Raw genomic sequence first — 144,179 nt, forward strand, 5'->3', positions numbered from 1 at the left:
CTCAAGCCTGGCAAGTACAAGGCCCTGAGTTCAAATCTCAGATCCCCAAAACATACAAAAAATTACCTTCCTTTATCTCTTCTTTACATTGAAGTTGGAGCTTTGCTTAGTATAATAGTTCAATAACTATAAGTACATGCTATTACTTGCTAATTTTAGCTCAAAATATAATTTCATTTCTAGACTTTTGTAATAGTCTGATAGGTTGAGATCAACTAGAGCAGAGTTACAATATTTAGTAATTTATTTCAACACATGGATAAGACCCAACACGAAGACGCCGTTATTACTATTCTTTATTTTTACTATTCTTTTAAAGAGATCACCATTACTTCACAGAGTGGTTTTTCTCTTCTATCCGGTGGACCGCTTGCAGGCAGGAACCTTAGTGACCTGGGTCAGAGTTGCTCTCCAGTAGTCATTGTGGTTACACAGCCCGGAACCTTGGCGAGGAGATCCTAGTTTCCGGCGGGATTTTTAGAGCGACGAACAGCATCGGGCCGCGGGACCATGAGAGGACCGGAGCCGGGTCCCGAGGCTACAATGGAGGGGGACGTGCTGGATACACTGGAGGCCCTGGGGTGAGCGTCCGGGGGACCCTTTCGGTGGAGCGCGCAGCCTCTCCTTGCACACAGGCGGGGCTCCTCCGCCGCTTGTTCCTGCAGCCTGACCGAGTGAAGCGGGAGCGGGGAGGATGCGCGCCGGGCCCGGCCCGGTCGCAGGTGTATCGCGTTGACGTCGTCGTCGTCCTCGGGGGATGGGCTGGGCCCGGAGCTGTGGCCGGGGATACTGGGGACTGTCCCACTCCCTCCGTGTACAACCAGGGGCGTCCCTCGTGCTGACGGGGAAGCGTTTTAGTTCAGTGCGAGGCTATCGCCGAGCCTGTGGGCGGGTGTGAAAGAGAAAAGAGTTTTCTGGTTACTCTCAGCTTGTATGGTCGTGGGAGCTAAAAAGCTCGTGCTATCTTCGGCTGTGGGCTACTAGGGATGCTGCACGCCGGGAGACCTCGTGGGGGGCGTGGGGGGGCTAAGGGATGGGACTCACATGTGCAGTGTTAGCCTGCTTCCTTCACAGTCCTCGCCCTATCTCTGTCCATTTATTTGTCCCTCGAACTTCACTCTTTTGCCTTTTCTCCTTCCCCGCCCCCACGCCCCCCCTTCCCCACCCCCCGCCCCAAGCCCAAGTCAGTTCTTGGAAAACAGGCGCCTTGCCTGTTCAGTTCACTGGTAGATTCCTGGCAACACCCCAGAACGAGGCTGGCACGGTAAATAATGGCTGATTGGGTGACGAATGAAGAAGGGTTCAAAGGAGTCAGTATAGGGTCAGAAGGTTTTGGGAGTCCAAAAAAAGAAAGCCAACCAAACTTGAACAACGACAACAAAAACCCACTAACTAATGAGCTTGGAGCCTTTTGCAGTTTTTTGTGCGGCTGCAGCCAGCTTTTCTTCATAGGGTGAGCTGTGTGGGAGAGTGGATTTGAGAGTTAGGTGAGGACCAGGACTTGCAGATCTTTTAGCCTGTGCTGTGAATTGTATGTTTTATCTGATAGCAACTAGGCATGAGTGAGGGATTTTAGGTTAAAGAGGGATTGATCAGGTACCTAATTTGAAAGTTGTATCTGTCCAAATGGGTTGGAGAATTTAGTAGGCTGGGAAAGAGATGATGGTGCAGTGGTTATGGAAGGAATTGTGTTACAGGACTTAATGCTTGATTATTGGGTATTAGAACTCAGCTCATTTCTTCAGTTACTATTAAAGTGAAGACAGGAGGGAACTAGTAAGTACAGAAAATGCAGAGGGACCAATGGAGTGGAGGTGCTGATGAGATCCAAGACTGGTGGGCGAGTGTTCAGAAAAGCCCATAGGGAGGATAGGTAGTAGGTTGTGATCTGGGAGTGGTGCGTTTGGATTTGTGATTTGGGAGGTGAGGTGGTCTAGTGGAGGGAGGCTGCAAGGGTGACAGTGTGACATGAGGTGTAGTAGGTTGGTAAGGAGGAAGTTGGGGAACTCAGTGTAATGCTAGGAATAGGGACGGAGAGGAGAACTTACAAAGGGATGTGGAGGGGTGCCTGACAGCTTCACAGGTGAAAACCATGAGAGAGACAAGATGGCTAATCTGACAGGCTGGAGGTACTTCTAAGATGATGGTGGAGCTGTGATGTGGATGCTGTATTGGAAAGCAGGACAAGTCCCTCCCATCTGACCTTGAGCAGTTTGAGAGTGAAAGTAAGGTGGGCAATATAGGAGAGTTGTTTGTGGACAGAACACAGTGGCTGAGTAAGTGAAGCAGGGAAGGGTGGAGGCAAGGCCAGCAGGGTCGGTAAATGTCAAAGAGAATGAGTCTCATACTCTCTGGGGTGGCTGATCAAAGTAGAAAGCAGAAAATACATCAGTCTGCGATGTCTCTGAGGAATGGTGCCAGTAGCCTTGATGGACCAAAGATGTGGATCATACATAGCTTGCAGTACGGTTCCTCAAAGAGGTATGGCAGCTGGGGTCCTAGGCCTGCGAGTGGTGTCCCCAGTGTTGGCGATAACAGTATCACTTTCCTAATTAAGAATGTATAGAATAAACTAGGAGTATGTGTATTCTCTCAGAAAATAGCAGAGTGTCATTGAAAATCAAAGGCAGCATGAAATGAAAGCAGTAAGCCCCAAACAGTTGCTATTTGGAGCATAAATAGACTTTTAAATACTTAATATGTTTTCTCACTGACTGCAAGAGAAGAATGAAAAGTGATGATGAATATTGAGAGAGATTTTGGTAAAAGTAGAAAAGGTCCTGCAGTGCTGTGCTGCTTAATGAGAGGTGTGTGGGTGAGGAGCATGGACGTGCCCTGGGGTAGGGATGCAGTGCCCAGTCCTCATTCAGCCCTACTGATTGGCACGGGAAGACTCAAGAAGTGCTGCTCTCATGAGTTACGCGAGTTCATACTCTTGTCTGAGAGACTCCTCTACTGTGTAAAACACTTAGGAAGGTGCATTTCTGGATGGTGACAACACAATGGGGATTAAGAATGCTGGCTGTAGGGATATAAACATGGTTCAGTTCCTAAGCAGTTGTTAGCCCTGTTGTGGCAATCCTGGGTAAGTTATTCATCTCTTTGATACTCAGTTTCCTCATCCATAAAATGAGGTTAACGTACTTACTGTGTAGGGTGTGATTGCAGTTAGATGAGGTAATATTCATACAGCACTATGAAAATGAATATGAATAGCCTGGGCTAGCGCATGGTGAGCAGCTTATAAATGTTAGTCCTGTTTTGAGTATTATTAGATGTTTAGGTTTGTTAAATGCATTGCTTTTTTTTCATTTTTATCTTGCTTGATGAGCTAAGGCAATGAGAATTTTTTTACTCTAAATTCAATATTTTTACTGATTTGATTAGTTTCTGTTGAATTTTGTAATTCATTTCTGTAAAAAGTGTAACTGTCAATAAGAAATATGTAGTTCGATTTATTTATGAGTTTATGATGATTGCTTTATTGCTAAGATGTTTACTATTAGATCTTAGATGCTCTGTAAAGTCACAGAGGAAGGGGTAACACAAGAGGACACAGCCTTGGGCTGGATGTACAGAGGAGGGTCCAGTCTCAGCTCTGCCTTCTCCTGGCTGCATCATCCTGGCCAGGTTATTTGCTCCGTTTCCTTGACAGAGGTTTAAGAGTTCACATGGAGTGTTTGGGGTCAAATTTGGATTTGAGTCCTTGGGCCATCACTTAGTTATTTATCTTCTGACCTTATAGAAAAAGGAAGATAATAACTTTGAAGCATCGCTGTAAAGAATAAATGGATTATAAGCCTGTATATGCCTAGCACTGTGCCTGGTCTGCTCCTGAAGGCAGGCATTCTACCTCGTTGAGTCTTAATTTCATTCTTTACCTGCAGAATGAAAATACTCTGCATGGGATTCAACTAGAGAACTCAGAGAAAAAGAAATGCAAATGACCCTTAAACATACAAAGATATATTCCCTTGCACTTAAGAGAAACGTCAATTAAAATGATATTGACCTATCAGATGGTCAAAAATCTAAAGATTTGACAACTCTGGTGAGTTGTAAGGGAATTAGTTCTCTTGATACCTTGATGGTACAACTTCCACAGATGAAAATTTAATGTTTAGCAAAATTATATATCCACTTAACCCTTTGACCCAATAAGCCCACCTTTAGAAAAAACTTTGCCAAACAGTAATAGCAGAACACCAAATATCCTCCATTAGAAGCTGATTAAGTAAGGTATGTTGCATCCAGACAGTTGGGTACTATACAACTATAAAAAAAGATCGAATCATATGTCCAAGTACTCATCTCCAGTTTATGCAGATGTGTGTGTGCAGCATGTGAACCTTCAGCAAGGAATGAAACAGTATGTAGTAGGCCACCTTTACTTTAAAAAGGAGAGCAGTATACATGCTTATATTTGTTCAATATTATGGAAGGACAACCAAGAACTTACAAATCTGGTCATCTATGGGGTAGGGGCAGGCAGAATAGTGAGAATAAGGTAAGATTAGTGCAAACTAAATTTGAATGTTTTTTGTGTTGTAAATTAGACTTTAAAACTACATAAATATTTTACATGATTACAAAGCAAAATTAAATAAAAATGAAGCCTAAACAAAGAAGCCAGTCCCTAAAAATGAAGCAAATGTCTGTCACTATACTGAGTAGGTAGATGAATTGCAGGGAAACGAATTGTTTTCTGTTCATTCTTACTAGATTTTGCGGTAGATCGTTGTATCTGCTGGTGTATGGTTCCAAGGAGACTGAAGTTGAGGAAGAAGCATGCATGCTCTGTATGCATAGAGTTCTGAACTAAAATTACTCAAGTTTACCCGTACTGTATGTACGGCAGTTCTGAGCATCATGACTTGACATGCAGGCTGTGCTGGCCACTTTCCTTGCTGCCACCTTCGACAGACGGTGCATTAATACAGTTATCAACTGTATTATCAACTGCTCCAGTGAGATAATGTACCAAAACAGGCAGCAGCTTGATAGAGAGTGTTGCTAGAGGGTCCCCACTTTAAAAAACTATAAAGCTGTTTATTTCTTCCTTTCCAGATATAAGGGACCGCTGTCAGAAGAACAAGCCCTCACCAAGGCTGCCGAGGGTGGACTCTCCTCACCTGAGTTTTCAGAGCTCTGTATTTGGCTAGGCTCTCAAATAAAATCATTATGCAACTTGGAAGAGAGCATCACTTCAGCTGGTAACGTTGTTATGTTTGCTTTGCCTTTCTGCCTAGGAGTGAAGTGAACTGGTAGTTTTTAACTTACACTTTTAACTTACACTGTAGAAAGAAAAACTATTACTGTGAAGAACTTCAGTATGGCACATTAAAAATCTTTGAGTAAATTGTATGTGAGCCCAAAATTGATTCTTAAATTTGCTAGAAAATTCTGTCTGCTGTCTTAACCTTACTATTACTCTTTGGAAAAAAGTAGAGTTTGAATTTAAAAAATTAGCTGGGCACCAGTAGCTTACACCTATTATAATCCTAGCTACTCAGGAGGCAGAGATCAGGAGGATGGCAGTTTGAAGCCAGCCCAGGCAAATAATTCTTGAGACCCTATCTCAAAAAAAAAAAAAAAAAAAAAAAATCACAAAAAATGGCTGGTGGAGTGGCACAAGGTGAAGGCCCTGAGTTCAAGCCCCAGTACTGAAAAAAAGAAAAAAAAATTTAATTTTTGAATGTGACTTTGTGTGTGGCGGGGGGGGGGTGTCGATCTTGGGGCTCAAACTCAGGGCCTCATACACGTTAGGATGCTAAGCACATGCTCCCACTGGGCTATATCCCCATCCCTAAATGTAACTCATTTTAAATTAAGCTGTTTTCATATATGCCCTGTAACTCAGGACATGGATTCTTATAGAAATACTTTGATCAAAACATTCTTCCTAGCTCATCAGGCTTGTTGTTTAGTTCATCACCACCTTGTAACCGGAGTCCTTGTGAATCTTCAGTAGAATTTCAAACTGCGATAAAATGAGAAAGGATGTTGGGTGGTCGCTGGGAAAAAAGCAGTGTTCCTTTCTGAAACTGTTCTTCTAAATTATGTTTTTCCTTGCCAAATATAACAATTCACTTGAAGTGAAGTAAGATATTTGAATTCAAAACATGACTAAGTTTCATTATAATTACATGATGAATTAAAAAACAAGCCTGGCACTGGTGGCTCACGCCTGTCATCGTAGCTACTTGTGAGGCTGAGATTGGAAGGATCATGCTACCAAGCCAGTCTGGGCAAAAAGAGTTCACAAGAACCCATCTCAACAAGAAAAACTTGGTGTGGTAGCCCTAGTCTGTCATTCCAGAGACTGCATGAAATAGGTCTCTGTTGCAGTCTGGCTGGCCTGAGCAAAAAATGAGAGCCTGTCTCCAAAATAGCCAGAGCAAAAACAGCTGATGATGTGGCTCAAGCAGTAGAGTACCTGTCTGGCAAGCGTGAATCCCTGAGTTCAAACTGAAGTACCACCAACAAAAAAAAACAAAAACAATAAAAACCTCAGTGATTAATTAGATGACCACGCTTATTGTCTATATCCATAGAGTACAGTGGAAGTGGATCATTTGCTCTGAAGCCAGTTAGTAATTGTATCCCTAATAATACTTTTAATATTTCAGTTGCTAACAGCAAGTATTCTGTTTACTTGACTTTATGAAGAATCCATTGGGAGATACTTGTCAGATTTAAATACGAAAGCATTTGCACTCTCAGGATTACTTGTGTTCTCAAGTTGATAGCGATGTTTTTAAATTCCAGCATTGCTTTCTGTATGCAGGCATTGTCCGGTTGCCTTTACCCCAGCTTTGGCACCATGTATGTAAGGATTGAACGTGAAAGTGGACATGCAGAATTGAGTGGAGATTGAAGTCAGCTAGTACCAGGTTTTGCAGCACCAGCTTGATTGGGCAGTCAGTCCACATCTCACTACATGCCTTATGCTTTCTTTTTTAAAGGGAGAGATGACCTGGAGAGCTTCCAACTTGAGATAAGTGGTTTTTTAAAAGAAATGGCCTGTCCATATTCTGGACTCGTATCAGGAGATATTAAAGAGCGTTTAAAAAAGAAGGATGACTGTTTGAAACTTCTGTGTAAGTTTTCTTTCCTTGGACATTTGAATGCATTGTTTGATCTGTTTTTTTGTATGTATTCAAGTCAAAATTTGTGCAATTTCATTAATGAAACATTAGCCATTTTGTATATTAAAACAGTTTAGTATTTGAGTAAAAATTTTAAGCTGTCTTAACAAATGTTTGCACGAATGTAGTTTTAATTCTTTTGGTTACCCTGGCATATTTCCTAGGCATGTACATATGCATGTGTGCATACACACATGTACACACACACACACACACACACACCGAGGAATGGTTACAGATGGGTTCATTTCCCTTTTCCCCCTCATTTCATGTCCTCTGCTTCATTTTTCAGTCACTTATTATTTTAAAAAATGTTTTAAATTGACTGTATTACCTTCTGTTGAAATAACATTTTTATTTAATAGATTTTAAGTTTGGAGGTATTTGGATTTTTTTTCTATTTTAAAATAATTTCTTTGTATATATTTCTGTTTACTTTTACTTATACAAAGACTATGAACATATTAAAACAAAACCTCTCGTCCTGATATATATTGTAATACTTTACTTCAGAAATGTTACACCAGTTCACAGGCTTTCCAGCATTTGTTTTTTCTATATTTTTAGTTTTACTATTTTAGTCAATATCATGTTAACTATTTTAATCATTTAATCATATAATTGAATGATGCTTTATCCTGAAAGTGTCGCCAACATGTATAAAATAAAAAGGGCAAATTCCTTACCATGTGAAGAGCTTTTGTGAACCAAGAAGAAAAAGTTGACAGTTTCATTAGAAAAGGGTGTAAAGTGTGTAAGACGTGAACTTGTATTCTATAGAAAACCAATCTTTTAAGTTGCTTACAAACATAAAAAGATGCACAGAATTACTTAAAGTTATAAAATAAAATGACAGGGTGCCATTTCTCACTTACTATGTTAGGAAAGACCATCTTTTGGGAAAAAAAAAAAAATCACAATGCCAGTTTGTAGAAAACACATTCTCATACACTAGACGTTAGAGCGTGATGGTTGAATAACTGGTCTCTTTTAGTAGAACAGATTTTCAAAATCATAGTTAAAATTCACCCATTGTTTGTCCTGGCAATTCTGCATCTTTGTGTACAAAGGAACATGGAAAGGATGTGTATTATTGTTTGTGGTAGCAAAAAGACTGAAAATCTGAGTGTCTGAGTGTAAATAGTTAAATATTCAGTGATACTATCATAGTCAGTAGACAAAATGAAAATAAATCAACTGCACTGATGTGGAATAATCCCTGAGGTGTGTGAGTGGTGATGGATACATAGTGCAGAACACATATAGTGGGTCTTGTTTGTATAAAGAGACAAAAGTGCACAGATGTGTATATGTATACTGAATGCACACATGTGTGCCTAAGAAGATACCTCAGACACTGATAAAATGGCAGCTGCCCCTGGGAGGGTAGTGGAGCCTGAGGATCTGTGGTAGGAACACAACTTTCTTTTCCCTGCACTTTTGCTGGCTACACAAATTAGTTTTCTAAATACTGGACAGAATCTATTTATTTATTTAATTTATTTATGAGACAGGGTCTTGTTTTGTAGCCCAGGCTGACCTTGAACTCTTTCTTAGTCTTTCCTCCTCAGCCTCCTGAGTGCTGAGTGCCACCAGGCCTGGCTGAACTGAATTCTTGACCATGCTCCTGTGTAGAGCATGCTTCCATAAAACAGTGACAGTCTTCAGTTCTTCCCAAAGATACATTTTTGATGAAATGGTGATCTGTTTCATGAGGGTTTTAAACCAGAGGGACCTTGTTAAATGTTGATTTGCTGCTGGGCCTCACCTCTGGACTTGACCTTTTTGAGGGTAGACACTCTTACTTGACTTGGCATCTCTGTTACCTACATGGTGCCTGACTCAGAATAGGTCCTTGGTTAAGTGTGTGCTTAGTGAGATAACAATCTACATCCTTTAATAAATTAATTAAAATGGAACTGAAACCAGCTGGTATGACATTGAGACTAAAATGAACCGTTCATTCCTTTTTTCCCTGGTGGTATTAAATAAATTGATTTTTTTCCTGGTGTCTTTTTTTTGTTACTCATTTACCTGTTCGGAGCTAATTCTTAGACTAAGCTGTGCAGATAGAATAGACAGAAGTGCAGCTGACCTGCTGTGGGGCCTGGCAGCTTGCCCTAAGGTAGCTGCTTAGGCCTCTCCAGCAAAAACATGAGCGGCAGTGTGAGATTGAGTGTCTGTTCTGTGCAGCTTTAGATGATTGTTTTTCCCCACATTTCATTTTTAAGTTTACTGGTCCTACAGCTGTTGATATTTCCTCTGCTGAAACTTGTTTTAAATAGTTTTTAGCAAAATATTTAAAATTCTCATTCATGTATTAACATTATTCATTTTAACCTTTTATTATAGTATTTTTAAGTACAGAACTTCAAGCTTTACGGATAATACAGAACAAGAAATGTAAAAATTCTCAATTAGATAAAAACAGTGAAATTTATCAGGAAGTTCAAGCTATGTGCGAGACCCTTGGTATACCGGAGTCACCTGCTTCTGACATTCTGCTTATGCTAAACCAAGTGGAATCAAAGGTATTATATTTACTTTATTTTTATTTTCCTCCAAATTCAACTACATGCTAACATAAAAATGCTGTATTAAGAAGGAAAGTATTCCCTTTAAGTGTGAAGTGAACATGTTTGGACAGAAGTTTGTCTTGCTGGGGGTGCAGCTCAGTGGTAGAGTTGCCTAATGCGCAAAGCCCTGGGTTCAATCTCCACACAAAACCAAAGCCAAAACCAAAATGAAATACTCCCAAAAGAGGGGTATTTGTCTATAGCTAGTGTTCAGTAACCAGTTTCATAGCCATGGTTGTAATACAGTATAATGAGAAAGGAGTTACCCCACAACGTCAAAGGGCAAACTAAACTTTTTAGTGGATGTTGTGGTATGGTTATTTGGCACTGAGCAAACACGTTTTTTTGATAATGTATTGCAGAGTGAATGAGTGAACGAATACTCTGATGGAGTATTAAAAACATCCACAAGTCTTGTACTGCATGCATTTCACCACTGTACTGTCTGGCTGTTTACCTAGAAGGCCTTCCCATACCATTCAGTTCCTCTCAGTAGTAAAAATTCCCTTATTTTTTTTCTTTTATATGTGTTGCTCCCACAAGACACTTTGTTATTATTGGCAAAGAACATTTGTTATCAGGAGAAAATGTTTATTTTCTAACTTAAAGGTGTTGAAACGAACAGTGGATATGCACTGGTTACCGCTCTAAATGTTTATAGTGACAGCTCATTTGATTTGCTCATGTCACCCATATAACGTAGGTACTGTTATTATTCAGTCTCCAAGGGAGGAAACAGAGGTACTGAAAGATTTAACATGCACGGGTCTCAGTGGTGGTGGACCTGAGGTTTGAACATAGCCTGTCAACTTCCAGCGCCTGTGCTCTTGACACACTCTACAGCAGGTATTTCTCAAACCTCTTGAGACTATTACCTGAAGTTAAATTTCTAGTGATGAGTGTGGCTACACGTAAGAAGTTACAAGTGTGCATTTGACATCCTTCATGAGTGAGGAGTTCTAGGAATATATAAAACAACATGAAGCTGGTGATGCTTACAATAATTGGGAGTTTGTGGAATTAGCATATTTCAAAAATACATAGAAAACTGCCATTGTTTTTGAGGTGATTCTCTGTGCAGCTTGGAGCTTGAACTTGAGGGCGTGATCTGCACAGCCTCCTTCCAAGCTGACTTTTAAGAAGTAGCTCTTGAGATAGGATTGTCATGCTGTAAAATTTACCCACCTTACATGTACAGTTCAGTGAATTTTAGTCTATTTACCAGCATGTACAGGCATCCTTTAGAATCTCCTTATCACCCTGAAAAGAATCTTCCGGCCCATTTTAGAGTCATTCCACATTATCACCTTAGCTACCAAGGTGATTTCAAATTCTTTTTTTGTGGTACTGGGCTTGAACTCAGGGTCTGCACCTTGAGCCACTCCACCAGCCCTTTTTTGTGATGGGTTTTTCGCCATAGGGTCTCATCAACTATTTTCACAGGCTGATTTTGAACTGTAGTTCTCCTCTTATCTGCCTCCTGAGTAGCTAGGATTACAGGCATGAGCCACTGGTGCCTGGGCTTGAATTCTTTTTCTTAAAGTGCCTCAGCATTAAGACCTAACTGTTGCTGATTACTTCTTTTGGTTTCTTCATAACTAAGAAACTGAGGACTGACTTTCTAATTAGGAGGTGAGCCAACGTAGGCTGTCATTCCACAGTCACCTTACTCAGCATGAATTACTGTGTTGAAATGACCCTGATAAAAAGTGAAATAAAAATGTCTCAAGTAATTCAAACCAGTGGCTCTACAAAAGCAGTAAAAATGTGTGTGTGGTGACTGTAATTGAGAGGGCTTGTTCTGTGTTGTGTTGCTAGACAGTGAAACCACAGTAGGTATAGTTGGAGTCTGTATATATTTATTAGAGAAAAATCAATGTGGTTGTTAAATGTTTTGTTAGTCCTTCGGAGAATTCACCAGCAAAGAAGAGTGCCATCTTACGAAGAAATTCCAAAATTATTTCACACTCATAGTAGAACATTTAACATTTATTTTGGTCTCTGCACACTATTTCTTATTTTTGGAAAAATGGTGTGTAGCTTGACTTGATGTAACTGACGCTTCTTTTGCACCAGATTGTGTTGTAGTGATACCCTTTACTATCGTGTGAAGTTTATTTTAATCGTTTTGCTCTAACAGTGTTCAGAACAACACAGCAAGCAAGAATAAGATTGTTTTAAATTCAGCATGTACATTTTTACAATCTCTTGTATTTACCTTTAGGTAAAGGATATTCTCTCTAAAGTCCAGAAAAACCATGTGGGAAAACCACTGCTGAAAGTTGATTTAAATCCAGAACAGGCGGTAATCTTCCTTTCTTACTAGTTTTATATAATTAAATTAGTGCATGTGACTGTTTCGTCTATTTTTTGTTACTATAACAAAATATCTGAGGCAGGCTAACTTTATAAAGAAAATTATTTAGCTCACAGGTTTTGCTTTCATTGTCCTATTTTCATTATGTATATGAAGCCCATGATCCTATTGCTTCATCTTCATCTCTTCCACTGCCCGCTTCCCACAGGTACCCCCCACCCCACACACAGTCTTTCACTATTAATTCCCAAGTCCATGTTCATTGGGTTTCTCAGTGTATCCCAGCTGTGACTATGCTTTGCTTTGGTTGGTTCAGTCCCCTCTGTCACTCTCCCTTACCCGCCACCCCTCGGCCTCAAGTAGAGGACATAACAGATGTGAAGTATTTCAGTGTTGTTGACTCTCGATCATTCTCTTTTGCTTTCCCTCCTCCCCTGAGTTCCATAGCGTAGTTCCACTGTTGCCTACATTTCCTACCCATAGGTATGTGTATGGTCATGTTTTTGTGTATATAGTTATCTTTTGGATGTGTTTTATGCATATGAGAAAAAACATGTGACCTTTGTTTTTCAAACTTAGCTAACTTAACATGTTGTCCATCCATTTTCCTTCAAACCATGTAGTTTCATTCTTTCTTATGGGTGAATAAAACTCCATTATGTATCTATATCATTCATATATATGTATATATCACAGTTTCTTAATGCATTCATCAGTTGTAGGGTATCTTGAGTTGTTTCCATAGTTTGGCTGTTGTGAATAATGTTGCAATAAACATTGGTGTGCAAGTGTCTATTGTATCCTGACTTGCGTTCTTTGGGTATATGTGCAGATCATATGGTAGCTCTATTTTTAGTTTTTTAAGGGATCTCCATACTTCTTTCCATAATGGTTATACTAATTTACACCATATCAACACTGTATAAGGGTTCCTGTTTCGCCACATCCTTGCCAGCATTTGTCCTTGAAGATAGGCTTTCTCAGATGAAACCTTAGCGTAGTTTTGATTGCATTCTTTAATGGCCAGGGAAGTTGAACACATATTCATGTGTTTATTGGCCATTTGTACCTCTTCCTTTGAGAATTCCCTATTTAATTCATGTGCCCATTTCGTCATTAGGTTGTTGATTCTTTGGGGGCTGTAGCTCACAGATTTGGGGACTGAAGTCTACACAGCTTGGTGCTGGCTCTTGCAGGGGCCATCCTCTGGGTTGTATGACATCACGATGGTAGCAGTGACTGAATGTGTGGAAAGAAGTTATCCCATTACCAAACAGGAAGCCAGCGAGAGTGAGAGAGTGAGAGAGAGAGAGAGAAAGGCTGGGGTCCACCTGTGTCACTCCCCGCCTCCTGCCTCCCCATTCAAGAGCATACCTCCAGTTGACCTGAAGACTTCTTGCTAGGCTGAATTTCTTATAGGACCCCCCACACCACCTCTTAAAGTTACTATCACCTCCCAATTCCTGCCAGCCTACAGGCTGAGCCTCCAGCCCAGGAAACCTTGAGGACACAAATACCAACCACACCACTGCAATGGCTTAATTTGGTAAATGCACACCTGGACCTTGCACTGTGTGCCACATATATTGTTTTAGAGAATTGGAGCGGATGTTCTAGAATAATATATTCTAGCATTTCTTCAGTCAAATTGTTAAGTAAAAAATTGCTCAGGAATACTTACTTGTAGTGCCCATTATGCTGGCAGAGTTGTGATTTGGAAGGGACAGTGTCTTCAAACCCAACCAGGTGAGAAAGTACTGGTATTTTCTTCGTCAGTTGGTCCAGACTACTTAGCAAGTAGATGTTTTATGTAAGTGAGTGTGTTTGATTGAAGATGAGATAAAGTTGTTTAGTGTCTTCTGAGTATCATACATGTTCTTTCAAGTACTCTTGTTTAAATAATTTGTCTTGTCTCATGGCACCAGAAAATGGTTGCTGTGTATATCTTTTGCCTGAATGAAAGTCCTTACTATAATATTCAAATTTCATTTCTGTGCAGAATGAAAAAAACCTAATGTTTATGGTTTTTTGTTCCCAAATTCTTTAGGAAAAACTGGAAAGAATTAACCACACCCTTTCCTGTGAATATGAGTGCCGCCGGCGCATGTTAGTGAAGCGATTAGACGTGACTGTGCAGTCCTTTGGTTGGTCAGACAGGGCAAAGGTAAGCATCTTCCCGCTTGTGTCCTGTAGGTGGACCTGCCCTGCTGCAGTGTAACCAGGTGCCCTGCTGCAGTGTAACCAGGCCATATTTGCATTGATCACTAATAGGAAATCCCAGAGTGGTGTAAAAATTCCTGTTTGCACGTCATTTAATTTCTTCCCAAGCTCTGTCTGCCACTTAGGCTATGTGCCCCCGCCTTTTTTTTTTTTTTTTTAATTTATTTTTGAGAGAGAGTCTCACTAAATTTTTTTTTTTTTTTGATTTGGCAGCACAAGGGTTTGAACCTTGAACCCAGGGCCTCACACTTGCTAGGCAGGCGCTCTCCCACTTGAGCCACTCCTCCAGCCCCCCAAGATACTTAACTTAATCACATATGCATTACAAGATGACATTCATAGTTCTTGGGATTAGGATGTAGATGTCTTTGGGAGGCCATTCTACCTACTTGTGTGTCATCTTCCTTTTAATTGAGCTTTGTTTTTTCCTGCATTGCATTTCTGCAATAAGATGATAGGCTTTTTGGTTCTTCATAAGAATATGTAAAAATGAAGACTTCCTATGAAGTTTCCATTTTCTGAAGATTTCCATCCCAGATGCTTGTGCTATTTATAGGCTGTCCTTGGCTCTGCCTGAGTTTTTTGGATCCATTTGCCCTGACTCTGCAGTGGCAAATCCATGAGTGACTTCCTGATAAAGCAGGCTCTAAATCACTCTTAGGTACTTAGTTTCTGGATTAGCTTTGCATTTACTTTTTTTTATCCTCCCCAAACCATTGCAGTCTAAATCTGTGAGATAACTTGGGCTTTGGCAGTGACAGTCCAGGTCCATCTGGAAACTTGACCTCGAATTCACATTGTTCTCCTGTGATGCGCTGATATTTTTTAAAGTCCTGGACACATTCTAGGTATTTTGTGAGTACAGATAGGCACTTTGTGCTAAGTCTCTTTATGAGTTGTTGCTTGTTGTCAACACTCCTTTCCTGTCTGTTGCACTATTTTTCACTCCGCCTTACGTGACCGGCAGATCTGGACGCGCTTCCTCTTTTCTGTCTCTTGTGCACTCTCTCTGGTTGTTTTCTTTCTGAAGATAAATTATTATTGCTCCTTAATACTTTCTGTTCATTTTTTCCCCTAATCTTTGTCATGTAGGTAAAAACAGATAACATAGCAAGAATTTACCAGCCTAAGCGCTATGCTCTGTCACCCAAGACAACAGTCACATTGGCGCACCTGCTTGCCGCTCGTGAAGATCTGTCCAAGATCATTAGGACAAGCAGTGGCACCAGCCGGGAGAAGACGGCATGCGCCATTAATAAGGTTGGAGGAGAATGAATTAGTTTTCTCACTTGGTGTTTTTACAGATGTTAGTCCATTTTACTTACATGTCCTGGTGAGCGCCTAGAAAAGAGAGTAGGGAGGGCTGCTTAGTCCATCTAGGCTTAATTATTGTGTGTGCATATGTGTATGCATGTTGAGCTTCTGTATCCAGACATTAAATCAAAGTTTTATCTGAATTAGAGAAGTTAAGAATTATTTTTATTGGTAGTTTTAGCAAGAATTATTTTTTTCCCATTATGTAGTTATTTTGGGGTCAGTAGGAATCTGAAGGAATTGTTGCTGGCAGTAACGTTGACTTTCTATCTTTGGTGGGAGGCAAGAAGATTGCATGCTTGACTGATGCCCGTGTGGTACCATCCCAGCTCTAACATACCTTGGGGGAATCTCTGGACGGTCACCCAATCTCTCTGGCCTCACTTTTCCTGCTTCACAGTTAGATCCGCTCCTCTGGCAGTGGTTTGAACTAAGCATTCTTCACTGTGCAGTGGAAGTAACAATAATAGACAGATTTAAGGTACTTCTGTTAGCCAAGGAGCATGCTCCTCCATTTAGCTTCAGCCTCCTTAGCAGTCTGAATCACAAAAGAGCGAAAAGCCAGAAGTAAGGGCTGCAGGTAAATTAAAATACCATTCTCACTCAGTCCTGTTCACCCCCAGCCCCTGGTTGTTCTGATGTCAGTTTGCTGATTATTGCTGAGTTAGGCCATCAGTGTTTCCTCTGTGCTTCCATTTTCCATCAGCCCTCTCTGTCTTCTCAAAGTGTTTTCTTTAAATTTATTATTTAATATTTTGCATTGGCTTATAATCTAAATTTAGTCTTGCTAGATCAAGAGTTGTGCCTCTGTGGGTGATATTATCTCTCTCTGTGAGTTTATACTTTATAGTCTGACTGTTTGAGGGTAATCATTGTGTTAGTTCTTAGAACAGCATCTCCGTATGCCACCAACATATCAAATCTGGTGGAGACATGAGAATAATAACGTAAGACAGGCAGTGGTTGACGCCCTCCATATCAAGCAGCTCCTTTCTATGAAGGCTGGGGACGCAAACTGAGCTCTTCTCTACCTTATCCTCACAGTGCTAAGAAGCATGGTTAAGGGAAGCATGCCAGCTTCTTACTTGTCTTACACAGGTTGAGTATCCCTTATCTGAAATGTCTGGGACTAACCAGAAGTATTTCAGATTATGGATGTTTTTTGAAATTAGGAGTATTTGCATATAGGTAATGAAATATCTTGGGGGTGGGACCCATGATTAAACACAGAATTTATTTTATGTACACCTTATTATATATATACCCTGAAGGTAATTTTATACCAGATTTTTAGTGTCGCTGTGCGTTGTGAACCAGCACATGAGCTCAGGTGTGGAATTTTTCAATTGTGATGTCATGTTGGTGCTTAAGATGTTTTGGACTTTGGAGCATTTCACATATTGGATTGTAGCATTAGGGATGTTGAACCTGTAATACTGTAGTAGCTGTTGTCATTGAAAATAGCTGGACTGAAGTTTCTCAAAAGAAAGGAATTGTTCAATAGAACCCTCATGTCTCTTTGCAGTGATGCTTGGGATTACAGTTGTTGTATTCATCTCTGACTCCATGGTTAAATTTTGACTGCTAACCTGTATTTTGTTCAGGGTTGAAACACATAAATGACCTCATCGGTGATAGAAGGTGTACAGACTCTTACCTCATTGGTATTCCTGTGGATGTGTTTTGTATTTGTTAGTTTTCACATGTTATCATACATACTTCATACTTTGTTGAAATAAAATGTGACTAGGAATATTGGGTAATCCATTGCCAAACCAATGGCAATGGAAAGTCCAGAGTTATTTTTGTATAAATGGACGTAGCTCATATAGTTTGTGTGTATTGAAAAGGTTTTGCCAAAAAACTTTGCTTAGTGTAATGTATACTACATTTGTCCTAGAATTTGCTAAGCACATTTAAATAATAGAAAATTAACAAGCCTTTAAGTTTCAGAAATATTCCACCAGATTGTTTAAAAATATACCATACCCTGAGGAATTTGTTATATGTCACACTTATATTTTTAATATTAATTCTTAACAAATGTTAAATATTTGACTTCTCTTTGTTTGCTAGAAATGACATGTTTAATATCATTTGAAACCTTTATGTAAGTTTAAACTTTTAAAATGTTAAAAACTGAAAGAAAATGTTTCTTCACACAGGTGCTGATGGGAAGAGTGCCTGACAGGGGAGGACGGCCAAATGAAATTGAACCACCACCCCCGGAAATGCCCCCTTGGCAAAAGAGACAAGAAGGCGGCGGAAGGGGTGGTTGGGGGAGTGGTGGAGGTGGTGGAAGAGGAGGTGGTGGGGGTGGACGAGGTGGCTGGGGAGGTGGAGGTGGAGGTGGCTGGGGAGGGGGAGGGGGAGGAGGATGGGGAGGTGGTGGTGGGGGAGGTGGGGGTAGAGGAGGTTTCCAAGGCAGGGGAGACTATGGTGGGAGGGGTGATTATGGTGGGAGAGGGGGCTATGGGGGAAGAGGGGGCTATGGTGGGAGAGGCTATGGAGATCCATATGGAGGAGGGGGTGGAGGTGGGTACAGAAGATACTAAGAAGTGCAAAAAGTAGGCCGCAGTGCTTCTCGCTAGTGCACTAGGCAGTGTTCTAGTAACATGCCTGATGTCACCTGGAAGTGAGCATGTTAGACCCCCTGATGGCCCCTCTTGGATCTGCTTAATATGTGAGACCATGATTCTAAACTAACCTATCAGTTGAGCTCTTTAAGGATGGCTTTTCCATGTTCTGTGTACTTTTGAGCATGTTGTCTTTTTAAAAAACAAAAAAACCAAAAAAATATTTTTTAAAATGTAAATATTTATTACCATCAAACTTGGAAAATGAAAGTATTTTATTGTCATGATTAAATTTTGACTGTTAACCTGTATTTTGTTCAGGGTTGAAACACATAAATGATCCCACCTGTGATAGAAGGAATACAGACTCTTGCCTCTTTGGTATTCCTGTGGATGTGTTTTATATTTGTTAATTCTGTTGTACAAAACAGGGAAAAAGGCTGATAGTTGTGTTCAGTAGGTAGCTGTCATGATTTTTTTTTTTTTTTTAATAAGATGAGACTCCTCTGGTCAGCTATCTTTTAAAGTATCATTAATTGAAACCCAGGTTGTCTTTTTGCTCTGCTTACTTATTTTTCAATTGGACTTGACACCTGTGTGATTTTGTTTGACTGAAAAGTTAAACATAGTTTTGGAGTTTAAGTTAAAAATTGAGGTCAGAATTACTTTAAAGGAACCAGAGGTACATACCAATTTTACCTCTGGTGTGAAAATATTCCTGTAAACGCTTCTCTTCTTCACCTGTGCCTTCCCTTCAGATGTGCATATACTACCAGGCAGGTGGAGTTTTAGCTTGCAGCATGGAGGCTGCAGTCTCCAGCCCGCTAGATAGGGTAGGGCTGGTAATTTGTTCACAGCACCGAGCAAGGGAATGGCTGTATATAACTTGATGATTGGAGCAGTCAAAGACTTGGGGGTCAGGAGTTGTGAGTCCAAATTATGGCAAGGGTTGAAATAACCTTAGCTCAGAAGGATTGATTTGTCTTCGGTTGTCAAATGAAGAATGAGACACTTGCCCCCTGCTTAGGTTATTTCACAAAGACCTAAGTGTGAATGGAACTTGTTGAAAATTTATAACAGGTCTGTTGTGAGTGGTGTAAGGGGTGAGTGGTATTTTTCTGTTAGCGCAGAGACTTAGAGAAAAAGGACCCAGGCGCACGATGTTAGGAATCCACTGTAAAGTGTGTTGCAGTGGGTTCCCGGCCAGCACCTGTGCATGGCAGCTTTGCCATCGACCAGTGCAACAGAAAGACAGTTACCAGTGACGAATGGTACTTGATGCTTGGCAGGTGTCTTGTTTGGTTTTCGTTTTATTTAAACTCTGTGGTGAAATCTAAAATAATGCTGAAACCTTAAAGTAAATATTGTGTGTGCTCTAGTCATGGCCTTGTATTTTTCAAGCCGACCCTTAGAGTGTCTTCAGGATAGAAAAACATTTTTGGCTATTTATAAACTTAGACTTTTTGTGTGTTTGTTTAATGACGACTTAATTTTATTTGTAGCAATTGAAGAAAAAGGTTTTTACAAAAACTATGAATTCTGAAAATTAAAAATATCTAAGTAGAAAACCCCTTGAGTAAATATCTGAGATGACATTAACAATGCCCATTTGAAACCTGCATTTCTTTTTGTAAGCACTAGTTGTTGACAAGAGATTTAAAACAACTTTTAACTTTTTTTTTCCCTTTGGGACAGTCACTGTGTAGCCCAGGCTGGCCTCAGACACACCATTCTCCTGCCTTAGCCTCCTGAGTGCTGGGATTATAGGTATGCTGCACCTTTACTTTTTTTATTTTGGTGGGATTGGGGTTTGAATTCAGGGCTTTGCATTTTCAAAGTAGGCACTCTACTGCTTGAGCTATAGCTCCAGTCCATTTTGCTATGGAGATGAGGGGGTGGTCTTATGAACCAGGATCCTCCTGATCTCCACCTCCCAAGTAGCTAGGATTACAGGCATGAGCCACAAGGGTCCAGTGTGGCCTATATACTTTTAACTTCAACACTAAAGATTTATGGTAAATATTGCAGAAGCATTAGTTTATCAGTTTCCCCAAGAGTTTTATTCCTTGTAGGAGTACTATTTGGGCTACCTACTGCAGTCACTGTCAATCTCAGCTAAGTCAAGCACTTCTGGAATCGTGGCAGAGCTGGAAGCACTGATGTATTTACACGTTCCTGTGACCCTCATTGAAGAAAGAAAAGGCCTAGTCATCCAACCCTAACATCTTATTCTTTCCTCTCACGTGGCATTTTTATGATAATCTTTGATCAGTAGACATTTGTTTGCAGAACAGTTTGCTGAGCAACATCAGGTAACGGTAAGGTGGTTTAGGGCCTTCATGTGAAAGGCCAGAACGAGGAGACGTTTATAGCTTGAGGGCAGCATAAGTGTGGAATATGATGCGTGTCATCTTAGTGCTTCCTAAAGCCTAACACTGTTTGATACTTCCTCTTCATTCTTTTGCCTGGTTCTCAATTTCCTTGTTTTTCTATTCTCACATTTTTTCTTCCCTTCTCCCTGTCTTTGTCCAGCTGTGGCAGCTAGTAGCTCCTATAGAGTGGCCTCACGAGGAATTCTGAGTTAAAGTAGTCATGACTTTTCTTTTGAGCTGGTAAAGAGCACTTGTCCTATCCATACATAATCACCATACAGTCACCCACAACCATCATCAGAAGGGAAATGGGGGTTTTCTTTGAATCTGTTTGCAGTGTTCTTGCCTCATTAAAGAGAAAAAACAAATTTTAAACCGAAAATGTTTTTACTTGCCTGGATTTGTGACTAAAAAAAAAGTACGATAATCTGAAAACAATTTATGGCCAGAAGATGGGCTGAGCATTGGGGCTGTATGTCCATGGAAAGGACCAGGGAGGACACTGGGTGAGGTGAGGAGACAGTTTTTAACCTTTCCTTTGGGTCTTGTTGTCTATATGACTTCATTCTTTTGTATGAAATATTATGACTTGCCAAAATGATAGAGGCTCCCCTGCCCTAATGTACCAGAATGCATTCCACAGTAGAATTTGAGTGGTAGGACAACCTTCCCCACCCCCTATTGGTCAGGTTAACAAAACAATTGGCTGGGTTAAGGGAAAATCATGACAGTCTCTAAATCACTTTAAATAATCATGACCATGAATGAACTGCTGAGTGGTCTGCACACAAGATTGAGCCACTACTATTTTTATCTTTCTTTGCTTAGATGGAACTGTGGAATTAAAGTTGAAAGCCACAGAGGAATGACAACCTCAAGTTTGTTTTTTAAGGAAGGGGGTATTTGAAACAGGGTCTCACTCTGTAGCCCAGGCTGGTCTTGAACTCATGATCCTACTGTTTCTGCCTCCTGAGTGCTGGGATTACAGGAGTACACCATCATGCCTGGTTTGTCTTCAGTGTTAAATATGTATAGACTCAGTATTTGGGGATCACTCTTAACGTTGCTATGAATAAGATGGGAAAAGATTGGGTATTTCTGTACTGTTACTTCTTCATGCTAAAAAAAGGAAGTAGAAAAAACGTAAACTGAGTAATAGTAGCTTTGCTTTTCCTTCCAGCGAAACGCAGTTTGTTTAGTAGAATAGGGGAATGGAATCAATGTGGATTATGGTGAAACATTCAGGTGAAGGTGAAGACACACAAGACATTTCTGTGGTAGGGATCCTAATGTTTTTATCATATAAATATTACACAAACTTACATATCAAAAAGACTTTACAATCTGTACATTTGGGTTTTTTCTTGCAGTTTATATTATACGTATTTAGACAGAAATTCACAAATTGTCAGTAAAAAGGAGTCAGTTAACAAAAATGAGAAGTGACACTGCTTCTAGTACAATAAGATCTGTCCTTACTTTGAGTCAATGTAAAGTTTGCATCCTAGGCTTGATAATCCAGAAACTTGTCTGTGATTGTGTATGTAGATTTCTTTAGCCCCTGGAGCTCAACGTGAATAATACCAGTATTTCTTTGGTCCATGCTGGATGGTAAAACCTCTGATGAAACTTCTGCCTGTCATTTCAGGAATGAACTTGGCAGTGCCTGGCATCATCTAGCAGAGATAATTTGAGGGGACTATGACCTTTTGAATTCCTTTATGCTGTAGATTTTTTGCATAAAAACTAACTTGGGGTCCTCATTTTGAAAAGTAAGAAGAATAAAAAAATTTGTGTGTTCCATGACCTTAAAAACATTAAGCTGTATTCTCTTTTGGGTCTATGTCAGAGGAAAATAATAGTGAAGAATACAGATTTTAAACTTTCTCTTAACTTATTTGTTCCATGGAAAGCAAATAGAGAGTGCTACTGAGTGTGTGTACTTGGTGTACACAGACTAAAGCAGCCGTGCTTTGTGCATACAGATTTAGGAAGAGTGTGTGACTCTTCAGAATTTAAGGAATCATTAACTACAAGCTAGTTGTGTGTCACTAAAACTCAACACAAAGGTATGCAAATGGAAGGTGGTCTCTCCTCCAAGGAGGCAACACTGTGTCTAGTTTGCATTCTTATGAAGAAGTGCTGTTGGCAGTAGGTGAGGAACATCCTTTATTAAGATTATATCCTTGGCAGTCAGTCAACTTGTATATGAATTGTAAGTCAGCATGGTGCCAGACTTTTCAAGCATGGAAGCTAAGTCTTCCCCCAATTAAATGATCATACTTTTTTTTAAGAGAACTAAAAAGAGACTAACAATGGAGTCTCAGTGGTTGCCCAGGCAACCAAATCAACCCATCTACCATTAACCTTCATAATAGAATATTCACAGGACTTTTACTTGTGATTTGCAAAACAATACAGTTTACTTCATAAGCAATTTCTCCAAACAACTATAGACTTATGAATTTGTGTAAATGGCTAAAGTTGTTCAGTTCACGCCATTTTATAAGGGGAAATTCCAAGTCATTTGCATGCCTGATATTGTATATGCATATTATATACATATGAACATGCTGTCAGCTACTGAAGATATTGATCCCCTTAGCTTATTTCTAAATAGTATCAATAGTAAAGAGTTTAAGCACAGATCTGTTCAGAAATAATTTACTTCAAAAAAAAAAATAAAGATGGAACATGAAGAGTTAAACATTCTTCACAGACTGTTTAATAAAGCCATGAATTCCTAATTCTTTCTACTGTAGAACAGATGAGGACAAACATGTTTGTGTTACGTTTATTTTAGCTAATTAGCCAGTCATGTGTGAGACAGTAATTGCTGTGTTTCTGGGTATTAAATCTGATTATTTATTTTATGACGACTTTAAGACTGAACTGTGAGTTGACCTGCAATGGGATAATGGCATTCAATAGGCCCTACAAAGCCACAGCTGTGTCTCTAGAAGTTCACTTCTAGGTCAATGTGCTCTTGTAAGAGTGTAGTGAGGAAGAAGGGGGAGAGGTGAATTGACTAGCTCTGAGGTAGTGAAGAAGGAACCAGATTCACAAAGAATGCTGGCCTGTACAAGTCACTCTTTTTTTTGGAATATGGATTTTTTTTTCTATTATAAATAAGCCTTTGGGTGGAACAAAGGAAAACCTGAAGGAAGCAAATTCATTTTCCAGGAATTTTAGTTCAAAGGAAGAATCAGGCAGGCCGCCTGAGATGCTACCTGTGAGGAAACTACAGCCATGCTTTAGCACACTGTTGGCATTAGTGCCAGAAAAATAAGCTCTAGTATGAATGCATCCTTCAGCTTTCCTCCCCTTTGAGTCAGCTGATTGAAAGTAATCAGCAGTTCCATTCCATAGACTCCTGGGTGTCTGTTTGTGGGCATGGAAAAGGTGTCCAGGGTGCTCGTCCACGTGGTGCCTGGAGCCTCGGGGCTAAGATCAGTCCCCCTGCTCCATTTGTGCTAAGACATGGTTGCTTTTCTCAAGCCGGAGGGATTCTATTTTCTTCTGTGCATACTTCAGTTGCATCTTTAGGGCATCATTATCTGCTTTCAGGGTATTTATTTCCTACGGGAAAGGAGAATACGGGACGTAAACAAGCAGTAGTGGACAGCAAATCAGTTACAGCATCGCAAGTACTTGATTGGCATCTCCTGTTTGCTGTGGTTGGGAATTAAAGACTGTTTCCAAAATACTTATTTTGCCCTGATAGGAAATCACATGTTAAATATCAAACGAGCATGTGCAAGCAGCCGTTAGTCTTTGCTATCACGACATAGGTGTGAGTTGCTAGCAGGCATAAAAAGCCATTTCTAGGTACTGGGTGGAGGAGGACAGAACAGATGTGTCAGGAGATCCTAAGGAGGCAGAAACAGAGTCTGGTCTGGTCACAGCCACAGAAGCAGTGCTTGAAAATTCTGCAAAGGTAACCTTTTGAAATTTTTCCCCACCCCCTGAACTGGGATTTAGTTACCTAATTTGTAGTGATTTAATTATAGAGCCATCAGATGATTTCTGGGCTTCTGACTGTGTGGCCAGTGTTCTTACAGTATACCAGACTGATGACCCCAATTTTTGGGTAATTGGGAGTGCACTGGTTGTTTATCAGATTGAATTATCACATTGCTCTGTTAGCTACTATACAATGTTGAGTGCTTCCTGGTGCCTGGAACTGTGGTGCATATAGAATATCTTAACCTTCACACACACCCTGAAAATAGGTGGTAGATCTGAATGTTACAGAAGCAGAAAATGCTGCCATACAGTTTCAGGCTGGGATTTGAACCCAGGTATATCTGACCCAATAGCCTTTATTTGCTTTTCTTTTGTCCCATGATGAGGCAGAGGTATATGTAAAGTAAAACAGTAATACTTGATATATTATATATGACATGCTGTGTGGAACATTGGTTTAATTTGACTCGTTCATCATGGATAGCACTGTTGAATGATGGGCCGGTCATCGTAAGGAATGGGACACATGGTTCCTGTAGAACATACATGGTGAATTCTGGTCTTCAGATATGTTTGACATGGACTCAAGTAAAGAGGCAGTGGGGGAGATGCTGAGAGTTAACTGGCTCTGTATTGCTGAGTAGGAATTATTCTGGACCTGCTGTGAAACCTTCCTGTCACCTACTTCTCACAGCATTGTTGCTAACTACGTCATTGCTTTTCATAGGAATGTAAAATGTCAGGATTTGAAACTTTAGCATGGAATCCCAGCCATACATTTTACAGAAATTTTATTTATAGTTGTATATAATTAGGTAGATAGGCTTAAAATCAGTAACATTGTTCCACCCTCCCTCTTTCCTTTTTTTTGGTTTGTGTGTTGTTTTTCTTTAGCCTGCTAGTAATCAACCTGATCTGAATCTTCAGTTCACATGCTCTTCCCTGTTTTACTTCTATAGGAGAGTCTGGGGAAAAAGGGAAGTGAAAAGGTAGGTACCTGTTCCAATTCTTGGTAGGTTGGGAGTCTGAGGTGACGGAGCTCCTCTTTTGATTTTATTAGGGATTCTTTATTCTCCCACTTGACAAAAGCCCGCTTTCTGACCAACACTGGGCTGGGGCATGGCGACGTGGGACTGGGAAGCACATAAAGGGTGTCCTGGGCTGTCTTCTTTGGGGAAGAGAGCACAAAGTGCCCAGGAGAGCTGTCACTGCCAATCCAAGGCAGCGTTTCAGTCTGGGTGGTCTTGTGGGCGACAGTCCTCTTGAGCCGAACAGAAATCTTCTGTGAGGACACTCCCATCAGCATGATGGTCCGGTCCTTACTGTCCTCACTGTGTCCCCCGGCCTCCCCATTGTGGAATGGAACAGATCCTTCTTCGGGTGCTGTGGGAGATACACAGTGAGTTAGTGCTCAAAGAAAGAGACTCAAGACTCAACAGTAGTTTCAAACGAGGACCTCATTGTAAGAGGAATTCCTGCTTCCACTACCATCACTTTCAGGTACTCAAGGTAGAGGGTGAATAGAAGCTGAGATCCAGGATTCAACATGCCAAACCACAGCCACGGTGTCAGGGTGTGTCCACCCTGGGGAAAAGACATCCCCTGTTTGCACAGAGGTTGCCTGCATAGTTACTGTTTCTGTGGTAAGTTGGAATCCTGCCTCATGCTGCAGATCCCGTCAGCTAAAAGAGCAGGATCCGTATATGGACAGAAATGCTCCAAGTACTTTCTGTGGACTGTCACTCAAGTCTCAGTCCTGATACAGGTGTCCTCTCTGTAGGAACACATGGTAGGAACTCTCTTGAGGGATCCTCTGTGTAATGGGTACAGATTAACTGAGGGGAAAGTTTTAGCTTTCTGGAAGTGTGACCCAAAACGTATTCCCCTTGTTTGATATTGATGGCAAGAGGACAGACCAGTCTTCTGGTTTTCATCCTGGAACAAATACCCCTCCCAGAACCTAGTTTGGAAATGTTACTCATAGGAGTAATTTCCTGGACAAGTAGAGTAAGAGTGGATATATTTGGGATAAACTGACCATCAGCTAGGTTTACTGTTTGCAGAAATTCTGAGTGCTCTGCAAAGTCCTTAGGTCCTACACAACATTTACAGTAAGTAGGGGTGATAAGATACTGCCTTCTAGAGCTTGGGGAATGAAGTGATTAGGTAAAAAGCACATATTTGCAGTAAAATGTTACATTCCTGTTACTAAATTTTCTAGCTAAGATGTTGGATTGATAGTTAAAATGACTTAGTAAAACAAAAAAGTTCTTCAACAATTATAACTCAAGTACATAATTCTCATACTAGAAACCCTATAAGGATCCTAGTTTTAATTTTTTCCAACAAAAACATAATTTAAACTCACTTAATACTGGCTTAAGTAAAGCTCAAAGTTGCAGCTACACCATTAAAGTACTTAAAATACTATATTGAAGTATATAAACTTACATTTACTCTAAAATAATGACATTGCTTTGTGGAGGAGTGTTGTGGGTGATGACTTTTTGTGTTTTTTACTAACGTGAATTTTACATACTAATGGATTTGTGCTTTCAGTGTGCACTGATGATGTCCAACCACACTTCTTCCCCCACCCCCAGGCACCAGTCCCAGTCCCTAGTAATCACTATTCTACTTATAGAACAACTTGTTGTTAAGTTTCCACGTATGAGAAACAACCGTGTATGTACCTGTCTTTTCTGTGTCTTATTTCACTTAACGTGTTTTCTGGTTGCATCCATTTTGCTGCAAATGACAGGATTTCATTCTTCTTTTTGTCTAAATAATACTACGTTGTGTATTTTTTTGTCCATTCATCTGTTGGTGGGCACATAAGCTGACTGTGTACCTTAGCTATTGTGAATTGTGCCACCATAAGCATGGGCATGCAGGTGTCTCATTTGTTGACTTCATTTTCTTTGGCTATATACCCATGAGTGGGATAGCTGGATCATATGAGGTAGTTCTGATTTTAGTTTTTTTGGGAACCCTCCACACTACTTTCTAAAATCTCTGTACTAATTTACATCCCCACCAACAGAGTTCCTTTTTCTCCACATGCTCACCTGCATTTTTTTTTATAATTGCCATTCTAAGTATGGTGAAATGGTATGTCTTATTTTGATTTGCTTTTTTTTCTGATGGCTAATGATATTGAGCATATTTTTAAATGGTCATTTATAATCTTTTGAAACATGTCTACTCAGATCATTTGCCCATTTTTAATTGGTTTTTTGGTGCTACTGGAGTTTGAGCTGAGGACGTTGTGATTGCTAGGTAGGCACTCCATGTAATATGTCTTGAAATCAGGTATTGTGAAGCCTCTAGTTTTGTTTTTTGTACTCAGGATTGCTTTGACTATTGGGAAGGTCTTTTGTATTTCCATATGAGTTTTTGAATTGGTTTTTCTAGTTCTTTGAAGAATGTCATGGTATTTTTATAGGGATTACATTGAATCTGTAAATTGCTTAAGGGAGTATTGACATTTTAACATTAATTTTTCCAATCCATGAACATGAGAGGTCTTTTCATCTTTTAGTTTCTTCAATTTCTCTCATCAGTGTTTTGTAATTTTCATCGTGGAGGTCTTTCACTTGCTTAGTTAAGTTTATTCCTAGGCAGAGAGAGTCTCTCTCTGTCTCTCCTTCCTCTTGCCTAATTCCTCTGGCTAAAACTTACAGTACTATACTGAATAAAAGCAGTGAGAGTGGACACCTTTTTCTTGTTCCTGATCTTAGGGGAAATGTTTTCAGTTTTTCCTAATCAGTATGATGTTGGCTGTGGGATTGTCATACAGCCTTTATTATGTTGAGGTATGATCCTTTTATAGCTAATCCGTTCAGGGCTTTTATTATGGGGGGAAGCTGAATTCTATACAGTGCTTATTCTGTATCTATTGAGATGATGGGATGATTTTTTGTCCTTCATTCTGTTTATGAATGCACATCCTATGTGCTTATTGATTTGCATATTGATCATCCATGAGCCCCTGAAACTGCTTGATCATGGTGTATGATCTTTATGATGAGCAATTGAATTTGGTTTGCTAGTACATTTTTTTTGGCAGTAATGGGGTTTGATTTCAGGGCTCTGCACACACTCCCAGCCCGGTTTGCTGGTATTTTGTTGAGGATTTTTGCATCTGTGTTCATCAGCGGGATTAGTCTATCATTTGTGTGTGTATGTCCTTGCCAGGTTTTGGTAACAGGGTAATGCTGGCCTCACAGAACTGAGGTAGGAACTGGAAGAGTTCCTACCTTTTTAATTCTGTGGGATAGTTTGAGAATCAGTGGTGTTAATTCTTCTTTAAAAGTTCAGCAGTAAAACCAACTGGTTCTGAGGTTTTCTTTATTGGGAGGCTTTTTATTCGTGATTCAGTTTCATTGTTTCTGGTCTGTTTGGTTTTTTTTAATCCTCTTGGTTCAATTGTATCCAGAAATTTCATCCATTTCCTCAGGATTTTTCCAATTTGTTATATTATTTTCCAAAATTTCTACTGATCCTTTGTATTTTTCTGGTATCAGTTGTAGTGTCTCCTTTTTCATCACTAATTTTTATTTGGATTTTTTCTTTTTCTTGGTAGACTGTATAAGGTTTGTTAATTTTGTCTTTTCAAAGAACCAACATCTATATCATTGATGTTTTGTATTGTTCTTTTAAACTCCTTTAATTTCTGCTCTGATCTTCTTTCCTTCTACTCATTTGAGGTTTGGTTCTTGCTTTTCTGAGTCCTTGAAATGTGTCATTGGGTTACTTATTTGAAATTATTCTTTTTTTTTTTTTTTTCATATAAGCATTCAGTGCTGTACACTTTCCTCCTAGTGCTACTTTTGCTGCCTCTCACAAGTTTGGGTATGTGGCATTTCATTTTCATTTATTTCAAGAAATTTTAAATTTCCCTTCTGATTTCCTCATAGACCCACGATTCAAAAATGTGTTGTTGAGTCTCATGTATTTGTATAATTTTTAAAGTTTCTCTTGTTATTGACTTCCAGTTTCACTCCATGTGATCAGACAAGATTCAGCAAAGTTTTGATTGAAAAGATTGAAAATTCTTTAAGACTTGCTTTGTGGCCTAATAGTTGGTCTATTCTTCTTTTTTTTTTAAATATAGGTATAGAAGAAGAAATTTATTATAGTAGTTGACTCAAATATGCCACCTAAAAGCTGGAGAGCCAAGGAAGCCAGCACTGTCATTCAGTCTACATCCACAGACTTACAACCCAGGGATACAGTGGCACACACTTAGTCCAAGGCTGAAAATCTGAGAAACTTGGCAGCCACTGGGAAAAGCCCCTGAGTCCAAAGGCCCAAGAACCTAGAGTTCTGGTGTCTGTAGGTAGGAGAAAATTGGAATGCCTCAGCTCTAGCAGGGAAGGTATGAATTTGCCCTTCCTTTGCATTTTGTTTTAATTTTCTTAATTATACTTTTGTTGTACTGGGGATACATTGTGATAGTTACAAATGCTTACAGTATATCTTAGTTATATATTTGGTCTATTCTAGAGAAAGTTCCATATGCTGATGTTGGATGGATATTCTGTAAAATGTTAAGTTCATTGCATCTGTGGTAAAATTTTAACTGTGATAATTTGTTGATTTTTTTGTGCAAATGTTCTATCCATTGGTGAGAGTAGGGTATTGAAATTGGAGCATGTCTCCCCTGGTAAGTCTTAAGAGTAATTATAAATTTGGATGCTCATCTTAGGTTCATATAGATTTGCAGTCATTGTGTCTTCTTGATAATTGATCACTTGGTCATTTTATTTTGTCTCATAGTTTTTGTCCTTAATGTCTGTTTAGGATTCCATCCGCTTGGGATATCGTTTTCCATCTTTTCAGTCTGTGTATCTATCTTTACTGGTGAAGTGAGTTTCTTGTACGTAGCATATTACTGGGCCTTTTTAAACCCAGTCTGTACCTTTTCATTGGAGAATTTAGTCCATTTATATTCAAGATTATTGTTAAAAGTTATGGGCTTGTGCCTATGATTTTGTTGGTTTTCTTGTAGTTTTTTTGAGTGGTCTTTTATTCCCCTCTCAGCTGTGTTTGTGATTTGATGGTTTACTGTTTGATAATGTATAATTCTTGATTCTTTTCTGTTTCTTTTTTTGGGTATAAGTGGAGTGATACTTTCATTTGCTACCATGATGATAATTATCTTTCCTTAATTTCGGGATGTGAGACTCCCTGAAGTATCTTTTGTAAAGTTGATCTGCAGGTCCTGAATTCCCTCAGTTTTTGCTTCAGTATCTTAGAAGTTCTTTATTTCTCATTCATTTCTGGAGGATGGCCTTTTTGGGTATAGTAATGCTGGTTGTCAGTTACTTTTCAGGACTTGGAATACATCACTCTGTTCCATCCTACTCTGTGGGGTTTCTTCTGAGAAATCCCTTGTTAGTTTAACAGGGTTGTCCTTAAGTATGGTTTGGTGCTTTTCTCTTGTAGATTTTAAGCCTGTCTTTATCCTGTGTTTTTTACTGTATTGTGTTATGGAAAAGATCATTTCCAGTAATGTCTATTTAATGGTCTAGTTGAGGTTCTATAAGCCTCATAAATGGATGTCCATGTCTTTCCCAAAATGAAGGGAATATTTTTTTTTCATTCTAGATTTTCTGTGCCTGTAATCTTTATTTCCTTGCCTTGGGGTAGTCTCATGCTGATATCTGGTTGTTTAATTGCATTTCAAAGGTTTGGAATACTGTCATTTGAAAAGATCTGTCTTCAAGCTTCAGTATTCTTTCTTCTGCTTGATCTAGTCTGTTGTTAGGCTTTTTTATTTGTATTGTTGAACTCTTCATTTTCTAGAGTTTTGGGTTTTGTTTTTTTTTTTTTCCAAAATCTCTTTGCTGAATTCTCATCCATATCCTGTATTGTGTTCCTAATTTATTTTATTCTTGTGAGTCTCATTATCCTTTAAAAACCATTGTTTTGAATTCTTTATGTGTTTTATCAAGACAGGCTCTCTGTACAGTGTGAGACTGTCCACAGTTCGAGAGGCAAGTGATGAGAAACACACAGGTGTGGCAGCAGCGGCCATGGTATTCCTTTGTGCTGCTTCTATGGGCAAGCGTGGGGATGGGGGTGACAGCCAAGGCTTTTTCTCTCCTCTGACTCTTTCAGCTTTCATGCCCATCAGGGAGCAAGTGGGAATGGGTTGTGGCTGGAACTGGGCAAAATTCCTGTCGGGATCTCCCTTGGTTGTGTGTATCCAGGGAAAGATGGCACCATCCAGGGTTTTTTTTTTTTCCTCCCCAATTCCTTCAGCAGAAGTGCCTGTGGGAGGGAGGGAGGGAGTGCAGAATGCTTTGTGCCCGGCAGTTTCTGTCTAGACATCACTAGGTCTGGCAGCTGGGGTGCTGTGTTGCTCAGCACTGCCCAGCATGCAGTAGTGGAACTGTAGGAGCTCTTTTCTCAGCCTCATACTGGTATGAGCACACGTAGCTGGACATGTCTGTGGTCTTGGAGGGCAGGCTTCCTGATCTCCCTGTTCTTGAGGGTGGAGCCCTCCATTCCCTTCTGTGTAGCAACACCCATCTCCTACAGTGCAGGGCCCTCAGCAGGTCTAGGTCACTGAGCTGCTACCCACTAAGCCAGTACAGTGGAATGTCTGTGGGGTCCCAGAGATGGGAATATATTAGGATATCTGACACCCCCCAGAGAAGTCCAAATTCAGACAATAGGTTACTTCTCAAGATGGCTGCTGGTCATAGCACCCTGGTGGTTCTGGGAGATGATATGAATCCTTGCCCATCTAGTCAGAATATGAGCCTGTGAGGGTTGCGAGATCTCAATAGCTAGGCTTGCTGGCACCCCACTGATAGGAGTTTGCCAGGACTCTGTTTTGTACTTACCCTGCTTGGGGCAGAGGGGTGAGGATACGCTTGCCTCCGTTGACTCCACAGCCAGAGGACAGATATTTTGTTCTCTTACTATGCTGTTGTCCCAGCATAGTCAGTCTCTTCTGCCGATTTCCAGTGTTTGCCCATGATCACTCACCTCAAAATGCAGCTATACACCTTTCGCTTTTGTTGTCCTTTATAGAGGAGCAGGTGAGTGTTGGGTGCTTTTCAGTCAGTTTCCTACTTTTCTTTAACACAGTTATATGCTAAACCCCAAATTATGAATATAACTCCTTCTCTTGTTCTAGACATACAGAGATTTTGTGACAGAACCTTGGGCACTCTACCCTTTGAGGAGCAAGAGAAAGGTTAGTAAGGAAAAAGCAACAGAAAGGGACCCCTTGTAATTGCAGGGAGTGTTAGAACACTTAGTATTAAGGAAAACCGGGAGAGGTACAAGTTCAAGATAAATAGAGAGTTATGGTGAGATTAAGAAAGGTGATAAAGGACTGAAATCATTGGAAATTTTGATTTGATTAGCAGGTGCCACCCCAGAGAAGAGTTATTAATAGCGACGAAGTAGTTTGAATAGGTGATGATGATATCCAACAGTCAATTCTTCCATTACAAATAAACCTTAGGTTGTAGCAGTTTTATAGTAATTTTCATTTGTTGCCCATGATACGTATTGTTTGGTCTACTTCCTTGTAGTTCTAAGAAAGCCTCAGAAGTCTTCGCTTACCAATTTGGGACAGGGTTTGGTGAAGAATACATTCAGGGAATCATTTTGAGGCTCCAGAGTCACACTGCTCTTTGTCATTTTTTCCTATGAAAACTTGCATTCTATCTGACAGAAATGAGAAACCCTAACGGATGTATAACTCTTAAAAACAGGGTGAGTAATATATGGGCATACAATACTTGTTAATTTCTGTTAAAAGTAGACTGTCAAAGTTCATTAGCATATTTTTCCCGGGGGGCGGGGGGTGTTTTCAAAGAACAAAACATCCCCAAAGTCTGATCTCGGCCTGTGTTTAGCTACATGGGATGGGAAAGTATTCAGAAGAGAGCAGAGTTTACCCTTGACTCATGTGATAAGGAGTGTTCATGGAGGTCTAATCTAATGATGGTTAAATGCAGAGGACACACCACAGGGACTTAGGCTGTCTCTAGGCATTTGTAACTGTGGTGACCTTACCATGTTAGGGAACCCATTTCAAAAGAGCAAAATAAACTCATCTTTTCTACACAAGGAAAACGTCATCAGAAAAGAACTTTTTTTTGGCTGTAGTTAGAGATCACTGTGTAAGCTGGCACTAACCTAATGAGCATTGCATTTTTGCCTGAACACCTGTGTGTTATGTGTTCTTCAGGAAGACGAGGTGATCAGTGTTTTGACATGGAGCTGGCCAGTTTGCCCAGAGAGCAGGGCCTAATCTAACAGTGTGAAGCCTTATCTGCCCACCAAGGTCCTCACTGCTATTGTTCATTACTAGCTCCTCATTTTATAGTATAAACAGTTCAGATGGTTCCAGATAGCATTTAAGACTCTAGAACTGTTTCCTACTCATGTTCTAGTTCATCTGTTACCTAACCTTCACTTCTACCACAATACTTGTTAACCATCTCAGCACCACTAAAGCCCTTTGGTCTGATCTTCTGCTTCTGAGTGCATCTTATCTGGAGTGCTCTTTGTCTTTTTCATGACGCTACATGAACATTCTCCAGGTCTTTCCCAGCAGCCTCTCCATTCGTCACCAGTGTCACTGAAGCCTAATTGGCAATACCCTCCTGCCTTGTTTTCTAACCTATCTCACATGGCCATGTTATCTTTTCCCCTAACTAGACGGGGCAGTGCTTTCAGCTTTTTTGCCCTTCAGATCTGGGAGGACTCCAACGTACTTCTTAGTATTATTTCCTCATTGTGCTAATGTTTGCATTTTGACATGAACAGATTTGCTAATTTATGTCTGGTATTGAAGTTTTTGCCTTAGTCGTATGTTTTAGATTTTAATTTGCAAGCTTATCTTGAGTTTTGCTTCCTTTTTGCTTTCTGCATTTACCCTTCTGTTTCTAGAATTTTGATGATTATCTCTACCTGACCTCTGAGGGTCCCAGTCTAGAACTTAGTCTTAGATTAATGGCTTGGAGGCTCCTCTCCTGGAAGAAGGGTGAGGATATCACAGTCACTTGGCCATTCAATTCCCTGTTTTCATGTAGAACTTTATCATCTTTGAATGCATCTTTACACAGTGGAGTTAGTTGTTGCTTTTGGACATTAGGTGAATGTTTATTTGTGCTTTAGTATCCACCTGTCTATGCGGGTGACCTTGCTTGTGGCTAAGTGTACTTCCTGATGTGATCCCTAAGTGACAGTCACAACTTTTTCAGTCTCCTTCCTCATCTTTAAACAGTAAGTCTGATTTTGGTCACTTTTCATGCATACACCGTCTCTGTTACTCTGTAGAAATCAAGTTCTCAGGTGCCTCCTTTTACATTCCTTGTGTATGATGAGTTATCGAGAAGTTAACCTTTGTTTCTGGTTTTTTTTTTTTGTTTTTTTTTTAATGACACTGGAGTTTGGCCTCATGCTTGCTAGGCAGGTGCTCTTACCACTTGAGCCACTCCACCAGCCCCTAATGTTTGTTTCTGAACGCAGCTATGCCTTTTAAATTAGTATGCTCTTTGTATCGCTGGATGTTGTATCTACATATACATATACATATGCATTTTCTCCCTATTGTTGTTTGGGTTTGCGGATGAAGGAGGATAATCGAGCGTTAACTTTATATTGGCCAAAAGTCAGTATTTGCACTGGTGTAGGTGCTCAGTCAATTACCTGTTGACTTTTATGGCAACTCCTAGGCCTGGAGCTGAAATTCAGCAGTGAGGGAGGGGTCTGAGGTCAAGGTCAACCAGAACTGAAGGAATAATGAGTTAATCTTCCCTGCTCTAAAACTGACCTTCTCTTGTTCCAAGAAAAAAATTCCCAGAGCCTGCTTACCATGGAGTAGGTCTTTGGTTCCCAGTGGGCAAAGGCTGGACATTGGTCCCACAGAGGTGCTGTTCTCTGGAGGAGCTGCTGGGTTCTTCGCTCGCTTCTTGCACTCAAATACCACCAAGTCTTTGCACTGTTTGTGGCAGTTCATCCCACAATCTGTGGACAAGATATCCTGGTCAGATCTTTGACTTTTCTCTCCATCTCACCAAATTCATGCAGTTGTCTCTTGCCAAACATGTCTGCCCTGTCTTCTGGAGCTAGGATACCTAACATCCCTAACAGACTTAACATTCTTCTTTCTTGTCAACGAGGCTTTGCACTCAGCCAAGAAACTGTGGGCTGAATAGACCTCTGCTATGGGTGGAAAATACTTTAAAGAGCCCCCCAAACCAGGGAAGATGAGAGTCCACAAAGCTGTCTTACCTTTGCATCGATATCCTTGTTTGATCACTCCCCAGAGCTGCAAGACAAACACAGAGTGTCATTCAGCTGTCTGGTGTTAGGCTACACATTGACATTCTTTTATTTTCCTTCTTTCTACTCCCTAGCTCAAGTGGGAAGGAAACCCTATCTATCTTTCATAGGTCCTTCTGACCTTAAATTGAAAACAGGAAATATTTGTGTTGACCAGGGTCAAATGTTCTCCAGAAGCTCACTGTAGTAGCTTTCTGACCCAGGATGAACCAGGACAAACAGGCTCCACCAGACTCCTAACTGACAAGTGTGCAGTCCCGGGTCAGGAGTCCAGGTGCAGAGAAGACCAGGGTGGGGCAGAGGAGGTGCAGCACTTAGGTAATTCTTGTGAAAGACGGAGGAAGGCATCATGTTTCTTTTTTGCTAACATTTAAAGCAGCATATTGCTATAATACTTAAAAGAAGTATATCCCAAATCCCACATTTCTGTACCATTTATCCTAGACCTTATGCATCAGGAAGGAAAAAAGGAAGAAGTTAGACAAGGTGAGTGCAGGTAATGAGGACTGCTTGCTTGGGCTGTAAGCCAGGATGAGTTTATAAGGATTTTAAGCTCTGTGCCTGTCTTACTATTTAAACTGTCTTGTACTCCTAACCCAGTTCAACCCTGATGTGCTCCAAGAACAACTTACAAATCCAGCACAGTTGTCGCAGAAAGTGGGCTTCAGATAGGTGGTCTCTTGGAAGTTGTGAGGGAAACCCAGTCCCAGCTTGGAGTAGATGGAGCTGGCCCTCATGAAGTAGGCTGTTATCTCATCCCTGCTGATGAGGCCTTCCCTGCAGGTACATGATAGGCAAGGGTGTGAGTGGGGAGTGGGCTTTGACTTCAGAAACTCACCTTTCCTTCTGTCCTCATGAGGTCATACAGGATGTGTTACCTGATGACTGCTTCCTTGAGCACTCCTCGTAGTAAGGACACAGGACAGCAACTAATAAGTAGGTGAGGCAGCATGACTCATTTACAGAGTTGTTCTTTGGCCAACCTAGGTTTTCCTAACTAATTCGACCACTGTTTACAAGACTTGAAAAGAAGTGCTGTGAGGTTCATATATAGCGAGAGAAGTGCCTGTGCTACATTTCGGACTTTAAACAGTATGTAACTAAAACCTGTTTGTCATTAGTTTTCCTACAGAGAACTGAGAACTTTAATAACCGTGAGAAAAGTAAATATGCAAAATGTTAATAAATACTAGCTGTTTTCATACAAGAAGGAAGACTGTTCCTAAGCTGTCATCTTTGTGGGTCTTGACTTGTGTTTAAAAAGCACGCATATTTCATGATTTCATGGTCTCTTCCTACTAAAGGTGACAAGGCCCTCACTTGATGAGTACTCTCTTAGCCCCAGCATTTAGTAATCACTGCATCGACACATCTGAGTTTACAGATTCTTCTAGTGACACACCTATAAACCTGTTCTCACCAGCAGGCTCAGAACCACGTGTTCCTATGTATAAATCCTACCTGTCTTTGTCCATCACACAGAAGGAAAAGGGAAAACTTGCAGCAATCTTTTCAAACTCTTCCTGAGAAATGTACCCGTCTTGATCATGGTCGTAGTTCTTGAAGACAGACTGAAAAAAGGAGATGGTCAGTGATTACTAAAGAAATCCTGTAGCCAAACGCCCGGGGATGAGGCAGACAGGTAAAAGCCTCAGCAGACTGGGAGAGAGGGACATGGAAATGAGCCTCTGCACTGTGGCACAGGTGCACAGGTCACATCTAGGCCTCTGCCATGCTGCTTGGCTATGGTGCACTGCTGGCCCACTTCCACCCTGCCCTTCTCTGCCCTACTGGAAGTGCTTTCTTCCTCCTTTAGTCCTCTGGTCCTCACTGTTCTGTTTGTAGTCTCTGCAGCCCCATGAGAATGAACCATGATAATTAAGACAGAAGTTTGCAAGTGTATGCCTTCTCCAGCAGTTAGCACAGAGAATGGAGTTGGGCATGCTGAGTGCTCAGTTGTCATCTCGTCATCTCTCCTTATGCCAACTGTGCGCAAACACTTACTTCCCTGTATCCTCTGCACCCAAGCCTCCCTACAACTTTTAAACATATGTTCTCTGCTAGGCGTTTAAGAGGAGGCAAACCTGCCCCACAGACGACCAACGTGTGTTGACGAACTGTGCCTCCTGACGGAGACATCTGGCTATAGTAAGAACAGTGGTTCCATGCTTTAACTTCCTGCCTTTGAGTTTGTACCACTGTGCTCTGCTCCTCCTCTTCCCCCCAACACCGAGCTGCGCCATGCCTTGCTTGTCTGCCAAAGCAGCGGTACTTACATCCACCATCCTCTGCACATGCTTGCTAATGGTCTTTGGGTCAGGTTTGGGAGATACTCCAGAGGCCCAGTCTACTACTACCGGTGGCTTTGATGGTGTTAGTGGCTAAAATGAAATTCAGAAGAATCTCTGTGACAATAATGCACTATTTATGGCAACTTACAGCTCTTTCCTTTCTCACTTTCTAGTAGTTACATCTTTAGATTGCTCCCAATTGTGCAGGGGCAGGGAGTGCACTTGTAATTGAAATCTATATTGATGTATCAGCTGACACAGGCATTGTACTTTACAGTTTCCAAAGTGTTCTTCCCATATGTTATCATGAAGTATAGATCACTTAAAATTCTCAGTGCACCCGAGTCCAATCCCTTGTCCATTAAACCTTTTGTCAGAGCTAAGGTTGGTTGACCTCTTGTCACAAAGGGTAAAGTGCATCATTTAAATTTTCTCTCTGTTTGCTAGAGACTTTAATAGAGTGGTAGATAAGGAAAGAACTAGTTAAAAGGCAGCAAGATACAGGAAAAAACAAAAATCAGAAGCCTGGACAAACAGAATCCATTCCTAAATGCTTGAGACATTCCTAAATTAAAATGTGTTCTAAAAACAGAAGTTAGTCTTTCCATTGAAAAGCTTCTAACACTTTGAAAGTAGAGCCTGCTGAAGGGTTCCAGTGAGCATTTTTCATTATAACAGGAAGCTAGATTTGGATCATTCTGGATAGAGGCCATGGAATTTAGCCATCTGAACAGGTAAAGTAGATTTCTTCTCTTCCCTGAAGTACCTCTGGTTTGGGGTTGGGAGGCTTCCTAGTAGATGGGGATGATTTCATCCCCTATAGGAAAGGCAGGGCCAGATAATCTGTGAAGTTCCTACTGTGTGCAATGGACAAGGTGGTCTTTTAAGAGATCAAAAGACCCAGCACTCTGTTCTTTGTGACACAGAATGTCACAGGATAATGAGGCTTTTCTGTCTACCAAGCTAGAAATCTTCAGAAGTAGCTTCTGATTAGTATGCATGTTGTCATTATCAACAAATCATAGAAGGGAAACCAATTCATGTAGGGACACTTTAGCAGGAGAGGGTGTCATGTCTCATCATACTATGTCTGTTCTCTGCTTTGTAGCCCATTGACAGTCCAGCACTCCTCACACTTACATAGCTACTGTTCACACAGTCATCCCTCTAACTAGATTGCATGTTTTTATAAACAGGAAGAGTGTGTCACATCACAGTTCTATTGAGCTTTCTTTTGTTCCTCGCTCAAGGCTGGGCACAGTAGAAACAAGAAACTTATTAAAGTGAATTAAGTGTATTCCTTAATGTGAACGAACTTAAGCAGCTTGTATAGTGCCATCCACACACGAGCGTCTTAACCTGAGAAACTCACGGGGGCTCTGTGGTTCCTCGGCTCCCGGGCATAGGAAAGCTCATAGATCTCATCTTCAGTGTAGTAGAGATCCAGGGACAACTGCAGACCAAAGCAGAATGGTGTGGTTTATCTTGTAGGTGCTTAGCAAAGTTTGGTTGATATAATGCCCGCTACTGCAATAGGGAAGCACTAGTTGTTATTGAGATGTTTTGAAATTCTGGAGAAGTCCCAAGATGCCCTCTTGAGTTACTATCAGTTACGTAGAGATGATGTCTGAGGCAGGCACCTGCCAAGGTCAGCTGGCTAAAGTGAAAGGACTAGAACACCAAGATTGGACACCAGGCCCATCATAATACTCCTGCTCCTGGGAGGTGGGAAGAGGCCACAGTCATTGTTCCATTCTGCACAAAGAAGCAGGCTAAAATGTGTATAATTTTGAACTTAAGTTAGACATCATCCCAGAGACTAGGCCCTGCAAGTTGCTTACAGGGGAGGAGACAAAGAGACTTGAAGAGAATAGGCCACAGTCACACTGGTGAACTACAGAATTATGGGACTGGAAGGAAGCCCCACCCATCTCATCCCACATCCAAAATGCAAACTGTGGTCTCCAACCACTGAGGAGAGCTCCCGCACACGTGGCCTGAACCTCACCGTGAGAAGGTGCACCAGGTCCTTGTTGGCCTCCAGTGGTGGGGCTACCTCCTGCAGCTGGACCAGCTCATTGATGTGATTGTACAGGGCCAGCAGCTTGTGGACATTCACCTTCCCGTCCTCCAGATAGTCGGGCATGGCTTCATACAGGGAAATGAGGTCCTTGAGGTGCACCCCCAGGATGGGGATCTTGAAGTGGGTGCACTCCCCGTAGGCTCGCCGGTAGTTGTCATAGTTTCTGCAGGAGGACAGCAGCTCAGTCATCTCTCCCAGAACCTGCAAAGCGGAAGGAAGACCAGTCAGTGGCACCCGCTAGGCAGGGTGCTTCCTCATGGCCTGCCACAATTCCACTCCATCCCTGATTTGTCAGGTAGGGGTGATGCATCGTAAAGGTAGATTGCAACTCCCCAGTTAAGACTTTAGCTGTGTCAAATGCCACAGAGTATGTTTACAAACAAGATACTTGTTTTCACTGCATGGCTTAATTTAAGTAATGCTTGACCACTTTTATATTACATGTTTCAAAAATAATAAACTTACATTAGGATTTTAATTTCTGACAAAATTAAAAAGGTACAAAGTCTAAAGAATGGGTCCCTCTCACTCTAAGCCAGGCAGTTCCCTTCCCCAGTTGTCCTTGGAATGCTTCCAGAACCACGGCATAAGATCTAAAGTATGACGGAAGAGGTTTTGCCTTTGTGGCTGTTGTGGGGGCGCACACATTTTAAGTATGGGGCTGCTATTATCTACTGTGTGACACTATTCTGTATGAGGTGCTCTTGAGGATGCTGAGATCAGGCCCATGTCTGCCCCAAAGCACGTGAGATTCCATTTATAGACTGCAACCCTAAAGATATCAAATAGGCCAACTCCCAGCAAAAGACACAGGAGAGGTGGCAGAGGTCCTATGGAGCCCTTCATCAGAGCTCACACCCTGCCTGCCTTGCCCTGGGTGTGGGAACCGCTGCTTGACAGTACAGAAAATGGGATCCAGATCAGGAACTTTCCAAACACACAGTTCACAGAACCTCACTCCCAAGGGTAAAGACCAGCTTTCTCAGAAGCAGAGATGGAGTGAAAGACTGCTGATGGTGTTTCCTACAGCATAACCATTTTACACTGCTCCAAATTCTTCTGATAAAACTGGTTTAAGAAGTATCATTTATGCACAGTGAAGAACTTGAGATTCAGAGCCTGCTCCCTTGGCCACTCTAGGTGGCCAGAGTGCCATTTCCTCATCCCTCCAGCAAACGCTGCAGCTGAGTGTCATGTGTGAGTGCACAAGGCAAGACATTCGTGGCACAAGTGACTTCCGTGGTTCAACCCTGGATTACTAACTCATCTGCAGACTGCCCTGAGAATCAAGCAGCTGCACACAGAAGCATTGCTGCTGGGGCCTGAAGAAGGGGGGGAAGCTCCATTCCATGAGCGTGATACGGTGTATTCCTCTCCAGCCATTCCCCTCTGTTACCTGGACACCTGAGGAACATGCGAGTTCTTCCATCTGGTCTCAGCAGAACTGTCAGGAGTGAAAGGTGACTGAAGAGTCCCACATTGACCAGACCACTGGAGGGCATGTTTGTGTGTGTGTGTGTGTGTGTGTGTGTGTGTGTGTGTGTGCGCGCGCGCACGGCAGTGGGACTTCCCAGAGGCCCCACATACAGTAGCAGGGATAATTAATGAGAGGCTCCCTAAAAGGAGGGCAAGGGCCTGGGGTAAAAGGAGAGGGGCACACGGCATGTACCTCACATGCCAGCTTGGGGCAGTTGTGGTTGGAAGATAGCAAGATCTGCTTACATGAGGTGAAAATGCTCAGCAGCGCAATCATTAGCAAGTCCAAGCCATACATAGCTGCATTTATAGCCTCAGCAAATCAGCCCTAAGTCATAAAGGATTAAAAGTATATGTTGTAATATCCAATAAATAATGTAGGCAGGTAAATGGGACACTTAAGGAAAATAGGCCTCAGTGGTGTCTGAAGAGCCTATCTCAACTTTCTGGGAATATTCAGGTATCCAGAAAGTCACTGTCCAAGTGTTCTGGTGAGCTGGAACATGCCACAATGTAATTACACTCAACACCAAACTGAACTATGGTTAGCCAAATCGCTGTTCCTTTTGAGGAAAAATTTTAGAGCAAGGAGCTGGAGCAAAGAAGTCAGTAAGATGGTGACTGAATGTGTGGCGTCCTATGAACATGAAGAGGCACACCTCGTTTCAAGTGGCCCAGCAGGTAAGGGTGTGGTGGCAGTGTCTGAAGCGAGACAGAACCGTGTGCGCCCTGTAGTCCGCCCACGTGGTGGGTTTCCTAGGGGCTTCCTCCCTGTTCTTTTGCTTGGCTGACAAACGTGTGTGGTGTGTAGATGCTGAGCTTCTCCTCAGGGAGAAGATGGTAACACTGACCTTACTGATTTCATGTGGAACATGGGAGCTGGTCTCCTTGAGCCTGGAGATGGAGCTGTGGCACAGCCCACCTATCACTGCCATCAGCGTGTTGAAGTTCTGCAGCTGGTGGAGCTTCTGTGACAGGAAACAGCAGGGTCACTGCTCGTTAGTTACACGGTGCTCAGAGGCCGTTGTGAGGCTTCCCTAGGCTATGTGGGTAGGGATCAGGAGTTGCAATTCTTTGGTCACTTCTCCCTTTCAGCTGAATTCCAGACCAGTGCAACCTAAATTGACCAGGTGTTACCTCTCTGTCTCTTTGTTGTAGCAAATCTACCATCTCTATCTTGGTTTCCAGGAATCCCCCTGAGCACTTGTTTAACAAAGTCTGCTTGATCTGAACCCTGACTCCCTGGATCTGGGGGTGGGTGCAGAAATCTGTAATGCTAGCTTACCTCTAATGACTATCACAGCAGGTGGCCCATGGACCATACTCTGAGAAACATTGGTCTAGACCATCCAGAGTTGGAAAAATGTGTCATTAAGTGTAATACTTCATTTCCTTTACCCAAATTTACCGGGCTTATTTTTGAGGGTAAGGACTTTGTCTTATTCCTTTGTGCAATGCCTGGGTCTACACAGAACAGTACCAGGGACAAAGAAGCTAGACTGTCTGCCCCTCAGACGTTGAACCCCGCCATTCATCTCAGCACAGCACAGCACAGACTCAGACCTAAGAAAACCCCAGCTGGGCTGACTCCAGTGAAACTCAGACTTGCCTGCCCTTTTACCATATGGGCCAAATTTGGGGAAATAAGGCAAGCATCTTCCGAAGAAGGTTAGAGATCTAAGCAGATCTAAAACTGAATCCCCATCCTGAGATGCCCTCCACATTGTCCTTGGGTGGGAAAATAAAAGTTACTATATCTTGATCTGAGGATAGTTAACATCACTGTGGCTCAGGAGGGGAAACAGTGCTCATCGATAGATTATTATGGGAAAGGGAGATAGGTAATTCACCTCAAGCCCAGGCCCGCAGTCTTACTAATCCAGTAACTCACCTGAGCCACCTGGATGAACTTGATGAAGACTTCTGCCCGGAGCTGGGGGGTGGGGCGGCTGAGCACCATCAGCTGTACCCACTGGGAAATGCCGTTGCACAGGGCAATGGATCGTTCCATGGTGGGGTTCTCCTTCACACAGCTATTTACAAGGTAATTTTGATAATCAGAGAACTGGGGGGAAGAAAACAACTGTCAGGACAGTGCTCTGGTATTCTGGAAGATATGAGGAGCAAGTCAGTCAGCTCCGCTCAGTGATGGCTGGAGCTGCTAGGGGGCAGGTGAACCTGGGACCTTTCTCCTGTATCCTTGCTACTGGGCCACGAGGAATGATGAGAGAGGGCAGTCACATCAAAATTCATTAGACAGGATGGGATGCTACATACTAACTAATCCAAACATTGTATGTGAGTAGATACTGATCCTGCCCCTTCTAAAGAGAAAAAATAATTCCCCTAATGGAAACAAATCTTTCTCTTCTCAGCTGTTATATTAAAAAATAATAAAATCTTCCCTATTCAGGACAGTGATGGAATTGTTATAAAGATCAAACAAGATAATGTGTGAAAGCACTTTGAACATGTGAGTGAGTACTAATGAGACAGTTATTACCTCATGCTGAGACAAGCCTGTTTGGATTTCCTACTCACCAACCTAGACAGTGGCCAAGAGATAGGGGAAAAGGAGATAGGGGATAGCTAGACTTGGTTAGTGACCATTGTTTCCCAATGTGACAATGGCACTGATTATGACTGACCACAGAACAGCATGTGTGAAGCTGGAAGTATCCCAGAAGATGCAGTGACGGTTGTAGCTACATCCCTCATGACAGTGTAGTCAAGAGGTGGAGCAATCCACTCTCCTCTCAATGCTGGGAGGCTTGGCGCTGTGCCCAGACTGAACTCTTCCCTTGAAAGCAGCTGTGGCCAGGTGACATGGTGAGCCATTGCAATGTGAGTGGAAGTGGTGTAACTTCGGAGCGAAAGACTTGAGAGCCAGTGAGTGGTTGCCATATGGGCTTTCCACCGCTGCAGAGTAGAGGTGGTGGGAATTCCTGACTGGATGAAGCCTCCATCACCTGGTCCAGAGCCACTGACCAGCCTCTCTGACCTGTGTGAGACAGTGTGAGTGTGTGTGAGCGTGTGTGTGTGTTGGAGAGAAAGTTGTTTAGAAAAACTGTTTACAACTACGTAGGAAAAACAAAGTCTTCGCCAAAGAGACCAGGCACTCAGAAGAAATGCAGTCTCACGCTTTTGTTTTCATTTGCAGGAGCTGGCTCAGACTCCTGCCCTGCACTGATTTTCCACTTCTGCCTGCAGGCCCTGGCCGCTCCTTGCCAGCAGAGATTGGGTTTCCAGGGTGATAAAGGACTCCTTTCAGTGCCTCTCTGCTCTGACTGGTGTCCTGCCCCATGACAGGGAAGCATTGCCAAATGGAAACTCCCCAGATGGAGTTTCACCACAGGGTCTGGGGTTCTGTCTGAGTGGAGCCCATGAGGGGACTTGGGGGTGAGTGGGTTAATGCTTGGAGACTTATTTCCAAGTGGAAGCTAGGGGCATCTGGCTGGTTGGCCAATCAGGATGGAGGAAGTATGAAGTAATCTCTGTAATCTCCTTCTGATACAACCAGGCTCAATTAATTGGTGCTGAATGACTGAGACACACAGTTGTAGCCCCCAACTGACTAGTAAGCTCTGTTAACCTTGTTAGCCCTCTGGGCCTCCCTCCCCACACCTGGCCACACAGGTTGTTGTGAGGAATGCACAGGGCAGCTCTCTCTTCCAAAGTGAAAGGCTGCACCTGCTGGTCGGGGTGGAGCCTGAGTGGAGTGAGGATGTCACTTCTCAGGAAAGTGTGTTGCCCATGAGGGTCTGCTGGCATCACACAAGGTAAATGGAAGCCTTCTCCCTTCATCTCTCCACCACCAGCACCTTTGCCTGGCTGCTAAGGACACAGCGTGGTTCACCTCTAGAAGCAGGTGGCTTCTGCGCCATGTCAGCACCAGTTGAGGAGTTTATTTGTATTCTAGGCTAGACCAGTAGCATCTATTTTATTTTGGGATTTTCCCAGAGCCACTCAAAGCCTACCTTAGAATGAATTTAAACTCTTTGCGACATAGCTCCATTTTTTCCTTTTTGTGAGGAAGATTAAAAAAATAAAAACCTGTCTGGAAGCCTACCAGTTACAGAGATAAAGGATGCATGTGTGCAAGGGTTCACATAAGACCCCAGTACTGCAACCTGATACCTGGGATGAGTGCTGGGGTGGAGCAAGGCAAGGCTGGTGTGGAGGGTGTAACATGGGAGAGAACAAGGTAGGGCAACCAAAGAAATTTAGATGGTACTGATTTCCCAGAATGCATGAGGTATGCCGGGCAAGCCCCCAGCTCTGGGGGATCTGGAGGTGAGGAGGTAGATAGGGTGTTGAATGTCTGCATTTTTCAGAAATCTCCCCTTGGTACGTACGGATATCCTTCGAAAGGACTTGAACTCTAGGTAGGTGAGGTGCTCAGACAGCTCTTCTGGTTCCAGGTGGTCAAAGAGCAGGGAGACTTTCCGCTTCTTGCTGGTGTTTGATTTGATCCTTTGAGTAAGTTTCCTGGACCAGTCACGTGCATTGCTTTTGTGGGAAACATGAAAGGGAGAAGGGAAAAGAATAAGCAGCAATCGCTTCTCAGAAGTCAATCCCTGAGTGTCATCCACAAGAACATGGAAAATGCTGTCAACTGGCTTTGCATGGCTCAACATTGCAGTAGTAGAGACCCCAAATTCATCTCCCCACAGGCAGCAGCAGGAGTGAGCCTTCTGAGTGCACCCAGGCATGGGAAAGATGAGTTACTGCAGGCAGTGGGAAGACAATCTGGGCTTCCCTTCCTTCCCCCCTCTCCATCTCCCCTTCTCGAAGTCCCCTGCCTGGGGTCCTGGCTCTTCTGTCTGCTCCCTGGAGTGTGCGATTTCTCCATGGCTCCCGTGTGGCCCTTCTTCTCATGAGGGTGACGGGGCACTACCTAGTTGTAAATCTCAAGCCAAGACCTCGCAGAACCCCAGGGAGCAGACACCATGGGGCAAGGAATCACAAGTAGGAACATGTGTTCGTTCATGGTCCTCAAATGTCCCCAGCCACTGAAATGACCAAGGATACGTAACTATTTTCCTCGTGATTGCCCCCATGCGTCTCTCCTGAGGAGGAAGAGGGAAGCATCCAGTTTTGAAAAACAGCAGATTACAGATCTGTCATTTTCCACACCGGGGTTCCTGAGCACCTGGTCTCCAGATAAAGGTGTTGTGTGCTGAGCAGAGCTTGGGAAACGCTACAAACCCTCCAGTGAGCCTAGTACAGACTCTAAATTGCACCACACAGGGAAACCTTAACTCATTGTTCCTCCAATACATGGAGTCAGATGATAGTTCACAGACTGTCCTGTGTAGAAGTCAGCTCGGAAACCCTGGGATAGAAGACCCAGGTTTGAGAACAGCCCTGGGAGCCAGCCTTATGATGAAAGATGGTTACTCTGAAAACGCTTGTCTTTCTTGTGGAATTCTAAGCAGAGAAGTACAGAGAACCCAGTGGAGAGATTTATTTGGGCTCCGGGGTGGGGTTTTGAAATCATTTCTTGTGGCCGTTGCCTGGTGAATTCTGAACAGGCCCCAGACTCCTGCTTTGGCCCTGCCACGCCATCACAGCGTAAGTGCTAGGCTGTGTACCAGCTGATCTCTAGAGGGACTTCAGGTCCAGAACGCTGTCTTAGGACTGGTGTTACTGCAAAATAGCTGGCCACATGGTGAAGACCTCAGCCTACAGTGTGTCCCCCCCAAAAAAAATTAGGACATACTCCTCCATAGGGGGCCAGTTGCATGAATAAGAAATCCAAGGGATATGGGCTGGTGGGGTGGCTCAAGTGGTAGAACTCCTGCCTAGCTCTGGGATTTGAAGCCTTGAGTTCAAACCCCAGTGGCACCAAAAAATAAAGGAGTAACATGAAACACTCCCGAGGTGCTGGTGGTCCATGTTCACAGACACCCATCCATGCCACAGTTCCTCCCCGTTATGAGTTCAAGTGCACCTCCAGCATTCATGCAAAAGAAGCGAGGCTGCGAGGCACCTGCTCTCCTGTTAGATGTTGAGTGCTCCCTGGGGGGCATCTGGACCTGGCCTGTCCCAGGTTCTTCTGACCACTGGGAAGGAGCCGCCCAGCACAGTGGCTGGGGCTACGGGAGGAAGGGTTTCCATAGATGACCAGAAAGCTAGACACTCACATCTGACTTGTGTCGATCAGGCGGCAGTGCAGCTCCTCCCCAGCTCCTTTCACCAGTTCCTGAAATTCCTCCATGACGTTTGTCAAGCTGGCATCCATTTTGAACATGATCCAGAATTCTGTTATCCAGTACCTATGAGGGGGACAGTGGATGAAAAACCACAATGCAGCCGTAAAGCCCAGGACTCACAGCTGGGTGGGCTCCCACAGGAATGGGAGGCTTCAAAGAGGACTTAGAAAAGACAGAGGCTGATGTGCCCTTCAGTGAAAAAGCTGGAGGCAGGGAGGCTGACGTAGGGGAGAAAACCATTCAGTGACTGCCTTCAGTGTCTCCACACACAAAATGCTCTGATGGGACAAAAAGCAAGTCACTATCAAAGGAAGCAGGACAAGATTTAGAAATGAGCACTGCATCAGAGTTAACTGCAGAGGCGAGAACGGAGACAAACCAAATGCCAAAAATGGGGCAAGGTGCCTGCAAATTATACTTTATCACATACCAGAATATTACACGGCCATGAGAAATAGTATCACAGAAGTTTTTAAAAATTAGAGGTTTTCATGGCAGAAAATTAAATGAGAAATGATAAAACATAAAACGTATTTTTATCTCAACTACCTTAAAAAATCTATGTGGAAAAACCCCAAAATATATGAAATGAGTTGGATGTGAGTGACTGTTAACATTGTTTTCTGAATTATCAAAATGTACAATGAGTTGTATTAATTTTATAATTGGGAATAAGATTTTTCTCTGTATTCCTACGCCATTTGACATTAAAATGCTAAATGTAAAGCTGAGAAAAAAACACTGATATGAACTCAAAACTCAGATACAACAGGAGAAATCCATGTGCTGTGTGAGGGAACTTCCAACCTGATGCTTGTCCTTTTGGGTCTGTCCCCTATGGATGGCAGGCAAGCCCTCCCTATGGCCTTTCATCTCACCCTTACCCCAGCACAGACCCCAGGCTCATGTAGAAACGTACCTCACAAAGTAGCAGATCTTCAGGCAAAGCCCTGGAGAGTTCCTTGCCAAGGCGTCTTTATAGGTGGGCCGTGGTTAAGGGAAGTAGACCCAACAACCTCCATCTTGGAGAATTTGCTCTAACAGCCCTGAAATAAGGGAGGGGCCCAGGACCCCTTGCCTGTGCCCAAGAGACTAGGAGTCCAACTGAGTCAACGAGTTTAAAAGAATAGGCCCTTTTTGTCTCTTAAAATGTTTCCAGTGACTGATATATACAGTGAAATTTGTGTAGTGAGTTAGAGCAGGAAGAAATATATACACATATATATTGACACATAATGAATATTGGGATATTTATGTACACTGGATATTTGGATATACATTTATATATGGATATACATATGTATATTTATATATAAATGGATATACACTTATAGATGTCCAAATATACTGATAAGACAATTGAGACAATACTGTGAAAACGATAACACACAGACACCTCACAGACGTGGGCAGACAGCCCAAAGCATAATCCAAAATGAACCTGGGATCATCTTAAAGGCTTCTTAGGAATATTCCAAGAACAGGAAGGAACAGAAGATTCTCATTAGGTTTGCATGTGTTAGAGACAGATATTCAGTTAAGAGTCAAAGAAATGAGAAATCCAACCCAGGGACGAGCCTGGTGTGCCCTGGCAACCAGGCCCTCTTTCTCTTCTAAGCACGGTGACCTAAAACTGCAATTCAGGGTTCAGTGAATTCCAGCTGAGTCCACGAGAGGAATCCAGTGAGCTCTCAAGTAACTGGGGTGGGTTTGTGTATTTTAATCCTTGGAAAATTTCACATTCAGTGTAGGAAGGGAGAAGAGAGTCATAAGAGGGAAGAGAGTCAAAAGGCATCGGTACATTGTGGAGTTTCCGATGCCTGTAACGGTTAGGAGCAGATGAGAATATAACCTTGAAATTCTGATTTGGAACAGATCATGAAGTGCTTTAGATGTGGTTTTAAATTGAAACCTTACTAATTTTAGGCACAGCTTTGGAACATCTATTGTTTATAACTTTAATCCATTAGAGTTATAAAAACTACTTAGAATTCAGGAAGGCATCTGAAGATATGCCAAACATAAGATGTGCAATTGTAGTTTAAAATCACTGGAGATATTTAATTGGCTAATATTATTCAAATTTACCATTTTCCAAGTTCCCTTAAAATTTCCCACTGAAACAAGCTAGACTTACAAGGAGTAAGATCTGCAAGATAAACCTGAAAACCTAACATGATTATAAAATTTGAAATAACTTATTTGAAAAATTAATTTTTAATGCCTAGAAAATCCTTGAGATCAGAGCACCAAAACTACTAACCAAAACCCAAAACCTCACACATCAACAAGGTAATCAAAATAAAAATAAGCCCATGCCATGAGCACACATGAGACAAAAGGTGCTGATTTCTGCCTTTCTCCAGGTGAGAACAGGAGGCCTGAGGATGAGCTGGTTTCACCTGTATGCATTTCAGTGCATTGGACATATTCTAAGTAAACATTTTTTAGATTCTATATTATTATTATTCTACCTGTTAAAACTTTCATTCTTCCTTATTAAAGGGAAGGCATACAAAAAAAAATTTTTTTTTTTGGTGGTACTGGGGTTTGAACTCAGGGCTTCAAACATGTAAGGCTCTACTGCTTAAGCCATGCCCCCAGCCCTTTTTGCTCAATTATTTTGGAGAGAGGGGCTTGATTTTTGCCCAGGATGGCCTGGACTGCTGTCTTCCTGTTTTACCCTTCCCATGTGGGTGGGATGACAGGTGTGAGCCTGAGATGGGTCTTGTGAACGCTTTTGCCCAGGCTAGCCCAGAACTGTGAGTCAGTCCATCTCAGCCTTTCAAGTAGCTAGGATGACAGGCGTCCACAGGTGCCCAGTTCACATTTCTCTGTACAGCAGAGCATACACTTGAGGCAGGCTAGAAGTGGGGAAAGTTTGGGGCTCCTGAAGGTTGCCTGGGGATGGCCAGGTCACCCTCACCTGGCTGGGAACTGCCCGTGCCCCTCCCCACTTGGCACCTGAGAAAGAAAAGCATGCTCTCTCTGCCAGAGGGCTCCACCTGTGCTCACCATGCCCTCTGCCTTTTCTTCCCTTTCCTCACCTGGCAGGATAGGTGACTCCCCGTTTTTCAATAAAGCTATCCTACCTCACCCCATCCACGGACTCTGTTTGGATTTCTTCATTTGGAGCACAAAAACCAGGATTTTCTGATCACAGACTGCACCAGTGCCGGTAACGTATTCAACATGGTGACTCACTGTGGGCTTACCTTCCTCTCCCTACTCCCCCAGCCAGCCCTTCAAATGTCTACTGACAGTGCCGTTGTTCTGCATGGGGCACAATGCCATGGTGCAAACCGTTCGGTCTATTGAGGGCTGCGCCTGGGGTGAGCTCCGAATGCAGTTCAGAAGGGTGGGGCTTCCTGGGGTTGTCAGAGCTCCCAGGCCACTGCAAAGACAGTCCCCAAGTAAGGCAGGAGATTAAACAAAACTCCCAGCACGGCAGGCAGAGTGGTTAAGAGTATTTGCTGGAAGTCTCAGATGTCACACCTTTCAGCACATCTGACCTATTCAATGCATGTTTTTAAATCTCTCTCTCAAAGGAAAACAAGAAACCATTTGAGCCATTTAACTAAAAATTCCATGACTTCCAGGTCAAAAATGGAAACAAGGCTGAAAGGAGAACTCATTTTCCTTCAGTGCTTAACCTGGCTCTCCACTATAGTCTTATTTCTCACTCCCTTCTAGAACACCTTCCTCCACCCTAGGTTACTTCTTAACCTAAGTAAGCCAAGATATCTGACCTAAATACAGCTCTGGTAAACACAGAAACAGCAGCCCAACATTTTGTAACCACAGCAACGCATCATGTCTGGTCCTCTACCATGAGGTGGCCACTAAGCGAAGAGAAACAGAGGTGAAGAGGCCTTGGTCCCCCAGGGATGGTCAGTGGAGGAGATGGCATGCCAACAGAGAAACGCCTTAAGAACATACTCACAATCCTAGCTACTCTGGATGCAGAGATCTGGAGGATCACGTGCCAGGCTAGTCTGGGAAAAGTTAGTGAGATCCCATCTCAGGCAATAGATGGATGTGGTGGCACACACCTGTTATCCCAGCTACAGGGGTGGGGAGGGGGGAGAGTATAAAATAGGAGGCTTATGGTCTAGGCTTGCCCTACTTCAAAAATAAGCAACGTAAACAGCTGCAGGCATAGCTCAAGTGGTAAAGCGCCTGCCTAGCAAGCATGAGGCCCTGAGTTCAAACCCCCAGTACCACCAAATAACAAAAAAATTCATATCTTTCTCAAAGTAATTTGTAACTTCATATTTTGCAATACCTGGGAAAAGTTTTATACTGCTAGCAGAGTCCTAACCATAGCGGGGAGCCCCAAGGTTCTACAGTTTATTTGAACCATCAGCTACAAAGATCAGAGTGCGTAAGCATTGCATTGCAAAGCTTACAGACTGGAGTTCAGGTGGATGAATTAAATTAGCCAACAGAATACCTGCAGCCATAGACTTCCAGCAGCTTCTCTAGCAGATTACAGCCAGGCTACAGAGAGGAGAGGCATGCTTTGACTTAAGCAGCATAAAACCCAAGTCAAAGAATTAAACAGATTTCCAATCAAGAAGACTGTCTTAAAACCGTAAAAAGGGAGAAGGGCTGGGAAACTCAGAGAGGCTTCACAGCAGGGTCATGAAAGAAAGAGTTGGCCAGGATGAGGGAGCAAAGGGCTTCCAGGTGCAGGAACTGTAGGCGGGTCCCCTGAGCTCTGGAGCCTGGGGCAGTGAGTGTGCAGGGGAGAGGTTCCTGTGAGGGGAGGGCTGGGGCCAGGCCATGGGGGGACCTGCACTGCTAGAATGCTATAGCTGGCAGAGGCTCAGAGGCAACGGCCTGTCCGATGTGTCTTTAGGAAAGAACTCCTGGAACAGATAAGTAGAAGTGGGCCGGGAAGATGAGAGGGCGGAGGCCTAGGGGAGAGAAGATGGGGGCTTGAGCTGAGGCACTGGCCTGGGACTGGAGCAAAGAGACCAGACCAGTGTCCTTGCTGAGGGAGAGACCTTGGGGCTGGGTGGTGGGGAAAGTCAAGACTGCTTCTGGCCTTTCTTCAGGTAATGGTGTCAGTGCGGAATTAATGAGGCGGTAGTGGGGAAGGGAGGTGGGGATCAGAATGTGCTAAGTTTGAAGCACCAGTAGGCCTTCACAACGTGGCTTAGGTGAAAGAAAGCGACTTGAAAGTCATCAGGAGCACAGTGCTGGTGAGAAGCCACCCACAGAGAGGCACTGAGGTGGGAAGAAAGCCAGATGCCATGCCTGGGTGCAGGGAGTACGCAGAGAAGGGGCCAGGTGAGAAGCTGGGGACTAGGGTCAGGAGGGCCAAGGGCCAGCTTGGGAGCCCATGGGGACGGCCTGGGAGAACGGGGCTGTCAGAGATGTCCCACGCTTGCTTCGGGACATCAGGATGGAAGAGGACTGTGGGGCCAGGGCACTGGGAGGTCCTGTCACATCAGAGGTAAGTGTGGGGTTGGGTTGGCGCCGGGTTTGCGTGAGGAGTAAGAAGGAGTAAGGAGACAGTGAGCACAGACTGTCTTAAGACATTTTACATCAATTTTCTAACCCTGACAACAGAATGAAGACAAAACAGAGTTTATTTTTAGGTTAGGGACACTTGAAGGTGAGCCACACACCACAGAGAGAGGATGGGCAGGGTGGAGTGGCCACTTTAGGGCAGCACCCAGTGGGACACCAAGGGCAGGCACCACAGGTACAATTTAGTCCTGAGGGCAACCAACTTATTTTTAGAAGGAGAACTTAATGACTGGCATGATTTACAATCAGTGGTACACAGAGTTAATAAAATTAACAGACACAGCGAGTTGGTTTTACTATCGTTTTTAAATCCCTGCAGGCAACACACCCACTTATTATCTGCGCCCTCATTTCATGGCCTTCTCCCAAGGTTCCACCTTTGCCTCTTGGGAACATGGCTTCGAGATGGGAGAAAAAGATTCCTCTGTGCATTTAAAGCAGGGAGTCAGTCCTGATGGCTTTTAAAGGATGAAGTACTCTTTTCTGTGTACCAGCAAATGAAATGGGGGAGTGAAGAGCCTGGCAAAGGATTCCTGCAGCCACAGTCATGACAGCCAGTCCCCTGGTGTCACCTGCCTACAGCACTTTTCTCCTGGGGACCTGCTCATAGTGTCGCCAGCAAGAGGAGAAAGCAACTACTTTCCCCACCCTGCTTGCTCATGTGCACAGGCAGGGGGACACCTGGCAGGGTTCTGCTTGGTGCATACTCAATGCCTCTGCCCCAGGCAAAAAGGCACCAGGCAATTCTCTCCAGATGCTGTGGCGTCAGGAAGCCTCTTCAGAGCCTGGGGAAGGTGGACGAATTGGACAGGAAGCTAGGCACCACTGGAGTCATGCTGGTGACCTTACCAGCTTGTACAAGTTGAATGTGACAATTCTACAGAAAGAGGAGTTTTTACTTGGAAGAGATACTGATGGCTACTATGCTCAACCCCAGGAGCAATCAGCATAAATAATACTGCCCCCCAAATCGACACACAAACACATACATTTACACATATGCACGCATGCACACATTCACCACACTCCTGAAAGGACATCTGAACCCATTTAGTGCTTGGGTTTATTCCAAACCAATTAAAATAAAACCATATTGATGGGTACAGTGGCTCACATCTGTAATCCCAGCTACTCAGGACATGGAGATCAGGAGGATCATAGCCTGGGCAAAAAGTTAGTAAGACCCCCTCCTCCCCCCGCCATCCCAACCAATAAGCTACACAGGAAGCCTGAATAGGAGAATTGTGATCCAGGCTGGCCAGGGTCTAACTGCAAGACCCTATTCCAAAAATAACTAAAGCAAAAAGGGATGGGGGTATGGCTCAAGTGGTAGAGTGTCTGCTTAGCAAGTGCAAGGCCCCGAGTTCAAACACTGGTACCGCCTAACTAAACAAAGGAGCACACTTCAAATCTCAAGCAATTTTGGAATGCATCCCACTGGGGGGGTCACCATTGCCATGGTCAAGGATATAGGGCCATCACTTTCTGGAGTAGGTCCGCAGAGGAGATGAGGATCCGGTGCATGGTCAGCATGACTTGCAGCAGTTGGTTACTTCGACACAGGTTTCCATCTGCATCTGAAAATACAGAGAGCAGGATGTGAGTCCAGCTAAGAGAGGTCACCGCTGGGACACAAGACAGCCCTCTGTTACCCTGGGGGCGGAGGGCAGGGTGCCCTGCTGCCCAGCACCACACATCCCTGTTTCCTGGCTTCTCTTGTCTCCTGCCCCACTCTCCCTCCCCAAATGCCCACTGATGCTCCTTGACCACTCGCCCCAAAGCAGCCTGCACACAGGAAGAAGCCGGCATGAAAGCGAAAGCAGGTCCAGGTCCAGGTTCTGTGGGGCTTGAAGTTTGTGTAATAGGGGCAAGGAGGAACTTCTCTGAGATCAGAATGAGAAGGTGTGCCAGTGTTGGTGGGCTGCCATTGAAATATCTTTCAGAATGTTTACAAACACATCTGAGCACATAAAGACCTTTGTGGTGCTCTCCCCTGGTCTCGCAAGGGACTCATGCTGGTGAGAGGCCCTGAAAGGAAAGCCACCCTAGTTTTATGGTTCCTGTGCCTCTGGAGGGGCCCAAAGCAGGAAGCCCAGGAGCCAACATTCTTCTCGAAGGTGGTCAGTGGGGTGCAACAGTCCACCATGACTTGTAGCAAAGAGCATGGCGAGTTCATTTTCCATCTCACACCTGGTAGCACAGAACACGGTGAATTCCACACACTAACAAAGGACAGATGATGCCCTCGGAGTGGTTCCAAAAACCGGCTAACATCTGAGTCAGGGGCTGTGCTGGTTTCCCTGCCAGGTCTATTCTCTGGTCTTCACCCAGGCTGCCGTGCTGGCCACTTCCACTTGGGCTCAGCCTTGGGAAAAATCCACCCGAGGCAGGCGGAGAGGGAAGCAGGCTTGTGTCTCTCACCCTCTGAGCTTTGATGACCCTTCTCTGTCGCTTCAGCGAGTCATCACAATGGATGGCCCTTCCTTCACGGCTGCTGATTACACGCTGTTAATCTCCTCTGACTCCTCTGTCCCCCGGATACTAATGACCTCTGCCTGCTGACAGTCTCTGGTGCAGCATGTCTTAAGTCCACTCTCATCTCTGTGAGATGTCTCCTCACTAACCTGTCTTCATTTATAGAAAGAGCGCACGTGAGCCGTCTGTCATCTGCTCTTTAAAGTAAATTATAGGAAAGGGGCTGGCATTTTCCTTCTGTTTCAAGCTTGCTAAGTTGTGGATAAAGGACACAGTGCATTTGACCTGAAGTCACGGTTGATTGAGAAAATGGGTTTGCAGCAGATGGCAGGCTCTTTCTCCTTCCCATCACAAGACCACCAGTTTCGGCACTGCCTGGCTTCCCCTTTACCATGGAAGGCCTGGCCCCATGCTCTGCTCTCTCCTGCTCCAGGAGGTCGGTGTGCCACCTGTCCATCTGCAGCATCAACTTTTCTCTCTGCTGGCTCGCTCCCAAACGCATTCGAATGCACCCGTGTGTCTCCTGCTTAAAATGACATGAAGCAAACCTTAAGCTCACATCTCCTCTGGCTTCCTCTGCTTTTCTGTCCTCTTTCAGGAACACCTCACTGTCACCACGGTCTCATCTCCCCTTCACCTTTCAACCTTTCTATTTTGACTTCTGCCTTCATAGTTCCCCTCACGCTTGTATTTCCAAGATTACCATTCAGCTCCATATTCAAATGCAGGAGTCGCTCCTCTGCTCTCATCCTTCTGTCTTACTCACTTGCATCCTGCCCAGCTCAACACAGGCTGCAGGCTCTCCTTCCTGGAACGCTTTCTCCTCCAGCTTCCACCACATTGCACTCTCTCACCTCTCCCTCAGGCTCTTTCTGTCTCCTCTTCCTCTGCAGAGCTGTTAAATGTCACCAAGCTCTATGGCTTAGTCCTCCCATTTCTTTTTTCTAACAATTTGAAAAGCTTCTTAAGTTTTAAGTTTAAAAAATTCAGCCTTTTTCTAGAAAAGCTCATGGAGGCATTTGACTATAATACCATCTCTATGCTGACGACTGCCCAACTTGTACCACAGCTGAGACCACCAGGCTTGGTACGTCTAGCAGCCTATTTTGTAAATCCACTGAAAAGACTAAACTCAAACTTGACTCATCCACACGGAATGCCTGCCTTCTCCCTCCAGGTTCCTTCCTCCTCCATTCTTCTCCTTCTCCAGAAATGGCACCAACAACCACCTTCTGAGTTACCCAAATTCACTTTCCCTCACACGCAATCCATCAGGAAGTCTGGGTTCTTGTTCCAGAGTAGACTTGAACCTGTTCACTTGTCTCCATCCTTGTACTCACCCACTGCCCTGCCATGGTGCCACCTCCATTCCCATCCACCTACAACCCACTCTCCAGAGGACAGAACAGCCAGGACAGAGCTCCCAAATCAGGCAATCAGTTCGTGTCCTCAGTACACGTCAGTAAATTCCGCTGTCCTTGGAATAAGACCAATTCCCTACTGTGGCCCGTGGAGTGCCTTGTGTCCTGGCCTCATTAATACTGCCTGCTTCACTTTGTACCGTATCATACTTCTGTCTGTACCTCGAACACTCCAAGCTCATGCCCCACCTGTGGCTTTGCATTTGCTGTTCTCCTTAACGTGGTCTTTTTTCCCTTGGCTCATTCGTGACTCCTAGGCCTCAGCTTGACGGTGACATCTCAGAGTTCTTCCTCAAACTGCCCATGTCTCTTCACAGCACTTCTGATCTGAAGTTATTTGGTTTGTTTTTTAAAATTTTTAACTTCCTGAGTCTCTGATAGAATACCAATTTCATGGAACCCGAGCCTTATCCATGTTCTCCACAACCTACTACTCCAGAGCCTGGAACAACGTTGACACGTGGTGGGACTCACTCGGTGTGTGTTGGGAAATAAGTGCACTGCATTGCAGAGGAAACTGAACATTTTGTGACTCTGGAAATCGAGCTTGCTTTTGCCATTAACTATTGCGTTGAGAATATAATAATATATATATAATATTCTGTGTATGTATAATATACACACACATAGAATATATGCTTATTTTCTTCTTTGGTACAGTTTTCAAAAGAAAACATTACAGTTTGGTAAAACTGTATCTTGGCTGAACTTACCCTTGGGTGAGGTAGGATTAGAATTGCTTTCTCTGTTTTCTGGCCCATGTACTTTCTGCAATAATTATCTGTGGTCACAAAAATGCTGTATGACAAATGGTGCTAAACCCAGTGACTTAAAACAGTTGTTATTCACGTTTGCTGGAGCCCCTGAGAATTCGTGAGGGACCAACCAATGCAGACTGGGCTTGGCTGGGGGCCTACTCCACACATCACCTAGCCTCCTGGACTCGCAGGCCAGCAGAGGTGGGCTCTTCTCATGACAATGACAGGATGCTAATGGTAACTAAAACTATCCAAGGCCATGGTGCCACTTCTGCCTTCTCTTAGCCAAAGCAAGTTACACTTCTGAATCTGAAGTCAAAGAGCAGGAACCTCAACGTCAAAGGGAAAACACTAGAAATAGATATGGTTAAAAAAAAAATTGGTTCAATAATGCAATCAAACTGGTCACTGCTACCAGGTGTGGGGTGGTGTTAATGCAACTTTTTAAAGCAACATTTAACAATGGTCAAATGTCTCCCTCTTCATGGAAGCTGTAGGTCGTATTCCAGAATATTACAGCGAAAAGCAGGAGAAACTGACAAAAACTTATTTACGTGAGCGATCGACACAGGCCCTGGCTAATTCCATAAGAACAATACCTAAAACTTGCTACCTTGCTGTCTCTTTGTGGCTGGCTAGCATCTGACCATGGATTATCACACATGAGGAAACGGGCGACATCAGTAACACGGAAAGTTTCGTGTCTAAAAGGGTTGACCACAGAGAAGACTCAGAGACATCAGAATTCTCTTCCAGTATTTGAAGTTCTACTCGTTGGAGAAAGCTTGGATTGTTCTGTGGGGCACAGAGGCAGCACCAAAGTTATAGGAAATAGGCTGGGAATTACATTCCAGTAATGAAAGCGTTCCCATCACAGAGCCTTCTAATGGAGGCAGGAGGGTGACACTTAGTGGGTGGTTTTCTTTTTATGGCACTGGGGTTTGAACTCAGGGCCTCACACTTGCTAGGCAGGTGTTCTACCACTCTACCAGCCCAAGGGTGACACCTGGTAAGTGTATGCTGTTTCTACTTCTAAGAACAACCCAGCCATTGCTCAAAATTTACTGACAAAATTAAAGCGTAGTGAGGCTAAGTAATTTGCTTTAGGTCAAAGAGATAATGGGTGGAGATGCAGGATCTGGTTCTGTGTGAACTTGATTCTAGAACCCCTGCTCTTTCTGTCTCACCTGGCTGCATTCTGCATGGCCATCTGTCAGGATATAGGAGGCTAAAGCCAGGTGAGTGTTAAGAGCACTTCCACTCCTTATGGCTACAGATCCAAGAGCTGTCACTAGTATACCTTGTTGGAGCCAATGCCCATTTGGCAAAATGGCTTTTGTACTCGGGTGAATTTTAGAAAACTCTTGTAATCCTTGGTTGCTTGATCCCGATTTTTGAAAGGTGCCTTTAAGAACCCAGGGTGCCACGCCTATGACTCACAGCCATCTTCACACTTTGCTTTTCTCCCTCGCACCTCTTCCTGCACAGGCTCAGTGGCACTCCCACACTTTGGCTTGTGAATCCCACATGCTCTCTGTGGGGGTGGCTGCTTGAAAATGCTCAAGCCAAGAGAGGATGACTCAATCGATCAGCAAAGGGGGGCAGAGTTGGGGTGAGGGAAGGAGCAGAGAGCAGCACTCTCTCCACCTAGGCAGATACTCCGTGTCCTCCCCCTTCCTGGTTCTCCTTTTCAACAGTGTAGTCACATGCCCTCATTCCCGGGACCACCTCTTTTCCCATATGGCCTTTCACTATGTATGACCACCTCTTCAAAGAGTCGTTCCCTTCCTGCCCTCATCCCGAATTGCATGCACTTCTGCAAAGTGGGTGGACACAGGCGCTCTACTTTCCAGGTGACTGGATTTTATTTTGATATAATTGCTATACGCTGATTTAAGTATTTCAATGAATAATTCCATTAAAAAATGCAGGGTGCCATACTAAAAATTCTAATAAGTAAGATGCGATGCGTAATAAAACGGGCACAATTTTCACTACCATATGCTTCTTACACTTTTTAGGGATAGGGCTGCTTTAAAGGATTGACGCTTCAGTGGGGCACGAAATGTCATTCTTACAATTTGACTGGGAAATGCAATATGTTACTAGAGAACACTAATTAAAGACACCTCACCCGTGGACCATTTGCTCAGCAGAGCAAGCCACAAAGCTGAGTGGGTTCAGGAGAATCATTTATCTATGAGCCAACTGTCCATTTTCCACTCTTAGTCACGGCCCTGGCAGTAGCCATACTTACAGCGTCATAGAATGTCGAGGTGAAGATGACCACCTCTAGTTTCTGTCCTCCGGCTTCTACCTGAATCCTTCCAATGACAGAGTGCAACTGTCTTCTATACACCAACTTTTCACTTGGTCTCAATTTCAAACTTTTGGAGAGGAGCCTAGGGTGCAGCTTGAAGGTAGAGTGCCCGCCTAGCATGTGAGGAGCCCTGCGTTCAATCACAACACCACAAAACCACATTTTTCTTTTTCGCCACTAAAGCAACATTGGTCAGGAACCTACTCTGAGCAAACACCGGCCTAGGTGTTGAAGGAGGTCTGAACCCTTAACCGTGACAAGCCCCCGCCTAGCTGGGGAGTCAAAACCCACACTCAAGACACCTAAGACTGCTGGGCGGTAAATGTTGAGAAGGAAAACCAAGGGGACCATGCTTAGGAGGCTGAATCCTATCCCACTGTGGGGGTTCTGGAAGGATCTCATGAGATCCTTAGCCAGATGACTGGAACTCCAAGATTCAGGAGGCCATCTGGTCCAGCTTGGTTTCTAAATCAGTCCACATGCTGTTCCTCCTCTGGCTTAGTATTTTTCTGATACTGGGGTTTGAATTCAGGGTTTTGTGCTTGCTGGGCAGGGAACCACCACTTGATCTCCACACCTCTGGCCCTTTTTACTCTGATTATTTTTGAAATAGAGTCTCACTTTTTACCCAGGCCCACCTGAATCTTGATCTTCCATTTTATACTTTCCACCATCACGGGGATAATAAGTGTGACCACCATCCCCAGCTTTTTTCCACTGAGATGGAGGTCTCATGAATTTTTTCACCCAGGCTGGCCTGGCACCGCAATCCTCCTAAGTTTCTAGGATTACAGGCATGAGCCGCCACACCCAGGCTGATTTAGATTTAAATAAGCTGCTTGCCTCATGCTCAGAACCCTGTGAGAGAAACTGGCAAAGGGCTGCATTCCAGACCCCGCTCCTTGCTGAGAAGACGTGAGGGTGGCTCTCCTACAATGAGACTTGTCTGGGGATGAGATGGAAATGTCTTGCTGCCAAATGGACATGAGACATGACAGCACGCATCCAACACCAGAGAGAGAGACTCCAGGACGATCTACCTTCCCCTTTGCTTTGGTGTCCATGGAAATCTCCTGATGGGTGAAGGGACTATGACTGTATCAAAGGCACCATGTCAGATATGGGTGCACTGAGAGTAGGCAAAGCTGTAAGCACATCATGAAGTAACATGTGTGTTGTGACCAGGGGCCAGAAAAGTGGCAACAGCAAAGCTGGAATCAGAAAACCACGGGGCAGGGGTGAAGCTGCTAATGGGTCAGTCTCCAGAATCCAGGGCTGATGGACGCAGTCAGAATTTCCCTCCCTGGCATGACTTTCCTTCCAAAGCACAAAGCTCTGGGTAAGTGACCTAGATTTTCTGGATGAGTGATTGCAATCTATAAATGTCTAACCAAGTGCCCTAACTGCCCAAAGTGAGAAAGAGCTTTTAGCTGCATGGCCTCTGCTGAGGTCCCTGGAGGACCTGTCACATCTGAGGAATAGGGTCCCAGAGGCCATGAAGGAAGCTGGCCTTTTCAAGTCTGCACACTGAGGGTAGGGTGGGGGTGGGGCTAGTAACTTAAGATCTGGGCAGGGAGGAGGCAGGACAAGTCCTGGGCAGACCTGCGGAGCTGACTGTGGGACAATGCCATGACTTTAGACTCTTAAGGGCCATAGTCGTTGGAAGGCAGTGCCAGCTTCTACTCCCAGCACCCACCAAACTTGATGGGAACAATTGAGTTATCTGGCTGTGCAGTCAGGCTGCAGTTTGATTTGATTTGAAGGCCTTTGTTTTTGATGCAACCTACTTGGCTCACAGACAATGACCACTCCTTCCACGGTACCAGAGAAGTATCCCTGGTCAGGGGAGAAGGAACAGCAGGGCTCTGTCCCAGCCTCTGTGAGGAACACTGACAACAGCCACAGGTGGCTGGGACAGAGGCCAGCAAAGGGCCAAGGGACCCAAACAAAAGGAGGCAGACACAAAGAAACCAGGAGAAAAATCTGGGGCAGCACGCTAACCTTGCTCAGTGGCACTCATTCCTGTCACTTTGCTGTTGCCCATTAAATTCTAGGCCTTTGAGGGGCAGGCCTAGAAGGTATGAGGAAGCAAGTGGGAGAACTTCCCACATGCTCACACAGTGAAATACTACAAGGTCCATGTGAGAATTACTGATGAGATACCTACCTCCGCAGTCTTCTTCAGAAAATGCTTCTAAATGTGACTCAGCCTGATCAGATCTGCAAGTCCAGATAACATAACCTCATTCCAGCGTGTGGCAGAATTGCAGCCATCAGATCAGTGGATGCTAACATAAAGGAGCCAGACACTAAATATGGCCTTACCACAACACACTTCATCACAGAATTTCATCTTTGCTTACTGTGCTGCAGCAAAAACTTCTGTACAGAAAACATCACCATTACTCCGTGTACAGTAACAGTCACTGAGCAGTCTCTGGTCTCCCTCCCTGCTTTAGGTTATAGTTAGGATTAGGGTACATTTGATTAAGTGTATTAAAATGCTTAGTAAACCATGAAGCACTATAACAAAGGTGAATTGTTCTTATTTTCTCACCAGCTTTAGAACATTATTTGGTTTTCTTCCTTTGTTCTTGTTGGTCCTTGGCTGCTCTAGACTGAGACCATGATTTTCCATCAAACACTTAATGGTAACCACACCTATTGTGGTTTGTCATACTGCCTGTGTCAATGACACTGGACTTGGATTCCCCTTGACGTGGTCTTGCAGCTGTCAGGTGGCCTTCCAAGCTTCCTTCCAATCCTGGGTTCTAAGTGCACTTTCTGCTGAGGCCCTCAAGACTTGGGTGTCGAGGAGGGGCCTGCATGAAGGCGTGGGAGCATCCCTGGAAGAGAGGACTGCATGGATGGCGAGTCTCTTCTCACTAGAATTAAGGAAGAAACTGGCCTCTCCTTAGTAGCCAAGGGCCAAGTAAGAATGTGATTTGAAACATCCCAAGTTATGAACTGATGTTGTGTGGCTGTTGAAAGGCAAGACTGAAACTCACAGTGCCTTTCCCAACTGGAAGATGGTAGAGATCATGGGAAATAGCTGGTGTTGTCACAGGAAGTAGAGCATCTAACCAGAAGTCAAGGTTTATCCTGACTGTTTGATGCTTCCTACCTTTTATGCTAACATATTTGGGGTACTTCCTGTGTACCAGGTATTGCTCCAAGACAGCCTTTATGTATTAACCCTATGAAATAGGTAGTATTATTGCTATCTGATAGCAATAAGAAACTGATGTCATGTGCCTGTTTACACAGCTGGTAAGTAATAGACCTGGGATTCAAACTCAGGTGGCCTGGCCCTGCCTCCTTCTGAGCCTCCACTTAACACTTGAAGACTGAGAGCTTGCTAATCCCCCACCCCCTCCTTCCCAGCAGAGAGTCAACCAGGAGATCAGTCTAGATAAAGAAAGAATGTTGACATCTTTTGGGGGAGAACCAGGTCCTCAACTGTGATGTCTCATTGGTTTGTGGGTCACAGGTCTAGGTGGCCTGACAGCTGTCACGTAGGCATAGGAAAACCTCACTGAGCTGCTCAAGTCCTATGCTGATTGCAGTCAACCACTTTCTTCTTACATGGGGTCTCCTGTGAGCCTCCCAGGATCTCTGTGCGATTGTCATTATTTTCATTATTTAAAGGTGAGGAAACAGAGTAAAGCGATGTGCTTGCAGTCACATATCCATGAGCGACAGTGTGGGTGCTTGGTAATTTGACTTAAAGCCTGCTCTGTCCCCCATCACAGCCTGAGACTTCTAAAGACAAAAATCACATCTGGAACTGACCTCCTGTGTGCTGAATAATGATAAAAACAAAAACACTAATAACAGTAATTGTCACCGTGGGCAGAGCACCTAACCAGATGGGCAGATAAGGGCTAGGGCTAGGCGTGTGACAGATTGTTGCCAATTTTACTACAGCACTTCACGGTAGGTATTTTCTTGTTTCACCCATGAAAAGAGACTCAAGAGAGGTAAAAACAGCTTGGCAGTGGACCCCAGCTCGAGAGACACAGGAAGGCTGCACATTATTGTCCCAGTTTTTCGCATCTTTGTAGGTTTTTCAGTTATTCTTATTGGTGATAATTCTGCATTGTCATTTGTTTTTTTGGTAGTACTGAGGTTTGAACTCAGGGCTTCATGCTTGCTAGGCAGGTGCTCTACAGTGTGGACCACATCCCCAGTCTATTTTGTCCTGGTTGTTTGGAGATAGGGTCTTGTTTTTGGCCTAAGCTGGCCTGAACTGGGATCCTCCTATTTTAAGCTGCCTGGAGTCACTGGGATGACAGGCTTATGCCACCATGCCCAGGTTTTTCCCATTGACATAGGGTTTCAGGGACTATTTTTTTGGTAGTGGAACTGGGGTTTGAACTCAGGAATTCACTCTTGCAAAGCAGGTAGGTGCTGAACCTCTTGAGCCACACCTCCAGTCCATTTTGCTCTGGTTATTTTGAAGATGGGGGCCTCATGAGCTATTTCCCTGGGCTGACCTCAAACTTCAACCCTCCCAATCTCAGCCTCTCAAGCAGCTATGATTACAGGCAGGGCACAGGAGCCTGGCTCTGGAATGCCTTTTGAGTGGGGATCCTTCAAGGGTTAGGAAAGGGACATGTCTACTTTTAGTCAGTTCCCATATCCCACTGATCACATTACTCTGGGACCTTTTCCTTCACTTAAAGTATAAGGGATGGAGGAGTGGCTCAAATAGTTGAACTCAAGGCCCTGAGTTCAACCCCCTATTACTGCCACAAACAACAAAAACCCAAAGGAAGGAAAACATCAACTGAGGGCCAGCAGACACAAAGCAGGGCACGTAACACGAGAATGAGCCAAATGCCTGTAGGAGGGGAGGTGGCTGAAGATTTGAGTCGTCAGGATCTGGAGATGGGTGGAGTCTAGGGAGGACAGAGGCTGGTGAGGAAGCTAACAGTTTTTAAGGAAAAAAGAGAAGACAAGAAACTATAAGGACAAAGCAGGAACTTTGTCTTTTAATCTGGATTAATGTTGTTGAGATGTAATTCCACTTACACATCTAGGAGAGTGAGCCTAGATACCCAGCTATCTTCAAGGACCCTGAGTTTTAAGATCACTGTGCAACAGAAGGGATCATCTAGGGAGAAAACTTCACACTAATGTTCAAAAAGCCTCCCTAGGCTTTTCATTAGGTTCCCCTAAAACTTATTGACTGAAAAATTGTTATCTTTCAGGCCCCAAAAGGTAAGGGGCCATGCTTGAAGAAGCTGATATTATGGACTTCTGGTGGTGGGGAGGGGGTGGCACATCTAACAGGTTCATTGCAAAGTTTCTCAAATTTGTGGTGTCCTGTTCAGTTGCTCAACAACTCCTTGGTTTGTCCTTGAGAGCCAGCTCTGAGTAGTGGTCAAGGCAGCACTGAGGGTCACCATGTGTGGTGCTGGAAATGCCACCAGATGACCCTGACTCTGATTTTCACAAGACCTCTCACTCTCCAGGTGCTCTCACATGTGCGACGGATCTCACTGGTCCATCCCCCAACCTTGATGAGAGAGGGACTCTATCCATTTATAAAGAGCTGCTCCCCCATCTGCCTAGGTTGCTTTTATTCAGTTTAATGGGGGCCTGTGCTGCCAGTGATTAAATATTTTGAGTATCAATGCTGGGTAAATCAGAGCCCACAGATAATTCCTCTGCCAAAGGGCAGCACTGGAGTTCTAAACTTGGGTTTGCTTATGAGTCCAGGGTTCTTCATTCAAAAAATGCTATGACAAGCTGGGCACTGTGGCTCATGCCTATAATTCAAGTGACTTGGAAGGAAGAAACTGGGAGGATGGTGTTCCAGGCCATCCCTGGCAAAAAGTTAGTAAGACCCCATCTCAAGAAACAAGCAGGGTAGGGCAGTGCACACTTGTCACTCCAGCTATGAGGGAGGCATAAGTAGGAGGATGGCAGTCTGAGGCTGGCTCAGGCAAAAAAGTGCAAGCATTTATGCAGATTAATGGGGGCCTGTGAAAAATAACTAAAGCAGAAATGACTCAGGACTACGGCTCAAAGAGGTAGAGTGCACCTAGCAAATGCAAGGCCCTGAGTTCAAACCCCAGTATTGCCAAAAACCAGAAAACAAACAAAATCTTCTATGATGCAGACGTAACAAGGATCCTGTCCCAGCCAGCATCAGAAGGCCACACACAGAACGCAGGAAAGGCCTGGACGGAGGTACCAACAAGCACAGAGCCAGCACAGAGGAAGGGAAAGAAAATCTTACAAGACTGTGGTGTTTGAGCTGCGCCTTGAAGGAGGGGCCAGGTTTGGACAGAGCCAGATGGAGGATAGGGTGTGCTGGGTGGGGGAAAATGATTTCTGGGTTTGGAGAAGACAGAGTTAAAGCTTATTTGCAAGAGGATATAAAGTCCAGTTTGGCTGAATTAAAAAGCGCTCGCATGTGGGGAGAGAGGAGTGGAAAGGTAGATCGGGGTCACAGAGCTGGGGACTTCTCACACACACTGGTCTTTTCTTTAAAACTACAAATGCAGGTGGTCTCCAGAAACCTTCACTCTGTCAAAACTGCAGGCTGGGATGCCGCTCAGCCCTGGGCTCCATCCCCAGCCTCACGAAACAGAACAGCAGACACTCGTTGTCCCTTCCACCTAAGTCCTATGTGTCACTGCCAGAGAGCCCTGAACCTTCCTTCAGTTTCTACATGCATACCTTCCCCTAACCTAGAGCCCCTAAAAAGACTCAGCCAGAAAGTGTGTGCAGGCCTCAGCTGTCACACGGTGGCTTCCTCTCGCTGAGCTTGGCTAATTTTGTGATTTCAGAAGCTCCGCCACTTGCAGTTATTACTTTTCCTCCCTCATTTTACCAGAATTAGCACCTGAGCCTCAGGTTTCTTCCTGCCCACACCCTTTCTTGACTCTTTAGACACTGAGGACGTATAATGGAAGGACATCTGAGAAGCAAGTCTCCAGAGCTTCCCAGGTCTGTCACTGGGGTGCTGGGTCCCTCACTCACCAGTGGAACAAATTCAGACCCCCACATGTGTAGAAGTCAGCAGAGATATGGCTTCCTGTTGGTAAGGCTTTGGATGCACTGCTTGGCAAAGTGGGGAACATGTGGTTGTTTCAGTTTCTGTCCTTCAAAAGCACCCGCTGTCCATGCAAAGTGACATAAGTAAAACCACAGCTCTGCGGCAGTCAGGATAGGTCTGGAGCAGATGGTGATGCAGGTCACACTTCCATGGCTTTATTTCCCTTTCTCTTCCACCTTTTAGCACTAAAATACCTGGTCACCTCTGGAAGCCACAGGAAAGTTCTGCGTTCAGGTGTTGGACACTTCAGTATTCTTCAAGCATATTTGTGCAGTAATCACTGAGTGATAAATAAATATGTGAATCATGTTGACAGTAGGTAACATTTTGGGACTTTAGGTGGTGACTTTTTTCTAAAGGGGCCTTACTGATAATATTCAATAGGCTTTGGGGAGTTTTGGGAGAAGAGTCAATGCTTTTTCTCTTAGAATGAATATTGCCAAGCTTATTAAAAAATAAATGGATATACTAAAACTGTGTGATTGTCAAGATTTTCCTGAGTAGCTTAAAAACAAAGCAAAACAAACAATAAGCCCCAAACCCAAAAGATCTCAAGGCCTTGCTTCAGACCTCTGACATCAAGATATCCAGGATGAAACACAAAATTTATAATTTCTGAAAAGCTGTCCAGGGACCACCTTGGCATCTGCTCGTCTGGATTTTATGTAGCCCGCATTTGCCATCTAACATCTATCGAGCTTTTGCTTTCTGGCTCTGTAATGGGGCCTCTCGGGGTGCACACGTGCATGCTCAGTTCTTATCATCCATCATGGTGTATGCCAAACTGAATTCTACCTGCCCAGGATGCTCTGAGGCCCTTCACACCCTCACCTGAGCACAAGGCTCGCCAACAGCGCCCTCTACACCAGCCCTTAACCAAGGACTGATGGGACCTGGCAGGTAGTCACATCTCCCCTGGATGGGTGGCTCCAAGGGCGTCTTCTACCTCCACTGTCACGGTGGGAACTCCTGGATGGTGCGCCCTGGATGAAACCTCTCCCGATCCTCTGCAGCTTTTCACAGAAGCCCCTTCCAAAGCACGCTACTTGTATTCAGAGTCTCAGGATCTGCTTCCGGGAAAACTCAAACCAACACAACCTTACCGCATTTTCACCGACACCACAGCCTTTAACAATTTTCACCACCATTAACCATCCTGCAGATGCGAAAATTATAGCAAAATAATTTGGCAAAAGCAACACTTGGTAAATACCAGAGTCAGGATTACAGTCCAAAACCCACAACGCCTGTGGCCTCCCATGGCCTCTTGCTGTGAACTCATTGCCTTGTTGAAACTGGGCTGTGCCAAGGCTGTGACATTTTCATCATCAACACCGGGTGTGTGTGTAGGAGGGGTGGGAGGAGAGGAATATGTTCTCTCACTCTTAACTCCAACCATGGCCTCTGGTAGGAAACCTGAAGATTCGAGTTTCTAGTTTCCCTCCCCTCTCCTCTTCTTCTCTCAGTGTTTAACGCTGAATAATTCAACATCTCAGTGTTAAGTGGAGAATGGGCAGATATGACATGGGACGTCAGGTACAGGACGTGGATAAGTTAATTCAATGGTGTGCAACCAAAGAGCCTCAATTTTCATTCTTTACTTTCTTCTCCTGTCTTTAAAATACACACAGCCACTTCATATCACTTGCCCGGGAAAATTAGAATAACAGATTCCAGAAAATGCGGGAGGCATCACAATACCTTATTTTATGACATACAACAGAGCCCTAGTAACAAATGCAGTATGGTACTGGTATAAAACACAGATGCTCTGACCCATGAAATGGAAAGAACATCCCAGAAATGAGCCTACACATCTGCCGTTAACTGGTTCCTGACAAAGGTGCTAAACATCTTTGGAGAAAGGACAGACAGCCTCTTCAACAAATGGTGCTGGGAAAACTGGATGTCCACATACTGAAGAGTGAAACTAGATCCTTCTCTGTCAACAGGGCAAAGTCAACTTAAAACAGATCAATGGCATAAATGTAAAATCTGAGGCTCTGACAGGACTAGGAGAAAACATAAGGGAAAAACTCAAGCAGCTCTCTGGATAGGACCCCAAACGTACAGAAAACAAAAGCCAAAACTGAAAAATGGGATTAGCACAAGCATGAAGCTTCCAGACAAGGAACAGAATGGCCAATGCCCAACAGAATGAAGAGTCACCGCAGAATGAGGGAGAGTATCTGCTAACTATTTGCCTAAATGAGGGCTAACATCCGGGATATATAAGGAACTAAAAGAAGTAATCAAATTTACAAATGGGCAAATGATGAGGATCAACGCTTCTGAAAAGAAGAACCTATGAATGGAAAACAAACATGACCGCTCAGCACATTAGCCCCCGGGAAAATGCAAATCAAGATGACAAGGAGGTTATCATTTCACCCCCAAAACCAAAAAATAACAAATACTGGTGAGGGTACAGAGAAAAAGGACCCGTTACATGTGGCTGATGGGAGTGTGAATTAGTACAGCCATTATTATAGCAACCAGAAGGAAGCTCCTCAGAAAACTACAAGCAGATGTGCTGTATGAGCCAGCCATCCTATGCCTGGGGACACATCTGAAGGAGATTACATTAGCACACCAAAGAGATGCCTGTGTGCCTGTGGCCATATGGTGGCACTGGTCACAATAGGTAAGATGCACAATGGGCCTCAGTGGTCATCAGCTGAGTGGATGAATGGATAAAGAAAATGTGGTGTATTCAGCCATAAGGAAGAATGCCATCCTGTCATTGCAGCAAAATGGATGGAGCTGGAGATCATAAAGTGAAAGAATCCCGACACGGAAAGAGGAGGAGCGCGTTCTCTCTCTGTCTCTCTCTCTCACACACACATGCACAGACACTGAAGACACAGACCCGAACATGAGAACAACAGAAGCAGTGAAGGACGTGTGGACAGAGGGAGGCTGGGTCTGATGGTTGTACGCTGTGTGCGTGTAAACATCACACGAACCCCATCAACACATACGATTAATATACTAATAAAAATTAAAAATAAGAAACCCAGAGCAAAACCAATAGTGATTTGTTATAATTCCTTAACATCAAGATGGCCAATTAGTAGCTTCCTGGATAGGACCCCAAAAGTACAGAAAATGAAAGTCCAAATTTCTAAATATATGTAGTTATATATTGTGAGTGTATGTGTACACTGACACACACATGATTTGTAGAAGGAAGGTCACACACCATGACTGGTATGTGAACTCAGGGCCTCGTGCTTGTGAGGCCCACTTCCAGTCCTTTTTTGCTTTAGTTACTTTTTAGATAGGGTCTCGCATTTTTGCCTAGGCTCACCTGCACCACATCCTGCTTACTCTTCTCTCATAGCTGATACCATCGGGCCCAACTATTGACTGAGATTAGGTCTTGCTAACTCTTGGCCTTGAACTGTGGCTCCATGGAATTCTGCATCCTGAGTAGCTGGAATTACAGACATGAGCCACTGCACCTAGCCTGTGACTGGTCTCTTTTAAACCAGGGGTCCTCCTCCATCTTTTTTGTTTACAATTTGGAGGGTACACTTTCCAGTTAACTGAAGCTAAGTCCATCTCTGGTCAATGGTGGTGGCTGTGGACTAGGTCATGAGACTCTAAACTTCATTATCAGAATGAGGGGGGTCCAAGAAGCAAAGTGGGGGAGCGTTTTCACTGAGGCTTCAAGAATATCCAAACTACCAGGTGAACCCCAGAGTTCTAGAGTTAGCCACTGAGACTAACTTGCTCATACTCAGCAGTAACTGAAAACAGCTCAGCGGCCAGCAGTATGGTTCTCTTCTGGCAAGCTTTATATCAGAAGATGAATAATTCCTGGGATTGGAGGTAAATGGTGAACCCAAAAGGCAAGTCAGGATGGAGTAAAGCTGCAGTCCACAGTGGTAGAAGGGCTGGGAGAACAAGAAAACCCCTGCGCAAAAGGATTCAACAAATGAATGCAAAGTTGACCATCGTGATGAATTGCTCATCAGGTTAGGGCTGTAACTACATTCTAATGAGACAAACTCATCCAGGACAACTGTAGGATTCTTTTTTTTTTTTGCTTCCTGGATTCTCTTAGTTCCCCCTTTAAAATGGGGCTGTTTACAAGATTACAAGTCCAAGTCCTAGATCTTGCTTCAGAGAGATTGGTAAGAGGAGACAGACAGCTCTCCTTGCTTCCCCACCCAGAAATTCTTGCTTTCTGGCGTAAGGCCACATCTTTCCTAAATTCTCAGAAGGCTTCACTCCAACTCCCATACAGCTCTGCTTATTCCCTTTCTTCTCTCCAAAACCACCAGTCTCTGCTCTCCTCTGGTACTGTGGTCCCTTTTTTTCCATTTCAATTAATTGCTGGTGTCAGCTTCCATCCTGGCAGCTTCTCTTGCTTGAAGGCTCTAGCAAGAGCCTCAGCCATCTCCCCAGGGCCTTTGACCACACTCTGGAAAAACCCAAAGTGGGCAATGCAGCCTCCTTTGACTGACTGCTGCCCACGGCCTCCTCTTCCCAGCAGAGTACCTCCCCCAGATGCTACCTAAGACTCCTGCAGGAAGTTAATGAGGACAAAAGGTCTGTCTTTGTTTCTGAAAGTAAAGTTTCATCCCACCTTCATATCCATAACATAAAAAGAAAGCTCAAATGCAGAATGTTTAGGTAGGGGAAGCTTTTTGTTTGTTTCTTTCATTCATGATATCTATAATCAGCACCTAGCACTGGAAAGAACCAAGCACACTTCTTGTGATGCCTTTATTTCTTCATTAGCATGGTGTCAGTTACCAAGCAACTTTCAATTTTATGTCCTATATTTGATGGAATTATACCAGAATTATTTTTTAAAATCAATTTGAGGATAAAATAGCAACTTTGTGTGTTAGCATACCTCTTTATAAAAACTCAAGTTGATTACAAGATCATAATTGTTTAAGATGTGAATTAGAGAAAGCAAAGTTATAAAGCCTCTGTCATCAAAAAGTTGATATAATTACAGGATATGTAAATCTCCATAGATGTCAATCAGAAAGATACATCCAGAATACCGCTAGAGTTAACCTTCTTGTGGTGGTGGAATGGTGACTTGAACATTCTTCCTGTTGCTACTCTGTGTTTTCTGAGTTTTCTATAGTGAATATGAAAAGGTTTAGAAGTTATTAAAATTTAAAAAGTAAGTTTGAGAGCTGAGTTGCAGTTAGGTCTTTGGTAAATACAAGTGCTTATAAAATAATGGAAATTGACATATATGAAACATTAATATAATCATTTTGCTGTTCATTGTAATTACTCAAAAGTTATCTACTACTAAAATATTTTGCATATTTCAACAGTCTAGGTAAGTGGTTCTTTTTACATTATGTGTATCTTACCACAATGGAAAAAAAGCCAATGTAAGAATACACACTTAGTCTGTATTAATAATTTAGAAATAATGGATTTAAATTTGGTTGGATTTCTAAGCCTCCATCTGAAGGGTTACTGGGTCTCCTGACAGTTGAAAGCACTGTCTTTAAATACACAAGTCTGAAGTGCTTTCTTCAAGTTCACGTTCAGTGTCATGATTGAGGCCTCACTATCCCTTCTTTCAGACTTAGGTTTGGAGTTCATTTCAGTAATATCACAATGAGGAGAAACTGAGGCTCTGAGTTATAAAGTGACTGGTCCACAACATTTTGGTTTTAAGCCCAAACCAGGCTGTGTTAAGCTAATCTCAGAAACACAACCAAAGACTTCTTTTCTCCTGCAATAACTTCCAAAGTTTCAGCATTCACAACAGACATTTCATTGTCATTTTATTAATAAAACTTTGAATAAGGTGACAATGAGATATTCACGAAATCCTATGAACATACATTTTTGAACTCAGAATTAAGAAAAGACAAAAGAAACAAAGACAAATTTAGCTACATAAAAATGTACATCTGTATATTATAATACTAAAAGCAATGTAAAATGGAAATGACCAGAGGGAAAAATGCCTGTATCAAATTACATAAAGAGGCAGTAGTTGTTTTAAGAAATATAGAAGGCTTTTACAAACTTGAATTAAAAAAAAACAGTAAACAACAGGCAATAAGAAGACAAGGGATCTGGACAGACAGCTTGTAAACTGGAAATACGGTCAGCACAGCAAAGGATTGGATGTACCCCTCAGTGGTACTGATACTGTGTTGTACGAAAAAGAGGGCAGATGACTGTAGGTGCAATCAGAAGCAAACACAGACAGCGTGTAACCCACGAAGAATGGAATCCACTACACCGAGGGGTAGTTTAGTTCTGAAGAATTTTTAAAAGGCAAATTAAGAAGCTCCAGAATGAGAATCCCTAGGTTTTACTTTTGGTTCCATTATTACATCTTTAAGAAAACCTTCCTTCCTTAGTGACAATAATTATCTCTATGGTGCATTGCTTCTTTTCTTTGAAGAGTACCTGGAGGGTTTGTTTGATAAGAGCTCCAGACAAAAGCAGCAAGACACTGGCGGAATTGTTGCTCTTCTCCAGGATCCAGTAAGAACCCCTGTTTTCGGGTCCCCTTCCCACCATCCTAAGCGCCCTCTGTACCTGGAAGACAGGGGTGTGCTGCGGAGTGGTTAACGATGGGTTCTCCAGGGCTGGGCTGATGTGCAAGGTGTGAATGTTCTCAACGCAGGCAATGTCAAGTTAAGCCACTCACATGACCTCACTGCCCCCAAAGCACGGGTAGCACTAAAACTTGGTAACGTATTAGGGAGTGCTGAGTTTTGAACACTTAACTTTTTATAAAAAGCATAATTTAACTGTAAGAAAATGTAATTTAATTTTTGACAATGGCTGTATTTAACAACTGATTTGCAAAATTGCAGGAAAATGTAATGCTCTGCTCTTGTGAGCTAGGACAAACCATGCAACACAGTGCTCACTGCTGGGAGATAGTGCAGGGTTTTTTTTCACATTTTTATACCTCTAAAAAGGAGAATAAGACATAAATCTGTATCATTCCATGTGTTCTCAGCAAATGACAAAAAAATTTTCCCCCTAGGGTCTTATGGTCCTTAAACTCCTGACGTTTTGGGGGGCCCAGTATATATGAAAGTGGGGGCCCCTTGTTCAAAAATGATTAAGAATTTCAAGACTGTGACAGCATTCAAACAAGTGCAGGACCCTTCCCCATTGTCCCTCAAACCTGGTCCTGCCTATACTCTCACTGTTTCCCCAGCTTGTCCTGCTAGTCCTCTAGGGTAGGCAACCCCAGCTTGGTCACTGCAGAACAAGGCACAATGCCAGACTGTCTGTAAAGGCTCCAGGCAGAAGGAAGCTCCAAAGTCAGGAGGTGGACTTGTCCTTGGGATGCCCTTCTCCAGGGTCTTAAGGTCCAGCTGCTGCCGTCTCGTCAGTTACAGGGCGGACTGCTTTTGCGTTCCCAGTATCCTAATGTGCTTTTATCACTGACTGAATAACCTGTAACTCAACAATCTGCCTTTCAAAAAATCTGTCAGCAAAGTGTGCATTTGGAGGATTACTTAGGGGGAGGCTGCTCTCCAGTTCCTCTCAGCTAAGCCACCATTCGCAGGGCTCTTGTCCCCTGGAGAAACGGGTGTGAGCCTTGCATAGGGCCAACACTGGCAAAGTCGCCTTCGCGTTACAAAGAATCAACAGCAGTTATAACAGACATGCACTCTGATTACTTCTATGGCCAGAAGACTGACAGGCTGTAAGTTCTGTAGAGTTCACGGCAGTGGCGAAGCAAAAGAAATACAGAAAAATCTGATAGCAGTGGCCCCATGGTTTCAAACCTGCTCACTTGGAGGGTGTCTCTAATTAAACCTGGCCTGATGGCTTTAAGGATCCCCTGGAGGCTGGCTGCCCCATGCACTGTTCTGGTTCATAAACTGAAAACCTTTTGGAGAAACTCTGGTTTAGGCTGGAAAGCCTGAGAAAATGTTCTGGGATGTCCGGGAAGCCAGCGGGCGATGGGTGGTTTGATCACAACCATAGTGAGTTCTGGCTGGATGCAAGCTCTGGACTTGCCACCCTTCCTGTTAGAGACTCTGGGATGCTGGGGAACAGTGGCCAGAGTTCAGAGCTCAGCACCTTGCATGCTGACCATTTGGACCACTGTCCAAATTGAACTCTGCTGAGTTCAGCTCTCTGTTAGTTAACAGCAAAACATCCACCTCACAGAATCGTGGCCACGATTAATGGGTTCAATTCAGGAAAAGCCTCAGTACATTACAGCGCCACTGTCCATCCTGTCTGTCTGTCTGTCTCAGCAATTCATCTCTCTGGAGGGGTCTACTGAAGGAAAGTGCCAGAATCCCTGGGAAATTGTCATGCACAAGCATTTTTCAGAGTGACTCTGCCCCTGTGGCTGTAAATGGTGCCATACAGGAGAGCTCAGAGGCGGCAAGGGGGTTTCCCACCCACTGCTTCTCAAGCCTAGCAGTCCCAATAACTCACAGCAACTGGGCAGATGCTTCAGGGGCACTGAGAGGTGCCAGCCTGTCAAACATGCAGCAATGGGCTCCTGGGAATAAGTGTCCTGACCAGCCATTCATCCCAGAAGGCCATGCCCGGAGCTGCTCTCATGCCTATAAGCCTTGGGATTGGGTATCCTGGACCATTCGTCACATACAAACCCTGTGGCCATGACTCAGTGATGGGGAACGCCACTCAGGGGGCTTCTGGGGCAGCTGTGTCTGTATCACATGGGGGCCTGCCATTGCAGGGGGTGAGGCTTCAGGCCCCTTCCTGATGCTACACTGACTTGGTGTTCCAGTTGCCAGTTCTTAGGAGTCAGTGTCCTTTGTGTCTTCTAGGTTTGTGCTCCTGTCACTCGTGGACACCTTGCTTTGTGCACAGATGCAAAGTGCAAGAGTGGGGAGAAACACCTGAATGTCTCTATACTGTGTGGGCCAAACAAGTGTATGCTTGCATTCTTTGGCTTTTGATACCAAAATAATAAATAATAATAAATTAAGGACTATAAAATATTTAACATCCAACTGTCCCAGGTAGGGACAGCTCTGGGGCATTAGGAAGGTCTTTGGGTAGCATTAGTACAATGCACAGAGTAATTCATTAATTAACACTTTGCTCAAGAGAGAATTTCAGGCAGGTACCTGATGATATATAGATGGGGCCCAATAAATATTTCTCACATCGAATGGACTTTAGTTTCTAGTCTAAGGAGACCAGGTCTGCAGAATGGTAGGTACAGTGTGCAGGTCTGCCCTGTGTGGCATACAGATGTCCCCTTAGCACAGGAAGACCTGTCTTGGGAGAGGATCCAGGGCAGCTCAGCTCAGGTGTAGACAGGGAAAGGAGAACAGGAGTAGCATATATGGAAGACTGCTGGAGTGGCTCAATTTGTAGAGTGCCTGCAAATGTGAGGCCCTGAGTGTAAGCCCCAGTGTTGCCAAAAAGAACATTTTCTGGCTTACATCTTAGGCATCACTGAGGTAAATTGTTTCAGTTCTCAGATGCTCAATTTATTCTCTTGTTTGAACAATGGAGATAATGATACCTGATCCATTTCAGGGTTGTTTTGAGGATAGAAAATCAATACATATGGAGCGCCAAGAAAAACTAAGCAATGCTCTGAAATATAAGATCTTAGGATTCATTTCCCATCACAGTGACTGGTGAGACAAAACAATGAGTCTCTTCCCACACCCCTGGTAGCAGTAGGGCCGGAGGGCCACTTGTTGGAGGTGCTTCCTGGCGCAGGCGTGCAGGTGTGATGCTATCCCAAGTTGTCTTGCACTGAATGGGGGCAAGGTAAGGGCTTTATGAATTTGGGTGTTTGAAGCCTTCCATTTGGCCCCCAATGCTGGCAGCCCTCTTCAAAGTGAAAAAAACCAATTAAAGGCCCAGATCATCTCAGAGGGCTTTCCACCTCCGAGACAGATGGCGTGATTCACGTGACTTTGACATAAGTGCATCAGGTTGTGGGATGTGACTTGTTCCACTCTGCTGTATAGCATGGCCTTACATTAGAACAGAGGGTGGGAGGGGGCTAATGCATGGCCAGAGACCCCAAGTATGACTCAAGTTCTAAGTTTCTACTCACAGATCTGAAACCTTGTGATATTGTACGTGTGCTGGAGGTCTTCTCAAGCAATCTGGATTTGCATGGCCAGCCTACTCACCCTTAAAAAGCGCTGTAATGCAGCCTTCCTGAGACTAGTGTGAGTGCTAACTAATGGCTAATACTGCCAAAGAGAGAGCTGCTAGTTAGACAGCTCAGTGCCCATGGTGTCAGCAGTATTGAGACCTAGAAGTGTCAGAAAATGCAAATCAGTTAGTTTCCAGTTAGCCTGACTACTGTGCTCCCCTGTCAGGTCTGCCATCTACCCTCTCCTGCACCATCCCAGAATTTGTGTGACAATGGGAATATTCCCTATTTGTTTTGTCCAGTGGTAGTAGCCACTCAAACTGTGCCTAAATTTTACATTTGATTTCATTTTTAAGTGTACATTATAACAGCTAGTGGCCACAGTGAGGTCAATGCAGTGCTTCCCAGCTGAAACTGCCTCAAGCTGCCCGCACGCAGGAGACCAGGGGACGTCAACAAGGCAGGAGAAAGTAAGTGAACTCCTCCATCTTTACCTTCAAAACAGCTTTTTGTACCTCAATCTGAACCCCCCCAAATAGTTAGGTCAACTGACAACCAAAGAGTAAGACGACAGTCAAAATCACACAGGTGTTGTCGTCCTTTCCCTCCAGACTTAGAGTGCTTTTTTTTGTCCCTTTCATGTAAATTCTGCAACAGGAAACTACAGTACATAATACAACAAGCCCTGAGATCTTACGTCATTGTCTCCTGGCAGTATTCATACATACCACGACAGTGGCAGTCCTCAATCTGTCCCCTCACCCAACCTCACTGCCCAGCCAAAGTCCAGTATATTTCAGAAGACAGTGTAGAGTTGCCTCTGTAGGACTCATTAAGATGAGCGGGCTAGCTTTGAGTCATTTTGGGGAAGGATTTCAGGACCAGTCATGTACTTTATAGATGGATGTCATGATTATTTGAAGGTCAGGAAAGCAGTCCTGAATTCAACTAGTCATTTAATGACTGGCACGAAAGGAAAACAGCATGATAGATACATTTATAATCCCACTTTTCTCAACAGTTAAATAGAGAAAAGAAGTCCTTCTTCATGAAATCTTCCTTGTGCTCTGCTAAGGTCCAGTAAAAAGACTAACAAAAGTGGGTAAGGAGCTTTGCACTTTAAGTTGGGAGCTAGGTACCAGTGGTATGGGATCAGCCAAGCTCTGCTGGTCTCCACTGTCTTCCTCCAGCTGTCCCCCTGAGCTTGTGTTTTCTAAGACTGTTTTGAAATAGAAAGCCATTCCTGTGGGATGAGGGATAGAGCTTAGAGTTAGGGCACATCTCTAACATCCACTGTTCAGTTAAGGACAAATTTGGGAACAGCCTACTTGTCTTGCCTTGTTTTCAGTGCTGGAGATGGAACTCAGGGCTTTGTGCATGCTAGGCAAGTGCTCTGTCACTGAGCTATACTCCAGCCCTCTCCTACAACAAACAGTGCCTTAAAGCTGTGATGGTTAGAGTGGGGTTCTCAGAGCAGCAACACCACCTGGGAACTTGTTAGAAATGCAAATTCTTGGGCCCCACCCTGCCCCAGACCTACTGGAGCAGAAACTTTGAGGGTGGGGCTCAGCCATCTGTGTTATTTAAAAAAAATCTCCACGTGATTCAGTTGCACTGATGTTTAAGGACCATTTTAAAGCAATGTTGAAATGGCTGAACATATGAGTATGCACCCTACAATGTCAAGTCTTTCCCAACTCCATAAATAAGGTCCAACCAAACACGAAACATGTCCAGCCAACAGTCACCAGTGCTGAGCTGTGACATATCCTGTGCTACCTGGAACCTGACTAAGCCTCCTCTCTGCTCTCTGGGTGGCTCGGGGCTGGGATGCATGAGTGCTTCTGAGCTGAACCACACGCATATACTCATCTGCCTCCCAGTGGGAGATGGAGGAACACAGAATGGGAACGCAAAGGGGAAAGTGGTGCTCAATTCTCTGGATTCAAGGATTTCACTGAAATCCATCAATCGTAACCCTCCCTTTTCGGAGAACAGACATTTATATTTCCCATGAGCCCTTCACAAACAACTAAAAGAGAGACAGTACTTATAAAATCAAGACACATCTCAGATAGTTGCTTTCCAGTGTACTAAGCCTCGTGCCCTGCGTGGTGAGTACAGGTGCTGATGAGGGCTGCGCCTGGAAGGTTCACTGCCAGCGTGTATCCACACATGCTCGTTTTCCTGCTCCTTGACTGCCCGTGGCGACGCTGTGAACCTGTATCTTCCAGTCATCAACCCAAGTACAATTCTGGACTTTATGGGGAATCACAGAGTTTAGCTGTCTAAATGGCTCACAGGCTTTCAAATTTCTCTTTAGTAACAATGCTTATTCACGTAACACAGACTTTACCTGCCCCAAGATCTCAGGGAGCGCGCCAGGTGCACAATTCCATTTTGATATTTTTCATCATGAGACAAACCTCCGTCCTAAGGAAAACGCAAACTGTGCTAGGTGACTTTTCCCACTTTAAATCACACTCCTCATCACGACCCGTTACACCCACGTGCTCACGTGCTGTCAGCACTGCAGACTGTCGCCAATGTTTCAAAGGCTCAAAAGCTATTTTTAAAGCCAAAATCGAGGTTGCTCTTCTATCAAACCCTTTTTAAGGGAAGAATAAAGGAATACAGGTTTTTATGCATGTGCGCAGTTCGCCAACTCACCAAAAGACTGTATACAGCTGTCGATGAGGTCCTCCAGGCTGGCTCCTTTGGCCAAGTGTCCCAGGGACACCATCATTCGGAACTGGGTGATCTGGACCAGGCTGGGATGGGAAGGGAGGGAGGCTGTTTTCGCCTCTAGTCTTGCTTTGGGGGAAGCTCTGGAGCCATGGGAAGGTTTCCTGGGGAAAGAGAGAAGGCAGTGAGGGCAGATACAGCAGCTAGGGGACAAGCTGGTGGCTCCACTCCCGGCTCCGAAGGTAGTCAGGAGAGAAAAGGAGTGGAGATGAAGCAATTAATCCCAGGAGTTGGGCTGATAGAGGCATACCCCTCCCACTTGGCAAAGGCACTGAACGGACTGGTTGGCTGTTAAAGAGACATGTCTCCAGCAAATGACAAGGCAAGTGTCCAGAGCTGCAAGGAGGGCTTTTCACCCTGGTGGAAGGATTGCTCTGTTCAGCTGCTGCTCAGCTCCAGAAGGGGAGAGGCAGAGGTAAGACCATATCTCTGCAGTCCTTAGCTTCTAGCAGTCATTTTTTAAGGAGCTTGGGAAAGGCGTCAAAGACTTTCCCAAGGGTGAACAGAGTGCAAGGGATTAGGGTGAAGGTGTTTAGATTTTTAAGTTAGTTCTACCTTTCTCACAAAACTTGGTTTTAGGAAACTGTGTTTCATTACTGATAACACAGGTCATCATTATGAGTCATTCTTGTCACTAAACATTGTTCCATCAAGTCTTTACTTGGGTCTTATTTAAAATGAAAGCTGAGCTCTAATAGTTTGTTCTAGAATTTGGAAGAGCTTTTCTGGCAAGATGAAAATGAGCTGAACAAGTACTTAAATCAAAGTAAGATGCTGGGCACACCTGTGCTTAGGGCTGATGGACCACTACCCAGGCCCTAGAGGATCTGTTTCAGATTCACACTTGTTTGCAGGCACCGGTCTGTGGAGGTCCTGGGCTCTATTCCAACTGAGGGTAGGGCAGACGAAACTGAATCACCAGTTGGTTACCAGGAATCAGCTAACCCAGGACAGTGATTTCTGGCTACTGCCGATTGTCATCCAGGCCCCATGATAGCCTCAGAATCAGATCATGAGAACGTCATAATCCAAACCAAAATAGCAATGGCCACCATGAATGGGAGGTACCGTCTGGGGTCTCTGAGGTCTACAGCCCAGACAGATTTGGTCTCAGGACGTTGGAGCTGAGAACAAGAGGCTAGGTGTGCAGCTCCATTGTGTGGCTGACTCCACGCCTCCCTGGTTTTATTAGTGTAATAGCTATTTCCTGTGCCTAGACCCTCATACCTTCTACATCATCAGACTTGGCAAGTAGACTCTCACAGAGAGTCTGAAAGGGTCAATTCAATGTAGAACAAAAGTCAAATCCTTCAAAGCACAGCTGATAACAGATTGGCTGAAGCTTAGTCTGTAGGTCCCTGGAACTGTCTGGGACCCCAGAGTTGGACAGACGCTTGGCCATCATCTTGAACCCCTCATCTGCAGGTGTGGAAATGCAGACAGGCTGGCAGTCAGCCTGCTGTGCCCCTGGTCACACAACCCAGCGTGGTTCTCTTCCCCTGCTGGAAGCACTTACAACTGTCAACCTGGTCTGGCATGGGGATTAGTCTGCATTCTGCCTCACCAATACCAAAGCATAGTAAAGACAAAAATCTGGTCCTTCATGGTGGAGAGAGACCCTGGAAAGGAGGCGGACACCCAGGGGTCATCGCCGCACACATAGCTCTTCCTGCTGGGCTTGGGAAGTGACAGAGATGGAAGGAGACTCCCATTTCTCCACTGGCTGGTAGCATGAACCATTCAGAACTCTTAAGCCTGCCATGTTTTAGCAATGCATCCCACTTCCCTAGTAAGGAAATCTATTTTGATTCATACGGCAATTCTCAGAAGAAGTGCTTTTACCAGAATTGGGAGGGACTGGGGTAGACTCAGGAATAAAGAAAGATCTAGAAGGAAGTATTTAAGATTAAAAAAAGAGAGAGAAGGGAGAGCAAAAAAATGTAACCTAGGAAGACAGGTGTGGTGGCATATACCTGCAATCCCAGAACTGGGAAGGCTGAGGCAAGAGGATGGATAGTTTGAGGCCAGCCTGGCTACATAGTGAGACCCTATCCAAAAAACCAGTAATCTAGGAAGTATGGAGGCCAGGGAGACTCAGAGAAAAATTTAAAAACCAATTGCCACTTTAGAGGTCTAGGGATATTTGCTACATAATGGAAACCCAAGAGCCCTGCTCTACAGTCTCTTGACTGGTTACTTTACGGAAAATCTTCAAACCACTCCTTTCTCTTTCTCTCTTTCCTCCCCCCTCCACATCTCCTCTCTCACTGGCTTAACTATGTATTCCAGGCTGGCCTTGAACTCAAGGACATATGACCCAGCAATTCTGGGTATATATACTTCTGGATATATCTCCAAAGGAAATGCAGCAGTATTTTTTTTTAATGGAGTGCAGGGGACAGAGCCCAGGGTCTCCTTGGCACATGCTAGGCAAGTACCCTACCACAAAACTACATCCCCACCTTCTCTCTTGGGCTAAAATCTTGGGAGCTAAGGATTCACAAATGCTTTAAGGCAGGTTTTAGACGTTTCAACAACGCACTGACTGAGTAGTCTCTAATTCTGAAAAGCCATACCTTTAAAGAATAGTAGCCAAATATTTCCTGTTTAATTTGTAATTAAACACAAAACCCAGAGACAAACACATGAACCTGAAGGTGTTTTCTGAGCCTGAAGCTAGCCATGCTGGGCCCTGCTTGCTGAGGGAAGCTGTCAACACTCTAAACTGGATTCACACCAGGCACAGGGATGTCAGTGGGCTGCAATTTCAGCCTAAGCTTTTCATAAAATGTAGTCTGCAAGAGCAAGGGAGGGAAGGCAAGAGAGCACCGCAGGAGCCCTGCAGCTCCCACCGCGTGCTCTGCAAGCCAGGGTGACTTTTGTTGGCTTCCAGTCCTGCCCTGTGCCCCCCCACAATACAGACACAATTTATTTGACGACCCCCCCCAACTCTAGTGCAAGATACAGCGGTCAGGCCACAGGGATGACAAATGGGGAAGGAGCAGAAAGTTCCCAGGATTGTAAATCCAGAAGGTCCAGCATCGCACAGCTTCTGGTCCCCACTGGGCACGGCTGTGCAGGTTGGACACGACGCGACCGCATCAGAGCCCAAGTGAACGTTAAGTGCACATCATGCCCAGCCCGGTACGGAGGTGAGGCGTTGTCCGGGCAGTTGCCTGTCCCCTCCAGTTCTTTCTCTCCTGCCTAAAGCCTGTTTGCATACTGTCACTTTTTCTTCACCTTCTGTCGTTACGAGACCCTCCTAAACACCTCTCTAGAGTCGCGGCGGGGAAAGAGGGGTGCGGGGTCCCACCCAACGGTCTATGCGGCTCGCCCACCACGGATTTGGAAACTTCAAGTGCAGCCACTTGCATCTGCAGCTAAGGCTGTGGTCCTCTCGGTGCAGGGTCGGGAGCAACCGCCAGGTGGCGCTGCCCGACCCGGCGCTAGCAGCAGGTGAGGGGCGCGCGGAAAGTCCGCGAGTGGGAGCCCGGGGAAGGGGATTCCGGGAGGGGGTCGGCGCTGGACGGGTGAAGGGCTTCGGCCCTCGCCATCCCAGGTGCCCGGAGCGTCCTCTGCCTCGCCGACTTCGTGGGGCGCCCCTAGATCCCTCCTCCATCCGCCTGGCCCGACGTGCTGGGCGCCCATCTTTCCGGACCTTAGCAGAGCCCCCGACTCCATGTCACCCCTCCCACCCACGGCCTGCCGCTTCCCCCGGGGGAAGCGCCCATGTCGCCCGCACCCGCGCTCCCCATTCCAGGCGACGATCTCAGAGCGCCCCAGGGAGGGCAAGTGGAGCTCCCGAGGGTGCCGCCGCCCGGACTCACCGCGGAGCCTCTCTCGCCTTGCCCAGGGTGCCCATGGCCGCGGCCGCGCTGCTGCAGCCGGCTCAGCTGGCGCGGCGGGACGGGCTCGGCGGGGCGCGGCGCATCGCCAGGCCACCGCCCGCCCGCCGGGCCTCTCCGCGGGCCTCGCCGCCCGCCGGTCTCCGAGCCCTGCGCGCAGATCCTGCGCACCGCAGGCACAAAGTTTGTGCGCGCGCCCCTCGCCGCGCGCGCGCCCGTGCCCGCCCGCCCGCACCAACCACCTGACAATTGCAGCAGCCGCCGCCAGCCTGGAGGAAGCGCGAGGCGCTCAGCCCTGCTCCGAAACCTGCCCAAGCCTCCCGCACTTCTCCCCTCTAGGCTCCCAGCCAAAGGGTCAAGTTCAAGGCCAGGCGGCGACTCGGCGCTCCCCTGAACCCAGCCGAGCCCGCGCGTCCACAGCTGTCTCCACCTGAGCCCGAGGAATCGGGCTTCACCTTAGGGGCTGTCGTGGACCCCGGCACGGCTCGCAGCCCTGTCTTGTTTACAGCAATTAGAGTTCAGGGTCCGGTCCGGGTAGGGAACGAGTCACGGCTGTGGGGTTTGCGCGTTTGGGTGTCTGGGAGCAGTTTGCAAGACTAGGATGTGGGCACTGCGCTATGGAGGAGGCGGCGGTGTGGCTGCGGTGCGCCTCGGGGTCTGATCCACGTCTTGGAGAGACAGTCACCTGGCGTTCTGGGGGTGGAGAGAGGAGCTGGGGTGGAGGTGCACAGAGCTCTTTTACGGTATCAGTTCCACAGCAGACGTGGCCAAGAGTGGAGGCCTACCCGCTGTTCGTCCAAGGCATGACAATAATCACAACAGTAACTAGTACTGATCCAGTGTGTCGTGTTTTGTATGCATTTTTTATGCATTACAGAATCGAGTCCCTCGCTCCAATGCAAAGTGGTCACTACTTAAGAGATGAGAAAATGAAGGTTTCAAGACCACTCCTCAGATCACACAACCAGTAAACAGAGACAGCTAATGAGCTGCACTGAGATCCACCTGACTCCCTATAGTCACTGCTGGACTCTCCAATAGTCCCTCATCATCATTGTCACTTGCCATATCTGTAGCCACAATGTTAGTTGTCTTCCCAGCCATACTGTTCTGGATCTTAAGGCTTCCTTCTGCTATTTCACTTATCTATGTCCCTATAGTAATATGCTGCCTTGTCCTGGGAGAGAATTCAAGGTAGTTTACAGGAGTAAATAATCCATAAAAATAAACCTGAAGTGAAGTGAAGGACAGGAACATAAAATGGAGCCCAGAATGTCATTTGAAAAACTTGTACCAGTCCACACAAGTACACTTGAAAAACAGACTCCAAAACACATTTGCTTCACCGGGGGACCAAAATCTGTCTCCTGGTTTCTAGTATGCAAGAGGGAGGAAGCCTTGTCTAAAATTCAGGTCCTGATAGATGCAAGACAAAAAAAAAAAGTGCTTTTACCTGGCGCCTGTGGATGCTTGTAATCCTAACTGCTCAGGAAGCAGAGATCAGGAGCATTGTGGTTCGAATCCAGCCTGGGCAAATAGTTCTCAAGACCCTATCTCGAAAAACCCTTCATAAAAATAGGGCTGGTGGAGTGGCTCAAGGTGAAGGCCCTGAGTTCAAGCCCCATGATGGGGGAGTGCTCTAAAGAAATTCTACTCTTATCTAGGCACCAGTGGCTCACACCTGTATTCCTATCTACTTAGAAGGAAGAGATCAGGTGGGTTGTGGTTCAAAGCCAGCCCTGGGCGAAAAAACTCATCACACAAAAAAAAGGATTGGTGGAGTGGCTCACGTGGTAAGAGCGCCTGCGCAGGTGTGAGGCCCTGAGTTCAAACTGCAGTGCCGCCAAAATACAAGAAATTCTCCTCTTGATAAAGAAACCAGAGAGAAGTGTCTCCAATCCTCACCAATGCTGGGTAACAATAAAGGACCAAGTCCTCACTCCCAGTCATATATAGAAGGGGCAGTGGATGGCAGGTGAGGACCGTGCTCTCTTCCTAATGAAGGGCGCTGAGGTTTTGAAGGGCGATCTTGTGAGCTTACAACCCGAACAACCAACTCTGGGTGTCTGAGAGTGGTGAGATTCGTATCTCCCACACAACTATACCTTCATATCTGTCTCCCTCAGTCCTGAGTGTGCCAGATTTGGGTATGTTCACAGAGTGCTTTCCAAATTACCAGGTAAACAATGAACTTTTTCTGACCTCCTCACCCTGCAGTGAGTGCTTTACCATTCCACCCCCAAATTCAAATCTGTTACACTTTATATTGCCATCCAGTAGTCCATGACCTTGTCTTATCCCTTCAACTCAGCTGCATTTACTGGAGGTCAAGGACGAGGATTGGGGCTCCTTTAGTTACAGAACAGACAGCTTGGGATAGTGCCTGTGACTCATCTCCAACAAACTGCTCTTGAATTGCTTTTGCAATGCACATCTCAAAGAAGAAAATTAGAGTCTTCCAGATTACTTCTGGAGGAGTACACATTTTCCTTTTAAGTTCCTTGTCTGCAGCAAACTTGGTAAGCTGGTTGCCATGTATCCCCAACTTTCATGCCCCCTCCACTCACTTCTATTGTAGACAAGATCGGGGACATTCAAGGTGATATGGCCATAGATACATATAAGCAGTAGAAATTGAGGTTGTTAGTTCACTCAAAATGATTCTGAGTTTTGTTTTCTTTTTTTAAAGAGGGAGGCACACAGAGGCTCAGCAGCCTGCTTTCTCTTGGGGTTTTTCTTTTTCTTTTTTGTGGGACTGGGGTTTGAACTGAGGGCTTTGAGCTCACAAAGCAGGCACTCTACCACTTGAGCCACACCTCCAGTCCAACCCACTTTCTCTTGGACTTCCTGAGAATTCTGCACTTCACCTGCCTCTGATTGTTTCTGGACCCACCTGAGTTTGGGTTTTTTAAGAGTTCAGCTTTTTTTTTATTGAGCATGTTACAAAAGACAGCCCATGTGACTGTCTGACTCCTGAGATCCTTCTTGCTTTGCTTTCACTTTCTCCTCAGCAGGGCAGCAGTGGCGAGGGTGCAGGGCCTCCTGGTGCAGCACCTGCTGGTGGAGCAGGTCCGCCAGCCCACACTGCAGTTGAGGTTCCCCTGGGGTGGGCACTGGCCAGGCTCTTTGCAGGCAAGCCAGGCTAAAAGTTCTCGCATTTTCACTAGTTGCTTCCATGTGGGCACAGACCTTCTCCCTGAAGGTCACCTAATGGCTGTGCAGGATTAGGCAGAGTAGTACAGGCAAGCTTGGAGACACAGGCCATGTGCAGCTCAGTGCAGGATTGGCTGCCTTAGCTTCCATGGAAGGACTGAGCACCGTGGCAGCAGCTGGGTGAAAGGCTCCCCTGAGATTTCTGGTGACTCCTGCCTGAGCCATGCATCTTCTCTAAATACCCGAGAATTCAAAGTTGGCTGTCCCTTGCCGTTCATTTCCTGCCATGTGCTCAAGTCGCCCTGCTGCCTGTGGCAGCTCTCACCTGGAGGACAAGTCTCTTTTTCTTGAACCCTCATCTTTCCCTCTTTTCTGCTTTTCCTGCTTTTCTGTTAGGAAGTAGGTTAATCACTGGCTGTTACAATCCATCAGGGACCTTTCATCTTTGTGCCCAGCCTTGGGTGAGGTCATTCTTCCTCTTCTTAGTCAGGGGTTGTTAATTAACGACCATGGACCTTTCAATTCCATGGGGGAGGTTATATATGAAGCCCCTGAAATTATCCAATTTTTGTGTATGCTTTTTCTGGGGGAATGTTTCTAGCTTTCATCACATTTTCTAAACGATCTGCTATTCAGATTTACTTTCTTCCATGGTTTCAACAGAATCTACTGCCCTCCTGAGTCTCCACCTACTACCCTAACATCCAGAGCCACATTCCTAGTCACATCTCCTTCTGTTGTCACCCAGGGCTTCTTTACTATCTCCAGAGCCTGCACCAGCTTTTCCCTGGACACATGTGATAGACTTGTAACTGGCCTTGCTGACTGTGCTATCTCTTTCATGTTGTTTCTACAGTTAACCCATCACAGTATTTCTCTGCTTTGAAACTGCTACAAAATCAAGTGCCAACTCCTTAACACCATGCACCTGCAAGATGGCCTGCTGGCCCCAGCCCCACCCTCCCAGTACAGGACTGCCTGTCTCTCACCTGGATCCCTCTGGTCATCACTGCTTGTTTTCCCTTTCAAGCCTCTGTGTGTAGCTTGTGTGAATTCTTCCGCCTCCTGTCTCTCCTCCCCTTATAAACACACCAAGGAAGTGGAATGGGTGGTCTAGATCCACAGATCATCCTGGGGGCCTCCCTACTGTCAGGTGCTGTTCTTGTCACTCAGAGTCTGGAAAAGAACAAGCCAGGCCAGGTCCTAATGTGAATGAGCTCCTCTGTCCAGCACACAGACACTAACCAAGTCAATAAACAAACGTATAAATATACCATGACTTTACTCCCTGACTTCCAGAAGCTGTGAGGATACCCCTGCCCTCATAGGGGCATCTTGAATCCTCCACGTGGACCTTCAAGGACAGAGCCAGCCTAGGTGAAGAGACACCAAGAGGGAAAGAGGCCTATGGTGCCCTCCATCATCTGTTGCTTCCGTTTCTGTGACAAGGAGAATTGGCCTCATTATTTGTATTATTGTGGCTGGCTGTCCCACACTGCAGTTTTTAAAACACAGTATGTCCCCGCTGCAGCTCACCTTGGATCAAAGCCGGGGGGAATGGTGCATGTGAGGAGTGGGGCTCGAGGTTAGACCCCGTCCTTGGCATCCTCCTGTGTGTAGCAGGCCTCACTATGCGTCCATCTGCCTATGGGTGGTTCTGGAAGGTACTGTGTTTCCCTGAGGGCTCCACAGGACTTTCCAAAGGGAATTTTATGAAGGTCATACAAATTTTATTTCATGTTGGGTCAACCCAAATATGGGCCCCGAACAAGGAATTCCACCCTTGTTTTCAGCTGCTTTGAAGAATGCTGTCCTTATGAAGTACCTTCCCAAAGGCTCCAGAGCCCATGTATTCAACCACAGTGGCCTAAACAGTGTTTCCAAGAGTGATCAGCTTTGATCTGGGTGTTTTTTAGGAGGCTAACGCAACAAGCAAATAGTACCACATGTCATATTGTGACTTTTATTTCTAGCGAGAGGAGAGTCCCTGGAGGTCTTTGAGCAGAGATGAGTTGGGATTTGACTTTTTCTTCAGCAGGGCAGTGGGGCTGATGAGAGGATCAGGTGGAAAGTTCTTTGGCCAATAATGCCCACCCATGTGGGTCTGCCAGGTCATGGCTTTCAAACTGCTTTCAACACCACAGGGAGGAAATCATTTCACACTCTGTGACTCAGTCAGATGTACACATCTACTACTTGTAAAACTGAAACACAAGCCACATAAGACAACGGTTGTCCTTACTACACGTGCTGCTACAGTATTTACCCTTACTATGGCTCCTTCCCATTTTTTTTCTGATATTAAAAAAAATTGCTGGTCAGAACCCACTAAATTGATCCATTACTGGATTGGGATCAGTATAGTTTACAAAGTACAGTTCTAGACCCACCAATCATGACAGTGACAGATTTCCACTCCTGCTCCTGGAAAAGGGAACTGGATGGCTCCAAACAGGTGACTCTTCCTTCTCATTGTCCCCACTATTGAACTTTCACTTTTTGTATGACTTCCATGCCTGTATTTAATAAATAAATGCTAGTTCCAATCCCTCTGGCATAGAACTTCTTGCTTTCTGATCTGGTCAGAATAACTTTAAAACCAGTGTCTGGAGCCAACTCAGTTAAGATGCTGGTGAATCCACTTTGCTCAAGTATGCTGAACAATGTTACTTTTTGCAAAGGTCTGGGTAGCAGAATGGCTTCAATCAATAGTTTCAAGTGTGAGCTTGGAGTTCCACTGAGTTCGAATCTCAGCCCTAAAGCTTCTTGGTTATGGGACTCCAAGAAACAGTGGTACAAACTATGTCTAGCTCAGAAGTTGGCTAATGGTCACACAAATGACGTATGCCTCACATATACTCAGCATTTTAGTGCTCAGTGCTTGCTCTGTGCTATGTTGTGTGGCACCCAGGGCAAACACCTCAGGAACTCAGTAAGTGCTTTGTGGTCAAATCCAGGGGGCACCTACCCTACTCTTGATTGATGAAGGGCCACCTTCTCGGAGGAAGTAAGATGACTCATGAGTGGAACCAGAGTGAGGGAAGAGAAGAGGAGGTCGTTTTAGAGAAAAGGAACACGCAGAGAGAAAGAGAAGCAGAGGCTTTGCTGAGCCATGACACTCAGGATCACAGCCCCCTCTGCCCATATATAAAAAAAGGTTCTGAGTCTCACAGTTCACTGCCATTGTGGTCTGGGAAGCTTCACACTTCCAAGAGTTCTCTGAGCTCCTTAAATCCCTCCTCACTTTGGATAGATTCAATTAACACACTCCTCCAGTTTGCCCCTGGGGGCTGAGACAAGTGGAACCCCAAAGAGGGCTGAGTTAATTAAAATTCAACACTGGGCCTCTTTGCACAAGGCTGGCATTACAATTCGAACGCAATAATTTGAAAGTTAGAACTAGTTTTGTCATGCAACCACTATTTTTAAAACTTCCCTTGTATACCTAGCACCTTCCTGCCCTCAATCTGATTAATCATTTACCACCTACAGAGGTACATGGGTAAAAGCTGGAAAAAACCAGTTCATAGAAAGATTCAAATGGCCAGGACCAGTCAAAGGATGTGGTTTTCTGGGTAAGAAGACTGCTCAGTTTAATATGCATCCAAAAAGGCCTGTGATGTGCAGAGTGTTTAATTGAAAGCTCTTGAGAATTAACAGACAATCTTGCATGTGAGCAGTAAGGGACACCACTGCACATTACGGCCGGTGCATCTGCATGCCCTCTTTAAGCTTTGCAAGGCATCATTTTCTCTTAAAAGGAGGTCATTTTTGCTCCTATTTGAGGAAACCTAAAGTAGTCTATTTCACACTCAAGTTACAAGGTTTCACACTTGATCTTGACAGTGGAGTTCTAATATCCCATCCCACAAAGTACACTCTTTCCTACCCCATCTAGGCTTATGCATTTTTTAATTAAGACTTGATTTCTTGTTGTGGGAGTAAGGAGTGAAACTCATGCTCAGAGAATGGCCCTAGGAAAATAGAATGTGGGACTGAATAATCTGTCATCCATGCTCATTTCTTTCCTGCCCTCTGGCCTTGGAGGTGGGGAGCAAGGCTCTCTGAGCCAGGGTAAGGAGGCATGGGCTAGGTGACTTTGAATTTCCTGGGAAGATGTAAAAGAAATGCCTACCTCTGGATTGGGACAGTGCTAAAAGCCCAAAGAATGACTTGGATACGCTCGGCTTGCCATGTGAATGAGTTTTATTTGAGGTCACTTACAGAGCAGTGGGTGATTCTTGGGCAGCTGTTCCACACAAGTCTCACCACCTCTAATTACGTTTTTCTTTTACCTATGGTAGTTCCCATTCTGGGGATGAAACATTGACAGTCTTAGTGCTGACTAGTCCATTGATTGGATACATAATTTTGTTCATGTGTTTGCCTGAGGTCTTTGTCAGTCATCCTGGTGCCTCCTGCTCTAAAATGGCAATGATCATGTCAAGATCAGAGAACCAGTTTTCCCACAGCATGGCTCTCCCTGTAGGTAACTGTGTTCTCTGTGAACAGGTTTGTGTTTCACCAACAATAAAGTCACATGCAAGACAGCAGCATGAAAATTAGAAATGCATTGAATAAAAACAAACAAACAAAAAACCATGAAAGCTTAGATTTGTTGTAGATACAGTCTCATCTCTGTCTAGTTTGCAAGTGGCTTGAACATTTGATGGAAAATGTCTTAACATCCATCCTTAGGATAAGCCAAATTTATTGTAAACACTGCCTTTTTTGTTTTGTATTGTTTCAACTTTTTCCTGCACCTTATATGAGACAGAAAATACCTGCTGGACAACGTGTGGAGCTGAAGTGTGCACTGTCGCCTCACAAGCATGGGTAAAGACCAACTCCTGACTGCTTGTCAACCAAGTCTTTAGCATCATCCATCTTAAATTAATCTGTGAGAAGCATCACCCGTTGTGATGTGTGTGACTGGTGCCCATTTATGTGTGATTTGCAAGTGCCCCAGAACGGAGACCGCTCCCAGGGGACAGTCACCTCATGCTGGGTCTTAATTTGGCCCTTGCAGGTGTGAACCTGCTGTACGGGTAGTTGCTTTGAAGTTGTTAGTTTGTATCTGGGGTAGGGTGTGAAGAGATCTAGGCTAGATTTATGATACGTGTATGAAATAAACAAGTTATATATAATCAGTTTTGGTGGTGGCTTAAAAATTCCTCTTAAGAATCAAAGTCGCTGTAATTTTTGCCCTGAACCAGCAGGGCAGGAGGAATTAAATGGATAGAGTCAGGAGTGGGGGGAGCGGGTACAGCATCACCATTTAAGGTCTGAAGACAGGATTGTGGGGGCCACATTTTGATATTTGCATGTCCCTTCCTCTGTAAGAATCAAAAGGCACATTTAATGACTGCATTGGTGTAAGGATGAACATAATCCAGACTGTTTTCATTATTATGCATTCATTCTTGTCCCATTCATTTTTGGACTGATTTTAAAAGAAATTAAATCAAAGCATTTCTGTGACACTTCCTGTCCCTTTTGGATATAAAGTGAGGAGGAAGAAGAATGAGGACCCTGTAGTGGGCAGTGGAGGGTGATGGGAAGCCATGGAACCGGGGTCTTCAGCAGAGGAGTCCTAGGGCAGTGAAACTCTCTTGTATGAGGCTGTAACAATAGATCCATGTCATTGGATGCTCGCTCATCCAAAATGCCAGGCATGAAGCCCACTGTCAACCATGGGCTCTGGGTGATAACACTGTGTCAGTGTAGGCTTGTCACAAATGTACCATTCTGGTGGGGGATGTTGGAGATGAAGGAGCCTGAGAGGTGTAAGGGAAGAGGGCCTATGGGAAGTCTGTATTTTGCTCCATTTTTTTGTGAATCTAAAAATACTCTAAAAACCTAAATCTACTTTAAAAAGTCCAGTAAATTAGAGATCCATTTCAAGGTCGCAGGCTCTAGCTTGTTTGTTTATTTATTGATTTGTTGCCCCACTGGGGATTGCACTCAGAGCCTCATGAATTCTGGGCTAGCATTCTACTACTTGAGCCACACTCCAGTCCTACAGGTTATGGTCTAAAGGGGCCAAAAAAAAAAAAGTCAGTTACCTACTGTCCATCTAGCTGTCAGCTTAGAGACTCAAAATTGCTTGTCCTTCACCACGGACAGGTCCCATTCTTGGACTTGGGGTTGCACCCAGAAACCTAGCCAGAAAGGACCTAGGCTATTGAGGAAAGTCAGTTAGACTACTGAGCAAGATTGATAAGAGGTGCAAGCAAATAAACAAGCAAACCAGAGAGTATTGACTTCCACATTCAACTTTGCTGAGCTAGATTCTGTGACCAAGCAGAATGGTTTTTCGTAAATGTTTCTCTTTGTTTTCTGTTTCCTCTAACTCTTCCTTGATGATTACACCTGACACCTTATGGTGTCAAACACAGTGCTAAGAAATGTGTCCACACTTCACATCATCCTCACAAAGAACTTCATGGTGATTTCCTATTGTCATTGTCCCTGCTTTGTAGACAGGAACTTAAGGCTTAGAAAGGCTAAGCCACTCCTGCAAGAACACATAGCGAGTGAGAAGTGGGCGGGGCTTCAAGTCAATGTGATTCTGAGGCTCTAGCTCATTGTCATTTTGATGCTCTGCCCACTCAAAATATATTCAATTTCATACCCCCAAACATTTGAGCTTGTGGATAATTACTCATTAGAGGTGCGGGATGAGGTAAAGAGCAAAGAAACCAGCTCTAACTAGGTTGCTGATGGGTTCAGGGAACTGCTGACCTCTTAGCTGTCTTCTCAACTACAAGTTTACCAACCTGAGCATCCTGGAGATCGAAATTCTGGCCTAATTACAAGCTGTTTGATGGCCTTGCTCAAGCTAGAATCATCCCTAAAAATGACTTAGCTACTAGGTGGGGGAAGAGGAGCCACTAACTCACAAGTTCTTTTGGCCCTCCCCCGAGTTTTCACTTTCAAGTTGTTTGAAAAATGAAAGTAGAAGCATTGTCAATGTGTGTGTTAGTAAGTTGATTTGGGGCCATGCCACTTTAGTATCTCAGTTCTCAGAGGACAGGTACTTATGTACACAGTGTATTTGTGTGTGTCTTCTTAACAAATTGGGCCAAAAACATGTTTTTGCTACAATCTCCTCCTGCTTTTTTTTTTTTTTTTTTGAGGGTTTTGGTCTTTCCCTGTAAGAAAAGCAAAATTATTAGCTGAAATAATTCAAGCATTGTTTTTAGGTCTAAGTACAAACCAAGAAGTTTTATTTATTAAGCTATTTTCATAACAGGGTTTTAATTTACTTTATACTTAAAAAATCTTATGGGCTGGCAGAGTTGCTCAAGCAGTAAAGTGCCTGCCTAGCTAGCATGAGGCCTTGAGTTCAAACCCCAGTGCTGCCAAAATATATAAATAAACAAACACATAAATAAATAAAATAAATCCTATGACCAAACTATTAATGGTATTATGCTCCGATCTCAAAATCTACTTTAAGCAGGTATGAATATTTTTCTGAGGTGCAAACGTAAATTCAGCTATTTGGTCTGACCTGATTAATACTCATTGAATTTTCTTTTCTCTGGGTTATTTTGTCCAGTTTCTCAAGTCCCCAGCTGGACCATTCTTTCCTACAGTAGCTCAGAAACCCAGCAGCCTCGATTCCTTCCTGCCTTGTTGCTTCCACAGCCTGCTTAACCAGTTCTGATTTGGATCCGGCCTCACTCACCTTGCTCTCAACACAGGGTGCATCTGATACTTGAAGCTCCTGACTTAGTGGTGCTGAATCTCCCTTGGTCCCTCTGCTAGTCTCATGAGTGATCTCAAAACTTCTATTCATTGTTATTCCACCACTGTCCCATGCTCCTTTTACCCTTTCAGGATATTTGAGTCGCTTTTTATTTTCTTTTCTATTTTATGTGGATATCTGGCACCTCTGCCAGCTCTGAGAGAGATATCAAGGCCTTCCCTCATCAGGGACCAGTACAAAGGTTCAGTCCAAGCAGGGGGGCTCACCTGCTTTCTAGCTTTGCTAAAAGAAGCATGAGCTGTGTTCCCTCCTTCTTCTTCCTCTAGTGAACAATGACTTCTTCTGCTAAGACCTGTATTTTTGTCATAGTGACTTAGAGGCAGGGAGTTGAGCTGCCTGAGACTGGCAACAGTCCCAATATTCTGTGTGCTGTAACTTTAGCAAGATTGTGGATATGCCAAACCTAGGGTAGGTTCCTGAGTCAGGGGTGGCTTCAGAACCAGACTCATAGGCCCAATGTTTTTGGCAGACGTAACTCTATCTGAACAGTAAGTCATTATCAAGTGACATGAATAGGACTGGAACTAAAGAAAATGAAGTTTTCCAAAGATCATATAAAACAAAAGTCCTTTCAGTTTCTGGTGCTCAGAATTTCTGAATTCAGAATTACTGAACCCAAGTTGCTCCTTTTACAGACACAAAACCCATGAAACTGTGCTGTGTGGAATCCAGGTGGGGCTGCACTCTGATTGGCTGTTCAGCCTCCATTTAAAGATGCCTGGTGCTCACTTCTCAGCATAAAGTCCATCCGTTAGGGGAAGAAGGAAACGTGACTTTCCAGTCTCATCAGCATTACTATCATCTGTACATCACCAGGGGCACGGCTGTAGGGTATAGGTATATATCCAACAGAAAAAGAATTATTTCAGCAGGAACAGAGCGCTGGGAAACGTTTACCATCTCACCAGCTTCCTTTTCTCTGGTGTCTTCTTTAAAAACTACTTTGAAAGCCTTAGACTAGAGATCTAGTTGTTTCTTAATAAGGTTTAATTCAGACGTCAGGTCAGTGCTGATCTGGAACACATGGGGTGGGGAGGGTCTTTTCAACTCTGGCATTGACCTTAAGAACCAAATCCCATCCTTGGCATAACTGGGAGGTTCCCGGCACTCTGTGACTACCAGGACCCCATGGACATCTAAGGTGGACTGGTTTCCTGGGTTTGGGCAAGGGGAGATTTGGGGTCAAGACTTCTGGAAATATGCTAGTCTGAACCTGTGCAGCTGAGGACCTGGGAACCTGAGGCTGGGGAATCCCATACCTCCTCAAGAGGTGGTTACTTCCTTTTTGTGTCCAGAGGACTTCTTGTCTCTGCTCATTGTTCCTTACTCACAGGAGGCCTTCCAGGGCCCAGAGAGAAGTGCCTCCCAGGGTGAGTCAGTAACAAATTCAGAATTGCAGAGCTCTTACAGGCCTAGCTTGGCTTTCTGACCAAGAGTATCTAGTTTTACTCGACAGGGTTACGTCACAGGTGGGGAGTCATTGGCCTGCTTGCTTCATCTCTTCTCTGTTCCCTGGTTCCTGACAGGAATTATCTGAAAAGCTTGATTGGCCTTCATAATTGACCTACGGTGTACAATTGGACTTCTCACACATTTCCTCCGTGCTGAGTGATTTTGTATCATTTAAAAAGGCAGAAAGTGACATAATTTTTTAAAAAATGGCTCATGGGAAATGTCTACATTCTAGAAATGGTCTGCACCCCCCTACCCCCACACTCTGTGCTGCACTTTGCCTTGTGGTTCAGGAAGGCACAAGCTCAGTTGGACCCCTAAGAGGAGTTTCAGTGTTGGCCTGGAATATGACATTTTTGTTTTTTGAATCAGGGGCTTAGAACACACACACACACACACACACACACACACACACACACACAAAACCTCTGGAGAGACCAGCTGGCCACAGTCTACTGCCTCTCTCCTCTCCACTGGTGTCAGGATGTCCCACTCTAGTTCCAAAGGGTCAGGACCTATGGAGATGTCAGGGGCCATCAGGCTTGAGTTTCACAGGTTTTAAGTAAACTTTTGGGTTTTTTTCCTTAATACACTGGACAGGTCAAGTCACTTCTGAGGCCTTGGTCTTGTCAACTGTGCCCAGCCAGGAGCATCTGTGGTCATTTTCACCTGGCTTAATTTTGCACCCTGTGCTCATACACAGTGAAATGTCACTGGTCACACTCACCACTGTGCGAGAGTAGTGACTGAGAGGTAAGTGATGAAGTTTACTAGTTTTTAATACATGTATGAAGCGAGGATTTATTAAACCGAGGGACGTGGCTTCTGGAGCAAACTATAACCTGCCGAGCAGAAAACTCCCTTTGAAGATTCATGAACCTTTTAAAACGCTGCAGTTGCTAACTACAGGTATGTTTAGCTGAGTGGATAGAGGGGTGTTCTCAATGAATCTTCAGTTAATGTACAACCTGGGAAGTTAAAAATAAAACACCATAAATCCCCACATCTGGAAAGATATTCTGTAGATTAGACTTAAAAAAACAAAACAAAACCAAAAATGTAACAATGGCTTTCTTCACACCAGTGGGCCCCGATTTGAGAAGCTGAACTTGAGGCTTTGGGGTGAGTGATTGTACAAGGATTTTTTTGAGGGAAATCAGAACTTTTGGGGTTTAGGTGTGGGTCTGTTTGGGTGTGTGTTTGTATGAGTGGGTGTGTGCTACGATGATAAATTTCCAGACCTAAAAGAGTTACAGGAAATAAACAAGGGCCATAGAAGTTGCCTGGGTGGGAAAGGAGAATTCCAGAATTTCAGGTTTCAGTAAAAGCAGGAGAGTGAGGCTTCATGGCATAAAACACGAAGAGACAAGAGGCCAGTGGAATCTTATCACTGTTATTAGGGTCTTTGGCAGTATAAAAATGGAACCCACCAACATGGCAACTTTCAGTCACGTGATTATTTCCCCATGTGCATAGTGTTCACGTTTGAGGATGGTAGGTGAGTTTGAGATTTGTATCTTAGAACAAAAGATCCATATTGTATTCCCCTCCCCCCACTTTTTGGTGATTCTAGGATTTGAACTGGGGCTTTGTGCTTCTAGGCAGGTGCTCTACCACTTGAGCCACACTCAAAAGCTCAAAAAGGGTAAAGCCCTTTTTGCTTTAGCTACTGTTTACATAGGGTCTCACGCTTTTTGCCTCAGACTGCCCATGCAGTCTGAGTCCCTCCTGCATCACTGGGATTCTGACAGGCGTGCACCACCATGCCTGGCCCCTGTATTCTATTCTTGACTCTGGCATTGAACGAAATGGAGCAATTCAGCTAGTCTCTAGTGAGCACACAGTCATTCCAATGATCTCACAGAGCCTTTAGTTTAGTAGACTTTCTTACTCTTCCCTTTGATGCTGGAAAATTGCCTAGCTCCTCCGAGGCTAGGATAAATGTGGATAGGACATCGCTACTTTCTCTTTGTTTTATTTTTTGGTGCTCTGAGGATAGGCTGTTCTAGAACAGATATTTTTGTAGACGTTGAAGTTTCTTTGTCTGCCTGGGTGATCTCTTCCTCCTGTCATTTTGATTTTCTCCTTCCACATGTGATTTAGCATTTTGTAGCTTCAGAACCACATCCAGATATTAGTAATCTAAACTCCCAGTCAGTCTTTCTGTGTGGTCTGTCTAGTGACCCTGTGCAGGGCAAAGACTTCCCCAGCAGGGCTCAGGAGCAATATGGCCAAGGATACAGGCTGGGGAGAACCCTTCTTTATAGACACAGAGAAGTTGAGAGGATAGCAAATAGATTCTTAGCCGCCCTTAGACTCAGTAATGAACAATTAGCCATATTTGCTTTCTCCCTGTGAAGACTATCCTTTTCAAGGGACTAAGGGTGTAGCTCAATGGCAGAGCACTTGTCTAGCATGAGTGAGACCCTTGGGTTTGACCCTCAGTGTGATTTTATATATATATAAATATATATAGATTCTTGGAAAAAATATATAATTTACAGAATAATTTTCAGACATTACAGTACTTCACTTCTAAATACTTCACCCCAAATGCCCTAGGTATGAGGGCGTTTTCTTAGTTATAACAGCTCACCTATAAGTAGCAATAATTCCAAAATAATATCTAGCAAGCAGTTCATGGTCAAATTTCCCAGTTGTTCAGTCTGTATTCACTTGTTATCATTGTTCTGAGAATAGCTTTTACAGCTCTTCCTTTAGAACTAGGGTCGGGACTAGACTCACTCACTGACTTGGTCATGAGGTCTCTGCCATGGTTTGGGTGTGGTTTGTCCCTCAAGGACAAAGTCAAAGGGTTAGTCCCTAGTGTGGTGATGTGAGAAGTAGCTTGGTGGGAGTTGGTTAGGTCATTGAAGGTGCTGCCCTCAGAAGAGGTTAAGGTAGTTCTTGTGGGACCTGAGTTGGTCCCCATGAAAAAGGCTGTCCTAAAAGAGTGAGCCTGGCACCTTCCTGCTCTATGGCTTCCCGATATGCTGTGTGATTGCTACCTCTTGCATGCACTCCCACCATGGTGATGGCATTCACCATGTGGTCCTCCCCAGAGCTGAGTCAATATGGCTATGTGCCCTTGAACCTTCACAGACTAAATAACCTCTTTCTTAAGTACCCAGTTTCTGGCATGTTGCTATAGTAACAAAAGCAGACTAATACAGCACCTATAATTTCTTTTGATCTAGAACTGCTTTTGCCTAGAATAGTAGCTACTAGTCAGAAATGGCTATTGTGTACTTGAGATGCAGCTAACACAAATTGAGATGTACTTTAGTGCAAAATACACATTGAATTTTAGAGATTTAGCATTAAATAAAGAAAGTAATCTATCCCACTAATACAGTTTAAATTTTGATTACATGTTGCAATACTTGGCTGTAATTGAGTTAAAAGAAATGAGTTAGCTGTGCTTGTAGCAGAAGCAAAAGTCTGTGCCTATGGGGGAGTTCTAACATATAACAGGATTTTATTGGTTTTAACTAGCTTATAAGTTTGAGTAATTCAGATAATTATTTTCCTAATTTCTTAGGGAGTACTTTTTTTTTAAGAAAAAGGAAAAAAAAATCTAATGAAACAAGATAATGGTCTGAAATACTTAGTACTATTCCTAAAAACTGCTTTGCTTTTCAGGAGGAATGGCATCTTCATGTCTAAAAGGATTGCCTAACTCATGAGTGTTTTAATTCTCTTTGGAGGAAGAGCATGGAGGAGATAGAGAGGTGGGTCTTGTGTGTCCCATCCTACCAAGGCCCTCAGCTTCATCCAGCTGCTGCCATTTGGAGGCGGCAATGTGGCAGGGACATACTTATTCTTGCAGCAGCAGTGGGAGAGGTCATATGGGAGAGAGAGACGGTATAGGACAGAAGGGATGGACGAATGCCTCAAGTCAACCGCAGACCATTAGCGGCCCAGGGGTGCTCCACTGAGGTTCTCCTAGAAGGTCCTCCTCCTCCCACGACACAAATGGAGACTTTAGAGGTTGAACAAAAGTGTGTACCTGCCTGTGTGTGCACTCCACTGAGCACGTATTGTGAGCATTTTTTTCCATAGAAGTGATTTTATCCTGTGACATATGGGACCTCCCATTATTCCATGTTCAGGGATCCAGTATCTTTCTAGCTGGTGAGTCCAGTGTTACTGTCTGTTGTAAAGCACAGCATGATGGAATTCTCGAAACTTTCACAAATGTACAATTTTGTTCTTGGGAAAACTTACTGAATGTGGAATTGCTGGGTGTAAGCTTTTTGAGGAGGATGGAATGATGTTGCTCACTTTCAAGAGTTTTCCTTCCAGCTGGTAGACAGAGGTGAACCTGTTCTGGTGGAGTGGGACTGGACCCATTTAGTTTGGCCACCCCACCCCCACCCCCACCCCATGCAGAGGTGCTGAGGAACCTCTAGGCCTTGGAGGCACACTGTTGGCAAACCATGAAGTGAGTGACCTTACATTCTTTTCCACTGACTTGTTTGCTATCAGTTCTCTGACTGAACTGCTGGCTGTCTAGCCAGGTCTGGCTGCTTGGTCCTCTGCAGATTGCTATTGCTGGGTCCCCACCACACCCTCTTTTGAGTGGTCAGAGTGCAACATGTCAGGTGCAGGAGGGATCCCACAGGTAAGTTTGCAAGGGAAGAAACTGGACCACACCCAATTGAGGGGGATGCCTGGGAGCCTGGATGTACCAGATAGACCTGGGAAATTCCTGTGACTAAGAACTTGGGGAATGTAGGCAGTATATAATTTAAAAATGCATTCTAAATAAACAGGCGATTTAAAAAATATCAAACCCAACCTCCTGTCTTTGTAGAGGAGGAAATGGGATCCAGAGAGGGTAAAGGAAAGATTCAGCTGAGGTTACAGAGACACTCAGCGATATAATCATGCACCATGAAACTACACGCAAATACTGCTTTGCTCTGTCTAGATTTGAATCTTTTTCTGTAAAAAGGACAATGAAATTAAATTAAAAACACCAACTGTGTGCCACACAATGATCTAGATGCTGTTCTTATTCTTTATCTTTATAACCCATGTCAGGGTAGACCATTGTGCTGTCTTGTGCATTGAAGACTTTGTCTCAGAAGTTCAGTCCTCGGCCCACAGGCACACAGCAGCACTGTGCTTTTATTCCAAAGACCATCTTTCTGTTTTGTTAACCTAGAAAAATATCTGATGCCCAATGTCAGATTGCAGAGAAATCCAGAGATTTTAGACTAACGTAAATGATGACCAAGAAACAGAACCTACTAACAAACAGGTTCCTGTGTAAATAGGATACAGACACATTAATTTGATTTAAACAGAACATGACCCAAAACCCTGACCAGACTATGTCCTTGAAGGTCCTTTCTTGGCATGAAAGTTGGTGCTACAGAAGGTGATGTAAGGGATAAACAGAACTTGTCCTCCTCACCAGCTTCATCTGTGAAATACCATCAGGTGTTCAGTATTCCAAAGTCTTCTCTGACTGGGAACACAGGATGCTTCTTGCAAGAATGTGAGGGTTAGGAACAAATCCCCACAGACACTGGGAAGACACGGGCACCCATACTGTGGACATGAGATACAGCTTAGGAGGGGATGTGTACTAATCACCCTGTGTTTGAACTCTACCATCATCCTTGGTCAAACCAAATCTCCAGAAGGAGAGAGTTCCCTGCTTGGGAGTGGAGGCATTCCAAGCCTTACCCCCCAAAATTAAACTTCTCTTGGAAGTTCATAACACTGAAGATTGGGGCTAATAAGAGGGTATTAGGAGAATTCTAGACTTGCACAAAATTTTTATGATGCATGAAATCTGCTAAAATGCAGCTCAGGAGCCCACAGTTTCATGAATGAAGCAACCTTCAAAATCGCTTCTAAAATCCAATGTGGTTGGGCCTCTGTTCTGATTCTTCTCTCCTCCACCTGGCAGAGGGAGAACCAAACAAAACAGAGGCAGGGCCTGCTGCCTGCCTACCTGTGCCTACCTGTGCTTGTGAGCACTCTCTCCTGTGTGGGGACTTCCCAAGATTGCTAAAGCTTGTGAGTCAAATTTTTTCTGGTTAAAGCCAAGGAAAGCTGTATCCTAACTGATACAGTTAAATATTTTTCTCCCTACATCCCAGATGAGGAATTGCATCATTTACTCCAAGTTAGGCAGGTAGCAAGTGGCCAGGCAGAGCAGTCTTCCACATCCCCTGTGGCCTCCCTCCAGTGCCCAAGATGTGGTAGGATGAAGACGTGTCATTTAATAAGCACTCAGAATCTCAGAGTTGCAATGCTAACCAAGATGCCTTACTTCCAGGTAGTCTAATAGTTTAGACACAGGGTACACTGCACTGTGACCTGCCTTGGAGGTTTTAATGACCTTCCCACCCTGGGTGCATGCAAGCCTCACGAGTTCTCTTAAAAGCAAGAGGAGTAATTACCTAAAGTGAGTCTCATTGCTCAGGCATACTTCAATACACTCAGTTACATGACAAGTAGCGCCTGCTTTTTATTTAAATCCCAGATTTTGGTTTAGAAGTTCCCACTTCTTAATGTCGTCTTTTAAAAAGATATGCTGAGAATGCTTGGGAAATGTCTTTCTCCTTTTCTGCAGCAAGTTGTGCTAACAGAGCTCAGCGTTTGCTCCCATTCCAAGACACACTTAGCTGGGTTTCTGGGAGGGAAGCTTTGGAGTGGGTACCCCAGCTCAGATTGGATTGGGGTGATGGCTCAGCTTTTCATCACTGAGGAAACTGTGCCCTGTTTTAGTAGATGCTCCTTGATTTTTTTTTTGCCTGGAGAAGAATTAATTGCACCTCTAATTTTACTGAAAGCTAATATTGGGGCTCAGAAGACAGTACCCCAGGGGGAGAAATGACCCAAGCATTGTATGCACATATGAATAATAAAACAATAAAAATTAAAAAAAAAAGAAGACAGTACCCCAAAGACTAGTGCCTTGCCATGCTGAGAGATCTTGTATCCGACCCCAGAATTGACAGCTCTCTGACCGTCCCCTGTTTCTCTCCCTCTCAGGGCAGGGAGAGGCTTTCTGCAGGCTTTGTCTGCTCAAAGTCTGGAGCTCCAAGGTGCACTGTACCCAAGCAAGAACACAATTACCTGTGGTCCTTTTTGTGAGCTTTCATTAATTAAACTCATATTGCCTGAGCAAAAAGCGAAGTCTGTCAACACGCCTAGACAATCTTTTACCATACCACATTGTCCTCTATTTCAATTCCATAAGAATCACTTAAAAATTGTTGTGTGTTCTTTTGACCAAACAGACTGTCTGTGGGCATTGGATCTTCTCGAACCCAGCAAGGGCTGTGGGTGTAGCTCAGTGGTAGAATGTGTGCTTGGAACACACAGACACTGGGTTCAATCCTCAGCACAAAACAACCCTGCCAAAATAAATTCCCAAAGCATCTATAAACCAGCTCTACCCCTCAAAATCTGCTACATTCCCTATTCTCATCCCCTGTAAGAAACAGGGGTTACAGACTTCTGAATGATGCTGGCTACTGAGCCAACACAGTCCTATAATTTCCCACCATGGAAGGGTTTTCTTCTTGTTGCGTGTTAAGAAATTTGTATTCCTCTTCTCCTAGCTAACCTTTGCCAGTTTATTCCAGCCAACCTTTAGAGGGCAAGGGGGATGTTTCCTTTTGTCCCCACAGTCATCAAAAGAAAAATACCTTAGAACAACACATGGATAGTTAGAGTCATGGTTGGGCCTCCCTTCAGATCCCTGCCTCACACACTAGCCAAGCTCATTCCTTGCTGCAACTCCCCTGGGCAGAACTTCAAGGGCAGTGAGTGACCTTGGCTGAAGTGGCCAAGTGAGAGAGGAATGGGCCAGTGACCTAAGATTGTAACTAGAGCTGTCCCTCAGCATTCCACCCATGATAACCAAATTAATAATCAGCTTTGCCTCCTATCTTATGAAATAGTCAGAGGAGAGAAGCCAGTCATAAAAAGGATAACAGTTAATACTTACTGAGCACTTAGCACATCCTAGCCTCTGTTTAAAATCCTGTGTGTGTATAACTATTTGAAGTCTCACAATCTGTGTTAGTTGAAATGCCACAAAGTGTATAAATATATAGTGTAACAACTGTGAAATGGATAGAGGGGGAGGAAAAATAATATCCTTTCTACCCTTGTTAATGGGGACAACCTATAAGAGAAGACAGATTAATAAGAGAAAACCAAACAAGTTTATTAACATCTGTACCTCATGCATACTTGAGGAAAAATCCAGAAAAATGAGTATATCTCTGTAGTGGTGTTTATACTTCAGGCCTGAATGGCATCACCCGCTGTCACAAAGAAAGGAGGGTTTCAGCACCTTTTCCACTGATCAGTCTCTAGAGCTCCAATCAACCTTCTCTTGGGACAGGCAGGGAAACCCTTTTCATTTGGAGACTTCCTTCATGGAAGGAAGTTGCAAGAGCAACTCCTATGTCTTCGGTTTTTCCAAATAATCAGCCTATTGAAAAGCCTGTTTCAGGGTGGTGCCTTCTGGTCTCTTATAATCAATTTTGGGGTGATGTGCACTGTGCCTCTTCAGGGGTTGTCATCATAGATGATTAAATTGAGGCACAGCAAGAAGAGACTGACTCGGGGTTTCACAGCTAGTAAGTGGCAAAGTCAGGATTTAAGTCCTAGGGTTCTGGGTGTAGAATACAACTTTAATCACCACCTTATGGGGCCTTAATCACCCAAATATTTCCTGGGGAGGAACAGATGGTTTGGAAATGGAAAACAGATGCCAAGGAGTGAAAAATTTTTACCAAGCTGGTTTCATTTCTCGGCCGTATCTGTGCCTGAGGGGTGTGCAGAGCCTACGTGGTGAATTGTCTGTAGTCTGTCTGCCTCTGCCCTGACTAGATCTTAAGGCCCACAAAAGATTGGCAACATGTCCCTTCTTTTTCATACTTGGACTCAAATTTAATTACTTACCAACTATGGAGTTCACTCAAGTCACCAGGTGATGAAGAATCTTTAATAGTGGGAACAAAAATCTGCATTTTATTTATTTGTTTTTGAGACAGTGTCTCTCTGTGGAGCCAGGCTGGCCTCAAACTCAGAATCCCCCTGCTTCAGCCTGTGGAGTGCTAGGATCACGGCTGTGCACCGCCAAGCCTGGCTTAGGAATCTGCATTTTAATAAGCTCTCCAGGTGATTCTATGTAGGTGGCCTGTGGACCACATCTGGAAACCAGCTGATCTTTGGGTCTCCTCACTGTTCTAGGCTGGTTGCCTTTATGGTGGCATCTTTGGTCTGCCTTGTCTGTATGGAGGTGTAGGGAATGGGGAAAGCAAGGCATAACGAGACAAGGAGCCACTCACTTCTCTGTGCCTCTCCCTGCCTTTCCTCATGGAAGATAGAATGGGAGGAGACCAAATGCAAGGGGCTGGAATGGACTGGCTCTCAGGTGACGTTGATGCCCAGTCCTGACCATTACAGCTTGCTCTGGTCTGTGTTGCTATGTTGGAGTTAACAGCATTGCAGAGAAAGGTTAATCTAGAGTCCAAAACTCTTAAGGAGCTTGATTAGTGACAAGTGGATGTGCACTGACACGTCGTCACCTCCCTTCTTTACATGCGTGCCTCCACTTGAACTGTTCGGGTAGGCCCGGCGCAGTCTCATGGGCTCAGCAATCCTGCCAGCTCCTCAAAAATGGTCTATCAGATCCTAGGCCCCTTTGAAGGGACCTTTGAAAACTGTATTTTTAAATCTGCCTCTCTTTGAGAGCCAACAGGATCTGAGATCTGGTCTAATTTTAGAGTTACAGCTAAGAGCAGAGGAGTGAGAAAGGATCACGTGAGAAGGAAAACACAACTTAGCAGAAGGTACTAGGATGCTAAGTCCTGAGACCTCCCTTGGCCCAGGGTGAGGCTAAAGACCGAGGAAACTTCTTAAAATAACTGCTTCAGGGAATGACATAGGCAGGGAAGCTCACCTATTTCCCCCAGTGGGAGTTGGGAGGGAAATGAGTATGTTTTACCTTTTGCTAGGTTCGTAGCTGAGGCACTTAAAATAGTAAAAGACAGAACAACAAGGTAAAGCTTATAAACTTATTTAATGTAAATTTTGTATGTCACAAGAGCCTGTAAAAGTGAAGACCCAAAGAGACAGGAAAGTCTGAATTTTCTTGCGTAGGTTTGAGGAAGAGGGGATAGTTTGGTAGAGCTGGGAGTGGGCCAAGGGGAGGGTGACGTAATGATGAGAACTGCACAAACTCAGTGTTGGTGGCACCTGTGCTTCCTTGGCTCCTTTGTTCCCTGTGAAGAGAGGATGTCCCTGGAATGAGAGTGTCTTGACCTATGTCAGAGGAAGGTCACTTAGACTATCTGGCCTTCTCAGGGAGAAGGGCAGGAGAAAGTGAGAGTGGCAGTGCCAAGGTGCTGTCTTTGGGGATAGAGTGCCCTGGTCCTCATCATGGGACATGTGTTCATAGACTGACTACTTCACTCGATGAATTTAATACAGATTTTAAAATGCGGAATCAGGGTGAGTGAACATTAATTTTGTTAGTAGAGGTGTTTTCTTAGCCAGGTTGTAAGTGATAAGAAGGTGTAAAGTTGTTTGATAAAGAAAGGGCTCTCTCTTGGTTTAATCAGTGCTGTTCGACTGGTTGGTTAACTAACGCTTGATAAAGGCTCTGGAACGCACAGAAGGTACTTTCCCTTTTCCTTAATGCCAATAGTCATGGTTCCAATCTCAGGGTGACCTTCCCACTGTTTTTATTTTAACTTTACACTTTTTATTAGGATATGACAGTTGTGCATTGTGATATTTACACACATGCTTACAATGTACCTTAGTTGGAGTCACCCCTTCCATCATTCTCCCTCTTCCCCCTACCCACCTTCTTACAACCGTTTCAACGGGTTTCATTCTTCTATTTTAACATATGGATACAAAATACATCCTCCATATTCACCCTCTTTCCTCCTTTCCTTATACCTACTCTCTCCCACTGGTACCACCCCCAGAAAAGACCTGCTTTACCCTCCTGTTCTTGACTTTTCCACCTTACATGAGATGTTGATCTCCATAGGCCAGTTTTCTTCCTGAAGATTAAGGAGACTTTTCTCTTTATGAGGAAAAGCAGAGATGAGGAATGGGAGAACTACCTCACTCCTTAAGCCACCGACTGAGCCCTAGACAAATGACAAGCTAGGCAGGTGGAGAGGGGAAAAAAAACCCAGTGGGGCGGCCACCTGGCGTCTCTTAGGCCCCTGGGTGGTGGGAGGCAGACTCTCTGCTTCCTTATTAATCTGTCCTCCCCAAGCCTGCTTCAATTTTATAAAAGCTCACCTCTCTTTATTTGCTTCCTACTAGCAGATTGCGTCTCCAGGGAGCTGACTTACAGTTAGTTTTACTTCCAGAAATTCCTTTGGGCCTAGGAAACTGGGGGATCAGGCAAGAGAGAACGAGACCTAATTTTTAGTTAATTTGCTAACATCACTGGAAGTGTTTTTAGCATAGGCTAAACTATTTCCCAAAGAAGATTCCTGAAAGCAATATTAATATAATGCAAACAAATAGAGTCCACGTTCAAATAAGTTTGCAAGGTTAGTGTAACTTACATTGGCTTTCTTGTGGTAGGGTTGCTCAGAACCTTTAAACTACTATGCATTGTAAATCAAGACGAGCTATGTGGTGAGCATAGTTCCCAAGCTTTTCCTCAGGCACCAATTATTTCTCAGCCAATTTATTTCCCTACTTGAGGTCTCCTTCCGCAGTTTGACTCAGACACACACCACAGAGAGACATCATGGGGTGGCCAAAAGGACACATGAGTCAGGGGACGTGAGTTTCGACTCCTGTGTCCTTACTGGCACCCGCAAGTCAGAGCAAGGTGTTGAGCCCCACTTTATCATCTGTAAAATTAGATAATAGTATTCTTACTTTGCTCAGGACAATAGTTGGGGGCATTGAATAAGAAATTTAAACTAACAGAAATCTAAGTTTGTGGTTGTTGTTTTGTCTTGTGTCTCTGTTCGAGTTTCCCATAACAATAAATAGTAGGTATCATAAGTGAGCCATGATTCGTGGCAGAGCTGTCTCTCTTTGTACTTGCTTTACTCTGGCAAATCAACAAGTCGGAATGCTTATTTTGGACAAGGTACCACTGACGTTGATCCTAGACTTACGCCAGGACTCATCACACTTGTCCTGAGAGTTAAGCTCCCCAGGTGGTTTGTGGTGGCAAGTGCACAGCTCACTTTGCTGTTTGGACCAGCTCAGTGTGGTGTTCCTTTTCACCTGTCATTCCTGGTCATCACTGAATTGCTTTCTGGTTAGATGGAAGCTTGTGGCTTCAGGGCCCGGTTTGCTGCAGGGCATTTCTGCTCATCACTTCGGGAGCTCAGTGTTCTTCCCTAAGACCTGGGTTTTGTAATCACTTTCCAAAGGCAAAAAGAAGCCTCGGTCTGGGTCATTTTAGAATAGCTGTACGTTTTTAGACTGGGATTGTCCACCTTTGCTTGTCTACGGGTGGGAGATGTTTCCAGAGACGTTTAAACCGGGCAGTTGAAAGGGGGAGGGTCAAGGTCCACAGACCAAAATGGGAGTCAAGGGCACAGCAGCCTGGCAAACCAGAGCAAAAGTGGTGTGTCGTACAGTTGAATAATAATAATACATTGCACAGCAATTACTGTGTGCTAGACATTGTTCTATGCACTTGACATAAATTAGCTTCTTTAAATCTCAAAATAGAGCTGTGGAGGTGTACGGTTGTTAGCCTGAATGTACATGTGAGCAAAGTAGCAAGATTACATTGCCTGCTTCCAGGGATGGCAGGGGAAGTCCTGGCAGGATGGACAATCAGGCACCAAGCTGTTTGCTCTGGGGTAGCCCTCTTGACTATGGCTGACTGGTCCCTGGGTGGACACCTGGCTCAAAGTTGTCAATTCATTGGCAAATCAGATTCTCTCAAACTTTTTGGTTGGGAGTCACAGAGAAGGGAGTCTCTAGGAAAGCTTTGTGGATGAAGCAGCCATTTTGGATCAAAGATAAGTAGATGAGAAATAGTGGAACCTGGTCTCCTGAGAGGGCAAAGAGAAGACAGCCACATGCCCTAAGGAATGGAAAGAATGTTAAGCACTAGCTTAAATGGTTACGCCCCAGGATCTAACAGGCCTGGCTTTGTGAACTTGGATCGATCTTCTAACTACTCTTGAACTCAGTTTCCTCATAGTGAGAGGAAGTTGAGGAATGGCGATATCTCTGCTAAAAGAACTTCAGGAACTTTCTGGAGTGAGGACTGTTCTAGGTGGGGGTTGGGTGAGCAAAGGCCTCTGTGGGGGGTGGGTATGAAATAAGGAGGACTGTGAGACAGGAGCAGCACTTCCAAAGGGACGCCCATGGGAGCAGGAGGTAGTGCCTAATTGTGCTTTCATGTTTGTGGATTCAGCCACGTCTTAGCCTATTTTTAAGTTCAGGTATATCAACTGTGCAAAGTAATGGTTTTCATTATAATGATTTTATATGTGCATATGACACCCCTTGGATCCTATTCTCCCCTGTGATCCTCTCTTTTCCCCCTTTCCTCTCCCCGTCCCCATTCCACATCCCTAAGAGTCCCCTTTTTACTTTCATGTTCCCACCCCCACCACCAAATTCCACATTTGAGAGAAAACACACTATACTTGTCTGTGAGTCTGACTCATGTCACTTGACATGATGAGCTCAGTCCCATCCATTTTGGCCTATTTTTCTTATGAAACTGGGGTTTGAACTCAGGGCCTTGCACTTGCTAGGCAGGTGCTTACCCCTTGAGCCACTTCACCAGTCCTTTTTGCCCTGGTGATTTTGGCGTTAGGGTCTCGCTTTCTGCCTGGCCTGGCCTGGACCACAACTCTCCTATTTACGCTTCCCGCAGTAGCTGGGATGACAGGTACACACCACTGGTCCAGCTTTTTCTGCTGAGATGGGATCTTGCAAACTTTTTGTTTGCATCAATCTTCCTGATGTCAGCCTTCCAAATAGCTAGGATTACAGGTGAGAGCTGTTGGCACCTGACCAACTTGTCCTATTTTTGCAGCAGTGTCTTGGAGGGGTGCAGAGTAAGGTTGCTGTTGTCCTTGGTAGTAAAGCTAGGGAACCTCTAGTGAGCCCGAATATCTCATTTCTAGTTCTTTACTCCATCATCAGTGCCATGAGGAAAACCAGGTCCATATATACATGCATTATAACCCAAAGTGGCTCCTCCCGCCATTAGTCTCCCTCCTTCTTATAGTGACTTCAGCTGGTTCCAGTGTTCCATGTTCTTACCTGTATAGAAAGTACACCAACCATATTCACCCTCCTTTACCCCTTCATTTACCCTCCCTTCCCTCTACTGACCTCCCCTTAACATGACCCATTTTACATTCCTGTCTTTCATTGTTTAGGTGTCCATTTTTCAGTTGGGATTTTGCCTTGGTATTTGACCTGTAAACATATTGTGCTTAAATCAGTCTAGCCCATTCACTACTCTTCCTCAACCTTTCCCCACTACCCTGTATTGTTCAATACTAACAAAAATATTTTTTAAAAATGAAGGACAGGAAGGTACAACCGGTCCTGTCTGGGTGTGGGTACCAGTGGGAGGAGGGAGGGCAAGAAATAAAGGGTGAAGGAGGCAGATATGGTAGAAGTATTTTGTACTCATGTATGAAGACAGAACAACAAAACCTGTTGAAATTGTTCTAAGAAGTGGGGGAAAGAGGGGATGAGGGAGAATGATGGAAGGGGTGAGTCTAATTAAAATATATTATAAACACATTTGCAAATGCCCCAATGTATCCCCCTGTACAACTATAATTTGCTAAAAAAAACCCAACCAAGTCCAAAGGAGAAAAAAAGAGGAGGGGAGCAGGAGAGGAGGACCTGCTGCCTCAGTGTTGCAGGAAGTCCTGGATGAGCTGCCCAGTCAAGACATCTGGACATGCCAGTTCAGGAGGGCCGAAGCCCAGCCTCAGGCCTGGGGAGGGCTCCAGGGAGGTGGCTGCTCAGCTGACTCACAGCTCAGCTCATGGCATTGTCCCCTTTTTACAAGAAAGGCTTTCTGAGGACAGAGGACGCTCAGCTTAGGAAGACTTCCTGGAAACTATGAAGACTTAACAGAAACACGGCTGGGAGCCTTTGATTTGTGTTCTCCCTACCCAACACAGGACGCTGCTCCCTTCCTCCCAGCAGCCCGCAGCCCGTCGATCTGACATCTGACGTGGAGTTTGAGACGCATGCTCGCCCTGACCTCCAGGGCCTGACTTCCTGCCACAGCTTTGGCCTTCTGAAGTCAGGATTTCTCTGTGTCTGCGAGTCTAGACATGGCTTGTTGGGTCTCCTTTGAAATCGAGTGCAAGCGTTTGACAAATTGAGTTTGCACAGAGCAAATCCTATGGCCATAGAACAAAAACTATAGCAAATCCTATAGTTCTGTGACCATTCCCTGAGTGGAAATCGCTGTCACTGTGACAGCCAGCAGGGGCATTTCTTAGGCCATGCCTCCTCAGAGCTCCTAACAATGGAGCTTCCAGAGGTGTCTTAACTCTACAGGACTTCCACTGGAGTGTCTTTGCTGTGTAGAGTGTAAGAAGAAATGTCCTTTGTGTAAAAAGGACTTTCTAGGCCTGTTAACCATGGGTCGCACTCTGAGGAGGCAAGCTAGCTATCGCTGAGTTGGACACATGACATTTGTTAGGACAGACAGGTACACACTCAGATATTCCCCAGTGTTTGGGTGTGGTTTGCTTTATTGTTTTTTTTTTTAATTGTCCTTTTCTCTCCTCACCCAGCAGTGCAGCAAGACAGTCATCCCCTGGCCTAGACCCTCAGGGAGCCATACCTCTTATTGCACGTGAAGGCAGGAAAATTAGTGTGTAAGCTTTTTAGCCCCTCTCTGACACATGAATCAGTGTCATTGCTGGGGATCACTGGCCTGGGTGTATACTCAGGGACTCACGGAGCAGGAAAGGCCCCTCTGGGAAGTGTCACTTTTTTTCTTTTTTGGCAGTACTTGAATTTGAATTCATGTTTCCAGGCCTTTTTTGCTTTAGTTATTTTTCAGGCAAGGTTTTGTGTTTTTGCCTGGACTGCCCTCAGACCACTATCCTATTATGCCTTCCATGTAGCTGGGATTACAGGCACGAACTACCAGGCCTACCTTGTTATTGAGATAGGGATCTCACTAACTTTTTGCTCAGGCTGGTGTCAAATTGCAATCTCCCCGATCTCTGCCTCCTTATGTAATCCTCCTGGGTTTACAGGCATGAACCACAGTACCTGGCCTGTTGCCTTCTTAAGAGGCATGAAAAAGCTCCCAAATTAGTCTTTCAGGACGTGTACCAGGCCTTCTTTTGAGTAAACTGTGTCCCCAAATGTGCAAGTCCATGTGACTGGAACAAGTCAGATTCTCTGGAAGCCTCTGTGAACACTGTTTAGAAGTGTGACTGGTTCTATGGAGGGGCAGTGGTGTCCTGTGGTCTCCATGTTGGGTCTGACAATCTCACTGTGTTTAAAGGGCTGCACCTGTGTAGGGCCCCACACAGACAGGGCCTCAGTCAGGGGAATCCACAAGTTATCACAAATGTATCTGTCCTTTCCAATGTGTCTCATTCACATGTGTCCTCAGAGCCTGTCACATAGTAGTTTCTCAATAAATGCACAGTGAGTAATGAATCCATGGCTCTCTGTGGACTGGGGATGGTGCTCGGCCTGGGTTTTGTTTTGATTAAGACGTGAGTGCTGTCCCGGAAGAGGTTTCAGGCTCTGCGTAAGGCTGATAGGTGGGAGAAATACAAGTGCAAAATGTAGAAAGAAATGTCACGACGTCCTGGGGGGAGCGCTTAGAGGGGGGAGCAATTGTGAAGGTGTAGCAGGTGGGTCAAAGTCTTACAGAGGAAGCATTTGTGCAGGAGGCATGTGAATGACTCAGGAGCACTAGCCAATCAGGAAGAGCCAGAAAGACTTCATGCTTCATCAAGGAATGGGAGATGAGCTTGGATCCTAAAGGATGTGAAGGGAAGGGAAGTGACAGGAGAGGACATCACACCTTTGTAGAACTTCTGCATAGAGGGAGGATCAGAGCACATACAGCAGGAGGGCACGTGGGACCTTTCCTGCCTCTGTTTTCACTGAGGCACCAACATGATGGTTATCTACCCAAAGAAGTGTGAGACAGAGCCCACACCTCCACATCCTCTACAGATTTACAGAAGAAACAGCCCTGAGGACCTTAGGACAGTGTTATTGCTGGGCACCTTAGGACAAGACAATGGCTTTCCAGGGCAAGGCTGTCAGAAGTGTCTCCCCACTTCCTGTGGATGAGATGAAGGACCCTCAGAAGAGGGCAGAGGTGGAGCATCTTGGGATAAGGAGGTCTTTTGTTGAATGGAGAGGAAAAACTTCGTAGAAAAGGGCCAGAGATGTTTGTCCAACATCCACGAAACAAAGAAAGAGCAGTAAGAAGAATAATACAGTCACTGAGTCACCGGGGACTGCAGAAGATGGGTCTGCCAGATGACCCAAGTGACGAGCCATAAAATGCTATGTGAGCAGTTAGATCACAGAGACAGACAGTAGAATGGTGGCTGTCAGGAGACGGGGGGAACGGGAAGTGGGGAGCTACTGTTTGAAGGGTCCAGAGTTTCTGTTTTACAAGATGAAAACAGTTCTCAGATCAACGGTGGCGGTTTTCCACATCATGAATTTACTTCATATCACCAAACTATACACCTAAAGTGGTTAAGATGGCAAACTTTATGTTATGTGGATTTTCACACAATAAAAAATGGGGAAAAATGCTTCATGAAAGGGCTCCCTTACCTAGGGACTCCAGTGTTGAGAACATGCCAGGGCCCAGAGGGCACAAAGTTACTGAGTCAGGTAGGTTCTGCCCTATCCCCCCACCTCGTCCTCCTCCTCTCCTTTAGCCACCCCCCCCTTCAGATCTGACAGTGGAAGAGAAGGAAGACCATGACGGAGAGAGAGATAGGCCCACATGGCAAGCCTCCTTATCCTCTGAGCTTAGCCTGAGGTGGGACTGGACATCACAGTGACCTTAAAGTGACTCCATGCTCTTCTGCCCATAGGTGAGCTGGAAGTCAGGGTTTTTATACAGGGGCAAGGAAGGATACACACTGAAAAAAATTAAGGGACAACAGAAGACAACTTATACTTACTCAGCATGACTATTCCCCATGTAAACAGTGAGTGCTCAATCAGTGTTTTTACTGACTAAAGTCAGCAAGGCTGTAAGGATTGGACCAGAAACTCTGCATGAGGAACACTGAAGTCACAAGAGAGCACCCAAATAAACCTGGAAGTTGTGGTTTCACTCGCTGTGGACTAACCATTAACTCTCTGACCTCATAAAACTTATATTTACAGGGCAACACCATGACCTCTTGGCAGTCTGAAGGGGGTAGAAGACCTAGAGAATGGTGCCTACGGGCAATGTCCCCGTGTGGAAGACGAACAAAGATCCCTGACTCTTGTTTTTCTATCTTTATGGAAAACTCACAAAATTTGTTTTAGATATCTTCTCAAGTGCGGTTATAATGCTACCTCAGGACTGTACTAGAGACTTGGTTGGCAATTGATGGAGGATAAGCAGGTAAGGCCTTTTCCGAGGTTTCCTCAAAGGGGAATGTGATAGAATGGCTCACTCGATTCATTCTGCCCTCCTTACAGTGAGCGTTTTCTGTCTAACAGAGGCTGACGTCTAAAATCTGCATTTTCTCCACTCTGGCAGCTCGGCTTCCTGGAGGCGTTGGAGTTGGCCCATCGCGGGTATTCCTGTAAGACTTGGAAGACGGAGCTAGGGTAACAACTTCATTGCTGTCAGCAGATGTAGGCATTGGGTGTTCAGAGGTGATGCTACCACGGGGTCCAGTCTATTTGTCATTGGAGGGGTGGCGGGAGGCCATGTGGGGGACTCATTCCGATCACGGCAGTTGGATGTGATCAGAGTTGGCAGCAGTATGGGGTTCCCAGCTCCCCCACTTCCTGGTTGCTGCAGGGCAGGGTGGCTCTGGAAAGGTAACTTCCTGGTTGTACAAGAGGCAGCACATGTCTTGATGGCTGGTTCTGCAGTGTTTTTCCGGGTTGTTCCTGGCAGCTCAACAAACAGTCTGTTTCTTCAGCCCTTGGAATAATTCTGTAAGCCATTCAGTGACCACCAGAAAATCCCTTGTTACCTCAACTAGTTAAAAAGGATTCTGTTTTCTACCAGCAAACCCCAATAGGTACACCATGGTGTGAGAAAATAGGGAAACAAACTCAGAATTAATATGTCATCTGAGATGCTAACCACAGTGAGGGATAAGCCAGAGAGAACTGTTTTATCTGGAGGTGGTGGGTGGCATTCAATCCTCTATTGATCTACTTATTTGTTCTGTACTTAATGGGAACTTCCATGTGCCCCAAACTGGAAGCAGCTACTGATTTATCAGGGGAGCAGACTGCTGGGGGTCCCTCTGCTCACAGTGGTCAAAGTCTAAGGGGTTATTCTGCTTCCCTTCTTTCTCTCTCTGGCTAAGAGCTTTGGCTTGTAATTCTTTTCATTTAGTGACTGGACTGTTGAGTGGCTTGTTGGGAGTGTAAAGTTCTGGTTCATAGAAAGCTGAGATCTCAAGGTGTAGCCTCAACACTTTATCTTCAACCCTGATCACTCCTAAACACTGGTGACTGAGTTTTTCCTGCTAGGTCCAACACTCATTAATTAGAAATACAGCCTATAATTAATCCGCTATCTTAAGATCTGTGTTTATTCCCCACACACCTAGAGCAAGTTTCCACTGTCTGCAGCACAGAGTTTGCCCTTCCATGTTCTTTTGCTGCAGTTTGACTACGCATTTGGCAGACGTGGGGAAGAGAGCCTCAAGTCTTCCTTTGAGAAACTCACGTGAGGTGTGTTACCGAGTAACGAAGCTGTGTGCTGCTCAGGTGGCTCTAGACAGGGACCGAGCTCATCCCGGTACAGGCCAGTCATTTCTCCACCATGGGCAATCTCTGCTTCTGAACTTCCTCTGAGATCTCCCTTCCTCTTCTGCTTCTGTTCATTGTTCTCCATCACGGTGAAGGTCTTCCCCACCTACTCCATGTCTTCTCCTCTTCTTCTTTCTCAGAACACTTCTATCTCCACCTTGGAGTCTGTGTTGCAGGAACCCAAGTGAGCCATCATGCAAAAATGCTGTTTCTTTCAGGCCACCGTTCAGTTCTCACATAAGAGCTTTCCTACTTGCCTTTGTCTTGGGTTTTTTTTTTTTTTTTTTTTTTTGATGAAAGGGCCCATATCTGATCTTCTGGTTTCTCTTCTTCAGTCTCACCTTAATCCAGCATTAAAGGAGGTGATGGGGAGCGTGTGGAAGTAATTGGTGTAAAAATAGATAAAGCAGGGAAGATATTGAGTGACTGGTATTTGGCTCAAAAATATTCCTGACCCAGCTGGGTGTGGTGGCTCACACCTATAATCCTAGCTACTTGGCAAGGTGAGATCTGGAGGCTCATGATTCAAGGCCAGCCTGGACAAAAAGTTTCTGAGACCCCCCAGCTCAGCCAATAAAAAGGGGAGCATGATGGTGTGTGCCTGCTGCCCTAGTTACACAGGAATCATTAATAGGAGGCTAGCAGTCCAGGCCAGTCAGGACATGGACTAAATGTGAGACCCTATCTGAAAAATAATGAATGCAAAAAGGGCTGGTGGAATGGCTCAAGTGGTATAGCACATGGCTAGCAAGGGTGAAGCCCTGAGTTCAAACCCCAGTACTGCCAAAAAAAAAAAAAAAGCCCCAAATATTCCCAACCCGGACACAGCTTGTGACAGTCCTTGGCTAACTTTCATGGGTCTGGATCATCCATTGTGATGAGAAGACAGTTAGCAGTGGGCACAGGTGTGCAGTCTCACCTCCAGCATATGCCATCGAAGTTGGAGAGTGAAAAATAAACCCTTAAGTGGGAATGCCCTTCCCAACACGTCTCCTTAGTGAGCTGCTTATTCTTCAAGGACTAACTCATCCGTCTCTTTCATGCTGCTTTGCTGCTTTCTCAGGGAGCACCTCCCGATCCTTTGGTGCTCCTGCGGTGGCATGTGTTTTCCATACTCATGGCTGCTTCCTAGCTGAGCTGTCAGTCCTAAGGGTGGGAGGGTGTCTGTCTCAGACATTTGAATATCTTCCCTACAGGCATGGAGCTCAGTATATGGTACATGAGTATGTTAAATGAATGTCTCTGTCTGGGAACTAAATAGAAGCTTCTGAAGAAGCTCTTTGGCCTGCAATTCCAGTTCCAGTCTCAGCACAGGGTGTTTCTGTGTCTCTAGTTGGTTCAGTGAATATTGCCCTCAGTTTACGCCATGGGGAAGAGCAAAAGGGAGGGTCCAGTCTTCACTTCTCACTAGCCTGGTTTTCTTAGCTATAGAGCAGGAGATCCGGTTACATAATCTGTTAAAAGCCTTCTGTCCTATGACTGCAGGTTTCTGTGTCTGGGGACATGGGGTCTGCTGGTTTTAACAGAGGACTCCATGGACCTAGAGATGGGCCCGTGCTCACTGCTATATCTACTCAGGTCAGAGGGAGAGGTCCCTCTGAGTACTGCAAAATGGATGTAATATTTGTGCTCATATCTGAAGGGCAATGAAGAGGAGGAAACAAGCCTTATTAGACACCTGCTATGCTTTTATAATGACATCTAATTTTATCTCTGTGATTCCGTGAGGTGGATATTGTGATCCTTAATTTGAAAGGTGTAGAAATGAGACTGTGGTTAAAAACTTGCCATAGAGCACACACAGCTAATGAAGCCCGGACGTGGGTTTGAAGGCCAAGTGTGCAGACTCCTGGCCTGGTCCTTCTACTCCCAGAAGCGGGAGCAAAGGTTCAGAGGGAGAGGCCTGGCATGTGTCGTTAGGAGACGGTTCAGGCAGAGGGTGAAAACACAAGGTGGTTGAAAGGGGAACTTGGGAGACCGGGCTGGCATGGGTGGGCCTGTGTGTCAGCCAGTGGAACTGAGTTTGATTGAACTGTATGCACTGGGGAGCTGTGGACACTCTTGAGAACAGATAAAATTGTCAAAGTTAATCTGGTTTTGGAATGCAGGCTGCACTGTCTCTTAGGAAGCTGATGGAAAGAGCCACCCTCGCCAGTGTGCAGACCTCCGTGGGTCACAGGAGAAAGACGCAGGAGCAGAGATGGAGTCATTTATTACCTCCAGAAAGAGGTAACCAGCCAGAGAAATACTAGGACGTGTGCTCTTGTAGCTGTAAGTTTCAAGGCTGTACAGCTAGCTCCCCACCCACTAGCTTTAAGGAGGTCACAAGTGACTTTTTTTTTTTTTCCTCTTTGGTGAAGTTGCTTTTCACCCATTTAAAAATATTGGGTTATTTGTTTACTTACAGTTCAGTTTTGACAGTTCATAAAATATATTCTTGATACAAATCCTTTGTCAGATATGTGATTTTAAATACTTCTTTGTGCTAAAAATCAGGTTTCTGAATGTTCACTTCTCTATACAAAACCTCGGTAGGACTCCCTGCCTCTCTCCTTCTGCTGTCACCTGTCTTCTCCACTCTTCTTCGTAAGCAGGACTCAGGTGTCAGAGGCTGCCGAAGGCTTTGTACTGCTCAGCTCAGTGTTGGACGGTGGTGAAGGGGCACTGGCTGGTAGAACTTTCCTTTGCTCCCATCTCCACCTGGAGCTAGGAATCCTCTTTATAGGTCTCCTCCTCCTTCTTCTCTACCACAACCAGGATTTCTAAAATCTCCAGGTGAATTAGCTAACTATGAACTTCAGATCCCTTTGCCTAGAGATGTGCAGAGGGGCTCTCTTATTTCTGCTTTGTCTTTGTCTTAACTTCTGTGCTGTTTGTTGTCTTAACCATAGTGTTATTTCACAGGTGAGACTCACTACACAGAGTGTTTAATATCAGTTCTTGGATATTAAATTAGTAGTATCACTCAGGAGACTGAGGCAGGAGATAGAACGTTCCAGGCCAGCCTGAGCTCCAGAATGATTCCATCTCACAGCTGGGGAAGTGGCTTAAGTGGTAGAGCACCTGCTTAGCAAGTGCCAAGTCCTGAGTTCAAACCCAGACACTATTAAAAAAAGGCCCTACTCAAACACAATTTAAAAAGTTTTGGCTCTTAAATAGATCTCCTTTAATTGGACATATGGATAATCGAACTGATAACAGAAGTGACACATTGTTTTGTTTTCTCTTTTTCATTCCCCCTCTTGCTTTTCCCTTTGCTTCCTCTCTTTTTGCATGTTTAAGCCTCTTCTCAGAGTCTGGAACCGTGTTACGAGAGTGAGCAGGAGGCAGAGCAATTTCCAGAAACCTTCCTGTTTTAGGTTCCCTTGGGAAAGTCTTTAGGGGTCTCTCTTCTTTTTCGCTCCTTCTTCCCCTGCACCCCGTCCAGGTCCTCATCTGGTTAGGTCAGTGAGAGGTTAGAAAACATTAGAAGGCTTTCCCTTGCCCCCACTACCTGCAGCCCACACAGCAGCTGTTAGGGAGAAAGCCCCACAGAGAAAGAGCTCTGAATCCAGGAGGAGTTCTGACTAGAAATAAACAGCAGATCTCTGCACTGCTCCTGACCCTGGCTTTGTCCTTGCCCTTGGCTTATCTTAGGAGGGGGCCCCATGCCTAGCCCCTCACAGAATCAGCAGCATTTGTTTCCTTCTCCTTGGAGCCAGCGGCCATCTCAGGGTACTGAGAAACCCAAGCTACCCACAGAGGGAAGTCCCATGGAGGAGGGCCAGGGCACCGGGCATGGGAGTGAAATGTTAGCAGCCTGTCCCATGAATGCAGCCTACTGATGGACACCAGTCCCTGCTACTTGAAGCTGAGTCTCTCCCCACCAAGCCAGCTGAGGCTATGATATCATGAGCCATAGTCACCAGTGCTTGAGGACATGGCAAGTGTTGGGTGGTTTGTTGTGCAGGGGGTTCTGATGTTAGGGCTCTGGTCGCTAAGGTTGACTTTTGGGCAACTAAATCTCAAGCTGGAAGAAAATCAAGCTTCTTAAGATTTAGCATGCATAGAGCTCATCAGGGCACCCGGTGAGGAGGCAGGTTCTGAATCTGACAGTCTCAGGTGGAGCAGACATTCTGCAGTCCTCAAAACTCCTAAGTGATGCTTATGTTGAGGAAGAAGTGTGTCCCCAGCCTCCGGGAAGTTCCATGCTTAAATTATCTCAGGAACCCCCCACCCAGCCTTTCCCCAAGTATAGTTGAGGAAAGACTAATCTGAGGAAGGGTTCTGGTCAAGTAAGTTTGGACTCATTACTACTATATTCCATTGCTAGAGGCTCACAACATCTATTAGCTAATAAGTGTTCTTAGGACAGCTGGGGCTCAGCGGTGTAACACGTGCCTAATAATACACAACTCCCTGGGTTTGATACCCAGCACTGCAAACAGAAAAAAAAGTTCTCGGAACTCCTCAAGTAAAGAAACCTGTCTAACCTTATTTAGTATAACATTTCCTGGGTGTATTTAATTAGATTGATCCCTTTTGATGTTTTCAAGAACTCTTCTTCTCTCATTAATGAGTACTTATGTCATAGTTTTGCAATCCCAGACATTTCTTTTTCTTTGTCTTACACAATTTCTTCCTTCTTGCTGCAGGGCAAGAAATCTATTCATGTCTGATAGCCATGAAGAACGCTCCATGCCACCTGTTCCTCAGCCCTTTTGATGCTTGAAGGTCTCCTCTTCTTCCAGTTCTTTACATTTTTTTTTTCCATTTCTCAGCTCTTTACTGCTCTTTCCTCAGCTCTGCTGGTTGACCTTGGATTGGTTTCTTGGTATCTCCATGTATACATATCCCCACTTGTAAGACGGAGGTAGGTACTCCTAATATCGGGACAAAAATCGAATGACTCCACCTATGCCAAGTGCTCAGCATAAGACCTGCAAGTCCTTGTCACTCAGAAAGTCTGCTGTTTGTCCTTGCTCTGGGTCTAAGCCGTCTGTTAGGGCTCCAACTCTTTGCACTATAGCTGTTCAAACTCCAGTGGGGCCAGGGAGAGCGGGGGAGGTAGGGAACACATGGCTGATTGCAGCTCATCTGATTCTGCAGTCGGATCTGAGCTGCTATTCTTAGCCCCTTCACACCAAATCGCTCTCTCGGTCCTGCTGAGAAGCTTCAGAAAGTTCAGGCTAAAGTTAGAAAGCCGAAGAATCTGTGTCTCTGGAAATCCACCCACTCTTCATCTTTGGAAGCTGTTCTTTGGGGGCTGACACTGGAATTTCAAGGGTTACCTGCTCTTTTTACATTTTTATCATCTCTTTGCTGAAACAACTGGTCTCAACACCCAGGCTATCCTGGTAGGTTCTGCACGGAAGCATGGCTCAGAACCGTGTCACCTCTGTTTGCAGACCACCTGCAAACAGGTTTGACTGTCGTGCTTCTCTCGTTCTCATTTGCTCAGGAGAAAGCAGACAGCTTCTCATCCATATTAAAGGCCCATGGGACTTTTTCCTTCTCTGGCTCCTCTCCTCTGCCACGTGCAGACCCTATGGAGGGTGCCACACTGCAGGCGTTGCTTCTCCACAGGGTGACAGAGAACTCAGCCTGTCCTCAGTTCTCTCTTCCCTGGCTTCAAAAGGAAGCAGCTTTGGTCACAAGACCAACTTCCCTTTCCATGGAGCGGGAGAGGACCTGCTGTGCTTTGCTTCAAGCCAGCTCCATTTCCATCCCACGTGCAGATCTTCTGTGGTTGTTACAGCATTTCTTCATGGGCTCCAATTGCTGTTCTTCAGAAGGCTAGGACTAAGAGGCAGCCTGCAGGGAGGACCTCTGATGTGTGCTGCGATTTGGCTTCTCTCTGTCAGTGACCCCTAGGCTAGTATTTCTAAGCACATCACTTATATAGGAGGGCCAATAAATACGCCAACTAAGAGTCAGTGTGAGTACTGTACCAGGCACTGGCTAACTGAATACTTCCCATACACTCTCCTCTAAACGTCCATTTGTGTTCTTACTTTGCAGAAGATACCTGAAGGATTTCAGGGTTAGGAAAAGTGACATAATCTGTCCTGGGTCACAGAACTGCTACCCAGCAGGAGAGGAGAGATTCGAACCAGAACCTGTGGAAATCTTGGCAATGATGTGTGGAAGTTTTTCTTGGAAAGTCACCCCTATTTGGGCACAGCGTTGATTTACAGAGCCCCAGGCTGCGGGGCTCCTCTGAGACCCTCCCCTCCGCTCCCCTCACACAGCAGTCCCCCATGTAGTCCTTCCACAAAGACTCCTGCTTCTGTTTGTAAATACTTGTGAGTAAGTTATTCCACAGCCAAGCCTGGCAAATTTGCGTGTGTGTGGGGGGGTGGGCTCTTATGGCCCTGAGGCAGGAAGTCTCAGCCTGAAGTTTCTTCTTGACTTTCCATCTGAAAAAAAATCTGTCTGCTGAAACATAAACCAGTGTTATTTTCTATTTAGCTTCCCACAGGGTAGGAAAGGAATCCAGAGAAGTTGCCACTTGAAACTGGAGTGCACATATGGTGCCAGTCTTAGGATGACTGTGGATCCAAAGAAAGTTTTTATTACCAGTCACATTCTGATACTCATTTTTCCTTTGCATGAATTTTAAAGTTAAAGATTTTAAGGTGGTTTGCTTCCTCCTTTTTTTGCAAGTGGCCTTGCCTCTCAAAGTGTATCTTACGTGTACAGCAGTATCCACGTTCCCTGGGAGCTTGTACATGCAGAATCTCAGATCCACCCACATCTATAGAACCAGAGTCTGCCTTTCACAAGTACCTGGACTTCTCCACGTGTGCACAGAATTTGAGAGCCACCATCCTGTGAGACTTTTGCCCTGAGGGTGGTGTACTGATAGCCTGGATGTTAAGGCGATGCACAAAGCTGGCTCACTGAGGATCATCTGGGGACATTAGAACACGAGGAAGCCTGGGCCCCACTGCTCCAGAACCTCGATGAATGTATCTGGGGTGGGTCTGGGTTTAGATATATTTGAAAAGTCTCTTGAGTGATTCCACTGGGTATCTCTGCCCAAAGGAGAGACAAAAGTTAGTTCTGGAGCACCGTGTCCATGTCTCCAGACATGGCCTGGAGGAGAGGGAGCCCTGTTTAGCTCTTTCTGCTGGACTTTCTCTCTCTCTGAGGCAGCATGGATGAAGACTAGACCCAAGAAAAGACAAAAGAGCAAATGTGAAAGCTACAATCCAGCCCTACTGTGTACAGTCCAGCCCTACCCTGTGTAGGTATTTTTGAGGAAGTGATGAAAGGGGAGCCTTTGGACTAAGTATGTTGATAGAACCATGATTTGGAAAAAATGTGCTGTTATTTTTCCTACTCAGCAGATGAAGTGCTCATGGAGACCTAGTGTCTTTCACCCATAATTTGGCATCTTTCATCCAGGACGTGTGCCTGTTTTAAGGTTGTCAGATTTGGTAAATAAAAATACAGGATACTCAGTTAAATTTGACTTTCAGGTGAAAATAGAATAACATTTTCAGGTTAATTTAAAAAATATGCAGTATTTGTGATAGCTGTACATTAAAAATTTATTCATAGCTTATCTGAAACTCACACTCAACTGGGGGTCCTATATGGGAACCCAGCCTGTTTAGAACAGTGAGTTTCAATGAGTGCCTCGGCGCTCTGGGTTATATCTAAGGATGCCCTCTGTGAGTTGTGAGGGTGAGCAGCTGTGTGTGTGTTTACGCGTGCATGTGTGAAGGATATTGAGGGGTTGGATTGAATGGCACCAAAGTTTCAATAGCACTAGGGAGAAGGGAGAAGACTTTTTCTCCCAATTTGTCAGGGGAAATTTACCCACAGCTTACAGACTGGAAAAAAAACTGAAGGTGGTTTTATAAAGGGAAATTTTTTTTCCATGACAAATTGATTTTTGGGGTTAGATTATAGAAAGGATGTGCACAAACTGTCCAGCAAGGTGTAAAATGGAAAGCAAAGCATCACAGTCCCCATCATCACCCTGAGAAGCTACAGCTCAGTTTTTCTTTTCTTTTTCTTTTTGGTGCTGGGGGATTGAACCCACTGCCTCGTGCAAGCAAACATGGGCTCTAACACGGAGCAGCACCCCTAGCCCAGTTACCACTCCCAACTGTGGATCCTTCCACACCTTTCTTGGGCATGGTTCACAGAATATACATATAATTTCAAAACTGAAAACACATTTTTGCATGTCTGCAATTGTTTTCGCTTTTACTTAACATGGCAAATCTTAGATATCTGTTCATATCTGCACATAGATATATACTACCTCATTCTTTCTTAACAAATATATTATAATTATTAAATTATAGGAATATTGCCATTTATTATTCATTCAAGTGACACTGTTTTCTCTGTGCAGAGCTTGTTAAGAGAGCTGGATTCTCTCACTAAGGCAGCACAGATGTAGACCAGGCTCGAGAAAAAGACAATAGAGTGAATGTGAAAGGTACAATCCAGCCCTACTGTGTACAATCCAGCCCTACCGTGTGCAGATATTTTTGAGGAAGTGATGAAAGGGGAGCCATTGGACTCTGAGTATGTTGGTGCTCACTGTTTAATATTCAATTCATCATCAACACTTGGCATCAGTCCAAACAGTGTCTCTTCAGGGAGCTCCCCCATTTACCCTGGCAAAAATAACTGTGTCCTCACTCTTCCTAGCAAATTAGTCCCCTCTCTTTTTCAGTTATATTTTCTCTATCTGAAATGTGTTTCTCTGTTGATTTGTTTATTATTTGTTTATTTATTTATATGTCTTTTACACTGCCTGAAGGCAGGAAGACCGTCTACTTTATAACCCCACTGAAAACATTGCAAAACATACATGGGTGCGTGACACTATCTGTCCCGGAATTCATGATGGAATGACTGAATTGAACATAGTATGACATATTAAAGATGAGAAGGGAGGGCAAGGAAACACGTGCTTTACTGAAGAGAGCAGCAGGTGGATCAGGGCGCACTGTTTAAGAGCTGTAACATCAGTTCTGTGGGAGCCCATGGAAGGAAGCAAATACTTTACCATAGAACAGAAATGAAGGGCTTCATTGCAGGGTGAATTTGAAGTGACAGTGAGAATTAGAATGACTGTGGGGAAGGACTGTAGCACTGGCAGAGAGCCTGTGCAGACAAGGTTGTAGGGAGGGAGTTGATTTGCATATTCTGAGTATGGAGATGGCGTAGAGGACCGGAAAGGATTCAAAGACCACATTGAATGATTTGGAGTTGTTTTTACTCTCACCACTGGGGAACTGTTAGGGTTTTATGTGGGGCCTCATGGATTAATAATAAGTCCTATTGGAGAGGGAAAGGCTGGAGTCAGGAAGAGGCATGAAGAGGGAACAGAAGAGAACCTGAGCTAGACAGGAGAGGAGTGACCTGCTGATGGGGAGGGTTGGCTGTGTGTGATGTCATCCATCAAGATCAGAAGCTGGTAGATGGTAGCCTGGGGGCAAAATGGGACCCACAGTCTTTTTTTGTAAATAAAATTATTTCTTTGTAGATAAAATTTTATTTGGAGATAGCCATACCCATTGTCTTCTGTATTGTCGATGGCTGCCTGGTACTACATTGCTGGAGTTGTGACAGAGATCATGATGCCCATAAAGCCTAAAATATTTGCTGCTTGGATTATTACAGACAGTGTTGGCTGATGAAGATGAATGGTGTACACATCACACTATAGGTCTTAGATGCTCAGGTTGTTGTTGACTTAAAAGAGCAAAGTTTGTCTTTGTGCTTGAGCCCCACTTTTCCCATCAACTGTCCTTCTTGGTCTTGAGCTTTTCCCTGAAAACCAGGGACGTGAGGACCCATCAGAGCCCTAACTCTTAGAAGCCATGATAGGCAGCCCTGGAAGCTGCCCAGGAGGGATACTGCATGTGCCTGGCTGAGGGCCACGCAGCTCAACTTCAAGAGACTTTCAGGATGCTTGTAGACCAGTCTCCTGTCCTGGTTGGGCTCCCTCTAAGGACAGTTGAAGCCTTTCAGATTTTCCTTTGCAAAAAGAGAGCAGCAGTGACAGAAGAATCCTGAGAGGGCCTTGACACTCACATGCACATGGAGACCTGTCTCCAGCAGTCTTGCACAGGAAACCTCGTGTTCTCATGCATGGTCTTTCACCAGCATCCCTGTTGCTAAGGATACATGCCTTTTGGTTGATATTTCCAAGTCCCTTGTTGAAATCTCTTTGTTCCTTCATTTAAAGGTTGTGTCCTCATGTTTTATGTTTTAAATTGAGTCTACGGTTGCATCATGTCAAATGGGTTGGCATTTTTGATAAGCTAAAAATTCACGAAAATGTCATTCCCCCATTAGTAATAGTGACGCAGATTTTCCATTTTGGCGAAAGGCTGTACTTCAGGTCCTGGGTAAAATGGGAGTTTCCTTGCTGACTTTTCACAGCTTGTTTTTTTTCCTTGGCCTACCCACTTGAAAATCATTGCTTGCCTATAAATAGCTCCTACTTATTCCTACAGTCAAGAGTTTGTTTGCAGGTTGTTTGCTGGGATGTCATCCGCCAGAGTGCAGCGTCAGTCTGCTGGGGGATGGGGAAGCTAATTTCCTTTTGAAAATTGCAGTTCTGAAAACTGCACGTATTTTGTTTCCACCAGTAGGAACCAAAGTCCATGTGGCTTCATGCTGAGTGGTATACCAGCAGGCTAAGTAAAAATGATCCCACTCTTACAGCTAAAAATAGGTGGCATTGGTGTACACTGATGCCAGTGTGGTGCATATGAAGTTTTACTTTCAGGATCTCTGAGCCATCTCCTTCAACAACAGTCTTGGGTGGCTGCCAAGCATGAGAAGGAAGCCATATGTATTAAAATCTCTGAACAGAGGAAAAAAGCAGTAGTTTCAAATAAAGTTCCAAATTGAAAGTGATGGGGCAGATGCTTCCACATACGGGCAATGGTTTTCAAACCAGCTGTTGGATACACAAGGAATTCAATGTGTCTATGTTCTCTACAGGATAATTCTCTCCCTCCCCCCAAAAAAACCTGGGGGACGTTCGGCAATGTTTGTAGACATTCCTGATTGTCACAACTGGAAAGAGGGATGTTATTGATGTCTGGTGGTTAGAAGTCAATGCTGCTAATAAACTTGTTACAAGCACAGAGCCGCCCCTCCACAAGGGAACATGACCCAGCCCCAAATGTCAACCGTGCCAAAGTTGAGAAACTCTCTCCCCAGGGACTTAGATCTGTAAGGAAGGCTAATGGTCCCCCAGTGTCATGCCTAAGTGGTCAGGTGGTTTTACAAGAGTATTAGTAGGAATGTGCTGATTATTGCAGGAACTTGTCACCAGCAGTATAACTGGCAAGAATATCAATAGATTTTTTTCCCCCTTTGGAATTGTTAAAATAATCTTAAATATCACATAGAAGGTCAAATGTCCAAGAATAGCTAGAAAATCATGGCTAAAAAGAAAAGAAGGCTTTATCTTTTCATTATAATTATTAATGCATAGTAATTGTACAAATTAGTGGGTTTCACTGTGATATTTTCAAGATGCTAATATCATGCTTTGATCTTATGCAAACTCCCTACTGTGGAAGGGTTTATTTTGAGTTGGGTTCGATCTATTGCATATCAAAACAATCTCTGATCATATAAATATGACATCATTGTAGGAGTATAGCAATAGACCAGAAGAAAGGAATAAAGAAAGTTGAGAATAATTCCAGCATATGTGAGGACTTAATATCTACTAAGGTGATTCGAGGAGAAAATAAGGGGGTTTTTGAGAAAATGATGTTAGCACAACTGTTTCTTCATATGGCTAGAGATAAAATTAGAATGAACCACGAAACATACTCAAGACTAAATAAATTTCGGGTGGATTAAAGATGTAATACATTCAAGAAATAGCACAATGAAATAAAGTAAAATCTAGGAAATTTCATGAATGATTTAAGAGTAGAGGACACATTTCTAAATACAGCAGAAATCCCAGAGGTGACTGATGATTTGTATGAATACAAGCATAAGTATGCACAAAAGAACAGTGAAAGAAGACTGTAACACCAGAACCAAGTGGTCAGTATGGGAACATATTGTTCTAATGCAGAAGACAGACCAATACTTGAAGAACTCTCAAAAACTAGGTTAAAGACAAATCATCCCCCCCCCAAAAAAAAAAGGCAAAGGATGTGGAAAAGAAGTTCTTTAGGAAAAAAATCAAAATGGCAACACGTATCCAAAGACTCACTAGTAGCCAGGAAAAACACAGGTCACAGTAACAGTGAGCTGCAACTTTCCCCATCAGACAGCGATTTTAACACACATTCCCTTTGAGCCAGTGTATCAGTCAGCTTTCTGTTGTTGAGCAAAATACCAGAATTAATTATAAAGAGAAAGACTTTAGTATGGACCACAAGTTTGGAGGTTTCAGTCCATGAACAAGTGAGCCTGTTTGCTTTGGGCTTGTGACAAGATAGCACATCTTAGCAGGAGCAAGGGGTAGAGCAAAACCACTTACGTCATGAGCCATGCAGCAAAAAGAAAGAGAAAGGGTCCTGGGCCCTACAATCTCTTTAGAGGCACTCCCCAATGACCACACTTCTCAAAGTTCCTGCCATCTCCCAATAGTACCACTTTGGAGACCAAACCTTTAATACGTGGGTTTTTGGGGGACATCCAAGGTTCAAACTAGAGCAGCCAGCAATCATTTTCCTGGGCCACAGAAACAAAATTCCAAAAGGAGAAGCTCTTCTGTAGCTTTTATTAATGCTTTGTACAGCTACAAAAATCTGGAGACAAGTGTCCATCAAGAGGGGAACAGATAGAAGAAATATAGGTCAGTCCGCATCATAACATGTTGCAAAACCTTCAGAAAAATAATTTAGGACTATTTCATTTGACTTGAGAGAATTTCTATGAGATATTGTTGAATGAGAAACATGTAACAATGAAAAACTTATATAAGATGATTTTACTATTGTTAAAATAAGCAATGACCTATGATTAGGCTAGGTACCAGTGTGCATATGACCAGGGAGAAAATAATGCAGAAGGTTTTTAGAAAAGATTGCAATATCCCCCATATCTGTGACATAACTCAATTTTTAAATTTTCTAAAATTAATATACATATATTTACGTGCTTAAAATGTGTATGTATGTGTGAATACCCAAATTAACTGGCTGAAAAAGAAAGGTTAATATAATAATGGTTTAAAAAATATGCTAATGGAGTCTAGAATTTATAAGCAGTTTTCTTTCAAAGAAGTCTTAATGCTTTGATGCACACCACTCATTTCACCCTCTCCACCTTCCTGGGAGTCATGACCTTTAAATGTCAACACCCCTGGGCTCTCTGGCTGGCTCCAGTGATGGACATCTGGAGGGAGATGCCTGGTATTCCAAGCCCTTTTCTTCTTTGTGGACGGCATGCCAGGACCTGGACTTTGCTGCGGGGCTCTGCTCACCTTCCTTCTGGGTTTCTTAAGCTCTTTAGAATTTGCCTACTCTTCTAAGGCAAATTCCCTCTTGGATGAAAAAGACCTTAAAAGCTTTGCCAGGCTGCAGATTCTGGAATGCTAATAAAACACACAAGTGAAAATGAAAAGTCAATCAAGGGCTACCCTACAAAACAACTCCCAGGACTGGCAGTGGGCTCACTTAATGAGAAGGTTAGTTCTATGAAGCAGTGAGTACACTGTTCAGTGCAGTTGGGGTGATACCAAGATCAAAGCTTTGGAATGCAAGAGTCAAGGATGAAATTCTGGTTTTACCACTTGCTAGGAAAACTAACTTTTCTGAGCTTGGGGATTGGGATCCTATCTAAATAATTCTTATTGACAGGATTATTGCAAGGATTAACTAAGATAGTAACTATTACCAGCATCTAACACCCGGCTGGTACATGGTGGAGCTTAAAGAGCAGGTGTAAGGAAGCAGTTCTGGGAAACCTGTACGATTTGGTCTGTGTTCTCACCATTTCTCCTGTGTACCCTCTCACCTTTTCTTCAAACAGTTATTAAGTCATTATTATATAAAAAAATCAGGCCCTGGAAATCTCCTAGCTAATGAAAGAGATGGAGAAGAAAATAGCTACTCTGCTGTGGGTGGAGGCTTTTAATTGAGCTATGTACCAAGTTACCAGGGAATGGTAACTTGGAGGCGTAGGAGAACAGCCTCCGAGGGAAGACTTAGCAGAAAAAATGGTACTCGAGAATTCACCTTGGTGACCAAAGAATAAAGAACAAATGGCAACGATGTGAAGGTATTTATGGTGACTATTTTTGGTATCAAAATTAACCTAATTTGACAAATGATTTTATGCAACTGCCACTGTCCTAAGTTAATTACAATGGCTTAGAGCAGAAACATTGAAGGGAGGTGACATTTCAGTAGTTTAGCATAACTATACAAGATTTAAAAAACCAGAACTGTGATAATCCACATTCAGGACACCTCCCAACGATGCTGGCCCTGTCTCCTGGCTTTCAAGCCCTGGTACTGTCCCCTTCCACGACATACCAGAGTTGACCTGTTGACCAGCTGAATACCAAAGATGAGACAGCATGCCATTTCCAAGGTGATGTTATAAAATGTTGTGGCTTGTATCTTGGGTTCTCTTTATCTGTCTTGGGTTGCTCTCTCTCTGGGGGAAACTGGCTGCCAACCTGAAGGACAGTCAGGCTCACGTGGGGAGGCACATGTGGAGAAGAACTGAGTCTGCCAACAACCATGGGAGTCCCCCAGGCTCAAATGACCGCGACTCTGACTGACAGGCTGGGCAGCAAACTCTTGAGAGATCCTGAGTCAGAAAACAGCTAAGCTGCTTGGATTCCTGACCCACAGAAGCTATGAGATCATAAATATTTGCTGCTTTAAGGATAATTTATTATTCAGCAGTAGATACTGGTTTCCAGTTTCTTTCTCTCCATCAATGCTCTTTGCTGTATGATCTCGAAGTTTTCCTATGAGAGCACAATATAGATCCTTGCCCCATTGTGTGGATCTTGGTCATCTAACTTGCTCTGCCCATGGGATATGGGTAAAAATGACAGTTCTTACTAGCTATGTAGACTCTCAGATGTATTGGATGCTTCCGCTCACTTTTCTGGACTCTTCCATCCTGTGTGAGGAAGAGCTGGTAGCAACTTGCCTTGGTAGCTGATACTCTTTTAGCCTGGGCCCTAAAAGGCACATGTGAACAGAGCCACTGCCATAGACTGAGAGCCTGAGGATAAATCAGTGCTTTTTTGAGTCCCTGAGTCTAGGGCATGGGCAGTGCTAAGGAGAGGGGAAGATGTGACTATGAGGTGCTGTCCTGAAACAATTTCTCCTGTTCATCAAAGGACTGTGTAGGGAGAGAGGAAATCTCCCATGGCAGACCCCCACCCACATTAAGCCTGGAGTACAGGTGGGAAGAGCCGGGTTAATGAGATTGAATTTCCTGGCAGATCCCATTATCACTGCCCTTAGATCTATGGAAGAAATGAAGGCAATCCCATAGACTGTGGGACAAATCTGATGCCCAGGTGCCTGCCCAAGCACACCTGAACTCTCAATAGGTCCATTCTTCTTTCCCTTTGCAGACGAGCAGGCAAGTTGTTTACCTCTTCTTGACCAACCCCACTCCATCCATTTCCTCCAAAGCCAGGAGAGATTGGGATAGCAATGGGTTTCTCTGGTAGGTGAACTCTCAGTTGATAGTCATTGGCTTCCCATGGCAGAGCCAAAGCTTCCTGAGACATCGATTGTCTCTGAAGTAAGAGAAATATTCCAAGTAGGACAGGCTTGGGAGACTTTCCTCCTCCGTGTGAAGTCACAAGTTTGGCTAGTAATATTTGGATCCATCTGGTGTTTTCTAGACATTCACATGTTACCTGGGAGGAGTCTTGTGTTGTTGTCTAAGAGTGAGAGATGTCTTTTCATTGTTGAATATCACTGCTACGTGTTGGTACAAACATGTGTGTGCTCCTGGCAGGTGGCTGCATGCCAAGAAAAGCCTAATAAATACTTTTGGATATGTGCTATTGATAAATGTGATTGACTAGTTCATGTCTATCTGACAGAATTACAGGGTCACATTCTTGCAAGTGAAGATGGAGTCTGGGAAACTTGTAAGTGGGTCAAAGACTCCCAAATGTGAAACTTAGAGCCATGAGAAAGATACCATGTCACTTCAGTGTCTCGTGATCAAGGCTTAGGTCAACTTGTCATGGTGGAAGGGACAATTCATGGATTGGTGTCTCGGGAATGTCATATGGAAAAACTTTTTCATAGAAATTTCCCTTCTGGCTTATTGAGAGAATTAATCAGCAATCTGCAAAGACCTTTTCAAAGTGGAAAACAGCTGAAAGGGGTTGTTGTGACAGTCATTTCCTCCGAGTTCAGGAGTATAGCTTAGTTATGATCGTCTTTGGTGAGTAAACTTTGAAGACTGGGACCAGAGTAATTAGGAACGATAAGGTTAGAGCAGTGTGAAATGACAGGTCTTACTACTGGCAGTAAGATTCAGAATTTCTATCGTCCTGGAGACGAATATGACTTGAGCTGAAGTTTGTGTAAGCAAGAGTTTAATATGAAGGCCCATTTGGAAACCACAGCCACCTGTGACTTTGAACGTCACAACAAAGATGGCTTTGCTGTCATCTTCTTTGGAAACAGCACCGTTAAGTCAACAAGGACTGCCAGAGCCAAGGCGGCTAAGACCTCAATAGCCTTTGTGATAAGGATCCAGTGTCTGTTGGTGTTGGATGCCGCACCTTGGAGGGCGGAACACAGCATTTCTGCTCAGAAACCACAGGCAAACATGGGATGTGGACATATCTCTTCTGTTGTCTTTCTTGTCCAGAACCAAGGGGTCATTTGACAGTAAGTGAAAACAGCAGAGGTCCTGTGAAAGATTCTCACTGGCGGGGAGTAGGGAGTGGAGTGAGCCACACAGGTGAAGGGGCACCCAGAGTTGTCCAGCTAGCTACTCAAGTCAGAGCCCAGCACCAGGTCTTCTGTCACTCCATCCAAGATTACTTCCATTGTTTCATCATGTTTGTTCCCTTTGATCCTTGACATTGACTCCTGGGAAGAAGCCACTTTCCTTCCCCCTTCAGATGAAGAAATACATAAGTCTGCTCCCAACCTCTTTAATTAATTTATTTACCTACTTATTTGTTAGCAACCCGGGGGTTTGAACTCGAGGCCTCGTTTGCTAGGCAGGTGCGCTACCATTTGAGCCATGCCCCAGCCTACTGCTCCTAACTTTCTTCTTCCCATCCTGACTCCAGGCAGAGGGATTCTCCATCATCTTGGAGTTCATTGACCTAACTGGGTCTGACCTTTCTCCTCCACACACTTCACTTCCCCCCAACCTTCCAGCAGTAGCAGAAAAGCTTTCACACCGGTATTTTATGTCACCCTTCTCAAGGGATTCTTGGATTTTTACCAACTACTTTTAATATAAGAACCCAAGGGAACTAATGGTAGTAAACAGGTGGTTACCGCTGGGTGTGGTGGAGCACGTCTGTAATGCCAGCACTTGGGAGACCAAGGCAGCCTGGCTTACATAATGAAAAACCTGTGTCAAAAACTAAAGGCTGTGGGTATAGCTCAGTGTTAGAGTGATTGTCTAGCATATACAAGGCCCTGGGTTCTATTCCCAGCACCACATACAGACACACACACGCACATCACACACACGCAGCAGCAGCAGTGCTTAGGGGGTTAAGTTGATTTTCTGAAATCACCTTGCCGCTGGGTTCTTCTCTGTCTAGGCACACAGCTGAGCTTGGACCCTACTGACTTGCCTTAAGGGAAAAGCTGGCTCAATTTGGTACACTTTGATATAAAGTAAATTAGTATAATCATTGTGCCCGCTCTGTGAGGTGCTAAGCAGAGAACTAGGCAGCTACTGACACTATGGCTAACTAGTAGTCAGCTCATAAAGCACAACGTCAAGAAAGTTCAAACCCAATTTTTAATTTCTTTCCCCTATTTTGCAAGTGCCTACTAGTTAAACGGGGCAAGAGAACCTCTCTGCTTTGCAACCGAACCTTAGTTCTGTAGGTCATTAAAACAGAAAATGACAGCTGGACACTTCCTAATAAATATTCTCCTTCATGACTTTGGACAAGCAAGCCATCTTTTCTTTATCATCTTCGTCCCATTGTCTGTCGATAGGGCTAAAACCACGTTTCATATCTAAAAATCAAATTCTTTACACTTGACCTCCCCTAAATACTCTTTAAAAAATTAAATGGACAGATAAGGTTGTTCGTGTTTACCGTGCACATATGGTTTCGAAGTGTATATGTAAAATAAAATGACCGATGCTAAATAATTAGCGTCTGCTTGACCTCATACAGTTACGGTTTTTCTGGAGAGAACACCTTACCTCTCCTCCCTGAGCAGTTTTCAAGACTATAATAGTTATTATATTGCACAGTGGAGTTCTTGGACTTATTCCTGATATCTGATATTTTGTATCCTTTGAGCCTTTCTCCCCAATCCCCTCAGCTCCTCATAACAACTATCTTATCTTGATTTCTATGAAATCATTTTAACACCTTCTCAAATGAATGTTATGCAACATTTGTCTTCTCAAACCTAGCTTACTGCATTTCACAGAATGTCCTTATGTTCAGCCACGTTCTTGCAGACGACGACGGGTTTCATTCATTTTGACGGCTGACTAGTATTCCATTAAGTGCCTTTTCCACATTTCCCTCACCCATTTACCCACTGATGAATCTTGTGAATGGTGCTGCAATAAATAAAGAAGTGCATGAGTGTCTCTGATATATTCATTCCATTTTCTTTAGATACATACCCAGCAGCAGGATGGCTGGATCATATGTGAGTTTCATTTTTGATGTTTTGAGGACACATCAAAGCATCATTATGGAAAACTCCACAGTGTTTTCCATAATGGCTACAACACTCTGTATGTCCACCAACAGTGTGTGAGGGTTTTCTTTTCTCTACATCCTTGCCAACACTTGTTCTCATTAGCTTTTAGATAACAGCCATTATAACAGTTGCTAATCTCCCCTAAATCTTTTTAATTCAATTGTGTCTTTTATTGGTTTCCATCATAAAGTCTCACAAAACCTCAATGATATACACTGCTGATTTTCTCCAGGGTTCAGATAGTCACTGGGGTCATGTGAGCCCAAACTCACTTCTCACTTGGCCCCTGTGAAGTCCTACAGGCTGCTGGACCACGCTGGTGCTACAGAATTTACTGAATGCCCGGCGAATCTTGACACGTCTGGGTATGCTTTCTTCCCCAACACCTGGACAAATGGCCACGGGTCTCCTTGGGAAAGCTCAGAGGAAAATTGATAGTGTTATTATTATTATTATTATGCAGCAGGTCTTACTCCAGGACACTAGTCTTGTCTACATTTGACTGGTTCTTGATCTGGGAACTGGCTGTTGTCCAAGAATTAGCTTTCAGTTGAGGTAAACTGGGAAAACCACTCAATTCACTTGGTGTTTATTTGCTTCCTCTTGAGGCTCCTTTGTATTTTGACCTCTTGCATCTGCTGGGGCTTGAGTCTAGAGGAAGAGGAGGCGTTTCTTGCAGAGCAATGTCTTCAGAGGAGGTGATTATAGAGTCTCAGACGTCCTTAGACAGGGAGGAAGGGCTGCTTCTCCTGCAGAGGAGATGAGATTTTAGGGGTTTGGTTTTCCCAGTTTCACTGGGAATTCTCCAGTGTCCCCATCCCAATATCCAGGGTCCCTCTCACTCTCTGGCGATAACACCCCAACTTTATCACGGGAGCCCCCAGGAGGCAGGGAAGTCAATGCACCTTGTGATTTTGCCACCTGCAGGACTAGAGTTCAGGTGTGGCTTTGGAGAGCGGCTGTCAGGTTGCAGGAGATAAAAGTTCTGTTAGGGTCTTCGTACGTGTCCAGCCCTTTCTGAGTATCTGGAGCTGGGAAGTTCTGAGCTCATAATTTTTATTCTGTAAATCCTCAAGCACATTTAGAAACAACCAAACAAACCAATCTTGGTATTAATTCTGTATTAGTTGGGGTTCGGTCAGAGAATTGCAAAACACTCTGAGAGATTCTATCATTTTATCATAAGGAATTTCTCATATGAATCTGATTTTTTGCAATTAAAGGAGTTCTTTTATTTTTGGCAGTGCTAGGATTTGTACTCAGGACCTTGTGCTTGCTAGCAGGTACTCTATCACTTAAGCCACCATGTCCCCAGTTCTTTTTGCTTTAGTTATTTTTCAGGTAGGGTCTCACACTTTTTGCCTGGGCCAGTCATGGACCACCATCCTCCTAGCTCTATCTCCTGGGTAGCTGAATTATAGACATACACCACCACGCCCGGCTTGTTTGTTGAGATTGGGTCTCACTAGCTTTTTGCCTAGGTTTGGCCTTGAACCATAATTCTCATATCTCTGCTTGCCAAGTAGCTGGTATTACAGGTATGAGCTACCATGCTTGGCCTAACTGTAAGAGTTCTTGAACAGTTGATGTGGAGGTGCAGTTGTACACGTGTACTTACAAATGCTCGTACTTACGAGCACATTGTATATGTGTATGCTTTACATGTGTGTATCATATGCACCATTGTGATATACTCACCTCAAACGCATAGAAAATCTGTAGTTTCTGATAAAATAGTAGACTAAGATAACTTGAAATTCTACCGCTACTAATTCTAAGAAAAGCCAAATAAAATGTTCGAAATTCTTTGAAATAAATAGCTGAGCTTGCAAGAGAAAAAAGGAAATGCCTAAATCCAAGAAATAAAGAGGGAACTGAAAAGCAGATCTGTGCGCCTGTGAGCAGAGGCGATGGCTGCCGGGAGCAGGGATTATGGGTTCCCGCACCCAAGCACACAGGCTTCAGGGGCCATGAAACGTGAAATGAGGAGCTAGGAGTTGTTTGACATGAGGAGTGAGTTGGGGGTTTCTGCAAAAGCCAAAACATCAAGAGGCTGAGGCTGTGCCCTCAGTGAAAGGACTGGGAGGGAAGGGAGATGTGGAGGGAGATGAGAAAGAGAGAGAGAGGGAGAGGAAGAGAGAGAAGAAAGGAGCAAGGGGAAGAAGAAGAAGAAAAAATTTAAGCAGTGACTAAAGATGCAAAATGTAAAACTCTCTGGTGAATAAAAAAAGAAGCTCGGCCTGTGAAAAATAAAACTACAGTCCTATGCCTTGTATGGGCTTGATATCCAAATTTTTACTGCCTATGTGGTTCATGAATCTAAAACTCATGACAAGTTAATGAAATGTAGTGATAAATTGATAAGCAGTGGTATGAACAGCAATAATAACAGTACCAAAAATAATGACTATTTGGGGGTTATAATTTCAAGGTAGAATTAAAACAGGAGAAAATGGTTGTCTGTAGTATAGAAGAGAGTTTGCTGAATTTAAAAGATTGTGTTCTTTTCCTACTTACAAGGAAGTTAGAAATATTGCTTAAATTCTGTTGATTAATCATGTATGAAGAATTTTAGGGCTAATTTCAAAATATAGATATAGAAGATTTACCTTCAAAACAAGAAGACAGAAGAGGAAGTAGAAAACATGAAAAAATCCAGCAGAAGTAAAGAGAAAAATAACAGGGATAAAAAAAGATAAATGCAAAATTCACAAATAGAGCCACACAAGTATGTCAGCAGTCATTAAACGCATCAGCACATGGGCTCAGTCACCAGCTCAGATGCAGAGACTCAAAGTGCATCAAGAACAATCAAAGGTGTGTGGTGGTGCATTGTAATCCCAGCAGTTGGGAGGCTGAGGCAGGAGGACTGCAAGTTCAAAGCCATCCTGGGCTGGATAGGGAAAACCTATAAAACTAAACATGTATGTATAAAATTGAACAATCATACATATATGCACAGAGGAATGAAACTAGACTCCTGTCTCTCACCATGTACAAAAATCAGCTCAAAATGGATTAAAGACCTAAATATAAAACCTGAAAGTACTGGAAGAAAACATGGGGAAACACTTGCAGGCAATGGTATTTGCCATGTTTTGGATAAGATCTCAAAGCACAGGCCATAAGAGCAAAAATAGACAGGATCACATCAAACTAAGATGCTGTGCTCGGCAAAGGAAACACTCAATGGACGTCAGAGACGGCCTGTAGGGTGAGAGAGGGTGTCTGCCAACCATTCACCTGACAAGGAATTGAATACACCTGGGACTCTACAGACTCAACATCAGCCCCTGCCACCAATCTGAATAAAAATGGGCAAATGATCTGAATACACATTTCTCAAAGAAGACATACAACTGGCCAACCAAATGCTCGATGTCACTAGCCACCAGGGAGATATAAATAAAATCTTCAGTGGGACGTCATCTCACCCTAATTACAATGGCTGTGATGAGAAAGACAAAAAATAACAGATGCTGGTGAGGAGGCAAAGAAAGGAGAACTCTCACCCACTGTTGGGGGACTGTGCTACAGCTTCTATGGAAAAATGGAACGGAGTCTCCTCAAAAAGCTAAAAGTAGGATGACCACAGGAACCAGCAGTTTCACCACAGAGTAAGGAAGTCATTATCTGAGCCGGGTGTGGTGACTCATGCCCTGTCATCCCGGCTAACTCAGGAAGCAAAGACTAGGAAGATTGAGGTTTGAAGCCAGCTGGGGCAAATAGTTTGCTATACCCTATCTGAAAAGAGTCCACCACAAAAACATACAAAGAAAGGGCTGGTGGAGTGGCTCAGGTGGTAAGAGTATCTGCCTAGCAGTCATGAGGCCCTGAGTTCAAACTCCGGTGCTGCCAGAGAGAGAGAGAGAGAGAGAGAGAGAGATCTGTCTTTGCATGTTTATTGCAACTCTATTCATAATAGCCAAGATAAGGAATCAACCTAGGTGACCGGTGATAGATGAATGGATAAAGAAAATGTGCATATTCATAGCCAATGGAATATTGTCATAGAAACAATGAAATGCCACCATTTGCGACAACATGCATGAACCCGGAGGACATAAGCTAAGTGAAACAAGCCAGGCAAAGAAAACAAGGACTGCCTGTTCTCACTCATATGAAACAGCTACAAAAGCTGATTTCATAGGAGTAGGGAGTGGCACGGTGGTCGCCAGTAGCTAGAAGGCCTCCACAGAGGGCGTGGAGGAATGCTAGCTCACAGATACCAAAATATGGTCAGACAGGTGGGGAACTAGAAGAGTGGAAGCTGAGACTTCCCAAAGCAGAGGAGCAAAAATATTTAAGGAGAGAGATCTGCTGCTTACTCTGATTTGACCATCGTGTATGCACCCATGTGTCACCTTTTCCACTACACCTGTGAATATATGAAATTCTTAAATGTCAATTAAGAAGTGGAGATGAGCTGTATTTAAAAATGATACAATGCAAATTAAAACCACACTAAGATTCCACCTCACCCCTGTTAGAATAGCCATCATTAGTAACACCACCACCAACAGGTGTTGGCGAGGATACGGGGGAAAAAGGAACCCTTCTTACACTGTTGGTGGGAATGTAAACTAGTACAACCACTCTGGAAAAAAATTTGGAGGCTACTTAAAAAGCTAAACATTGATCTACCATTTGATCCAGCAATACCACTCTTGAGGATATACCCAAAAGACTGTGACACAGGTTACTCCAGAGGCACCTGCACACCCATGTTTATTGCGGCACTATTCACAATAGCCAAGTTATGGAAACAGCCAAGATGCCCCACCACTGACGAATGGATTAAGAAAATGTGGTATCTATACACAATGGAATTTTATGCAGCCATGAAGAAGAACGAAATGTTATCATTCGCTGGTAAATGGATGGAATTGGAGAACATCATTCTGCGTGAGGTTAGCCTGGCCCAAAAGACCAAAAATCGTATGTTCTCCCTCATATGTGGACATTAGATCAAGGGCAAACACAGCAAGGGGACTGGACTTTGAGTACATGATAAAAGCGAGAGCACACAAGGGAGGTGTAAGGATAGGTAAGACACCTAAAAAATTAGTTAGCATTTGTTGCCCTTAACACAGAAAAACTAAAGCAGATACCTTAAAGCAACTGAGGCCAATAGGAAAAGGGGACCAGGAACTAGAGAAAAGGTTAGATCAAAAAGAATTAACCTAGAAGGTAACACCCACGCACAGGAAATTAATGTGAGTCAACTCCCTGTATAGCTATCCTTATCTCAACCAGCAAAAACCCTTGTTCCTTCCTATTATTGCTTATATTCTCTCTACAACAAAATTAGAGATAAGGGCAAAATAGTTTCTGCTGGGTATTGAGGGGGTAGGGGGGGAGAGGGAGGGGGTGGAGTGGGTGGTAAGGGAGGGGGTGGGGGCAGGGGGGAGAAATGACCCAAGCCTTGTATGCACATATGAATACTAAAACATTAAAAAAAAAAGATACAGATATATCTTGTCGAAAAGATCTTGAGAAAAAAAAAGACCAGTTACAAAAGGGATTATCTTTCACGACAAAAACACAGAAATAGTAGTTTACTAGTGATAAAAGTACGCTATCCGTATGAGACACTATAAACCTCTGGGGAGAATGAGGAGAGGGATGGGGGAGACACCACACCGCCAAATCTGTGGCCTGAGAGTAGAGATCTGTTATATGATTTGCATATTTGAAATACTTCAGCCTTTAAAAACTGAGTAAAGTAAACTCATAAATGAATCAGGTCTCATGTCTGCTGGGTAATAGAAAGAGTGGGTCTGTTGACCAGGGAGGGAAGCTGGTACTGGCTTTTTTCTTATAAGATTTCCCAAAACAACGTGAGCTTGGTGATTCCACCATGCATTCCACCATGCACCTGAATCTTTCAGGCTCAAATGTTTTGACTCAGCACATTAAAGTCACAGTGAGTTAATCTTTTTTTTTTTTTTTTTTTGGTGGGACTGAGGTTTGAACTCAAGACTTTGCACTTGCAAAGCCAGTGCTCTACCACTTGAGCCACGCCTCCAGTCCTAAAGTCACAGTGGGAAACCCAGCCTTTTCTAGGGACCTAAATGCCCCTGTGTAAGGGACACATTCTCAGATTCATAATATGTTGGAAAGAAATAATAAAGAGATGTTTGCTTAGTGAGCTCTGGATTAGGCTGAGCAGAATTGCTTAAACACATGCATGTTCAATAGCCTGGGGCACTGGTAACCTGGTGGACATCTCACAACCAGACTGGCTGTGGCAATGGGATTGGACTTTCCTGATGTCCTTCTGCTGTTTCCTGATTCTCCAGACAAGGCTGGATGAACACAGTCTGCGTCTGACTCTGGGAAGAAGGTCTTCCTTCCAGGCTTTCAAGGGCTCTGCTTCCCTCATAGGTTCACAGTGTCCCCTCTGTCCTCCACAGCCTGTGGCTGACTTCAGGGCTGGTCCTTAGCACTCAGGATTTGAACGCTTTTGCTAGATTGCTCACTCGCTCCAGCAAAGGCCAGACCCATGCCATTTGAACATCATATCCACTACAGTTTGCAATGCTGGTCACTGACCTTTTCTAGCTCTCTGCTTTTGGACATGGGATAGGATTATGCTTCCTGCCCTTGGGAAGTTCTGGCCCAGGAGCCATGGGTGAAGGTGACTTGTGTCAGTCCTGGCCCAGAGAGGCAGAGCCGACCATCGGGAGACCCTCCACATTGCTGGCTGATCCCATGGCTGACCAGTCTTGAGCAGGGACAATGAAGACAGTAAGCAGATTTCCAGCCACATTTAGTGTTAGGATGAAATAAAATTTCTTGTATTTTTGTTTGTTTGTTTTTAGGGGTACTGGAGTTTGAACTTGGGGTTTCAACTTGCTAGGCGGGTGCTCTACTGCTTAAGCCACACCTCTAGCCCTTTTTTCTCTGGACATTTTGGAGATGGGGGTCTTGCTTTTTGCACAGACTGGCCTGGATCACGATCCTCTTGTTTTGTCCTTCCTAGGGCTGGCAGAGTGGCTCAGGGGATAGAGAACCTACCTAACAAGCATGAGGCCCTGAGTTCAAACCCCAGTACCACCAAAAAAAAAAAAAAAATCCACTTCCTTCCATGTCATCCTGGGATGACGAGTGCATACCACCAGGCACCTTTTTTCCATTGAGATGGGAAATCTTTGCCTGGTGTTGGCCTTGAAAAGCCATCCTCCTGATCTCAGCCTCCCAAACAGTTAGGATTACAGTCATAAGCCACCAGTGCCTGGTGAACTTTCTTGGTTTTAAGTCTCTAAGGGCTGGTCTGTTACTGTAACATAAACAGTCCATCCTTGCTGATATCCCCTGGCACCTGTTGGTATGCAATACATGTTCTCAAAAACACCAAGCTACTCTAGGAAAAAATTAAATGAAGCAATGTTTGTGAGAGTATCAGGTACCTAATAGACACTCACTGACTGTTAACTGGACCCAAGGAATAAAGCTATATTTCAGGTTTCTTTTTAAATACATACTTCAGTTTTGTATGGTATTAAGTGTCTGTCATAATGAAAATTAAATAAAGAAATTAGAAACAGTATCAAGAAGAGGAATATCATTTATAGCCAAAGATAAAAAGTGATTAAGGAATATATTTCTCAGAAGAATACTTCTTACTTCAAACTGAACAAACATCCCATTAAAAAAGAGTCTGCATTTCAAATCCTGTTTAGGTCTCCTCTGCTCCTGACAGCTGTGTGGTTTGGTTTACAATTACTCATTTGCACCGTCACAGCCCTCACCAGGTCCTACAGGTTGTCCTTAGGTTGGAAGGAATCATTTATGACCCTCAGGGTGGTGGGGGGGTGGGGGAGGGGGAGGAAGGTGATAAGTGCTAAAGCAAGGGAAATATTGATTTTGGGTACAAGTCTTGGTTTCTTTAATTGTCGCCTTCAATAGTAGCATGACATCTAAAATAGGACTGCACAATAGCTGATCTCCAAGCAAAGCTAATTAATAAGTAAGTAGCCATTAAGGTTCACTGCATGTGTGCAAACGGTAAATATACTGCCCACAAGGAACTTAGAAAGTACTTGAATAAACTCCACACAAGAAGACTACAGTGTCACACCTGTCGTCCCAGCTACTTGGGAGGCTGTGGTAAGGAGGATGGCTTGCCCCTGGAAGTTGGAGACCAGACTGGACAATGTAGTGAGACCCTATCAAAACAAAACCAGACAAAACAAAAACAAGTAACTTGCAAACGTGCAAAGGATTAAGACTGGTCTGTGTTGGGTAGCGCCTGGTTGTGTATGTCAGCGTGTGTGAACACGTCCTTCTGGGTGGAAAAGGAGTTGTGTGTTGCATAAGTGTCCTGGATGAAGTGCTTGTGTCTGTTGCAGTGGGCGCATTCTCCCTGCTTTTCTCCTCCGGAAAGAAGAGCTGTCAGGTCCCAGGAGAACAGGAGCAGTGCCCGAACCTTGCTTGCAGGGAACCCGTGCTACAGGATGGGAGGGAGACCTGGTGCTTGTGTCCTGGAAGCTGGGAGGAACAAGCAAATAAATACAAATCCAACTCAGCCAGAGGCAAGAAGAAAAGCCAGTACAAACCTAAATCCCTAATGTCACCTGTCCCCTGCTGCCAACCTCATCTGCCACCACCTGCCTCTTGGTTCCCAGCGCTCACCCATGTGTGGATTCCTGTGCTCTGAAAATGTTTGAAGCTTTTATACTTGAGAAGCTTAGCACGCTGTTCCCCCTTTGCCCAGAAATCTTTTCCCTAGACCTTCCTCCTGGCTGGTTTCTCTTCTTCAAATATCACCCTCTCAGGGAGACTTGGCCTGACCTCCACATCTAAATGAAGGTATCTAGAGCTGTGGATGGAATAGAAGACCTTTGTAGAATGGAAACCTAGCAGGAA

At 44.3% G+C, this 144,179-nt stretch overlaps 2 protein-coding genes across 4 annotated transcripts; one reads left to right on the forward strand and one right to left on the reverse strand.

Moving 5' to 3' along the window:
- Positions 1-432: 432 nt before the first annotated feature.
- Fam98b (family with sequence similarity 98 member B) lies at positions 433-18,512 on the forward strand. Its single transcript, XM_020183590.2, has 8 exons — positions 433-581; positions 5,068-5,213; positions 6,966-7,100; positions 9,501-9,679; positions 11,949-12,029; positions 14,089-14,205; positions 15,354-15,521; positions 17,741-18,512. The coding sequence occupies exons 1-8, from the start codon at positions 511-513 to the stop codon at positions 18,128-18,130; spliced, it is 1,287 nt and encodes a 428-aa protein (XP_020039179.1). The 5' UTR covers positions 433-510; the 3' UTR covers positions 18,131-18,512.
- A 3,288-nt stretch (positions 18,513-21,800) lies between these two features.
- On the reverse strand, positions 21,801-84,683 carry Rasgrp1 (RAS guanyl releasing protein 1). 3 transcript variants are annotated; one of them, XM_074065629.1, is made up of 17 exons: positions 84,572-84,683; positions 80,197-80,375; positions 54,883-54,988; positions 48,793-48,855; positions 47,805-47,936; positions 46,014-46,167; positions 43,550-43,723; positions 42,510-42,626; positions 40,108-40,383; positions 39,472-39,552; positions 38,085-38,189; positions 37,270-37,379; positions 36,441-36,585; positions 35,758-35,794; positions 35,338-35,490; positions 25,487-25,872; positions 21,801-24,102 (listed from the first exon to the last, which is right to left on the reverse strand). In XM_074065629.1, exons 2-17 carry the CDS (start codon positions 80,270-80,272, stop codon positions 23,974-23,976), a joined length of 2,244 nt encoding a protein of 747 aa, XP_073921730.1. In that variant the 5' UTR covers positions 80,273-80,375; positions 84,572-84,683; the 3' UTR covers positions 21,801-23,973. The 3 variants fall into 3 exon arrangements, with proteins under 3 accessions (XP_073921730.1, XP_020039181.1, XP_073921731.1); XM_020183592.2 differs by lacking the exon at positions 84,572-84,683 and adding an exon at positions 84,099-84,211; XM_074065630.1 differs by lacking the exons at positions 80,197-80,375; positions 84,572-84,683 and adding an exon at positions 56,653-56,790.
- Between the last annotated feature and the right edge of the window lie 59,496 nt (positions 84,684-144,179).

This window comes from Castor canadensis, chromosome 2 (genome assembly GCF_047511655.1).
Source record: "Castor canadensis chromosome 2, mCasCan1.hap1v2, whole genome shotgun sequence".
Taxonomy (NCBI): Eukaryota; Metazoa; Chordata; class Mammalia; order Rodentia; family Castoridae; genus Castor; species Castor canadensis.

Excerpts from the sequence above, each read along its gene's own strand:
- Rasgrp1 (XM_020183592.2), bottom strand. The coding sequence starts at position 84,133 with ATGGGCACCCTGGGCAAGGCGAGAGAGGCTCCGCG. Across the intron at positions 80,376-84,098 it reads AAGGCGAGAGAGGCTCCGCG|GAAACCTTCCCATGGCTCCA; the intron begins GTGAGTCCGGGC and ends CTCTTTCCCCAG. Across the intron at positions 43,724-46,013 it reads AGTCCTTTCGAAGGATATCC|TTCTCTGATTATCAAAATTA; the intron begins GTACGTACCAAG and ends TCTTCCCCCCAG.
- Fam98b (XM_020183590.2), top strand. The coding sequence starts at position 511 with ATGAGAGGACCGGAGCCGGGTCCCGAGGCTACAATGGAGGGGGACGTG. Across the intron at positions 582-5,067 it reads GATACACTGGAGGCCCTGGG|ATATAAGGGACCGCTGTCAG; the intron begins GTGAGCGTCCGG and ends CTTCCTTTCCAG. Across the intron at positions 15,522-17,740 it reads CGGCATGCGCCATTAATAAG|GTGCTGATGGGAAGAGTGCC; the intron begins GTTGGAGGAGAA and ends TTCTTCACACAG.